Genomic DNA, 103,481 nt, shown 5'->3' on the forward strand with positions numbered 1-103,481 from the left:
ATTTTTTCCCAATTTTTTGCTCGCCTCCTAATCTTTGTTGCATTGGCTTTTTAAATATAAAAACCTTTTCACTTTAATGTGATTAAAATTATCCATTTTGCATTTTGTAATGCTCTCTATCTCTTGTTGTGTCATGAATTCTTCCCTTTCTCATAAATCGGTTAGGTAAGCTACTCCTTGCTCCCCCAAATTGCTTACAGTATCAGCATTTATTCCTAAATCATGAACCCATTTGGACTTTATTTTGGTATACGATGTAAGATATTGGTCTATGCCCAGTTTCTGCACTACCACTTTCCAATTTTCTCAGCAGTTTTTGTGGAATAGGGAATTGTTAGTCCAGAAGCTGAATTCTTTGGGTTTATCAGAGTAGATTGCTATAGTCATTGACTACTGTGTCTTATGTACCTAATCTATTCCACCAATGCTCCACTCTATTTCTTAGCCAGTACCAAGTAGTTTTGATGACTGCTGCTTTATAGTACAGTTTAATGTCTTGTATGGCTAGGCCACCTTCCCTTGCATTTCTTTTCATTAATTCCCTTGATATTCTGGACTTTTTGTTCTTCCAGATGAATTTTGATGTTCTATCTAGCTCAATAAAATACTTTTTGGTAGTTTGATTGGTATGGCACTACATAAGTGAATTAATTTAGGTAAAATTGTCATTTTTATTATATTAGCTCAGCTTAACCACAAACAACTGATGTTTTTCCATTTATTTAGGTCTGACTTTATTTGTGTGAAAAGTGTTTTGTAATTTTGTTCATATAGGTCCTGGGTTTGTTTTGGCAGATAGACTCCCAAATATTTTATAGTGTCTACAGTAACTTTAAATGGAATTTCTCTTTCTATCTCTTGCTGTTGGGCTTTGTCAGTAATACATAGGAATGTTGAGGATTTATGTGGGTTTATTTTATATCGGGCAACTTTGCTAAAGTTATTTATTATTTCAAGTAGTTTTTTACTTGATTCTCTAGGACAGAGTTGTTTTTCTTTAAAATGTTGCTGACCTTAAGCAAATTGTTCAAGTTTTGGTCACATCAGTTCTAACTATGCAGGAATTTCTGAAATAATCTCTTTTTGTAATTTCTTATGATGTAATCATATGTCATTACATTAATATTAAAAGATACTTTTGTTTTCCTTTATAATGTACATAACAGTTCAAATGTTTACCAGTTATCTGAGAAAGAATCTAAACCACCCCCTTAAGATTTTAGTTCTTTGCATTTTACCCCTGGATCTTGTGATCCTTATCCTTCTCCCCTTGCCTCCCTTTTCCATCCTGCATTCAGGATTAAGAAGTGTATTTTTCTTCTGACTATCCTTAACCCTCACCCTTCCTTCTCTCTCCTTATTTCTTTGTTGAGTTTGATATATTTCTGTATATATATTCAGGTTTTCTTTGTCAGTGAGTTTCATCTGATGCACACTTTCTCCACCTCTTCCTCATCTATATATTCTTTCCACATACCCTAATTATGAGAAATAGCAAATCCACTCCCTTCTTTCTCCTTCTTACGCTAATGTTGCAGTTTATTGTGGTGGAATTCAGAGTCAGACAGCCTCTAATACAAATGTAGCCATTTATTGAGGCTTCCCTTTAGATTAAAGGGGCTCCAAATCAGAGATTCTGCTCCATGTTGAGGGGGAGGTCAAAGTCAGAAACTCTGCCCACACAAGGATGCCAAAAGCTGTTGGGGTTTCATGATGTGCTGTGGTGTAACTGTCTCAAAGAATTCAGTCAGACTACCTCTAATCTAAGTATAGGCATTTATTGATATTGATGCCTCTCATGAAGTGGGCTAAGTTCCAAAAGGAACCAGCAACTTCAGAGAAAGCAAGAGGGATTTTTACAGGCTAAAGATGCAATTATATAACAGAAATTAGGAATATAAAAAAAGCAGGAGGGGTTTGTAACAGGATTAGGGAATAGGGGAGGGGTCAGTCTCAGTGGAATTGTACTTGCAATTATCCACAATGCATACAGAAAAACCTATTTGGGGAGTACTTATGTATGGTAATGATATTATAACAAGCTTTTCCATGTCACAAGTTTATTCTAGGTCAGTTCTTTACTATTATTTTTACTTTTACTTTTACTCTTTATTATTATTGCATAGGTGCCTACTTAGGGAAAGTCCTTTCCATTGTTTTGGGGTCTGCATCCTGCTCAGTCATCCTGGTGGTGCTGCTTTCTGATTGGCTGGTTATTGTGGTCCTATCTGAGACTAAATGGATGTGATTATGATTATATGCAGTTTGTATGGCAAATATGAGGAATGGGGCTGGGGGCAGTGGCTAGCTAGAGGCAATGGCTGGGATCCCATCACATGGACATGCTTGTTGTTTCTGTGAGAAATATGAGTTCATGGACACATCTGTTATTCTAGTGAGCAGTGAAACATATATGAAGAAGTTAGGATATTGAGTGTGTGTGTGGATGTACTAGTGAATAGCTAGGCAGGAGCAGTCAGCCTGCTGTTTAGTAGGGCCTATAAGGAAGTTAGAATATGGGAACTGAGAGTAGCTTTATTAGGATTCCATCACTAATACATACATACACACACACATATATGTATTATCCCTGGAAGTTTTCACATTAAATACAAGGGTAAAGCAAGGGTATCCCATTTATACACTGTTACTTGGTGTCATACAAGAAGTGTTACCTTAAGTAGTAAGACAAGAAATAAATGGTACAAATTAAAGGCAGTGAAGAGGAAACAATTATCCCTATTTTAGATTATATTAATGATTCACTTGGAGGTAGTGTGGTACAATGGAAAGAAGTTTGAAGGTCTGTGTTCAAATCCTCCTTCTGATGCTTACTTGTGTGACCTTGGACAAGTCCTCCCTGAGCTTAACAAGGATATTAAGCATCAATTATCATTTAGTCAATATTTAATAAATACCTAATATGTGCCTTATCATTTAGTCAATACGTATTAAGCACCTAATATATGCCAAGAAACTCTACTAAACTCTGAGGATAAAAAAAGGCAAAAGACCATCCCCGACCTTAAGGAGCTCACATTCTAAAGGATGAGGCAACAAACAAATAGGTACTAATAACTTATTGACAGGAAAAATGGGAAAAAAGAAAAAGCATTAGAATTATGTGGGGTTGGGAAAAGCCATCTGTTGAAGGTGAAATTTTATTTAAGACTTAAAGGGAACCAAATAGTCAGAGATGAGGAGGGAGAGCATTCCAGGCAAGAGGGATAGCCAGAGAGAAAGACTGTAGCAGAGATGGAACAGCCAGGATGCCAGTGTCACTAGATCAAAGAGTATGTAGGGGCTAAAGGGAAAGGTAAGGTGTAAGAAGCTGGAAAGGAGGGAGGGGGGTAGATTATGAAGAGTGTAACCTGCTTTTATATTTGACCATGGTGGCAATAGGGTGCTTAAGAAGTTTATTGGTAGGGAGGAGAGGTGCCTTTGGTAAAATCACTTTTGTGTCGAAATGGAGGATAGAGTGGGGAGTGACACAAGGCAGGCAGGCCCACCAGCAGGTCATTGTGATAGCCCAGGCTTGAGTTGATGAGGGCCTGCACCACAGTGGTGGCAGTGTCAGAGGAGGGAGGAGGGCATATTGGAGAGATGCTGCAAAGGTGACATCAACAGCCCTTGGCAGCAGATTAAATTTGGATGGTTAAGAGTAAGGAGTTGAGGATGACTCCTAGTTTTGGAGCTTGGGAAGGGGTTACCCTCTACAGTAATAAAAAGAGAATGGGGGCAGGGTGGAGAGGAGGGTTTAGGGGAAAAGATAATAAAACATACATATACAAATGTATAAGAAGGAGTGGTGGGAGAGGTAGGAGAAGAAACCAGAGCGGAAGAGACAAGAGTGGTCAGTAAAGATGCTGTTTCTTATAAGTAAGCTGTGTATATTTGTATAGGCCTCTCTTGACTGAAATTGTTCTTTTCCTAGTTACCAATGATCTCTGTTGCCAAATCTGACTGCCTTTTCTCAGTCTTCGTTGTTCTTGACTTCTGTACAGCATGGAACAGTTTCAATAACTCTCACTTCTCTTCAGGTTGCCATTGCTCTGTGCTCTTAGTTCTTCTCCTGCAAGTGTGACCAGTGTTTGGTTTCCTTTGCTGAATCATTATCTGTGTCATGCCTCCTAACTCTGGAGTGTCCCACCCCAAGCCTTTGTGTTGGGGCTTGGCCCTCTTTGAGTATGTTCTCACTTGATTACTTTATCAACTCTCATGGGTTTAATTATGCTGTTTATGCAGATGCCTCTGAGATCTATATATCCAGCCCCTAATCTCTCCTGAACTCAAGTCCCATATCACCAACTGCCTAATGAACATTTCAGACTGGATGTCATATTGGTATTTCAAACCCAGCATAATCTAATGCTGAACCAATTATCTTTTCCACCCCTTTTCCAAATTTCTGTTGAGGGCATGGGCATCACCATCCTTCCAGTTAGCCAGGTTTGCAGCCTTGGCCATGGCACTTGACTCCTCATTTTCTCTTAGACCAATGATGTCAAACTCAAATAGAAAGAAATCCCTGCTAGTTACATACTGTCTTAGGAAACCACAGATTTTTAAACTTTATTTTGTTAAACACTTCCCAGTTACATTTTCATCTGGTTGGGTAACACTCTCGGCACAGTTTGATTCCTCTTTCTTATATACCACATATCCAGTTAGTTGTCAGATCTTGTCATTTTCACCTCCACAACATTTCTCAGTATCTGTCCCTTTCTTTCTACTCACATGAACACCACCCTGATTCAGGCCTTCATCACCTCTTGCCTGGAATATTAACAGCAGCCTCCAATTGGTGTCCTTGTTTTAAGTCTCTTCTCTAACTCATTTTCCACATAGCTGCCAAAGTGATTTTCTTATCTTCGCTGCACTGAGGAGATCACTCCCTATTATACACTGTAGTGATGAACATTCCTTTTCCCGTGTTCCCACAACTCAGGACTAGAAAGAATAGCCAGCATAGTCAACATTGCCCTGGAGAGGAATGAGAAGACTTGGGTCAGAATCCTGACTCTGTCATTTATTATCAATGTGTCCTTTGGCAAGTTACTTAGCCTGACTGATTCCCATTTTCTGCCTATACTCCTAATTATCCAAGGGCTGTCATATTTTAAAACGGAAATGTGTTTGGGAAAAATAAATATTTAGTAAATTGGGAAAAGTGCTGAATGGGGAATCTGACGGGCCTGGGTTTAGATCCCACTTCCATTGTTTACTATCTATATAACCTTGGCCAAGTCACTCGCTGGGCCTCAGCATCCCCGAACGTAAAATAATGGAGTTTTAAAAAATGTCCATTAAAATATCTTACTGATTTAAGGATTAAAAAAAGGATGGCATGCAAAGTACCTTCAAAATGATAACAAATACGTATCTAAATCTAATATCTAAATCTAAAATCTAAATCTAAAGCTAATATCTGCAATGGTCAATCACTGGATTTTTTCTTTCTGTCAAACTACCCCAGTATCTTTGCCAAGAAAACCCCCAAATGGGGTCATGTCATATGTCATCTATGTATCATAATGTGACACTAGGCTGTCAAGCAGCTATGCCTAACCCTGATTTAGGAACATCTCCAGATACTCCTAATTATCCAAGGGCTGTCATATTTTAAAAAGGAAATGTGTTTGGGAAAAATAAATATAACTTTGGTCAAGTCACTCGCTGGGCCTCAGCGTCCCTGAATGTAAAATAATGGAGTTGTAAAAAATGTCCATTAAAATATCTTACTGATTTAAGGATAAAAACCCTAAAAAGGATGGCATGCAAAGTACCTTCAATATGATCAAAAATATGTATGTAAATCTAATATCCAAATCTAAAATCTAAATCTAAAGCTAATATCTGCAGTGGTGAAACACTGGATTTTTTCTTTTTTTGGTTCTATGTGAAACTATAAATTTTTGTTTTTTAGAACTTGACTTTTTTTTTAAAGTATGTGATGAATCTCAAACATTGCTTTTGAAATAGCCCTTGCCTGTACTTCCTTTTTGCCTCTGGATTTTCAAATGTGTTACAGTGGTCCCCTTTTCTGACATTGCTAGCTCCCCATCCCCAACACACAACCCTCTCCAAAATTTAAAACCAAAAGGAAAAAAAAAAACCCTTGCAATAATTAAGCCTAGTCAAGCAAAACATCCACAGAGTGACCATATCCAAAAATATATTGTCTACAACATAGCTTCATCATAGGCATTTTAGAGACATGGTTTGGTTATTGCATTGATTACAGTTCCTTAATGTTTTCAGAGTTGTTTTTCTTTACAGTGTTGCTGACCTTGTGCAAATTGTTGTAGGTTTGGTTACATCAGTTCTACCCAGGAATCTCTGAAATAGTCTCTTTTTGTCATTTCTTATGATATAATCATATTCCATTACATTAATATTAAGATACCTTTGTGTACCTTTGTAATGTACATTACGTTAATAAACCACAGTTTGTTCACTCATTTCCCAGCTATCTGAGAAGGAATATAAACCACCCCCTTAATATTTGAGTTCTTTGTTTTTGGGGGCCTTGTGATCCTTCCCTTCCCCTCCTCCCTTTTCCATCCCCCATTCAGGAGCAAGAATTTTGTTTTTCTTGTGACTTCTCTTCTGAATATTACCTTGTCTTTTAAGCCCCACCCTTCTCTATCCTTGCTTGTTTCTTTGTTGAGTTTGGTGTGTCTTTTTGTGTACTCAACCTTTCTTTGTCATTGAAGTTCATCTGATGCCCACTCCCTCCGCCTCTTCCTCATCTGTATAGTCTTCTGATGTGCCCTAATTATGAGAATTTGAAATTATATATGTACGTACATACATATTTCTACCTCCTGGAGGTTTTCACGTTAAATACAAGGGTGAAGCAAGGATATTTCATTTTTCCACTGTTACTCGGTGTCTCCTAGAAGTGTGACTTTAAAGAGCAAGACAAGAAATTAAAGGTATAAGTTAAAGGCAGTAAAGAGGAAACAAAATTATCCCTGTTTGCAGATTATATCGATGGTTTACTTGGAGGTAGTGTGGTACAATGGAAGGAGTACTACTGGCTTTGCAGTTTGGAGGCCTGGGTTCAAATCCCACTTCTGATGCTTGTGTGACCTTCAACATTGAGGAAAGCATCAATTATCATTTACTCAGCATTTATTAAGTATCATCTAATATGTGCCAAGCCACTAAACTAAGCTCTGAGGATACAAAAATGCAAAAAACAGCCCCTGCCCTCAAGGAGCTCACAGTGTAAAGGGGGAGACAACAAATGAATATGTACAAATATGTTACAGGCAGGGAAAATGGGCAAAAACAGGGAAAGCACTAGAATTATGAGGGATTGGGAAAAGCTTCCTGTGGAAGGTGGGATTTTAATAGGGAATTAGAGGAAGTCAAGTAGTCAGATGAGGGAGAACATTCCGGGCAAGAGGGATAGGAGAGAGAAAGACTGGCAGAGATGAAACTGCCGGGAGGCCAGTGTCACTGGATGAAGAGTATGTAAAAAGTAAGGTAGGGGGTTGGGTGGAGGAAGGAAGGGAAGATGTAAGAAGGCTGGAAAGGGGGTGGGGGGCAGATGATGAAGAACTTTGAATGCCAGGGCCTTTTATATTTGGCAATAGGGAACTTAAGAAGTTTATTGAAAGGGAGGATGGGTGACAGAGTCACACCTGTCTTTAGGAAAATCACTTTTGTGCCAGAAAGGAGGATGGAGGGAGTGGGGAGTGGCTTGAGGCAGGCAGGCCCAGCAGCAGGCTATGGCAGTAGCCCAGGCTTGAGGTGATGAGGGCCTGCACCACAGTGGTGGCAGTGTCAGAGGAGAGAGGGAGAGGAAGTAGTGGGGAGGCATGTTGGAGGAATGCTGCAAAGGTGAAATTGAGGCCTTGGCAGCAGATTAGATTTGGGTGGTTAAAAGTAAGGAGGTATGGATGACTCCTAGGTTTGGAGGTTGGGAAGGGGTTGCCCTCTACAGTAACAAGGATGGGAGTGGAGGTGGAGGGGAGGATTCAGGGGAATAGATAATAAAACACACATATATATGTATAAGAAGGAGTGGTGGGAGAGGTAGCAGAAGAAACCAGAGTGGAGGAGATGAGAGTGGTCATATATATTTGTATAGACTTCTCTTTAATGAAACAGTTGTCAAAGCCTCAAAACAGAAGAGAAACCACCTGATCATAGATTTAGGAAAGACAGTGTAGCATAGGGGATTGAGAGCTGGTCTTTGAACCTGGAAAACCTGGGTTTGAGTCCAGCACTACAGTGCCTGGCTTAAAGTAGGAGCTTCATAAACCTTTATTTGTTGGAGACAGGAAGTCCTAGGTCCCAAAGCTTAATGACTGTGTGACACCTTCCTTCTCCTCACCCCCAGGCTATTCACTTAACATAAATCTCTTAAGTTGCAGATCTGTATTTGTTGTAGGGTTTTTGTCACCAAAAGTTCTCTGTGATTCTTCTGTCCTTTCAGTCATGTTGGACTCTTCATGACCGCCTTGGGGATTTTCTTGGCAGAGATACTGGAGTGGTTTGCCATTCTCTTCTCCAGCTCATTTTACAGATGAAGAAATTGTGGCAAACAGGATTAAGTGACTTTGCCAGGGTCAAACAGCTAGTAAGTGTCTGAGGCCAGATTTGACCTCATGAAATTCTTCCTGACTTCAGGCCTGGTGCTCTGTCCACTGTACCACCTAGCTGACCTGTAGAGGTTCTCTACACTAATGAAAAAAAAAGTAAACACATCTTTAGCTGGAAGAAACTGTGTAATCCAATCTCTTTTTGGCAGGTAAGTATTTTGAGGCCCAGAGAGGTAAAAATAACTTCCCCATCATCATGTAGGTAATAATTGGCAGAACTGGGATTCGACCCAAGCATCTTGATTTAAAATTTAATTCTTTTATGCCACTGCTATGCTATGATCCTACTTAAAATTTAATTTTTTTTAAAGGACAAACTGCTTTTTCTGCAAAGTTTTTATAAATTTTATCTGGTATCTGAAGTCCTCTGAGATGAATCAAGATTTTATTTGCAATCTATGATCTTGGACTCACCTTTTTTAACAGTGCACTCAGATTGGTTAATGGAACTGGAAGATTTGCAGTCCAGCTCTCTATTTTTCAATACAATCAAAAAGGAACCACATTCTGAAGGGCAATATGGAGTCCATCCTTCAATTTTCACTTAAACTTTATAATGTCTAAAATCTATATACAGAATTAAAACCAATTTTAGGAATTATTAAACGCTAAAAAATCACTTCAGCTATGTAAAACAAACAAAATTTGAAATGTGAACAATCTTCTTTGGTGTTATAATAACTCATATTACAATAGCACTTTCAAAGGTCTTTCCAGAGAAAGCTCTCTCATGGGAAAATGGGCTCACAGAAAGAGGGCCAGTGGCTTTCCTGAAGTGATCAAATTTAGTTCAGTCATGTTTTAGTCTTGTCCCACTCTCTCATTTAGGGTTTTCTTGGCAAAGATACTGGGGTGGTTTATGTTCGATTAAGCTAGGTTAGGTTCAGATTCGGATTTGCGCTGGCAATAAGACACACTCCCAACAGTATAAAGTTTTTATTGAAAGACAGGGGAAATACTCTATTAAACCCACAACCACATTATTTAACAATTCCTACTATGCAGTTATTGCAGTGACAAAGACAGAGACACAGACACAGGGAGGCAACACCTGTTCAGAGGAAAACCACCGCCCAAGGTTTCTCCAAGCTGGGGAATCCCTCTCTTTTCTACAAACGCAGCGACAATAAGACACACACACAACATACAACATACACTTCTCATTTAGCACCTGCACCTAAGGCTTCTCCAAAGCTGGGGAACCCCTTTTACAACTCCCTTGGTGGTTTTCTGAACGTAATCACAGGTAAAGTGTCCTCTCTGTTGGTGAGGTTCCAATGTGCCTGCCCCACATGATGACTTTTATAGTGTCCTGAACAAGTAAAACTTACTGCTAACTGTCCTGGATGTTCTCTGCCAGAGAGCTTAGCCAGTCCCCTGGAGAGTGGAAGATCCTGTCAGTCATTTTGTTTTTGAGAACTGGCTAAGTACTCAAAAAAGTAGTTTCACAAATATTTCCTGTTCTTTGTTCAGGGCCTATCAGTCTCCAAGCCGTAGAGGAAAGTTTGAGGATTCTTTATTCAGGGCCTATCAGTCTCCAAGCTGGAGAGTCTAAAAGTCTGCAAGGGGGAAGGGAGAACTGGGCTTACACTGTAATATGGAGGATCTTCTATAACGATTTATCATTCAGTTGGCCATTTCCTTCTCCAGCTCATTTTACAGATGAAGAAACTGAGGAAAACAGGGTTAAGTGACTTTTCCAGCATCACACAGCTAGTAAGTGGCTGGATTTTAACTCAGGAAGATGAGTCTTCCTGATTCCAGGCCTGGCTCCCTATCCTTTGTGCCACCACCTCTATGACTACAACAAAGCAAATTGCTGATTTAAATTGAATGGCAACTACACAACAATTAAATGTCCAGCTTTACAAAGAACAAGAATGTCCTCAAAGAAGAAATATGTAAAGGCCCTCCCTTCCCATCTCACTTCTATGCAAAAATTAGGGGTCCACAGATATGGTATATTATTTTCAGACTTTTTATGGCATTGGTTGGTTTTGCTGACTTTTTTCCTCATCTTCCCTTTTTCTCTTTAAAAACATTGTTTGTGATATGAGATTGCTCTCTGGGAGGGAAGAGAAGGAATGCTGGAAGAAATTCTGGCACTATAAGAAAGTATCGAAAATTTATTTTGAATATGATTCCAACCTTCAAACCCATTTACATAAGTCTCTTGATTGATAGAGGTTATTTACTCTTCCATGTTTTTGTGAGGGGCAGAGCTGGCAAGAACTTGGGAGAGAAGGCAGATTCCTGTCTTCTGGCTTCCAGCTTCAAGAGAGGAGACATGGGGAGCTAGACCTGATTCAGGTCTCTGAAGAAAGACTGTGAGATGAAGTCAACATTTAGAGGAGCCAGTACTCTTGATCATGTTCATATCCTCAGACTGCTACACTGGAGAGTTTGCAGAATTTTTCCTTAGGTGAGATCTGAGACTTTCTTGATTGAGCTGAGTTGTCTTGCTCCCAGAGGAAGCATGTTTCTTCTAATTCTGATCTCTGTTTTCTATTGATTTGGAGAAATGGGCTTATTTGCTGTGTATATTCATTTTAGAACCAGCAGATGGAAGTCAAACCTTGCTTATAGATATTGGAGTCAGGCTTGGGATCCTCCTTCCCATCAAAAGATAGCAATCAAGAACTCACCTTAAACCTAAAAATAATATTTCCCTTAGATGAACAATATTTAGGTGGTGCAGTGGATAGAGTGCCAGCCCTGGAGTTAGGAGGACTTGAATTCAAATGCAGCCTCAGACACTTGCTATGTGACTGTGGGCAAGTCACTTAACCCTGTTTGTCTTAGTTTCTTCATTTATAAAATGAGCTGGAAAAGGAAATGACAAACTACCCCAGTTTCTTTGCCAAGAAAACTCCCAAATGGGGTCATGAAAAGTTGGGCACCACTGAAATGACTCAACAACAAGACTGAAATTTGAATGGAGCTCACCTGCTTAGAATACTTCAGAAGACAGAAACAAAAAAGCCTAGCACCTAGTTAGTAAGAACAGTTAAAACAGAAAAGTTATCAGATAGCTGCTGTACCCTAAATAAGCTGCTACCCAACTGTTCCCAGCCTGTTCAGTCCCCTAGTAGTGGCCTCCCCAGCAGAGTGTACCAAGGTCTCAAATATCTCCTCAAGCTCTTCCCTCTTCCCAACTAAATTTGACTTACTCTTTGTCCCAGGCACATTCTGAGGTATTTGACCTGGGGAAGCCAGAATTGTTCTTTGTGACTGCAAATAATGGGACTTCAGAAAGAGTTGTGTTTTTTTAATATAAAACAATTGATTTTTAATATATTTAATTTCCATTTTAGAATAACTGATTAATTACATTAACCTTTTCTCAGCATGTTGGTCTTTTTTTTTGGATAAATGACCTTGAAGCTGAAGTAGGAAGTTTGCTTATTTATTAATTCTCCCTTTTTTCCTCTTCAAAAAGTTCAAGTTCACTTTTGAAAAGGACAATATTTGCTTTAAGTTCTTAAAATGTACAAGAGAATTGTCTGTAGGAAACAGTCCAGGATTGCTCAAAAGAGGTCATAATCCTCAAATTCCCCAGTGTAGGTATAGACTTGTCATCAGGATTAAAGTCCAAAGCTGTCAGGCCAGCTCTGGAAGCACTTTATAATCTCTCTCTTTCTCCCCTGACCCAACCTACGTAACCACCATCACCACCAATTGCTTGCCCTGTACTTTTGATTACACTGTTCCTCCTCTTTCTAAAGCTTAAAACTTTTAACTTCAATTTGAGTTCAACTCAAATCCTGCCTTTCCCATGTAACCTAGTAAGACTATTATCACAGGCCTCAATCTCCCCTTTTCTGAATTCCTTTAAAAATTTCTATCTTTTTTTTCAATTTTAACAATCATTTATTTTTCTTCCTTGCCCACATTGAACAATATTTTAAAAAAATAATGAAACAATGAAAGGACAACAATTAAAGAAATGAAAACTTTTGCAACCAATAAGTATAGTCAAGCAAAATAAAATTTCATATTGGCCTATGAGGTGAGGAATTCCCATGGTTGGGGGACCCTGTACCACTCCCATAACCATGGGGTGTTTTTTTGATAACAAAGGAGGTGTTGAGGATGAGAGACAAAGTCCAGGAACTCCAAGAGTGGAGTTCCCAGACAGGGTCATTGAGGGCGAGTGTCCCTCAAGCACCTGAGTACTGGAGAGAGTCAGGCCATCTGGAATGAATTCACAGACTCAAGCATTCTTTAAGTCAAGGTGGAAAAGATTTATTACCCTTTTCAGTGTGCAAGAGTTCTTAGGGAAACTGCAACCTTACAGGGGTAGAGGAAAAGCTTATATAGGATATTCTATTGTAAAGCATGTGCCGAATATGTTAATTAGGTGATTCAGGGTGGGATTAGGGAGTGGTTAAGGGGTGGTCAGTTCTTAAAGGAACATGCCCTTTTTGTATTTACTGAGCAGGTATCTTACCCAGAGTTCACTGGGAAATAACCCAAGGTGGGGGAGGGGCAGGGGGCTACTACATGGAGGTGTGGTTTTAGGCCTGAAATGTCACTAAGTCAAGTAACCATCAGGGCTGACTGGGAAATACGCAGGCTGCTTCCATCAATGTCTTGTTAGACAAGATGAATGCCAGGGAGTATACATATGTCTAGGTCTAGCATGTATATGATAGGTCAGAGAGTAGTAAATATCTCTATGACCCAGAAAACAGCCAGTTCAGCATGTACACAGCTGGCTGAACTAACCTATTCTATAGGTACAGATGGCCATTGTATCAGGAAGAGAGATAAATGTTGTGCTAGGTCATGCTGTTCTGTTTTGCTAGAGAGAAACTGCCTTAGACAGTGTTTTGAGGCTAGGCAGAGGTATGATTTTGGAACTGGATGTGATTTTGGAACTGAGGTCCAAGCACAGGCACCAGGCACCCCATCAGAAGAGGATTTCCAGATTGATTATAGGAAGTAATTGAATCAATCATAATTACTTACGTACAACGGCAATCTGGGGTGGCTGCCAGACAGTCATTTCTTGATCTCTTATAATTTCAGTGGTTTCACTTTGCCCAATTCTAATTTTCAAGGTGTAATTTTCTTCCTTGAGGTTCTGGATCTCCTTTTCTAATTGTTTGATTTTCCTTTCATAACCTTCTTGTTCTTCTTGGATTATTTTTATTTTTTTAGTTTTTCCTCCATCTCTGTCGTTTGATTTTTAAAGACTTTTTTAAGATCTTCTATAAATTCTTTTTGGGCAAGTGACGATTTAACATTACTCTTTGGGGATTGATTTCTTTACTTCAATGTCCTCCTCTGAAGATGAATCCCAGTCATCTCTATTCCTATAATATGTTTCTATGGTTGGATTCTTTCTCCTTTGCCTATGCATTTTATTTCTGTGGTAATAACTTGATTTTTTATAATCACCTCTAGCCCTGGGGTATGGGAAATGGTGCTTCTTGCCCCAGATCTTCAGTTCCCTCTAGCCTGGAACCTAGGCCAAACCTCCAACCTCCTGTAAGTGCCTGCAGACAGGGGCTTTCTGCCACCACTGCTTCTGCACTCACCGGGTGTGTATTGGTTCCTTCTCACCCCCACTGCTCTTCCCAGTACAGCTGGGTCTGGTGTTCCTTGTCAGGAGAGGTTCCCTCAATCTTCCTGGGCTCAAAGGCACAACTCCCCTCACTATCCTGGGGTAAAAAAGTTCCAGTGGCTGTGGCCGAAGCAGAAGCAGTCTCTCAAACCAACTAACTCCAGGGCTTGGTGCTTGTTGTTAAAAGGGAACCTAGCCTGGAGGTGTTTACTCCTCACTGGGACCAAGCCCTGTCCTGGGGTTCTGCATGATAAATTATCGTAATAAGATCCTCCATATTATAGTGTAAGCCCTGCAGTTATGTGTCAAGCTCCTTTCCGCCTTGCAGACCTTTAGACTCTCCCACTTGGAGACTGATAGGCCCTGAATAAAGAGTAAGAATACATTCCTCAGCCAGATTACAGTGTAAACCCAGCTCTCCCTTCCCACTTGCAGACCTTTAGACTCTCCCACTTGGAGACTTGTAGGCCCTGAACAAATGACAGGATATCCCTGAGCCTGCCTTCCAGTTCTTGGGAATGAGGGGGTGGGGGGGAAGGTGGCTCCCCTCTCTGGCGGGAAAACCTTTCTTTGGTCAGGGTCCTATAAAAGTCACCACGTGGGACAGACACCTTGGAACCTCACCCATGGAGAGGACACTTTTCCTGGGATTATGTTTAGAAAACCACCAAGGAAGCTGTAAAAGGGGTTCCTCAGCTTTGGAGAAGCCTTGGGTGCAGGTGCTGAACATGAAGTGTATGTTGTATGTTGTGTGTGTGTCTTATCATTGTCGCTGTGTTTGTAGAAAAGAGAGGGATTCCCCAGCTTGGAGAAACCTTGGGCGGTGGTGTTCCCCTGAACAGGTGTTGCCTCTGTGTGTCTGTGTCTCTGTCTTTGTCACTGCATTAACTGTGTAGTAGAAATTGTTAAATAATGTGGTTGTGGATTTAATAGGGTATTTCCCCTGTCTTTCAATAAAAACTTTGTTCTGTTGGGAGTGTGCCTTATTGCCAGTGCGAATCCGAATCTGAACCTAACCTAGATTAATTGAACAGGTTCTTCTTCAGATTTTCTCAGACTGTCCCTGGAAGATGCTGGTTGTGCCCCTATCCTTCTTTGTCCCCGCCCCACTTTGTTTACCCTAAGGTGCTATTTTAACTCTTTTGTGGGGGAAAATCTTGAGAGCTTGGAATTTTCTGACCTACTCTGCCATCTTCCCAAAATCCTCTCCTCTTGTGGTGGGATTTTCACCTAGAACACCTGACTCCAGAGACAGTGATGTCCTCATTGTACTCTCTGTTATAGTGTAAAGGTGATTCTTGTACTGGTATTTTGTTATGGGTGTCCACATGGATCCATCCAGATGTAGCTCATGAGGAGCCATGAAGAGATATCTCTACAGTTTTCTCCACCCACCCTTCTCCAAAGGAGAGTTTGGGGAAAGGAAGAGAGTGGGGATAGAAGCTGGCCCTCTGATCTTCTCAGGATGATGAATTTCCTGGTGGATGAACTTTTCTTGGTAGCATGATAGTGTTGGAGATTGATCCAAGCAGTACAGCTGTTGGGGAGATGTTTTAAGAGAAAGTTAATTAAGGCTAGATGATTATCAATGCAAAGCACATCAGTGAGAGTTCATGAATGACCGTTCTGAAAATTTAGGCCCTAAGAGTTACTCCTAGAAACCTGAGACTGGTTATACTAGTCAGATTCACCTTCTTGGGAACCCAATCTGAGAATGTGAGTGAATGTTGGGGGAATGACTCCAGAAGGGCTGTTTCATTAAAAAGAAGTATTTGGTACTCTCTAAAAATAGAAATCTTGATCACTGAGACAGTCTAGATAAAACCAAAAACTCAAAACTCAAATGCAAAACAGTAGCTTCATGGTGAATCAGCCCAAGGATACCAACTACAGGGCTATGGCATCATGTTACAGTGGAAAGACACAAGCTTATTTTACATGACTTCACATGTATAATGATTATCATATTGCTTGCCTTCTTAATGGGTAAGGAAGGATTGGGAGGGAGGGAGAGAATTTGGAACTTAAAATTTTTAAAAATGAGTGTTAAAAATGTTTACATGTACTTGGAAAATATTTCATGAAATAAAAATACATTTTTAAAAAAAGAAAAGAAACTAGCTGTAGAATCAGAAAAGTTGGGTTCAAATCCTTTGATACGTATTATCTGCATGACCTTAACTTCTCTGATGTTCAGATTCCTCATCTGTAAAAATATGGAGGTTGGAACTTCCCTATTCAACAAACTCCAGTGATTTCCTAGTGACTCTAGCATTAAATATTATTTCACTTTTATTTTAGACTTTTAAAATGTCTACTTTTGTGTATTTTATAACATATATAACAATAGTACACTAGTATGCATATATGATTTATAATTAAGTAAATGTACATATTATGGTTCATTCTCAAAACATTTCTACTCATAGAAGTGTGAGATCACGAAGGTGTAGAGATGGACTAGAAAGCAGAAGCGATGACTGGAAGGATCTGGAAAGACCCATTGGGTATAATCAGTTAGTGCTTTCAAATTATGTAAAACAGTAATAAGAGGCAAACTGTACTTGTGAATTGTTTCACTCTGTAGCAGCTGTTCCCTAAAATTCCCCCATGCTGAAGTCAAGTTCAACTAGCCATGTGAGGGAATAGAGGGAACTAGGATAGCAAGTGCTTCATTGTGGGAACTGAGTGAACCACACTGACTCCATCTTGTGACTCAGTTCTGGAGTTAGCTCAGTTCTCTTTCTATTCAATTTTATGTTTAGTCCAACTTCTGTCATGTGAGAAAACTTTGTTCAATTATGGGAATTGGGAAAATATCTTATCTTATTGTTTAAACCTAGCTCTGCATGTCTGGGAAGCTGGACCACCTCTCCCTGCTGCCTCGAGACCCTTAACTAAGGACCTACATTATACTGACCAGAAACCGAGTCAGATCCAAAAACTGTTACAAGGAGTTTTCTCACGATTGTATATCTCGAGCAACCTGTATGTCTTATCTGAAACCTGGCCCCATACTGATGAACCAGCCATTCTTTCCATGTTCCTTTGATTGAATACAGACACTTGCGGCAGAGGAATGGGACACCTCTTTTTCTGATTTCATGGAATTGTACCTGTTCACTCTCCTTCTCCCAACTTGGAAAGTCCCTAATTTTTCCTTCAATTAGAAATTAGATTACCTAATGGTGTGTTGTTTCCTTTTAATGTAATGGCCTTATTTGGTTGTTTATAATTTATAAAAGTCTGTTTCCCCCTGTATTTGGGGTCTAGCCCTAAGCAGAGGAAGGGACCTGGTCCCAATTTTGAGGGCAAATGGCATGCATTGCTTAATGAATCATTATGCTCAGAAGCTCAAACCTTTGTTTTCTTAGTCATTTCATCTTTTACCCACCCCACACACCCTTGAACAGGCACTTTCTGCTGGATTCTAGTAGATGGAATGGTAGAAAGCAACATCACCAGAGAAGAGGACATGAGAAAATATGATGATTCCTGGGTAGCATCTTTGATGAGAAATCTTCCCTGTATCATTGATTTGGTGGCAACAAAAAATTTAACTTGAGATCATTGACAGGATGAAATAAATCAGCCCCTTTAAGGGCCATCACTGAGCTGAGGTGGGGCTTATCTCTTGATTATACTTTTTGAAACAACAGTTGAGATACTTGACAAAGGATATTCCTTCGGCAAATGTTTTTTTAAAGGGATATTTGATAGGTATAGCTGATATGAAGTTCAGTTACAGGAATCCTTTTCATATAAAATTTGCTTGTGTAACACAGGATGTTAATCTAGATAGGCAAGAGCGCTGAACCTGGGATTCTGAGATTTAGGTTCAAACCTTGTCCCTGACATTTGTTAGTTGAATAAACCTCAGTGGGTCAAATGGACTCTCAGCCTCAATTTCCTTATCTATGATTTTTAACTCGTAGGGTTTCTGTGTCATGGGATAATGTACGTAAAGTGTTTATTATACCTCAAAGTGCCATTTCTGAGAGTGGGCAGCTAGGTGGTGCAGTGGATAGAGCACTGGGCCTGGGGTCAGAAAAAACTCATCTTCCTGAGTTTCAATCTGGCCTCAGATACTTACCAGCTGTGTGATGCTGAGCCAGTCACTTAACCCTGTTTCTCTCAGTTTCCTCATATGTCAAATGAGCTGGAAAAGGAAATGACAAACTGCTCCAGTAGCTCTGCTGAGAAAACCCCAGTGGAGTCAAGAAAAGTTGAACAAGATGGGGTGCAAATCCTAGATGGTGGCTGGAAGGCAGGGACTAGTGTGAGCTCCCCACCGAGTCCCTCCAAAAACCTATAAAAATGGCTCTGAACCAATTCTAGAACTGCAGAACTGATAGAATAGCAGAGGGAAGCAGGGCTCCAGCCCAGGACAGCCTGGATGGTCTCTGGGTGAGGTCTGTCCTGCACGGAGCTGGGAGCAGAGTGGAAGGGAGGGGAGCAGAGCAGAGCCCAGCATGGGCAGCATGGATCAACCAGACCAGGAGCGGGGTGGAGCATGCCCTGGCACCCTGAATCAGTGAGCTGCAGCAGTTACCAGATTTCTCAACCCATAAACACCAAAGATAACAGAGAAGGGTAGTGGGAAAAGCTGCTGGGGATAGAGTGAAATAAGGAGTTCGCAGTTCAGCCACCGCCCTGGGGGCAGCGGAGGTGGGGCAGCTACAGAAGTACAGCTGCAGTTCCTTCCGGCCCCAGGCCCATCTGTTGGGAGGAATTAAGTGGTGGATCAGAGCAGGAGTGAAGAGCCTGCTGAAGATCTTATTCCAGGCCTGGTTGGGGGCTCTTGGGGAAGGAGGAGTGCTGCTGTGGCAGAGCTGGCACATCCCCCCAAGCTTGGAACATAGTTCTCTTAACTCTACAAGCAGTCATACTCCGCTGAAAAACTCAAGGGTCAAGTTAGTTGGCTGGGAATATGGCCAGGCAGCGAAAATGCACCCAGATTCAGTCTCAGACTTTGGAATCTTTCTTTGGTGACAAAGAAGACCAAAACATACAGACAGAAGAAGTCAACAAAGTCAAAGAGCCTACATCAAAATCCTCCAAGAAAAACATGAACTGGTCTAAGGCCATGGAAGAGCTCAAAAAGGATTTGGAAAAGCAAATTAGAGAAGTAGAGGAAAAATTGGGAAGAGAAATGAGAAGGATGCAAGAAAACCATGAAAAACAAGTCAATGACTTGCTAAAGGAGACCCAAAAAATACTGAAAAATATACTGAAGAATACTACACCTTAAGAAATAGACTAACTCAAATGGCATAAGTGCTCCAAAAAGCCAATGAGGACAAGAGTTCCTTGAAAGGCAGAATTAGCCAAATGGAAAAGGGGATCCAAAAGACCACTGAAGAAAATACCACTGAAGAAAATATAAATTAGATTGTAGCAAGTGGAAGCTAGTGAGTTTATGAGAAATCAAGATATTATAAACAGAAGGAATGAAAAAATTGAAGACAATGTGAACTATCTCATTGGAAAAACCACTGACCTGGAAAATAGATCCAGTAGAGGTAATTTAAAAATTATTGGACTACCTGAAAGCCATGATCAGAAAAAGAGCCTAGATATCATCTTTCAAGAAATTATCAAGGAGAACTGCCCTGATATTCTAGAGCCACAGGGCAAAATAGAAATTGAAAGAATCCACAGATTGCCTCCTCAAATAGATCCCCAAGAGAAATATCCTAGGATTATTGTTACCAAATTCCAGAGCTCCCAGATCAAGGAGCAAATACTGCAAGCAGCCAGAAAGAAACAATTTGAGTATTGTGGAAACTCAATCAGAATAACCCAAGATCTAGCAGCTTCCAAATTAAGAGATCGAAGGGCCTGGAATACGATATTCCGGAGGTCAATGGAGCTAGGATTAAAACCAAGAATCACCTACCCAGCAAAACTGAGTATCATGCTCCAAGGCAAAATATGGATTTTCAATAAAATGAAGGACTTTCACACTTTCTTAGTGAAAAGACCAGAGCTGAATAGAAAATTTCACTTTCGAACACAAGAATCAAGAGAAGCATGAAAATGTAATCAAGAAAAATAACAAGAAAAAGAAATTGGAAGGGACTTACTAAAGTGGAACTGTTTTGTTTACATTCCTACATGGAAAGATGATGTGTTGTAGCCAGAATGGACTTTGTTTTCTTTGAATGACTCAGCTTGCCTCGTTGAGCTTCCCTGGATGCTGGGGCTTGCTCTTCCGGGGCAGGAGGCCCAGCGACCATGCCAGGGATCAGAGAGCTTCCTGTGTGATGAGTCGTGGGGCTGGCTGGGGGAGGTGTGTTAACGTGGTCTACGCTAGGGGGAGGGGCCAAGTCAAGAACTAGTCGGCCCTGGTCGTTCAGGCGGTGTTTGATGATGTCAAAAACTCTATAAGAGGGGAGAGGACAGCTTGAAGATCCTCCTTTCCTTTTCCAGTTGGAGCTAGAGACGCCTGCAGCCGAAGCTGAGCTGCCGGCAGCAGAGCTGACCAGAGGCTAGTGGGTAATCTTCTTACTGTAGAGGGGAAGCATGTATACGATTTTGCCTTATACCATCTCACTTCTCTGTGGCCTCCTGGTTTCCCTTGTAAGGTGGACTTATTGGGCCTGAAAGCTTTTGATGAAAATATCAAAATGGTGATGCTGGTTTGTGGGCTTGTTATTGTGGAGTGTAAATACATGCTTTAGTTCTCCTGCCTTCTGCCTAGAGAATTCCTTATATCCTGCAGCTCCGGACCTTTTAGGCACATATGAGATTCTCTTTGAAATCATAAATTCTGGCTCCCTAATATATGTGTATGATTCATGAGACCATGGTATTAGGGTAGCTGAAGGGAATATGCATATATATGCATATATATATATGCTTATGTATATATATGTATATGTGAGTGTGTATCTATGTATATATGTATGTGTGTATATATACATATATATGTGTGTATATATATATATATATATATATATATATAAATAGAGAGAGAGAGAGAGAGAGAGAGAGAGAGAGAGAGAGAGCAGGCACAGGGTGAGTTGAAGATGAAGGGAAGATATCTAAAAGAAATAAAATCAAATTAAGGGATGAGAGAGGAATATATTGAGAGAGGGAGATAGGGAGAGATAGAATGGGGTAAATTATCTCGCATAAAAGTGGCAAGAAAAAGCAGTTCTGTAGGAAGAGAAGAGAAGTCGGGTAAGGGGGAATGAGTGAATCTTGCTCTCATCAGATTTGACCTGAGGAGGGAATATCATACGTACTCAATTGGCTATCTTACCCCACAGGAGAAAAGGAGGAAGAACATAAAAAGGGGGGATGATAGAAGGGAGGGCAGATGGGGGTGGAGGTAATCAAAAACAAACACTTTGGAAAGGGGACAGGGTCAAGGGAGAAAATTCAATAAAAGGGGATAGGTTGGGAAGGAGCAAAATGCAGTTAGTCTTTCACAACATGAGTATTGTGGAAGGGGTATACATAATGATACACATGTGGCCTATGTTGAATTGCTTGACTTCTTAGGGAGGGTGGGTTGGAAGGGAAGAGGGGAGAGAGTTTGGAACTCAAAGTTTTAAAAACAGATGTTCAAAAACAAAAAAAAAGTTTTTGATGCAACTAGAAAATAAGATACACAGGCAATGGGGCATAGAGATTTATCTTGCCCTACAAGAAAGGAAGGGAAAAGGGGATGGGAGGGGAGTGGGGTGACAGAAGGGAGGGCTGACTGGGTGTTTCAACAATCTGGCTAGCAGCTTCTAGTCTCTATCTTCCAGGTAGAGACTAGGATTGCCCTCAAGGCTTTTTCCCGCAGATACAAACTTTCATTCATTAATCACACAAGATCACCTTCCCTCTGAGTGGCTTGTGGCATTTATCAGCATCAGCCATACTTGTGGAGTCCGTGAATCTATTATTATAGCCCTATTCACAGTAAAATATATGGTTCAGGGGAACGATTTGGCAGTTATCTTCCCCTGAATAGACAACTGTTACAGTGTCGTCCTTCCCATGGGGTATGACTTCTGCAGCCTTTCGAATATCATCTGGCTTCTGTTTTACCCATACCTTAGCTCCCAGTTTTATTCTGTCAATGGAGCAAGACCCTTTTGCTCCTCTAGTAGTTATTTTGGGAGGAGGGTCAGTTTTCACAAAGGGTATTTTTTCATAGGGGATAATAATCACTTGAACTATCCTATCATACAATATAATCTCAAGACATTCACCCTTTCATCACAGTCCTCAGGGGCCAGGCTTATCAGCTTAAGCCCTGGGAAGAAGGGATTATCTCCTGCTCTGGGCCCCTGGGAAACCATGCCCAGCACTCTCATCAGGACTTTGTTGCTTCTGAGGCTGCACAGAAACATAGCCACCCCAAGTACAAAGAGCAGTCCAAAAACAGGGAAATATTCAACCAACCCAGCACTCCAAAACCCATGCTTTCCTATTAACGGCAGATCCTGACCACGACTATGCCATTTGATTCAACAATCCAGCTAGCAGCTTCTGTGGGGGGTGTAAGATCCACCCACAGCCATCACCCAGAAAGCTGCCTGCACACTGGGAAAGCACAGGTTCTTTTGATCTGCTTTAATAAGGAAAGCAATGTTGAAGTGGTTGACAAGCTTACTTTAATTCTGCATACAGACAGAATTCACTTAGTTCAGGGTAAAAAGACAGCATCCTGAACTTCAGAACAAAATACAAACAAATTACAAACATCAACAGACAGACCCAATACAATTCACAGTTACCAACATCTAGGTTCAGCCCAGGAGCTCGGAACAAGGGGTGGCCCAGAGTCATGTTCGCCACCAGTGCTGGAGGTAGAGCTCCAAAGGACAGACAGCCAGGCTTTGGTTTTTATATCTTTTTCAGCATCAGGGGTGAGTCACACATGTGACTCCCCCACGTGACCTAGAATCGTCACAGAGAGGCAGACTTAAACCCATGTGGTCTAAAAGCCTCTGCTCTCCCAGACATGTAAACTAGGCCCTCCCTGGAGTTAGCCCCACCCTGGGCCCCACCTTAGTTGCCAATCCACACCCACTAAGGTTTTACACCTAGTAGGGGTTTGGGCCTGGGGCTTAGCACCTACTAAGACTCAATCAAAGACACTGAATTAATCAAAGGAAACAAGGCCAAACTCTTCAAGGGAACTTGTTGAACTAAGTGCTAAGGAGCCCATTTTGATTACAAACACACTGGGGAACAGGGCAACCAGAATATACACCATCTTGGAGTGGGGGGGGGATGGTAGAAATAGGGAGAAAATTTGTAATTCAAACTTTTGTGAAAATCAATGGTGAAAACTAAATATATTAAATAAAAAAAGAGAAAAAAAAAGAAAAGTTGAACAAGACAATGACTGAACAATAACAAAGTAGCATGCACATATAAAGTGCTGTTATTTTCAAACTTTTACAGTAATTTCCCACTAATTTTTCCTTAGTAGGGTAATCTGATGCCATTTCCACTTGGTAATTTTAGTTAAATGATCTGGAAATAGAACTTAGTTCTTTGGGTAATTTTTGTTTATTAAATATAGCATTCCCAGTGGATAGGACATTGGTCAACCTGACGACAGCTCAATACACAATAAAGACAAGAAAGTAGTATTTGATGTTCATTAAAAATAGAAATCTTGGTCAATGGAACAGGCTTGGAAAGCAAGACTTCGTAAAGGTCATGAAAACAAAGGATACGGGGCAGCTAGGTGGCTCAGTGGATAGAGCACCTGCTCTGGAGTCAGGACCTGAGTTCAAAATCAGCCTCAGACACTTACCAGCTGTGTGACCCTGGGCAAGTCACTTAATCCCAATTGCCTGAGTACAAGTACCTCAGAATAGTGCAGAACATGTCCAGCACACAGTGATTAGGTGGAGAAACAAAATATACTAGTAATTCTGTAGAACTGGAAGATTAATTTCTATCTCCAGCATGTTCTCTAGTCCCATATGTCCCTTTCATGTGTGCTTCTCCATGCTGGTGTTATGGCCACATCTTATATAATTTATGTTGCTTATCTCTTCTTCCCACTTGGTATGTGAATTTTTATGGAATAGTGAGTTCCAATTTTTGGAAAGATTGTTTTGCCATTATTCTTTATTACTGTACTATTTTATTAGAGGCAGTTAGGTGGCAGAGAGGATAGAGTTCAAATCCAGTCTCTGATACCTACTAGCTGTGTGACCCTGGGAAAGTCATTTAACCTGTGTTATGTAAAATGGGGATAATAACAGTACCTACCTCACAGGGGTGTTGTGAGAGTAAAATGATATGTTTGTAAATCTCTTTGCATAGTGCCTGGCACATAGTAGGTGCTATATAGATGCTGATACCATTCCCTCCATTTCCTTTCCTCTTTTTTATTAAAGATCATTACTTTGAACCAACTGACTAGTAAAAGTTATGTTAGGGTGGCCTTGGAAGCTATGGTTTGGAGAGGATTCTGACCTCCAAAATAACTTGAATCTGGGGTAACTTTGGGGGACTCATGAGGGAGAGGATATGGTGTTTGTGTGCTATATTGTTTTACACACAAAAAGGTACAATTGCTCCCTTACCATTTGGAATATCTGAGACAGTCACTGTAACCCTGAGTCATCTTAATTGTGGCTCTGCTTTGGTCTATGGGGACGTCAGCTACCTTCTGTTAACAGCCTCATTAAGGAAATGAGTTTCCTAGCCATTGGCCAAGAGGCTAAAGAATCTCCATAACCTTTCTCTTCAGGAGAGAAACTAATCACAGTGGTGGATACAAACAACTTAGTTTTTGAAGGTGGTGCTGAATATAGAGCCTTGGCTGAAGAGTCTAAGTGAGGTACATTAGGCAGAAGAAGAAGATGGCTGAAAGAGCTAGCTGATAGTGCTTTTAGCCTGCTTCTAATCCTTCAAGATGAAAGGCACTTACTCCAGAGTCCCAAGTACTATCCTAGGTCTGCCATTGCCAGGTCAATGTTATCCTGGGCAAGCCTCACTTATCTGTAGAATGAGCGAATTGTGTCCCTTTCAAATTCCATTCAGCTCTAAATCTATATTTCTCTGATCTTCATTTTGTTGGCTTTTTCCTTTTGGTGTGGTGATTGTTATATATGGTACATGTACATAAAAACAATTATACCATTTCCTGAAACATTAATGCCCTTCTCACATTGTATTATTTTCCTGATTCTGACAAATGCCCACATATCCCTCAAAATATCAGGAAAATGTCAAATCAAAATACAAAAATTTGTACTTTTTCAGGAACAATGAAATACATTAAAAAAACCGTGTCTCATAGTTTATTTTGAGCCTGCTTAGAACCAGGATGACCTGGTTTCAAGTCTCATCTTTGCAGCATACTGGCTGCGTGACCCTAGACAAATCAGTGCTCTAGGTAACTCTTTAGGACTATAAATTGTTGAGAAGGTGCCAACCTGCATCAGTGGAGGGAGTTTTCTCATTTAGGAGTTACTTATGCTAAAGAAATCATGAGTCTAGTCCCTATCCCTACACCAAGTACCAAGGACACCTTTGCTTAGAAAAGCAAACATAATTGACAGAGGGATTGCTGTAAACAGCCCAGAAATGTTGTAAGGAGGCTAGGACAGATGATCTTTAAGATTCCGTTAAGCTCTGTCTTCTAGGAACTAAGGGCATGTGTGCTTAATGTAGGTTAGGTAGGTTAGATAAATCTTCCTAATTCCAAGCCAGTGGGACCCATTTCAGAGACAAGTCACTGCTGCTCCCTTCCTGGGTAATCTAGAAATGTGGACACTATCCCTAAAGACTGTCAATGGCATCCAATTTTCTCTTTTTCTTCAATTTTACTTTCAGTTATGCTTTATCTCCCCTCTCTGCTCCCCTACTCATTTAGAAGACAAGAAAACCAAAAACTATTACAAATATGTATACTCATAAAAGAGAAATTCTTGTATTAGCCAGGTCAAAGGAAGAAAGAGAAGAAAATATGCTTTAACTTGCAATTTGAGTCCATCAGCCTTCTGTCTGGAAGTGGATAGCCTGTTTCATCATGAGTCCTTTGGAATTGTGATTGGCTATTGTATTAATCAGATTGATTATCCTGATAATAATTGACTATTAATTGATTATCTTGACAATACTGCTGTTATATAAGTTTTTCTGCTGATTCTGCTCATTTCATGTTGCATCAGTTTACACAAGTCTTCCCAGATTTTTCTGAAACCATCGCCTTCATCATTTCATATAGCACAATAGTATCTGATCACATTCTTATACCATAATTTATTTAGACATTCCACAATTAATTAGCATCTCCTTAATTTCCAATTCTTTGCCACCACAAAGATGTAAGATACGTGTGTGTATGTATACATGTACACACATACACATATACATACACACATAAACACATACACCGCACCTTTGCCTTTGTTGTTGTTCTCTTTGGGTCAGACCTAATAATGTCATTGCTGGGTCAAAGAGTAAGTACATTTTTTTTTTTGCTTTTTGGCAGGGCAATCAGGGTTAAGTGATTTGCCCAAGGTCACACAGCTAGCACATGTGTCAAGTGTCTGAGGCCGGATTTGAACTCAGGTCCTCCTAACTCCAGGGCCGGTGCTCTACTCACTGCGCCACCTAGCTGCCCCAAGTAAGTACATTTTTAATAGCTCTGTAGATATAGTTCCAAAATGTTCTCCACAATGGTTAGCCCAGTTCACAACTCTACCAAAAGTGCATTATTGTACTTATTTTTTTTTTTACTTTCTCTGCAGCATTTCTCATTTCCTTTTTCTGTGATGTTAGCCAATCTGATAGGTATGAGGTGGTACTTCAAAATTGCTTTAATTTCTCTATTAGTTATTTAGAGCATTTTAAATATGACTATTGATATTGGATTTCTTCCTCTGAAAACTGTCTGTTCATATTCTTTGACCACTTATCAATTGGGGGACTGGCTCTTTTTCTTGTAAATTTTACTCAGTTCCCCATACATTTTAGAAATGTGATCTTTATCAGAGAGACTTGCTGCAAAGATTTTCCTTATTTCCTGCTTTTCTTCTAATTTTAGCTATATTAGTTTTTTCTGTATAAAATCTTTTAAATTTGCTATAATCAAAATGATCCATTTTGCCTCCTATGAACCTCTTTATCTCTTGGTTGGTCATAAACTCTTCACCTATCCATAGGTTTGACAGGTAATTTCTTTCATGCTCCACTAATTTTGTTTATGATGTCACCCTTTATATCTGAATCTAATTTTGAGTTCCAAATTTTCTCCTTCCCTCCCTTACCTCCCCCTACCCTAAGACAGTAAACAATTTGATATAGTATGTATATGTGCAATCATGTAAGACATATTTACATATTAGTCATGTTGTGAAAGAAGAAATAGACCAAAAAGGAAAAAAAACATGGAAAATATAAAGTGAAAATTCAATTTATATTGAGACTCCATTAATTCTTTCTCTGGATGTGGATAGCATTTATCATCATGAGTCTTTTGGAATTGTCTTGGATCATTGTATTGCTGAGAAGAGCTAAGTGATTCACAATTGTTCATCATACAATATTGCCATTAATGTTTATGATGTTCTCTTGGTTCTGCCCACTTCAGTATGCATCAGTTGGTATAAGTTTTTCTAGAGTTTTCTGAAATCAGTCTGCTCAACATTTCTCAGATCACAATAGTATTCCATTACAATCATATAACACAACTTGTTTAGCCATTCCCCAATTGATGGACATCCCCTCAATTTCCAATTCTTTGCCACCACACAAATAGTTGCTGTAAATATTTTCATACGAATAGGTACTTTCCCCTTTAAAAAAACTTTTTGGTATACATAGCTAGCAGTGGTATTGCTAGATCAAAGGGTATGCACAATTTGATTGCCCTTTGAGCATAGTTCCAAATTGCTCTTCAGAAGGGTTGGATCAGTTCACACCTTCACCAAGAGTGCATTAGTGTCCCAATTTTTCCACATCCACTTAAACATCTATGATGTTCCGTTTCTGTCATATTAGCCAAACTGATGGGTGTAAGGTGGTACCTTAGAGTTGTTTTAATTTGTATAGCTCTAATCAATAGTGATTTTGGCATTTTTTTCATGTAACTATAGATAACTTTGATCTTCATCTGAAAACTGCCACTTCATATCCTTTGATAATTTATCAATTGGGGAATGACCACAAGAAGCCTAAATTAAAAATCACACTGGTGATAAAGCCAAAAGTACTAATTTCAGCAACAAGAATGAATGTGATGAGCTAAAAAATGTACTGAATGCTAAAACATGCTACAAATAAGTGTCTACATAATATCTCTTGAATATGAAACCAAAATATTATTTCCTGAAAGTAATGAGGTACTCTGGATAAGCCTGATTAACATAAAATACGACAAATACGCTTGGATTTGTCATATGATCAGTCACACTGTCATATAGAACATAAATATCATGATTTCTTTTTGGTGGAGGGACAATGAATGATGGATTTCCAAGAATGTAATCACCAGTAAGTACTCGTACATAATACAAATACTTCTTCCCATTGATATCTGGCTGGGCGTAGACATCATTAGCTGAACCTAGGGCATCGACAGCAAAATAATTTCCTGTTCCCCATACTATATCTGTGAAAAAGAAGACAAAATGTTTACAAAATTAAAATTATGAAATGTATCTTATACCAATTATGATAATGTCTGGGACCATGATCAAAGTAATAATATCTCATTTCATTTTGTTGAAATTTTCTCTTTGCTTTCATCTCATTTACTCTCTCATTTTAGATTATTCATATATATACACACACACATATGTGTGCAAATCTATATATAAAACTCACCCCCTCAATAAACCTCTCAAAGGCTGTGTCTTTGCCTTATTTAGTCATTGCATTCTCCTGCTCTAGCATAATAATTTACACAAAACACTTGCTCAATAAATGTTTGTTAAGTTGAATTCAGAGTCTCCCTCATTAAGCTAATGCCACTTTATAACCTGTCTAAAAGTCACTTTACTAAAAGCATAGCCAAAAACTTTTGTACAGACAATGGCTACAACCATGTAAGCAAAGTCAACATAGAGAGGTGGGAAATCTCTAGTCAGCCCCAAAGGCCAATGGTCAACCAGCCTGTCAAGCAACAAGCATTTAGTAAGCACTTAATATGTGCCAGGCACTGTGCCAAGTGTAGGCATGGTAAAAGAGGCAAAAACATGGTCCCTATCTCTAAGGAGCTCACATTCTAATAGGGAAGACAACATGCCAACAATGATGTACTAGATATATTTTGAATAAATGGAAGGTAATCTCAGAGGGGAGACCATAGCATAGGGAGGACCCCCTGCAGAATGTGGAATTTAGCTGAGCCTTGAAGGAGGTTTGAGAAGCCAGTTGGCAGAGGTAAGGAGTGAGAGCATTTGAAGCAAAGGGAATAGTTAGTGGAAAGACCCAGAACTGAGAGACGGAGCATGTGAGGAACAGCAAAGAAGCCAGTGCAGCTGGACTGTTAAGTGTGTGTGAGTAAACTATAAGAAGACTGCAAAGACAGAGAAAGGCTAGGCTGTAAAGGGCTTTAAATGCAACCAAAGCATTTTATATTTGATTCTGGAGACAACAAGGAGTTACTCATGTTCATTGAGTAGAAGGGGGACATTGTGGGCACTGAGTTTTATGAAAGTCATTTTCATGACTGAGAGGAGGATGCATGGAAATGGGGAGAGACTTGAGGCAGGGAGAAGAGAAGGCTATTGCAACTATCCAGGAGTGACATGATGAAGACTTGAACCAAGGTTTTGGCTGTGTGAATGAAGAGAAATTAGGCCCCTTAGGTTTATATCATTATGTATTTTGGCTAAAACCTAGCAATCATTCATACTTTCTAGGGCTGATGATTTTTTGGAGATGTGGGATGGTGTAGTGGATAAGAACAGAGGTTATAGAGTCAGAGAGACCTGGGTTCAAATCCTTAGATTTTTGTCAGCTAAGATCCTCAGAAAATTGTGGACCTCCTCTGTACTCTCATTTTTCTCATAAGTCAAATGAGGGGATAGATTCACTTGAAGGTCCCTTCTTGCTCTAAATCTTTTAAATCTTCTTAAGTCTCTCAGATCTCTTAAATCTCTAAGTATCTTAAGTCACCTCTCTATGGTGAAGATTGCCACCCATCCAGATTGCCTCATTCTTCTCAATTTTTGTTTATATCCTCCTCATTGTTGACCATGTGACACATCCTCTTTATACCCACCATATGTCCCTCTTTACAACCAGCATGTGTCTCATCCACTGCCTTTTGAGTCACCCACAATTTTGATTGTTTGGAGATCACTGTGTTCCATCATTCACAGCCATATATCATAATAGAAAGGCTATTGAAGGCAAAAAAAGATTTTGTGTGTGTGTGTGTGTGTGTGTGTGTGTGTGTGTGTGTGTGTGTGTGTATAGACTGAAAACTGAAAGTGCTGTGTGATAGAATCCTGTTCATTTCTGGACCAAACTCCTTCTTTTTCAGCTATAGTGTCTATCCCAGATTTGTGATTTGATGGACTAACTCAATGGGTGGATGGAGACCCTGCAATTGTCCATTTTAACCTGGCTATATTACTTTGGAACTTCTCTAACTTCTCCACCATGCCCTGGGAAGCTCATTATTGGGATAACCTCATCCTCCTGTAAGATATCATCAGCATTGGTACTCCACATCATTACTACCCTCTGTCTCTCTAGTTGGAGGGGGTAGGTAGGTGGGTGTGGGTGGAGGTGGGTAGGGATGTCATGATCTCTGAATCTCCATTTAAAGAGGGAGCTCAGCTCAGCTAGCTCTTCATTTCTCACATCATGTTGGGTCTTCTCTTACTTTTCCATTATTCCCTCATGCCCTTTTCAGCTTCTTTTTTGTATTATGTTCTTCCATTAGGTTGTAAGCTCTTGAGGGCAGGAGCTATTTCTTTTTATTATTTTTATCTCTAGTGCTTACCACAGTGCCTAACCTATAGTATGTGCTTAATAAATGTTGACTGATTGAGACAGAAAGCAAATTCTACGGTGACACACTTTAAAGTGTTCAGGTGCTGATGGTGTGATGTGAAAGTGATACTTCACCTCTGAACCTTTTGAAGCAAACAAGGTACCTGCTGCTTTACTTACCATTTTTCCACATATAACTGCGAGTAAAGCCTTGGCTATTGACATGGGACAGTGAGTCGGCATCTACCCCATGAAAGAGACGTCTTTCATTATTTTCGTGGTTGTTTTGGGCGTCCATGAAAATTTTCTTTGTCTGATACAAATTCCAAAGGCTTTTGTTCTGTATCCTCTGAATCTACAAATTACAAAAGGAAAAATGAGCATAGTGTTAGGCATGAAGTACATGTGGAAGTGAATTTAAAAATGACCAATCCATAGGAAATCATTTTATATTTTGTGTAGGACAATTTTCCTTTGAGCACAAAATAATAAACATCAAATTCAGTGCTATCCATTTTGTTTTCCAGATATATTCTTATATTCAGACAACTTTCTAAACCTAGAGTTTTGTAAGTTTAAGCTTTGAATAGAAATATTCCCTAATTTGGTCACTTTCTGGAAATTTTGTTTTGTTTTGAATTGCACATATGATATCTTCAGTGTAGGCACTCCTGGTGAAGATCCTAACCAATGGGGATGGGCACCTGCTTGGGAACTCAAAGCTGTAGGGAGTTGCTTGGAGTCCCGAAGTTTAAGTGACTTGCCTGGGTTCATACAGTCAGGAGGTGTGAGAGACTCAGCTTGAAACAAAATCTCCTCCACTCCAAAGTAAGCTATCTATCTATTATACTACACTGTCTTGAGTTATTTTCCAATTGAATAGCTTTTTAGCTTATTTCAGATAGCTGAAATTATCTTTTTCCACCCTTAAAACACACACACACACACACACACACACACATATATATATATATATATTAATTACTGTGCTCCAAAAGTTCAAGGACAAATGTTGAACACTGTCCTAATCTACAAATGCCTTTTTCCAATTACATGTACAGACAATTTTCAACATTCATTTTTTATAAGATTTTTGAGTTCCAAATTTTTCTCCCTTCTTCCTCCCCAAGACGGTAAGCAATGTCATATGTATATAAGTGTGCAATCATGTAAAACATATTTCCACTGCAAATGCCTTTTTAAAACAGTTTGATCCAGGACCATGATCATGACTCATTGCTCTTAAGTTTGTTAATAGATCTACAGAGAGCTAGGGCTTGTGATAATGGCTCACTAGTTGTAATATTTGTGATGTTTTTTTCCCTTTCCCTGAGTTAAAAAAAATTGAGGGGGTCACCATTCTGAGTCTGATAATAAGCTAGACATTGCTGTAGGGTGAACTAGATGAGTTGTAAGACAAATAAGGTTACATTTGTCTTTGATAAATAGAAAATAAGACATAATAAACATACTGAGACAAAGAATACTTCACTGGGTGGTGGAGCAAATTTTATAAGAGCAAGTCATTTTAATTGTATTTCCTCTAAGTTCCGTTACTGTGCAACCTGGCACTAAAAATTTAAAAGGAAATTTACTTGCTTTTGTGAATAAAAAGGAAAACACCAACTACTAACAAAAGTTTAGTATTTTTATGTTTATTATGGTCTCTTTTTATATTTAAGGCATTGGGAGAGGGGGAGCAGGACTGATTCCTATTTGTAAATGGGCTATAACACCCATATAGAGCTGTAAATATCACAGACTTACAAGTTTGAAAACACTTTTCAAGAATCAGCAGTCTTGCTAACATTCTTTCTCATTTACAGATAAGCCATTTCAATGACTTGGCCTTTGGAAATTTCTTTTGCCTCTTTTCCTAATCCCAGCTCTGCCCCTAACCTATTGCATTGCTATAAGAAGAGTCCAAAACAAGAGAAAATGGAAGGAACAGGGGAAATAAATAGGAAAAAAATTCCAAAGCAAGTCATAATTAGGTGAGTGTTTCTTGTCTATCCTGAGTTAGAAAACACTGAACATGGTTATTCCCTTTCATTCCTGAATCACAGAATGTTAGAACAGGTCTCAGAAATCATCTAGTCCAATTCCCTCGCCTTATGATGAAGAAATTTAGACTCTTAGAGTGAAAAAGTTATTTTATCAGAGATCACAGACATAGACTTCCTGGGAATCAGAACAGTGAAAACAAACAGGGAGGAATCAAAGGGAACCCCACTGATTTTTTTTGCCTCTCCAGAATAGCTTGCTCCAGATCCAGGTTGCCTCAATTGCCCTCTTTCCCACTCCTCCTTCCTCCATCTCAAGATCTTCACAGTGTGGGACACATTGTCATTTTTTTTGCCACGGAAACTGACAAAAAGAAGTGACCCTATATACTCTAAAAAGGTTCAGGAAACTTTGAGTTAGGAAAAGAGATCTATTTACATTTAAGTTTCCATATCCAATTTAACCTTTAATCAAATCTGTCTGTTACTATTGGCAGACTCATAGAATCAACATGGAATAATACTAAGATCTATTCCACTAAAATATCTACAACAATATTTTTCTTAAGCTAATATAACTGGTGAAGATGAAGAATTGGCTTAGAGATCATTAGGCACATAGACTATGGATTGATAAAAGATTATGACCAGATAAAGGGATTTCAGAGATCATGGACGTGGAAGTGAAACACTTGTAAATGATAGTAAGACTAAGGGTATGACCATTTCACTCAGATTGAGTTAGGAGTCAAAGAGGATGCCAATGGTGGTGAACCTTAAAATTAGGTGGTTGGTAGTGCCATCAACAATAATAGGAATCTTGGGAAGAAGGGAGGGTTTGGGAAGAAAGACAGTGAATTCTGTTTTGGATACATTGAATTTGAGAAGCCTCTGGGCTACACAGCTGGAAACATCTAGCAGGGAGTGTTGAGGCCAACTGGCATACAGGAGATGATCTCAGATTAGATACAAATGTAAGAAAGAAGAGTAGGGGTGAGGACTAGTGATAGTACTGAGGAATGGAGGATTAGAGGTCATGGCAAGGATAAAGAGTAGGTTTACCTTCTCTATTGTGTAGTTAGCACAAGTCTGACAAAACTTGTCTTTTACTTGCTCATATTCTTTATGTCCTGGAGGTAAATCCACCAAAAGAAGATTCTGGTTTTTCATGTCATCCCAGTGATCAGGGATCTCAACTGAAAGACAAACACTTGGGGATTAATAATTTCCTCCCATATGTAGGATAGGATTCCGCACTCTACAGGGTGTTCCTAAAGTCTGGACACATTGCCAAAAATGCATGTTTTCAAGAAATGAAACAAATGAAATTTTCAACCACATTTTATTTAATTGGAATATTAACAAATCACATCTTCAATATGATTTCCATCATTTGTGATGCAAAGGCTGATGAGCTTTGCAAGATGCACGTGAACTCGATGCAATAACTCCACGTTGCCATCAATTTTCCTATGTGTCCAGACTTTAGGGACATGCTCTAAATTCCTAGGACTCTCTAAAAAGCAGAATAACATCTGAATTCTTTTGCAATCTCTTAATGCTAGGTTTTTAGAATTCAATTCAACTCAATTTAATAAACAGTAATTAAGCACCAATAACATGAAAGATAATATGCTATTAAGAAAAAAACCCTTATATACCCATGATGCCCTTTTCAATATGTATTAACTTGTCCTGCTCACCCTGCTGTCAATACAAAGTGTAATTGATGAATGAATTAATACATCAAATACACCACAAGTCTATTCTTTTACCTGTGGCATCAATACAGATTGTATCCATCTATAACTTAGTCTAAGAAAGGTGTGTTTGGCCATTAAGTGGCTTGCCCAGAGTCACACAGATAGTAAGTGTTAGAAGCAGGATATGTACTCATGTCTTCCTATCTCCAAGCTCTATCTACTATACCATGCTGCCTCTTATCATTCAATTAGTTACTTCAAAAATTTTATATCAAATTGAGGGACTTGTTACTTTATTTTAAAAGACTAGCAGACAAAATTCATCTAGAGCTCTTCTTCCCAAAATATTTCACAGAAAGCTAGGTGGTACACTGATTAGAGCCTTGCACCTGGAATCAGGAAGGTTTGAGTTCAAATCCAGCGTCAGACATTGATAAGTTTTGAATTTCTGAGGAAATCACTAAATGACTGTCTGCCTCAATTTTCTCAACTGTAAAATGAGGATAATAGTGACAGTTACCTTGTAGGGTTGTTGTGAAAATCAAATGAGAAATTGATGGAGCTTACACAGTGCCTAACACATAGTAGGTACAAATACTTGTTTCTTTCCCTCTTTCACATCTATTTTTGGATTCATGAGAGTTAAATAGAAAAGCAGGTGCAGTAATGTAATGGGTAAGGCTGGTAGGAAGTGCAGGCTGGTATGGTAGGAAGTGCCTTCTACCTCTGTCCCAGGTGAATGTACCTGGCATGATAGATTCAAAATTCTCTTTTATTAGGTGAAGCAAAAATGATTTTTGCAAAATGATTTGAGGCAAAGAAAACTCAGAAGACATAGAATTACAAAGTGAAAAGCATATTTACTAATTTATAATGGAAAGGGGGGTGGTGAAGACGCAGTACTGTATAGTGGGCAGAAAGAACTATCCTTAAAGTCAGTAAGTTCTTTCTCTGATAACACAGGGGATGCCTGACCATGGATAGATCACTTCAACTCTCACTGCCCCAACAACTCTCCTAGACTGTAAGTTGCCATGCAGGTGATGATCTTTTTAAGGTGTTTCCTCCCTGGGAGGGATAGAGAATTTTCTCACTGGGAACTCTTTCTATCAGTGAAATCACAGATTCAAAATGAAAGCAAACAAAATAAAAGCAGGTTTTTCCAAACTATACCCTAGACTCTGAAAAAAATCTAACATTTTAGCAGCTCAGAAACTACAACCCTAATTGGGAGATCAGGAGGCTGCCATCAATAAGCTTCTTGTGGTATCTCAGCCTTGTGGCTCCCTCTCATAATCATACTAGCCTTACTTGTTTAGGTTAGCTGGTGAGACCTACTAGGCTTCTTCTGTCACTAATCCCCATAGTTGTCTAAGATCCCCTTAACCTTTTCCTGCTATCCCCCCTCCCTGTAGTGGAATGATCACGAAGGCATCCTTCATCCCACTCCTTCTCTAAATGCCTGAATTATTTCTTTTTTTCTTTATTTTTCATTTTCAACATTCACTTCCACAAGATTTTGAGTTCCAGATTTTCTCCCCATCTCTCCCCTTCCCCACCCCAAGATGGCATGCATTCTGATTACCCTTCCCTCAGTGTGTCCTCCCTTCTTTCACTTCCCCTCTTATCCCCTTCCCACCTAGTTTCTTGCAGGGCAAGATAGATTTCTATACCCCATTGCCTGTATATCTTATTCCTGGCTTGATTATTTCTACCACACATACCCATCATGTCTTCCCAAATGCTATCTATGCATGGTGCTGGAGGAAATCACAAAAGCGAGATGACACCGGGTTGACAGAAAATCTGTTATCTAATCTCAACTGCACCCTCACTACAGCAAGCAGTCTTTCTCCTCCATAACAGATTAGGTGTCCTGCTCACCAAAATGGCCATTTCAAATCTTCTCTTCTAACTTCTTCATAGTACTCCCCTCCCCATCCTCTTAGCTGATGACTTTGCCTCATATTTAATAAAAAAACTGAAGTCATTTGATGATAGCTTTCTTTTCTCATTGCCTTGTCTTCCTCATCTCATCCCACTCAGATATCTTGCTTGACTATCTCCTTTAGCAGTCCTCGGGTGTCCATTTGGCATTTAGACACTTTCATAAGTGGTAACATTCCTACATTTCTACTGTTCTTACACTTGACTCCCCTTTACTCACCTTCCAATCCAGCTATACTGGCCTATTCGCCATTCCCTGTATGCTGCATTTCATTTTTGAATCTTTGCACTGATTGTCTCTCACACCCGGAATGTTTCCCTCCTTAGCTTTACTGCCTAGTTTCTCTGTATTCCTTCCAGAGTCAGCTCAAAACCCATCTTTTTCTGGAGGTCTTCCTAGACCCCTCAACTTCTAGTGCTTTCTGTCCCTTCTGAAATGACCTTACAACTACTCTGTAATATATATCTTGTAAGACCGCAGTTATTTTACATGTTGTCTCTCTTATTAGAATGGGGGCAGGGAGTCTTCTTGATTTTCTATATATCTCTAACTAGCTCTTATCATAGTGCCTGGGACATAGTAGGTGCTTAATAACTGCTTTTTGACTGATCAGTCTATTGAGTTCTTTTAAATGGAGATCACTAAGAAGTGCTCTACTTTCCTTCTCTGTCCAGGGTACTGGACAGGGGACAGTGGAGGCATGGGTACATTTACACTAATGAGGAAGAGGTTAACAGTATACAAGCTGCCCCAATTCTTAGAGTGCTAATGAGTGAATCCTTGGCATCCACCACTTCTACTCCCTGACATCTAAATTCCTAGTTCTCAGGTTTAACCCTGATATTGTCTCAGTCTCTAGTTCTCTCAGCCCCACAGCATCCAAATCTTCTGTTCTCAATATATTGTGCAGAAGGCTGAGGATAGCTGAGTTTTTTCTATCCATAACCATCCTAGCTTCATCATCTTACAGACCACCTCATCCTTCTCTTTCAACAAGTACTGGTTGAGCAGCACTTACACTGGGTCTAGTGTTGTTTTGGGCACTGGAGAGATGAATCAAAGGAGAAGACATTGCTTCTATTCCTAGTTCTGTGCCTGAGCCCCTGTGGAACTTCGGGCAAATCATCTATTCCTTGTTGACCCCTACTGGTTGATAAAATGTAGATTATAAACTTTGCACAGAGTTAGGGACTGGATTTGTGATTTCATTTGTACAAGTAACTACTAGGTGCAAACACGGTCTTCACAGATGCAAACTGGAACCTTTTCTACAACTTAGATTACTTAAGTGTTGCCTAGAACAGTGAGAAGTAAAGTGACTTGGACCACAGGCCATAGCATGGAATGATGCTTCCCGTTTTTTGAACTTCCATCAAAAAAGCACCCTTTTCTATCCAGGCTCCAAAGCTACCTTTCCCTAGGTTATAGGCCTAGCTGCCTCCATCACCTCTCACATAGAGGTGAGGAACCTTAGGCCTCAAGGCCACATGTGGCACTCTAGGTCCTCAAATGTGGCCCTCACTGAATCTGAATGTCACAGACCAAATCCTTTTATTCAGGGGATTTGTTTGGTGAAATTCAGATTCAGTCAAAGGGCCACTCTTGAGGACCTAGAGGGCCACATGTGGCCTTGAGGCCACAGGTTACCCACCCTTGTACTATACTCTGGGCCCTGGAAGCTGTTTTATCTTTCTTATGTTGCCCATCTCTCTTGTTTTGGCTGGTTCCTTGGAGCAAATTATCTTAGTTGGATTTTCCTGGGTGACTCAGCCTTGGTGGTCAACATCCCTCTTCCACCTGTCTGTAACCTTTTCTGTTGTAGTCTACTAGGTTGTGAGCTCCTTGAAGGCAGGAACTGTCTTTTGTATTCCCAGGGCATGTTGTACCCCCTGGTGTATAGTAGGCACTGAATAAAAGTTTATTGATTGGTAATAGACTCCTTTGGCAGTCTGACAGAAGCTATAGACCCTTCTCAGAATAATGTTTCTAAATGTCTACAATGAAATATATGGAATTACCAGGGAAAGCAATTATATTGAAATCTAGTGATCAAAATATTTTTTAAAATTAAGTTCATAGATCCCAAAGTAAGATCCCCTGCTCTAGGAAATGTGTCTGAAGTTCTGAATCCTTTCTTAACTTGTGGATGGGGCACTGTGGAGGACGATTCTTGTCATTCTCACACTTGTAGGATTTTCCCTTCCTGACCTGTTTGTCTAATTTTCTTTCTGATTTTTTTTCTCTATCATCTTTTTTCCCCCTAGATTCCAGCTCAGATTATTTTGCAACCATGTTTCACTTTTCACTGACTGAAACAGAAATTATCCGATGAAAGATCCAACCTTAGGCAATATTGTTAAATATCTCCTGGACAGGAGCAAAGGTGTAGCAAGGGACCTCAGAAGCCGGAAGCCATTCAGTCCAAAAACCTCATTTTATAGTAGAGAAAACTGAAGCTAAGGGAAGGCCCATGTTCACGTAGGTAATAAGCAGTGGCAGGATTTGAACCCAGCTTGTCTGACTCCAGATCTAATGCTCCTTTGAGGATACTACATTACTTCCCAGCAAGTCACACTTCCCTTGTAGAGCCTCATTCTTCAGCCACCTCTTTATCTACCCAGCCAGCAGCATGCTCATGCTCCTTCTCTTCCTGCCTCTCTGCCAAAACTTGACTTCTGGAAAAATACTCTGATGACCTCAGCCATGCTTCTACCTGTGGTCTGCTCTGTATTTTGGTCGCCAGGTCCAAAAATTTGATCTTTATAGGTTCCTCCGGAAGAAATCAGTCTCTGTAGTTATCAACAAAACTGATTCAACTTAAGGAGAACTGGGCAGAGACTGGTTTACAAACTGGAAAGTTCATTTATAATTTTTTGGGGGGAGGGTTGTACATCCAGCACTTTACTAATGTGTAAATATCTGAAAAAGATCACAGTTTTATGCCTCTTGAGGGTGTCTATATTTTATTAAGGTGCAAAGTTTTAAGGTGAAGGAATGAATTGAAAATGGATGACAGGTTGGAGGGGAAGGTTTAGGGTGTTTTGTTTTTGGTCTAAATCAGTGCTGTCAAACTCCAATTGAAATTGGGGTCCCTAAACTAGTTCCTAGCAGGCCATGTATTGATTTAGCAAACCACATATTAAGATTATCTCTGTTTTGTGTATTTTTGTTTAATTTGTTAGATATTTCTTAATTGCATTTTAATCTGGTACTGGGAACTTGGTAATGTTGTGGGCATCAGCTGCTAGACACCTCTGCTTAAGTGCTCAAAATAACAGTAGAGTCAGAATAAATACTGAGTTGGTTCTGAGAGAGAGGGAAAGTTGAGAAAGACAGAGAGACAGAAACTACAATCAGAGCGCTTTCACTGGGTGTGCCCCATACCTGGTTTTCTCTTCTTTCTCACCTCTGCCTATTGATTTCCCTGCCTTCCTCCAAGTTCCAGGCAAAATCCCACCTTCCTTGTGAAGTCTTTATTGATTCCCCTTAATTCTAGTGCTTTCTCTCTGCTGATTATCTCCAGTTTATTCACTTTAACATTTTAGCTTGTTATTTGCATGGTGTCACCCCATTAGATTTTTTAGCTCTTTGAAAATAAGAACTGTCTTTTGTCTTTCTTCGTACCCTGAGAGGCTTAGCACAGTACCTGGACACCTGGCGCTTGATAAATTTTTTTGGCTGAATGATGGAGAGGGAGAATTAAGAGTAAGAGGGGTGGGGAGAAAAGAAAGGGGATGGGAAGAGAATGAGGGAAGAGAAATAAAGGAAAACTGAACCTACCTTCAGGTTTTTTGATACGACAAACACGCAAGCTGTGTCCCTTTCCATTTGTAGCAAGGTTAGTGTTAAAGTCTACTGTGTAGTTTTCATTCTTAATTTTAACAACAACGTTATTTTTCTTTCCTTTCATTGCATTCTCCAAATGTAGATTAGTTATTTTGTCAAAAGGCTCGAGAAAACCTCTGACACTATGATGCCATGTGGTGGTTCTGCTGAGCTCCTCAGCCTTAGACTCCTCATCTGTATGGAAGTGTGTTCTCTTGATCATGTCTCGAATTGCCTGGGAAACCTCGAACACATCTTGGGTAGTTCCACTGACCTCAATTTGAGACCCTCCACATTTCATATCAATGATGACATTTAACCTTTTCTGCAGCTCATTCAATTCATTGTATTCTTTTTCACCAAAGTTTTGGATAGACTCATCAGAGAAAGTATAGCTTCTGTGTTCCTTTAAAATCAAATCTTGTATCCCAGAGATAGCACTTTCAACACTCTCCTTGCTTTCACCACAAGTTGCCGATTTTTTAATTTTTTCCAGAAGCAAATTATCTTGTTTTTTGGGAGGTTGGCTTGTAAGACTGAAAAATGCTTTTAAAATAAAAGATAATTTCATGAGAAGGTACTCATAAACATTTTCAAGATAAATCATAGGCACATGCACTGTAAAGAAAAAGCACCCCTTACATTTTATGTTAGAGAACAGAGAGGTTGAGGGTGGTGGTTTAGATCTCACTCTTTTTCTCATAGCATTATGAAACACTTCCAGTAGCTGTGGCAGGAAGATGACCACTTTCACTTTTTTCACTGATTGGACAGACTCTCCCTGTGCAAAATCTTCAACGGCATCGATTATAGATTCAGCAACATAAGTAGGGTCTAGTTTGGCCTGTCCTGAAAGAACAAAATAAAAAAGTGGCAAGAACAAAACAATAAGAACTAAAAGCTCCCCCTTTTTCCTAGTCTCCCCCTGCCCCAAACTACCATTTAGAAGTTGGTAGATTTGATTCTTAACGGATAAATGCTCCTTCCTCCAAATCAGCAAACACCTTTGGATTCACTGTCAGCATCTCAAACATTGTGGACTAAGCTCCCTCTCTTCTAGGTCCCACAGGAAACTACAATTCCTGCCCTTTGGAAGTCTGCAGCTGAATTAGCAATGGCCACCAGAATCTGAATGATCCATAGTCTGAACTTGAGTGTTCACTGTGTTCAGATGCTCATTTCATGCCCCACCCCCTCTTAGGTAAGTGGTTTTTGGTTGTAGGTAAACTGTCTTACCCTGTGAACTCTGAAAGCCATTTAGAGAAGAGAAAATGCCCAATGTGTTGAACCTGTGCAATGTTTTTAATGACAGGACATAAAATTTCTTTGAATTACTTTATTATCAAGATAATAATTGGCATTTTGGCCATTCAGCTGTGCAAGGTTCTTTGGGAGCTGCATATCCAACAGTCGGACAAGCATTTTTATGAGTCAGGTACTGGGGGTATAAATTTCAAAATGAAACAGTATTTGTCTTCAGAAGGAGTTTCTGTGCTACTTAGGAAAATGCCAAGTACATAGATACTTAAATATAAAATATATTCAAAGCAAATAATAATAGTAGGGAGCACTTTGAGATTTATAATGTGCTTTGCAAATATTATTTAATTTTAGCCTTTCAACAACTCTAGGAAATAAATGCTGTTATTAACTTCATTTTATGGATGAGGAAGCTAAGGCAGATAAAGACTGAGGTGGGATTTGAACTCAAGTCTTCATGACTCCAATCCCAGAGCTCTATCCATTGTGCCACCTAGCTACAATGGATCTGGAAGGAGAGTACTAATGTCAGGAGGGACTAGGCAAGGTCTTGGGTAGGTTTTATCGCTTGAAGTGAGACTTAATGGAAAGTAGGGATACTAAAAGGCAAAGGTGATAGCAGAGGGGAGAGAATTCCAGACACGACAAGAACCTGTAAAAGGGCATGGAGGAGAGATTGTTACGTGTGGAAATCAGCAAGTATGTTACATTAACATGGAATTATGAAGAGCGAATCATTGTAGAAAGTTAGACTGAAACTAGAATGTAAAAGACTTTAAATACCCAGCAGACAGATTTGTAATTTACCCTAGAATTAATAGGGAACCACTAAGATTTTTGAATGGGGAAAGAAAATGGTTGTATCATTATTATCATAGATCATGATACTTAAAAATATAAATTGGTCACCTGTGTGGAAGATGGACTGCAGAGAGAAGAGGGTAGACATGGGAAGATTAGTTTGAAAACTAGTGTTATAATTCAGGTCACAAGTGATGAGGACCTGACTTTGGATGATGACTATGAGGAGAGAGAAGGGAACAAATGTCAGAGATGCTACAGAGATAGAATCAATAAGAGAAATGGAGAGTTCTACGTTTGAGTTGTATAATATTCATAGTATAGGATGGGAGATGTCTAGCTATACAACATTTCATACGTATCTGGTTTTAACAGACTACAAGTTCAATATGAGGAAACAGGGTGACATGTGATCAAAACAAAACTGAAAAGTCAATAGAATCTTAGGTACTGATAGAGACAAGGAAGTCAGTCAGTCAGTCAATCAATAAGCACTTATTAAGCACCTACCAAGTGCCAGGCATTGTGTTAAGCACTGGGTATATGAAAAGAGGCAAAAGGGTAGCTAGGTGGTACAGTGAGTAAGTGTGACTCCGAGTAAGTCACTTAATCCCAATTGCCTCCCAAAAAAGAGAGAAAGACAGAAAAAAGAGAAAGAAATGAAAAGAGACCAAGAGAATTCTCTGTTCGCAAAGAGAACACAGTCATGCAAGCAACCATATATAAATAAACAATATATAGAATAAATTGGTGATAATGATAAGGGTAAGGAACTAAGAATTAAGAGTTATTAGGAAAGGTCTTTTTTTAGAAGATGGGATTTTAGACTGGGAAGCCAGGCAGTAGAGATGAGTAGAGACTGCTCTCCAGCTATGGGATACAGTGAAAATGCTGCAGTCTGAAGATGGCAGGCCTTCTTCAATTACAACGCAGAAGATCAACGTCATTGGATCACGGAGTTATAGTGGGGTGTGAGGTATAAGAAGACCAGAAAGATAAGGAGGGGCAACTTATGAAGGGCTTTAATATCACTTTGACAACTGAGTGGGAAGAGACTTGTGGGATGTCTCAGTTTCTTCGACCATTTATTATTTAAGGAATGAAAGTCACCTCTTTATCAGAGACTGGAGCAAAGGAGGAAACAGTGGGAGATGAAGTCAAGAAGCTGTCAGAGTGAGAGCAGAGTAAAAGAGGGAGCTCTTTGCAGTTGGCCTCGATTCTCTCTGTAAAGTGGGAAGGGAGATCCTCAGCTCAGAGCCAGAGGGAAAGGGTATAATGAGAGGCCTAAAGAGCAGAGAGAAGATCTCAATAGCTGCTGTGGTGAGCGGGAAAGACAATCTTTTAAGGAGGAATAAAAAGACTACCTTCCTCCAGTGAAGTCCCCATAAATTTGTAGCCAACCTCATCAGCACAATTGTGTGATAACCTCCTTTTTGGTTCAAAAGCAGGTAAGGAGGAAAGGAGGAGACAGATGATGGCTCTGATTCAGGGTAGAGGCATCAGTGGAGCACAAGGCATGAGTGTTACCAGGACATGTGAGCAAGGGAGTTGAAAGCACAGGATGGTGGAAAGTTTAACTGTTTCATCCACCAAGTTTATCCCATAAGATTTATATAAATAAATGTATAAAAATAAAATAAATGTATCAAAATCATAAATTTTTATAAACAAATCAACTGCAAAATACTTGGCCATCCCACAAGCAGTTTATTATTAGCAGAGAGAAGACTTGTATGAGATGAGACAGAGGAAAGCTAGCTGAGCCTGAAGAACAAGATACACCGTGCCAATTAAAAAGTAAATAAAGTCAACAAGGGGAGCCCACAAAAGTCTGCTCAATTATAAAGTCAATCTCAGTGCCATACAGTCATACTCTTACTTCCTGGGAACAACTGATACACTCTTTTTCTAGGAATGGACTCTGTTGGAGGATTGCTTGTGTGTACATTGCAAAGTGTTCATTGTGTAGGGAAAAACCTTTGAATTTTTAAAAAAAGATTAAATACAAAATCATTACTCTCTTTGTTATCAACATTTTTTTCAAAAGAATAAGGATTATCCTAGAACTATGCATAGGCAAAAGTAAAGGAAGGAAAGAAGCCCAGCTACATGATTACTGTACTAATCCACATATCAGATGATGAGGGATTGAGGTGATGGCCATGTGGTAATTGAAAAGAAGAGTTGAATCTGAGATGTTGAATCTTATTATTATTATTAATTGATCTCAGGCAAGTTGTTTATCTTCTTTAGGTCTCAACTGAAAACCAGGAGGTTGGCCTGGAATTACAAAATCTCTTCAGGCTATAAAAAGTCTATGATTTGATGATAAGTTCAGTATGTGACCTGAAAAGTTTTAGGTGGCACCAAATGGAATTGTCTGATAGATAAAGGAGAGATTAGACTAGGGGCTGAAGCTGTTGGCAGGTTGGAGCTGCTGATTGAGAAGTCACCTGCAAGGAGGTAGAAGTTGAAAATGAGAATGAATGAGTGAATTCTCCTAAAGTGTAACTATGTGAGAGAGGAAGAGGGAAGAGAAGGAAGCCAAGAAGATAACCAGAGAAAAGACAGAAAATGAAAGGAGATAAAAGAAGAGACAGTGAACTAGACTGAGAAATGGATTGATTTCTTTTCATTCCACCTTTTTTGTCTCTTCCTTACCTTCATCTTTTGTCCTTTAGTCTCACTCTTTAAAGTTTATCTTTTAATCACTCTTTTCCTTTTTGCTTATCCATAGCATAAGACTAGAGGCGAAACCCAACAGTGCCCACAAGCACCATGGTACCCAGAGTGAAAAACATTGCCAAGACCTAAAACAGATGAACACCATTGCTATCACTCTCATATAGATTCAGCCTTAATGATTAGCTTTACCAGTGGATATATAATCTAGGGCCCACTCAGTATTTAAAAAAAAAACAAACTAATTTTGCTAGGAGGCTACAAACCTGTTCCAATGGCTGGGAGGGAAATAGATGCATATTTCATTTGTTCACATTCCTGTAGGACTTCAGAGATGGTTTGTTTGACATCACTTCCCCCCATAACATGTATTATTTTCTTGCACCTTAGATTGCCACCTTGTGTCACTATAAAATTTCTGAGACGATTTGCAGCTGGAGAACAGAAGAAGACACAAAGGCATGAAACATTAGCTAAACTGAAACTTTTGGATAATTGAGAATATAGGATACTTTATTTAGGTAAAAGAGGACATGAAAACAACAGTCCTGGTTTGCACAGATCCTTTAATTACCTTAAATTCTTACTATATCTCAAAGATGAAAAGTATCTTAGGGCTCTGTAAGGTTAATGGGGAATAAGATCTTCCCTGTCCATGAAGAGGCCTCATGTGGAGCCCATTAAGGGAAGATTGCTTGCTTTTAGGAAGGCTGACACACCTTTTGCTAATTAGGCACTGAGTCAGGAGGGTTGTGATACCTTCTGGCTCTGAGCCAATTAGCCGAAAGAGTATAGTGAGGTAAGAGGTGAGCTTTTGGGCTGGGGGCTAGCTTACAAGAAGGACCTTGTGATTGCCTGGTGGAGACTCTGAGGAGCCTATATGTTCAGAGCTCCCCAATTACTTAGAGGTAAAAGTTCTCTTGATCCAGTGGTGAATGTAAAGTATATATATATGTATATATAGTTTTGATTCAGGCAGTAGAGTTCTGTCTGTTGGTCTTTATTTCTTTTCTCTGTATTTTCTCCATTTGTATTTTATGTAATTACAGAAGAGTGTTGACCCCTGAAACAGCTGTGTTTCCTAGGAAAGCAGATAAAAGAACCTGCACTAGCAGCCATCCTGGGTATGCCAGCATGGTTGCCTTTACAGGCTAATATAATATAATGCTGTCCCATGCTTAAATGCCTTCCAAAGCATTGTTGACATAATTATCCACCCTCTACTTAAATATCAATTTGCCTCCCCTAAACCTCTAACAACTATACTGTGGCACAGTGGAAAGAATAATGACTTTTGTGTCAGAAGACTTGGCCTCAATTACTGGTTATGCTATTACCTGTGCAACCTTGGGCAAGTCATTTAACTTTCCTGGGTCTTGGTTTATTTATCTGTCAAAACAAAGGAGTTGGACTCGATGACTACTAATGTTTACTCTATCTGTAAATCTATGATCCTGTAGTCCTAGTCATAGTCAATAAGCTGGATACAATAAAATGTATACAGCAAGACAGCCCATGCCGTCAAGGAGCTCACACTCTAATGGTGTGAACTTCGTCCCATTGGTCCAAGTTTTTCCCTCTGGAAGTGTATGGAATTTCACACCCTTGCTCCATATAAAAAGACTTCAAATATCTGAAGACAACAACCATGTCACATCTCACTCCTAGGTCTTCTCTTCTCAAGATTGAAGATACAAAGTCTAAAGCATGGGTGTCTACCTGGGGAGGGCTGTGGCAGAGCTCTAATTAATCTGGTTAATATTCGTATCTCCTAGGATCACCTGTAGTAGCATTTCACACTTACCCTAAAAAAGTAATTCATTTGCACTTTTTATGCTATACTTCCCAATAAACACCCAAACACATTCCCAGACCAGTTAAGTTTGTTGATTTGTTAAGAGAAAAGAAGGCTGTGCCATTTAATTTTGAAATTATGGTACCAATATGGACAATTGGAATTGACAAGATATTTCTTGCCTCTTCATATTGACTTTTAATGTTTATATTGTTGCAGTCTCTGAGAATATTATAGTGTGTGATGCCTTTCCAGGTAACAATCTATAGAGATAATATCTGAACTCCCAAGAAGAGCCTCTAATGCTGAAAGTTTTAGATACTCTGACTGGTTGGTAGGGAAAATGGGAGACAGAGGGAGCCTTGTGGGTGCTTCAAATCATACCATGTGTGGTTGTGGCTACTATAGTGTTATATATGGTTAGCTCAAGTTTTGAAGGAAAATTGTTATAATCTCACCTTCAGGGCCCTTCTCCCATGGAACCCTGGCTCTTAAAGGGTTTCTGACTTGTTTCTATCCTATCCCACATCCCCTCCATCTTACTACTGGTTATTTCACTTGCACTGAATTATGGCTAAAACAGAAGCATTAATGTCATACCTGATGTAGCACACTCTGATTCCACATCTGGTCCAGCAGCTTCTAAAATGGCTTTGGAAACCCCTAGATAAGAGAATAATAATAGAGATGAACATGAGCTGAAGAATCACATTATGTCAGAGCTGGAAAGTACTGCAGAGATTATTATATTATCTTACTTTTATTTATTTATTTTTACCTTACTTCTTTTTTTTTCATTTAGTAAGTGCTTATTTTCTCTCCCTTGCACCAGTCCCATCCAAAAGAAAAGAAAAACAAAACTTATAACAAATATGCAAAGTCAAACATAACAAATTTACACATTGGACATGTCTAAAAATTTATGTCTCATTCTGCATCTTGAGACCTCTCTGTCAGTAGGTGGGTAGCATGTTTCATTAACAATTCTGTGGAATCATGGTTGATCATAGCTCTGACTAGAATTCTTGAAAAAAAATTTCAAATTACATTTTTTTTACATTTAATTACATTTAAAAGCAAATTTTAACATTTGTTGTTTAAAATTTTGAATTTCCAAATCACTTACTCCCTTCTTCCCCTACCCCTTCATTGAGGATATAAGCAATTTGATATAAGTTATACGTGGGCAGTCATGCAAAACATTGCCACAGTATTCATTTCGTGAAAGAAGAAACAGACCAAAGGAAAAAAAGAAGAAAAAATTTAAAAGGAGGCTTTTATCTACATTCAGATCCTATTAGTTCTTTCTCTGGAGGGGGATAACATTTTTCATCATAAGTCCTTTGGAATTATCTAACATTTTTGTATTGGTCAGATAACTAAGTCATTCGCAGTAGTTCACCCTACAATATTGCTGTTATTATGTGCAATGTTCTCCTGGTTCTACTCACTTCACTTTTCATTAGTTCATGTAAGCCTTTCCAGGTTGTTTTTGAAAGCATCCTTTTCATCATTTCTTATAGCCCAATAGTATTCCATCACAATCATATACCACAATTTGTTCAGCCATTCCCAATTGATGGACATCCCTTCAATTTCCAATATTTTACCACCACAAAAAGAGCTGCTATAAATAGTTTTGTACACACAGGTACTTTTACTTTTAAAAAAAAATCTCTGGGACACACATATCGCAGTGGTATTGCTGGGTCAAAGAGTATGCAAGGTTTCATAGTTCTTTGAGCATAGTTCTAAATAGCTCTCCAGAATGGTTGGACCAGTTTTCACAACTCCACCAGAAGTCCATTAGTTTGACCTGAATTTGTAAACCTTTCAAATTTGTTTGTTATTTCATTGTTATTTTTGAATCAATTATTATTGTGGTTCTACTCATTTAATTCTGCTTCAGTTCATATAAATCTTCCCAGGTTTTCTGAAGCCATCCCTTCCATTATTTCTTATGACCCAATAGTATTCCATTACACTCTTATACCACATTTGTTTAGTCTGTCTCAACAGATGGGCATACCCATATCTTTAATGTCCTTGTTAAAAGAAAAAGAGTTGTGCTCTCTCTCTCTCTCTCTCTCTCTCTCTCTCTCTCTCTCTCTCTCTCTCTGTCTCTCTCTCTCTCTGTCTCTCTCTCTCTCTTTCTCTCCCTGTCTGCACGCATACGTATGCATACATACAGAGATTCCATTTCTTCTTTCTTTAATCTCTTTGCTTCATACTCCTTTAATGTTACAGATGAAGAAACTGAGGCGCAAAAAGTGAAGTGAATCACTTCAAATCACACAGTTAGGAAATGACCATGACCAGGGATCTTTCTGATTCAAAATTAAATATAGTCATTTAATCATAACTACCTGTAAAGCTCCTAATATCCTTCACAAAGTAATACTCCAATGCCTCATCATGAGGTAGAGGTAATCCAGAGTTCTTGAATAGGAATTCCAATGAAGAAGTACTGGCAGCTTCACAATCTACCATATTGGAAAGGCTTTGAATACAACCTGACCACAACACATATCTTGTTAAGTATGAAAAGGCACATAAGCAGGAAAGGGTGCATTTGGTGAAGAATCCTTAAGCCATGGCAACCCATGTAACCAAGAAAAATACAGAAAATGGTCTTTGCTTCCATGTGACTATCTTTGACTTCTGAAATGATATGACAGAAAAAGGATGGAGGGTGCTCAGAATTGCACAATTCTTGGACCTCCTACAAATGTTAACTTGTCATTGAGTCCTCTAAGTGTAAGATTTTTGTTCAGTGACCATGGAGAGGCCACAGCACCTTTTTTAAAATAATAAATGAAACCAGAAGATAAAAGGGAGTTGCAGCTAAACAGAAATAGCTCACAGGATTGACTTGGGAGACACATACAAGAGATGGTCTTGTCATGCAGTCAAAAGCAAGAAGAAAAAGCCATTTCATGAGATTCTTGGTCATTTCCTATTGCAGTGCACATAGTAACCCTTTTCAAAGAGAATCACTATTGAAATAATTGAAGATTATGCTCTAAAATCTATTGCAGAAGATGGGAAGGCAAATAAGTTCTACAAAAAACTCTCCAAAATGTTCAGGTACCATAAACATAGAAAGTATAGGTTAAACAGTAAATAAGAGTGACGATCTAAAAAGATTTTGGCAGGCGAGTACACTGGGCCCATGAACGAATGAAAAAAGTATTTATTAATCCCTTATCATATGTCAAGCAGTACAATAAGCTTGGGGAATGGAAAAAGAAAATTGAGATGGTCTCTGCCCTCACGAAGCTTACATTCTTTTTTTTTAAAAAGACTTGCATGTTTTTAATTAACAAATGTTTATTGAATTCAAAAATTTCTCTAGTTCATTAAGTGTTCATTTACCCCCCTGTGGGGTTATATACTCAGTTTTGCTAGCTAAGATATTCTTGGTTGTAACCCTAGCTCCTTTGGCTTCCAGAGTATCTTATTCTAAACCCTCTAAGTCTTTATAGTGGTAGCTGCTAAATCTTGTGTTTATGTATTTTGATTTTTTTCTTTCTGGATGCTTACAGCATTTTCTCCTTGACCTAGGAAATCTACATTTTGAATATAACATACCTGGGAGTGTTCATTTTGTAACTCTTTAGGATAAGTGAATTTTTTGTTTTCAATTTCTACTTTGCCTTCTCCTCCAAGATATCTGGTTAGCTGTCCTTTCTAATTTCTTAAAATCTTATGTTAAGGCACTTTTCCCTCCATGCATGGCTTTCAGGCAGGCCAATAATTCTTTTTTTTTTAACCTTAGAAGGAAACACTTTTAATAGTTTCTAAAATTAAAAAAAAAAAACCAAAAACAACTTTCAGACACTAACAGTTCACAATAATTTCAACAAAAACAATTCTGGAAGGTTTTGGTCTCAGTAGGGTTTCCAGAGTTGATTTTCTGTGGCGGGCTTAGGGGTGTGTGTAACTCTATAAAAGAACAAAGTGCAGGAAGGCTAACACCTTCCCTTTGTGGCATAGGCCACAAATGTGAGAATCCTGTAGCTGAGTCAAGGGAGCATCAAATCACCTACAAGACAATGCTTCTTTCTCCACAGCTTCTCTTCCCACGATCCCCTCACCTTCACACATGCCATCACTCAGGCTCCACAATGGATGCCTGTTGCCTTTGGCAGCCAAGAAAGAACCAGAAGGGATCACTCTTGGGTCTCCATGCTCTCTTCTTCTTCTCCTTGAGGTGGCTCCTCTGCATTCTCCTCTTCTTCCTCACCTTCCTTCTTTTCTGGAGGCTTTTCATAAGCCTTTTCAGAAGGTGTCACTATCACCCCATCCCAGGTAGACATTTCTGAGGCAAGATAACTGGCATCACCCTCCTGGCCAAGGATCTTCCTGTATCCTCCATGTGACAGGATCCGAACCAATGTCTGAGCCGTATAGCATACCATGTTCTGTTGTTCCAGGGTCATGACTGTGTGTACCTGGAAGTTACCACTTTCACAGGGATCGGTAATTCCTACTGAACCAGGAAGAAACAACCCAGCAGCTAAAATCTGAAGGCATCGCCTGTAAGCCACATTGAGGGCTAGGGGCTGCCTAGTAGGGTTGTTCATCACAGCATAGTGGCCCAAAAGGTCAAGGATCCAAGGTGTGAGAGGTTCAAAGCCAGGGAACCGAATCCTCAAGTCCTTCAGTAGATGGATGAGAACTTTCACTGTAGACTGAGAAGCATTCTCTTCGAACCAACGAGCATGCCAAATGGCTGCCAAAGCACTCTGCAGAACCTTGATGTCCAAGTGTAGTTCCGGGTCCAGCTTCCGAAAATTAGGTGGCACTGTTGTAATGAGAATCTTCACTGTGGCATCAGCAGAGCTGATCTCAAAGCCAGTTTCATTGGTCAGCATAGTCAAAACTTCTGCAGGATCCTGTGCTCGGAGACTTTCCACCACTTTGTTCCCCAAGGCTGCAACAGCTTCCAATGTTGGTAGGATCTTCAGAATCACTACCAGATCAGCTACATTATGACCTGTGGTCATTGTCCCTTTCTTGTAAGATCCCACTTGCCGGACTTCTTCAATTTGCACCTCAAAGGTTCCTGGAGCCACAATCAGGTTGTCAATCACATTGTTGATTTTTGTTACCAGAGAAAGGATGGATGCCTGTTCAGCAGAGTTGGGAGCAAGGTCCTGATTCCTCTTTAGCAATGCCTCACTGAAAGTGGTTTCATCAGGTGCAGGTTTGACTCGAGGGAAGGCCATTTCACACACATGGAAATCAAATGGGATATGTGGCACGAATGGCCTGAACCCTCCTCCTGGTCCTCCCCTGGAGCCAAAGCGCCCTCCACGACCACGGCCTCTATCGCCCCTCATGGTTCCCACAGTCTTGAACAATGGAGGCCCCGCCAACCGCCCCTTCCCCTGAGGAGCCAACAACCAGAGAGGCTGCTTGCCGGCACGTTACCCAGGCCAATAATTCTTAAATCATCTCTCTTTGATCTATATTGTTCAGGTAAGTAATATTTCCTATGAGATCATTGACATTTTATTCTTTTTAATAGTCTTTTGGCATTGCTTTATTGTTTCTTAATGTCTTATGGAATCATTAGCTTCCACTTGATCAATTCATTTTTTAGGAGTTATTTTATTCAGCGATGTTTTGTACTTCTTTTAGCACTTGGCCAACTCTTATTTTTTTAAGAAAATATTTTCTTCAATATTTTTGTGCCTCTTTTGCCAAGTTGTTAATTCTCTTTTCATCATTTTCTTGCATAACTCTCATTTCTTTTCCCAATTTTCCTCTACCATTCATTTAATTTTTAAAATAATAGTTTTTGCTTAAAATACTCTCTTTCTTAAGGTTTTTATGAATTCTTGTTGATCTTGTGTCCAATCTCTATTTTTTTTAATTTGAGACTTTGTTTGTAGATGTTTTCAAGTCATTTTATTTTTCTGAGTTTTTGTCTTGTGTTTCCTGTCACCATAATAACTTTTTATAGTCAGAAGGTTTTTTTTTATCATTTCTTCAGCCTATTTCTTGATTTTGGACTTTATGTTAGAGCTGGTCTCTCCTTACCTTGGGCAGAGGAGAAAGACTGACCTGAACTTTTGTCTTTTATGTCCTGCTATTGCTTTCATGGCACCTTCTAGGAGCACAGAAGATTTTGATGTCTCCAGTATGGTGTGATCAATAAAGAAGTCTGTTTAGTGCCTTCCTTGTGTTCTTGTCCTTACTCATAGTGCCTCTGCTCCCTTCCAACTGCTCCTTTCCACTCTTGCATAATGGATGACAAAACTGCTAGATGACACTGGATCCTGTGCCTAGTGCTAGTACAGAGCCCTCCTCATGTCCCTTTCTGCCCAGATGTTCAGTTGCCCTTACTGTCAGCCACAGCAGATGGCCCCACCACTGTCTGGTGTTGCTTCTACTATTCTGCACTCCTGCTCATCCCAAACTCTACTATGTATGGACCTCTCATTCTATTTTTTAAGCTACTCTGGATGGGAAAAATGGCTCATAACTTTTTCCTGGATTTCCCACCCAGAATTTTGCATATTTTCTGTGGTCATTGCAGAAGAGATTTTGAGGGAACTTTGGCAGTTGTAACCTCCCACTTCACCATGTTCACTCTGCTCTTCAAATTGAATAATTTTTCCAAATCATGACTGAGTTGTAAGAAGTTTAAATGTTTTATTATGTGCTTAATCATCAAAAACCCGAGCATTTCCATATACACAGAAGGACACAAAAAAGAGGTCATGAGTCTTCATTTTATATTGTTCTCTTAAAAAAATAAGTTTATGATAAATTTCACCCATGACTTTTAAATTTATCATTTTTGTCTATGCTTCTTTCTGAAATTCCTTCAGTATTGTTTCATATGCTTTAAAAAAAGATTCAATGGTCATCTTTTTCTTTCTTTTCTGTTTTCATCTCCTCTCTCCTCCATTTACCCCTACCTTCTCTTCTCTTCTCCTTGATTAGAATGTTTGCTTTCCAAGGAATTACAGCTACCTTGTTATAATCTTTCTTGACTGTCCCTACCCCACTTTACCAATTGGATCTGATGGTTTTCTATCCCAAACTCTGTGTCTATATGTGTTCAACCCTCTTTTGTTCCCTTCTCATAAAAGTATCATCAAAATAGACAAATATGGAGGAAGGAGTGGGAGTGCAACACACTCCCACTCCTTCCTCCATATTTGTCTTTTTTTCTAATCTCACAAACCTTACTTATATGGAATAGCAAATTCCAATCCAGTCTTCCTGTTATATACACTAATATATTCCTTTTATCTTCCTTTCTTTTTCTCCTCTCAAAGCCCTTAGAATAAAACCAATAGCCTACTCCAAATCTCTATTTTTCTTATTGAACTCCCTTCGTACTCCTTGGAGCTATTAAATTCCTTAAGAGACACTTGTTTCTTCTCTATCATTAGAATATTAGCACTGCATCATCATATAGCTCTTCCCAATTGCCCAAATGAATTTATATTTTTAAGTTTTTCTTGAAACTGGTGCTTGCATTTCAAAATTTTTACTCACCTCTGGACCTTTCATCAGAAATGCCTGAAAGTCTTTTGTTCCATTAAAGCTACCTTTTTTCTTCCTGTAGAATTCTCAGGATATGCTATTCTTATTGTAAGTGCTTATCTTTTGCCTTTTGGAATATTGTAGTCCATTCTCTACTTTGGTTTTTAGTAGACACTTCCAGGTCTTTTGTGATCCTGACTGTAGTCCTTTGGTACTTGAATTTCTTCTTTCTGGATGCTTGCTTGCAATACTTTTTCCAGTATAACGTGGTAGAGTTTGGTGATGGCACTCTTGGTACTTTTATTTTTGGTGTTACTTATAGAATGAGATCACTTTCTATCTTTATTTTGACCTTTGAATATAATACAAGTGGGCAATGTATATTCATGATTTCTTGAAATGTAGTACAGACTTTTTTCTTTTATCATGTGTTTCAGGAAGTCCAGTGATTTTCTCTTTGACTTGTTTTCCAGGTCTGTCATTTTCATGTCAGATATCATATATTTTCTTTTAAAATAAAAAAATTCTAATACTTGCTATTTAATGGAATAACTGATTTCTGTTTGGTCTATTCTAATTTCAATGAAGTCTGTTACTTGAGATAAGCTTGCCATTTTCAGTTTATTTCCTTCAATTTATTTTCTTCCCAATTCTTTCCTCCAGAGTTTTTATTTTATTTTATTTTTAATTTTTGATTCATTTCTTCTCGAATGTAATTCTTGTGGAAAATACATTTTTTACTCCTCTTTAAGTCTCTGCTTGCAGTTGTCTTAGCATTCCTCAGCACTAGGCTGGATTTGGGCATATCTTCAGATTTATGACAATCTTCCTATCATATGACAATCTTCCTATCAGTGGGAGTATTCTTCAGTTTACTTATCTCTCTAGCCTTAGTTCTTGAATTGGGACTTTGTGGCAAGTTTTGGCTCTGCTCAGTTTTACTCCGGATTACCTGGATTTCTGAGTTAACCTCCACCTGGCTTTTAGAATTCAGAGCTATAGGTCTTCAGGACACCCTCTAGCATCTCAGAACTCAGGTCTCATTTTCTGGACCAGGCAGACAGGCAGCTGGTGAGAAAATATTCTAATGAGGTGAAATGTAATAAAGATAAATAGAAAGTCTTCCATGGATTCAAAGAAATCACCTTCACAAGTAGAAGATGAGGTCAGCTTCATAGCAATGTGTTTCGAAAATTTTCTTTGGGTTTTAGCAGATTTCAAGATTACTATGCAGCAATACAGTATATTATGACAACCAAAAGAGCTGATTTTTTTTATTAGAAAAAAAGGGGGGGCACGGTACGGAGGAAAAAATAGATGATAGTTCTGATATACCCTGCCCTGGTCAGACTATATCAGGAATATTGTGTTCAGTCAAGGATCACAGATTTTGGGAAGAAGGTTGATAAGCCAGAGAAGAGCCACAGGAGGTTAATTTAAACTTGATATTAGGTGAAACTGTCCAATAATCAGTGCTCTCCAGAGTAGAATGGACTACACTAGGAAGTAGTGGTTTCCCATCAGGTGAGTGCCTGCATGTCAGGTATGTCATAGAGGAGATCCTATTCAGTGGTGTATTGAAATACTTGGCCTGAGGTGCCTTCCACCTTTGAAGTTCTCTGATTCTGTGACCTAGCATAGAGGCTTTCCCATACTCCCATACTAAGGGTGATAACTTGAGAGAATTCTTGATACCCTCTTACCTTAGAGGCTATCTAGTCTGATCCCTTCATTTTATAGATGAGCAAACTGAAGCTTAAAGCAGTTAGATGTTGTCCCCAAACATGTACAGGTAATGTTAGAGGTAGACCTTGAATGTCATACCTTTCGGGAATCAAATTACTATAGAGGGAGAGACCCCAGACAACTTACAGCAATTGATTCAGAGTAAAAAGCAGAACCAGGAGAGTGACTCATAGAATAACAACAACATTGCAAAACTGAAAGACTCTGAAGCATGATCCATGCTGTGGTGCCAGCCATGATGCCAGAGGAACATTGAAGAAGCATGCTACCCACTTCCTGATAGACAGGTGATGAATGTAAGATGCAATGTAAAAGATACATTTTTTGGACATGGACAATATGGACATTTGTTTTTCTTGAATGTGCATATTTCTTACACAGGTTTTAAAAAAATATATGTGGAGGGGTAAGGGATAGAGTTTTTAAAAGAAAGAAGAGAAACTAAAAGAAAGAAAAAAGTGTCATTGAAGCATTTTTTAATTGAATAGAAGATAACAGAAGGAAGACCAGAAAGTATCAGAGACGAGTAGAATACTTTGAAAACCACATATTGATCTTATTATATACTTTAAAAAGAAGGCAGTTCTATACAACAGAAGTTCACAGTTTTGTGTACCATGCTCTTTTTTGTTTAAAGAAACTCAAAGTCTCCTTTATTTAAAATTTTTTTAACTAATATGTTCAACAAATAGAAAATTGAGTCAGAAAGCTAACTGTATTAACTGACACATATTAATGTTCCAAACATGTTAGAATTCATTATTAATAGAATTGTTCATATGTATATTTACAGACAATCTCTTTTTATACTTATGTTTTAGGGTTTTTACCTACTTTTAGGAAGTGGGAAATAAGTACAGGTTCAAGTTTAAGCTATTCAACAATACAGAACCATACTAAAATTAAAGGGTTAATCATTAGGAAAAAATAACTCTTTCAAAAGTATAAAGCAGAAGAAAAGGGGAACTTTAGGGAGTAGGTGAATAAACCTGTTAAAATTATGAAGAACAAAATTTTCAATATTACAAAATAAAACTGAAGAATCTGTACAAATTAAATCAAAAGACAATGTTTTAGTTTTTTTCTGGAGAATAATAAAGTCAGTGATGTGAAAGAATTAAGCTTCTAGATCTAAAAAGGAAAAAAAAAGCTGCTAAAGAAGCTTTGTTCTTGAAATAATTTTTGTCATAGAAGCACTCTGGTTGGCTGAGCTTTTTTTTCCATAAAATGCTTTAGCTATAATTTTCTTCTACACACTAATACCTTTTAAAATCCTCTATAACTTAAGTAGTAGGCATCTAGGTAGTACGGTGCACAGAGTACGAGGCCTGGAATCAAAAGAATCATCTTAGTGAGTTTGAATCTGGCCTGAGACACTTAGAAGTTGTGTGACCCTGGGCAAGTCACTTAACCCATTTGTCTCAGTTTCTCATCTGTAGAAAGAGCTGGAGAAGGATATGGCAAACCACTCCAGTATTTCTGCCAAGAAAACCCCAAAAGGAGTCACAAAGAGGTGGACACAACTAAACATCAACAACTATAATTCTAAGTCTTAATTAGTTCACATATGTAAAATTAGTTGTTAAGAATGATTTCAAACTCTAAATACTAAAGCTCTTTTTATGATCATGACTCATCTTTGACACCCAATTTATTAAACTAAAATTGTATTAAATAAAAGGGTGCTACATTTATATAGTAATGTATAAGTTAGGATTTATTTTTTCTCAAGGAAAATAATATTTTATTAAGATAAACTTCTAATCAGTAAATTTTTCTTTAAATATATCACTTATTTCAAATAAATTTTATTGTAGTTCATAATATGTACATAATAAACCACACATACAGAAACACAAACACAATTTAAGTTATAGGAAATAAGTTTAATTTTTTGGGCAGATATTGTTAAAGACAATTAAATTGCATTCACCAGCAGCTTAAACTCATGTTTAATTTGATATAAATGTGAAATGTTTTCTTGCTTCCTTGTGTTTTGCTAATCACCATCCCTCAATTGCCTTGTAAAGCTCATATCATTTTACCTAATTTTACTGTTTTCTCTAATGCTCTGGTTCTAAGCAAAGTTTTTCATAGGCCTCTTCTATTTCTGGGTCTGTCTCACACATGATGTCATCCAAGTATGGATCTTCAGCTCCCGATAAGTCTGTTCCATTTTCTTCATAATCTGAGAAGAAATTCTCTCTGTCACATAACTCCTAAAACTTTTCTTGATAATTTGCTTCAGCAGCAGCAAAAGGAATGCCATCAGATGTATAAAATGGTGGTTTATACATAAAATAATTAGGATGATTTTCAGGTGTTGATTCTCTATATGTTAAGGTGGCATGAATGCTACCCCAGTTACTTGATTGGAGTTCTACTAGCTTCAAAAGCATTTGTTTGATATGTCTGAGGTAATTTGCATGTAGGACAATATTTTCAATTCTCTGAACAATTTCTTCCATATGTATCTTTCCTTTTTCCTTCCATGCATCTTCCAAAACTGGTCCTGTCAGCTTCACTAGTTTTCCTGCACAGATTAAATTGCTGTCCACAGGATTAGAAAAACAGACATTCAGCAATTCTCGAAGAGCAACCTGAAGAATATCTGCTGTTGCAACCTGTCCCTTTGTTCCCTTAATCTCCAGGTTAAGGTAAAGTTCACCCAAGAAGAGGACAAAGAAATGAAATCATTTTCTGGTAGCTTCACCCCCTTTGGCAGCCTGATCTTTTCTGCCATACTCAGTTCCACATCGTTTAAGTAGTAACTGACGGAAACTTCCTTTTTGTGGACTAATGCTTAGATGATGAGACAAATAATTACACAGCCAAGCTCCTATATAAGAGAAGCATGGCACAGTTGTGGCCTGTTGGAAGATGAGTTCCAGGAGGTTTGGTAAAGCATCAGCAGTAGTGACCCAGCTATTAAGAGTCTCTGCAAATTGAGAAATTTCAGTATCAAAACTTCCTGGTTGTTCTGTAAGGTGATTAAAAAACTCCTGTACATTTTCTAAGAGTAGGATAACCATCACATCTATCTTCATAGGAAAAATCTGTATAACTACAAGCACAATCTGATGGAGAATATTCTGGAGCATTCATAGATAAATTTGACATTAGCCTAGGTGCCACACATACCTGGGGTTTAGCAATTGTTGAAGTACATAGGGAGATTTTATCCTGTGAACTAGATAGAGCTCTCCTAGGCTTTGGATATTCTGCAGGAGGCCTGCCTGGCCTCCAAAACAGGCTTACTATAGAACAAAAAGCACAAACATGGGTACGGCTTTAAACACTGATCAAATTTGCCAGAAAACATTTTACGCTGCTAGGTGGCACTGTGGATAAAAAAGAGGACTGGAAGAAGGGAAGAGCAGAGCTAGAATCCTGCATCAGACACTGCCTAGCTGTATAACCCTGGACAAGTCACTTAAGCTCTCTGGGTCTCAGTTTCCTTGTCTGTAAAATGGGATAATAATAGCATCAACCTCACAGGGTGGTTGTGAGGATTAACTGAATTAACATAGTTAAAGTGTTTTGCAAACCTTAAAGTCTTATATAAGCACCACCTATCATTATTATTATCATCATAGTCTTTTATTGCACTTGCAGAGAAAGCTTCCTCAAAAGCTAAGAGGTCAAGAGATAGAAACAGGCAGTTTTCAAAAGAAAAAATGATAGTTGTCAACAACCATAGTAAAGAACACTCAAATATGAAATAATACACTTACAATAATCAAAGTGTCAAGTCAACGGTTTCTTTTCATCCTTCAGAATTGATAAAGATCACAAAAGATGGGAATAATCAATGTTGGAAGGTGGGAATAATTAGCGCTGGAAGGGCTAGAGAAAGACAGGCACACTGATGCATTGTTGGTGGATTATCATTTGGTAGAGGCATTCTGGAAAGTAGCTTGGAATTATATTTTAAAAAAGAAACCTGACTCAGATTTCCATATCCTTTGACCCAATGATTCCACAGCTAGACATATTATCCCAAAGGAGTCAGGGACAAAAAGAGAGGTGGCATATACACAAAAATATTTCTTGCAACAAAGTAGATGACCATTGATTGGAGGATGGCTAAATGAGAGGTGGCACACAAATGCAACAGAATATTACTGTGCTAGAAGAAACTATTAACATGAAAAATACAGAGAAGCACGGAAAGACATAAACTGATACAAAGTGAAGTAAGTAGAGTCAGGGAAACAATACACACAATGACTATAACAATGTAAATGGAAAAGACAACAAAGACATCAAAATAATCAAAATTGTGTGCTGTGAAATGATAATGACCAACCTTGGCTTGAAGGAATAGATATAAGATGTCTTTGCAGACATAGGGGGCCATGGGTTTGGAGCAATGCATATGATGTCAGACTTTTTCAACATTATTTTTGCCAAACTTTTTCCACTTTAAAACATTTGTCGTTATAGAGAGGGTTCTCTCAGAGAAGGTGAAGGGAAGGCTATACGCGAACATGTAGGCGACATAAAAAGAAAAGATATGATAAAAACTTATTTTTGAAAAAGAAGAAACAAACAGTTCCTGCCCTCAGGGAGGTTATATTCCACAAGAGAGAAGCAAGGCAAATGCAGAACTGTGGAGATCTAGCTATGTAAGGTACTCTGATCTAAGAGGGACTATGTTCAGGAGGTTGGGTCCTTGTTCCCAGTTCTAGTATGTTCTAAATGGTCTACATGACCATGAGAGATTTGTGATACATCACATTATAATTATGTTAACCATCATATTAGTGTAAATTACTCAAACAAAATACCTTTTTTGAGGACAAACGTCTTGTCTGTTGAGTTTACAATAACATCAGACTCTTCCTCAGTGATGTCCCCCAAAGCAACCTGCAAGGTAACGGATCCAATCTTCCTTTCATATACTCTCAATTCAGGGCCAGAAATAGTGTCAAATAAATCTAAAGAGAAAAAAAAGAACTCAAGGACCAAATATGATTTTGTGATTATAACATCAGGTTCTGTTGTATGCCTTTCGCTTACTCTTCCCTCTTCCCTTTTTGTAATCTCTCTTCTTCACTTTTCCAAATCCTCAATGTGTAAAAGCTTTTCTATTTGCTGAAAGATATTTTAAAATAGCACATGTTCCATACATAGCATTAATTACACAACCAGATTGGATGATCTAGAACCATCTAATTGGCTGAGTCTAGGTTAACCTATATGGATGTGATTTTGCCCACCTGAGAAAAATATTGGTCTCATCCCATATCATTCAATAAAATGGCCTCACACCAGATAACTTGATCTGAGTCATGACTGATAAAAATGACTAGTACTTAGCATAGAGCCTGGCACACAATAATCACTTAATTTAAAAATGCTTTATCTTTCTATCCATCATCTGCATATCTAGTATTTTATAGAATTAGAAATATTATATATGGTTTTATATCTTCTCTATTACTTTTCTACTTTTAATATAAACCATTATATATATATCTTCATTTTGACTACCACTAAATTATTAGTAAATAATGGTAAACAATTTTAAAGAAAATAACTTTACTAGACCTTGTGCATCACTGGTGTTGGGATCTGTGCTACTGGTAGCATTTTCATCATTATATTTAGTGAATTCTCTTTCAAATGCCTGGGAAAAAGAAAGACACCTACTGAATGTAACAATTCTTGTGTAAATATTAATCAGATTTTTTAGAGAAGCATATGCAAGAAGAAAATAAAGACATATTTCTGTGGCTGGTGAATACAATGACATATTTCCAGCAGAAATTCCATTCCTAAAATATCATATTAAAAAATTCTAAAGGATGCTAGAAGTTAAGGAGCAGTACCAGGATCTTATTCCAAAGTGTGCTGCATTAGAAATCAGATCTGACCTAGATTTGTGTCTTTTGGCTTACTTTCTGTGTGGTCTTTGACAAGTCCCTTTATATCTCCTGGCCTCAAATTCCTAACTTATAAAATTGGGAGTTCAACGAGATGACCTCCAATGTCCCTTCTAGCCCTAAATCTACCATCATATAATTGAAAGGAATATTTGGAACATTATTTTTCACGTAGTCGTTGATGGTTCGAATTTGTTCTTTCAGAAATGCTTGTTGAAATTCTTTGACTATTTAACAATAATTATGTATTTGGCTACCTTACTTATATGGTTTGGATATGAGACCTTCATCAGAGACAGTTGTTGCAAAGTTTATTTTTAAATTTTAACTAGTGTTGGCTTTGATTGCACAAAACCTTTTTTAATTTTATGTAATCAAATATGTCCTTTCTCCTTTGGTTTTAAGCTTTTCCAATAACTATACTTGTGAAAAGTATTTTATTCATTGTTCCTCTAATTTATTTATGATGTATCTTTTATATCTTTCATGTATCAATTTACAACTTTTCTTGGTGTATGGTATGAGATGTAGGTGTTAACCTGATTTCTACCTGATTGCTTTCTAATAGTGTCAGCAGTTTTTGTCAAGTAGTAAAACCTAATCCTAGTAGTTAAGGCCTTTTGGTTTGTTAAACACATGGCTACTATATTTGCCTGTTTCTATGTATTGCATAACTCATCTGTTCTGCTGGTTAACCTCTATCTCTCTCTCTTTTTTTTTATTTTTGGTGGTTGTTGTTTCAGTCGTGTGCAATTCTTTGTGACCCGATTTAGGATTTTCTTAGGAAAGATACTAGAGGGGTTTGTCATTTCCTTCTCCAGCTTATTTTACCGATGAGAAACTAACACTCAATGGGGCTAAGTGAGTTTATTGTGGTACAATATATTTGATTATTTTTTAGATGGAATTTGGTGCTTCTCTGTAACTGACTATGACCCATGTGCTTTAGCAGATTTAGTGGTTCCACTCTTCTACTTACTTAAACTCAGTATTAGTGGCTTTCTAAAAGTGGGGAATAAGCTTTAAGATATTTTAAAATATTCTTTTAAATGTATTTTATAATGTTGAAACAATTTATTATGTGATGAATACGTGGTTCTATTCCATTGCAAGTTTTGTGCTATTTTTTAAAAGAAATATAATTCAATTTATTTGGTAATTGTTAAATACTGTAACTCATGAATGTATAGTATATATGCATGAACATAGTGCAAACTGGGGTGAAACAAAAGTTAGCATACAATTAAAAAACAAGATCTTGGATTTCTAAATACCAAGCAAAAAAAGAATTAAGGAGAATTCCTTTACACTGAGACATGGCTGGGATCAGCTTAGAGTACCTGCATGAAATAAATATACTCAAGCCTGTGGTTACCTAAGATCAACAAATTTACAATGAAAGTAAGACATAAATCATTCTGTACCTATTCACTGGTCAGCTTATACCTTAAAGTGCTGAGTTCACTTCTGGGGGCCATATTTGAAGAGTTGGACAAACTGATGAATATTCTTAGGAAAGTTATCAGAAGGGAAGTGAAGGAAACAGAGTCTACCATCCTGAGTGAATGAAACAGGAGTAGAGACTAGCTGGAGAAATACAGAAGAGGTGTGGGCAGGACATGGTCCCTCATATACTAGGTGAGGCTTCCTGCCAAGATGACTCATTGAAATAGAGTTAGACTACCTAGTTCCCACATTACTGTACTTCAGCAGAACCCTGAAGTTCTCTAGAGACTGAATAATGATTAAAAAAAGGATCCAATAAAAGCTATATTAAATGACTCCTTCCTCACCAGAGCTACATATTAGGTCACCCAATATCCAAAGGCAATAAGAAAAGTGACCTCCAGCAAAGCCTCTGTGATCAGTGTTGTCCCGAGGCATGCACAGCCTGCAATGTTTTGAGACCAGAGACATCAAGAGTAAGCGGGTCCCCAAGAAAGCCCTGGAATGGCCTGATCTGAGGTGCCAGAAATGGCCCTAAATATCCAATGCTGTGAATCTCAAATACTGGGGGAGAGGGTCAGCCTCCAGGAAGTGGAGGACAGTATAAAAACCCAGGTGACCTAGAGGAAGTCAAAGCAGAATAGGCCATATCATCCAAGAGCCCAACCATGGGGTAAAGCTGGCATTAAGCTCTAATTGAGGAATTAGAGCTGGTAAGATGAGTAAATCAAATATAAAATATGACCAGGATAAAAATTATTGCAAATATAAATATTTCTTCCCAAAAGAAGGAAAGACCATCAGAGATTCAAATGAAAAAATTAATTTTCCACAGTGACTAACGATATAAATACCTAACAGAAATGAAGCAATAAATAATAAAAAAATGTTTTTAAAGCTCTGAAAGAAAGAATTGGAAGAGAAAGTATTAAGTCTTCTCAAAATAACAGTTGGTGGCACAAGCGGATAGAGGGCTGGACCTGGAATTAGGAAGGCCTGAGTTCAGATCTGATGTCAGACACTTTCTAGCTGGGGGAGTCAGTTTACTTCTGTTTGCCTCAGTTTTCTCATGTGTTAAATGGGGTAATAATAGTCCCTACCTCCTAGGTTTGTTGTGAGGATTAAATGAGATAATTATTGTAAAGTTTTTTAGCACAGGGCCTGGCATATGGTAAGTGCTAAATAAATGTTAGCAATTATTATTATGAAACCTAGAATCGATGAAAGAGAAGGCAATATTGACACGGGACAGCTGGGTTAGAACAAAACCAAAATATTGAAAAAATAGAAAAGTTATGATGCCCAATATAAAAAAATAGAACTAGAAACCAGGTGAAGGAGAAATAATTAAAGATGTTTGGAATCCACAAATAATAATAAAAATGAAATGTCTGGACATCATTTTTCAAGAAAATTCATTTGTATGAAAACTGTTCAAATCTGTAGAACCAGAAGTCTAAATAAAGACATAAAAAATCCAACCATAATTTCCTTGTAGAAAATGGTAAAGGAAAAGTCTCAGGAATATTAAAGTCAAAAATTCAAGGAGGTTAAGTGACTTGCCAGGTAGCAAGTGTTAGGCTGGATTTGAACTTAGCTCTTACTGACTATGCTGCACTTCTTTCTTTACTCAGCCATCTTGATTGTCATGGGAATTTGTTTTGCTTGTTTATGAATATTTTTACAAGGGGCTTGTTTTCTTCTTTAATGGGGAAGAGAAGGGAGAGAAAAATAAATGCTTGTTAGTTGAAAAATAGAAATACAATTTTAAAAATTGAATTGAACTGAATTCAACTGAATGCCCCATAGGCTGTTCTCCATACATGTCTTGGGTTTGAAAACTATAATATTCATTGTTTTTTTTCCTTCTCCTAAACATACTTATCCCACCTGGAGCTCCTTCAGTTCAACAAGCATATTAGGCATTTATTTTGTGTAAGGTATCTAGTTACTTGGCATATGAAGAGGAAAATGTTCCTACCATCAAACTACTGGGAGGATAAAAGAGGAATAAGTAAATACAAAATGGATACTAAACAATACAAGGTGATTTTAAGAGGTAAGGACAACTAACACCTGGGGGGAGGAGGGTGGGAATCAGGAAAAGTCTTATCTATGAGGTGGCACCTGAGCTATGCCTTGAAAGAAGACAGGGATTCTAGGAGGCTGAGAAGGACCAAGGAATGTGCTGGTCATAGTGTTCTATTCCCTCTACGACATTGTTCTAGCTTCTTAACCCCTTAAGCACTTGCTTTTTTCAACATGGCCAAGAATTCACACTTCTCTCTCTCCTATATTTCTCCTGGTTCAAGGGAGTGAACCCAACCCCAAATGCCTGAAAAAATACCCAGCTTCCTTTTGTTGGGATTTCTTCTGGATTGCCCTCACCTGCAACCTTTGCTGTAGGCAATCTGACAGTGAGCTTCAACTTTTCTTCTCCTGGCAATTCTAACTCATGGTTCTCTCTCTCCAGGACTCGTTGCCTCACTGAAAAATACGGGTGAAACCAAGATTATGATGTGGTAATCTTTAAAAAGGAAAACTGTTGTACTGGTTTTGGGGCCTATTTTTATTGATATCTTTTGCTTCGCTATCAGCTGTATTTCTAAATGTCATTCCCCCTCCTTTATCCAGTGAAACACATTTTATAAGAATGAATGAAAAATTAAAAGGGGGAGAAAGCAGGTTGACAAAATCAACAAACTGGGTCTCATGATATGTATAATATTTTATACCCATTGTCCTCTGTAAAGAAAGGAAGGGAGTGTGTTTTCTCAATTCTTCTCAAAATTAAACTTGGTCATTATTAAAAAGGCAACAACATTCTAAAATGCCCATACTTTTAAAGTTAGTTAGGCATACATTCCAATAGTAATAATGATTGTAACTAACATATACGTAGCACTTATCGTATGCCAGACACTATGCTAAGCACTTTACAATTATTGTCTCATTTGATCCTTGTAACAACCCCAGGAGTTAGCTGCCATTATCATCCCCATTTTACACATGAGAAAACCAAGGCAAACAGAGGTTGAGTGACTGGCCAAGGTCATGCAGTTAACAAGCATCTGAGTCTGGGTTTAAACTCAGGTCTTCCTGACTCCAGAACAGCACGTCAAGCATGTCCCTGATAAAAAAGAAAGTCTCCATACATACCAAAATATTAGAGTGGTACTTTATGTGGCAGTAAAGAACTGAAAATAAAGTAGATGCCCATTGGGGAATGAGTAAACAAATTGTGATATATGAATTAATGGAATATTACTATGCTATAAGAAATGACAAATGTGAAGAATACAGAGTAGCATAAGAAGACATGAACTGAGGTAAAGTGGAGAATGCAGAGCCAAGAAAAAAATAGATATACAATGACTATGACAATATAAAGTGGAAAGAACAACCACCACAAAACCTGAAATGAATGTAGCAAACAGAAGGAATCAGGTGAGCAGAAGAGATGTGAAAGTTAGGTGTCGAATTTATGATATTCTTCAGAAGAAAGAGCAGCTCTACATAATTGAGTTTCAAAGTTTCTTGTTGGGCCTAAAGAAGTGATATGAGAAGACAACCCTCATCCATTTCTTTAGAAAGGAAGTCAAGTTAAAATAACATCAAGGTTCTACTAGGTACCCCCAAGGTGGGCAAAGTTGACAAAAAGAGAAATGACAAATGTTGGAGGTGATGTGGGAAAACAGGCATACTGACTGACTGTTGATGGTACTGGGAATTTGTTCAGTTATTCTGGGAAGGAATATGACTTTATGTCTGCAAAGTCACTGAAATGTGCACACGCTTGGACCGAGCAATACAATTAAGCCTATACCACAAAGATATCAAAAAAAAGAAGAAAAGGACCCTGATGTACAAAAGGTATTTATAGCAGCTCCTTTTTGTGACAAAGAATGGGAAACTATGGGGATGAACATGAACTGGGGGAAAGCCTGAACAAATTATTTATATTATATATATGTATATATGTAAATACACATATATACACATATATTTAATTGCATAATATTGTGCTATCACAAATGATGAAAGGGAACTAAGTGAGACCTTCAGGGAGCACAGCCAAGATGGGGGAGTAGAGGAAGAAGCTAAGTTCTCCCAACATTTTCCTCCAAACAACTTTAATAACACCTCAAATCAAATTTGAGAGTAGTAGAGCCAATAATAGGTTCTGGTGAGATATTTTCTCAGCACAAGATAACATAGGAGGTAAGAAGAACAGGTCTGTGACACTGAGGTGCGGGATGGCCTAAAATCTACTTTGGAAGCTCTGAAACTGGAGAGACAGTCAGGAAATCAGGATACTTGTAAGAAAGAGACTGTACAGAGGACCTCTGTGCTATCATTAGGTACAAGACAAGGCACTGTTGGCAACTCCATTGCCTATACCCACTTCTGGGTCACTGTTCTTAGAAGGAGAAAAGCACTTGCTGTCTCAAGGGAGCAGGGACAGTGAGGAGCTGTATTGATTCTAGATGCAAGGAAGCAGTGAGTCCATCTGTTCCTAGATGACACCACTTTGGATGCACCAAAACTTCCCAAACCCCCAATATGAGTTCTAAAAACAGCAATGTAAAAAAAGCCTGAAGCTTGCGATAATGCCTTTTCCCCTACATTCTGGGAACAAAGTCCAACTGTAACCTAAAAGTCAAAGTCAAGAAATAGGCTGGAAAAAAGAGCAAACAACAATAATAGAGCCTCATCATAAAAACATATTATGGTGACAGGGAAGATTAAGACAGAAACTCAGAAGAAGACAATGATATGAAAACATCTACAAGCAAAGCCCCAAAGAAAAATGTGAATTGTACACAAGCCAGACAAGAATTCTTGAAAGAGCTGAAACATAAATAAATAAGTGGTAGGAAAAACTGAGAAAAGAAATGAGAGTGGGGGTGGAGCCAAGATGGCGGCGGGTAAGCAGGGACTCGAGTGAGCTCCGTACCGAGTCCCTCCAAAAACCTATAAAAATGACTCTGAATGAATTCTAGAACTGCAGAACCCACAAAACAGCAGAGGGAAGCAGGGCTCCAGCCCAGGGCAGCCTGGATGGTCTCTGGGTGAAGTCTATCCCGCACGGAGATGGGAGCAGAGCGGAGCGGAGGGGAGCAGAGCCCAGCGTGAGTGGCGCAGACCAACCAGACCAGGAGCTGGGCAGAGTGTGCCCTATGGCCCTGAATCAGTGAGCTGCAGCAGTTATCAGACTTCTCAACCCACAAACACCAAAGACAACAGAGAAAGTTAGTGGGAAAACCTGCAGGAGTGGAAGGAGTTTGAAGTTCGACTATTGCCCTGAGAGCAGCGGAGGTGGGGCTGCTACAGAAGTACAGCTGCAGTTCCTTCTGGCCCCAGGCCCACCTGTTGGGAGGAATTAAGTGGCAGATCAGAGCATGAGTGAAGAGCCTGCTGAAGATCTAAGTCCAGTCCAGGTTGGGGGTTCTTGGGGAAGGAGGAGTGCTGGTGTGGCAGAACTGGCATATCCCCACCAAGCATGGAACATAGTTCTCTAAACTCTAAAGGCAGTCATACCCCACTGAAAAACTCAAGGGTCAAGTTAGTTGGCTGGGAATATGGCCAGACAGCGAAAACACACCCAGATTCAGTCGCAGACTTTGGATTCTTTCTTTGGTGACAAAGAAGACCAAAACATACAGCAGAAGAAGTTAACAAAGTGAAAGACCCTACAACAAAAGTCTCCAAGAAAAACATGAACTGGTCCCAGGCCATGGTAGAGCTCAAAAAGGATTTGGAAAAGCAAGTTAGAGAAGTAAAGGAAAAATTGGGAAGAGAAATGAGAAGGATTTGAGAAAACCATGAAAAACAAGTCAATGACTTGCTAAAGGAGACCCCCAAAAATACTGAAAAATACACTGAAGAAAACAACACCTTAAAAAACAGACTAACTCAAATGGCAAAAGAGCTCCAAAAAGCCAATGAGGAGAAATTGAAATGAAAGGCAGAATTAGCCAAATGGAAAAGGAGGTCCAAAAGACCACTGAAGAAAATACTACTTTAAAAATTAGATTGGAGCAAGTGGGAGCTAGTGATTTGATGAGAAATCAAGATATTATAAAAGAGAACCAAAAGAATGAAAAAATGGAAGACAATGTGAAATATCTCACTGGAAAAAGCACTGACCTGGAAAATAGATTCTGGAGAGATAATTTGAAAATTATTGGACTACCTGAAAGCCATGATCAAAAAAAGAGCCTAGATATCACCTTTCAAGAAATTATCAAGGAGAACTGCCCTGATATTCTAGAGCCACAGGGCAAAATAGAACTTGAAAGAATCCATCGATCACCTCCTCAAATAGATCCCAAAAAGAAATCTCCTAGGAACAGTGTTGCCAAATTCCAGAGCTCCCAGATCAAGGAGAAAATATTGCAAGCAGCCAGAAAGAAACAATTTGAGTATTGTGGAAACCCAATCAGAATAACCCAAGATCTGGCAGCTTCTACATCAAGAGATCGAAGGGCTTGGAATACTATATTCCAGAGGTCAATGGAGATAGGATTAAAACCAAGAATCACCTACCCAGCAAAACTGAGTATCATGCTCCAAGGCAAAATATGGATTTTCAATAAAATAGAGGACTTTCAAGGTTTCTCAGTGAAAAGACCAGAGCTGAATAGAATATTTGACTTTCAAACACAAGAATCAAGAGAAGCATGAAAAGGTAATCAAGAAAAAGAACAAGAAAAAGAAATTGCAAGGGTCTTACTAAAGTTGAACTGCTTTGTTTATATTCCTACATGGAAAGATGATGTGTATGATTCATGAGACCTCAGTACTAGGGTAGCTGAAGGGAATATGCATATATATATATATGTATATGTATATATACATATATATATGTGTATATGTGTATATATGAGTGAATGTGTATGTATGTATATATGTATGTGTATATATACATATGTGTGTATATATACATACATATATATGTATGTGTATATATATATATATATATATATATATATATATATATATATATAGGGAGAGAGAGAGAGAGAGAGCGAGAGAGAGAGAGACAGAGAGAGAAGGCACACGGTGAGTTGAAGATGAAGGGAAGATATCTGAAAGAAATAAAATAAAATTAAGAGATGAGAGAGGAATATATTGAGAGAGGGAGATAGCTAGAGATAGAATGGGGTAAATTATCTTGCATAAAAGCAGCAACAAAAAGCAGTTCTGTAGGAAGAGAAGAGAAGGCAGGTGAGGGGGGAATGAGTGAATCTTGCTCTCATTAGATTCGACCTGAGGAGGGAATACCATACATACTCAATTGGGTATCTTACCCCAGAGGAAAGAAGAAGGAAGAAGATAAAAAAGGGGGGGATCATAGAGGGAGGGCAGATGGGGGTGGAGGTAATCAAAAACAAACACTTAGAAAAGGGGACAGGGTCAAGGGAGAAAATTCAATAAAGGGGGATAGGTTAGGAAGGAGCAAAATATAGTTAGTCTTTCACAACGTGAGTATTGTGGAAGGGTTATAAATAATGATACACATGTGGCCTATGTTGAATTGCTTGACTTCTTAGGGAGGGTGGGTGGGAAGGGAAGAAGGGACAGAATTTGGAACTCAAAGTTTTAAAAACAGATGTTCAAAAAAAAAAGTTATTGCATGCAACTAGAAAATAAGATACATAGGCAATGGGGCGTAGAAATTTATCTTGCCCTACAAGAAAGGAAGGGGAAAGGAGATGGGAGGGGAGTGGGGTGACAGAAGGGAGGCCTGACTGGGGAACAGGGTAACCAGAATATATGCCATCTTGGAGTGGGGAGGGAGGGTAGAAATGGGAAGAAAATTTGTAATTCAAACTCTTGTGAAAATCAATGCTGAAAATTAAATATATTAAATAAATAGAAAAAAATATTTAAAAAAAAGAAATGAAAGCAAGGTAGAAAAATTATGAAAAGACAATTAATAGCTTGGTAAAAGAGGCACCAAAATAATGAAGAAAATAACACTTTTTGAGAGAGAATTGGCCAAATTAAAAAAGAGGTACAAAAATCCATGAGGAAAATAATTTCTGAAACATTAGAATTGGAGAAGTGGGAGGTGATGACTCATGAGACATCAAGAAACAGAAATGCTAAAATATATAGTTTCAGAGAAAACTGGGAAGATTTATATGCACTGACACAGAGTGACATGAGTAGAACCAGGTGAATAATATACATAATAACACCATTATAAGGAAAAACAGTTCTGAAAGAGTTAATAATATTGATCAATGCAATGACAATCATGATTCCAGAAGGCCTCCTCCTGACAGAGATGATGGACTCAAGTGAAAATATGAAAACAATGTATTTTTCCGACAGGACAAATATAGGAATTCATTTTGCTTGGACATGCATATCTGTTACAAAGGTTTTTTTTTTCTTTTTTTCTTCAGTTTGGTGGAAGAAGTTGGGAGCTAAAAAAGAGAGTGTTATTGAAGGAAATCCAGAAGGAATCACAGACAAGCAGAATAGCTTTGAAAATTACCTATTAAATGTGCTCTAAATAAAAGAAATTTGAAATTTCAGGCACAATCTTCTTTTTTTTCTGTTCTACCATGTACATGGAAATGTTAGTTTTTAATGTTTGTTAGTATCATAATTTTTAATTAAAAGTAGTTTCTGAATTAATCTACTATAAATATATGCTACTTAACAGCAATTAGGCCCTCATGGCTGCAGGCCAAATAGTTTCTCCCCTCTCTTATCAGCTTCACAACATGCTTCTCATAAGGGCTATGTCCAACCTTCTCCTTTCTGGAGCTAACCCTCAGCTCTATCTTGATTCCTACTCCCTCCATAATCTTCATCATTCCTCAACTCCACCTCAAAACTTCCATTAATTCTCCCACTCTCTCCTCCTTTCACCTTTGATATCACACTGTAAACTGGACATCCTGATCCCTCCAATCTCCTTTCAACCTTACTCCACTGAGAACTTCCACTTTCTCTTGCATTTTTAATTTCTCCCTATATTTTGGCTTTTTTCTCTGCCTATAAATGTTGTTTTGCCCTATCTTGAAACAAAGAAATAAACAAACCAAAAAACAAAAGTCAATTCAACAAAATAAACCAACGCATCAATCAGGTCATAGGTCCCTTCATGCCTCCCAATATAATCATATCTCTTCTTTCCCTTAAAAACCCTCCTCACTTCATCCAAGTTCTAGAAAACTAGAGCACAGTGCTTGGCACACAGGAGGTACTTAACCAAGGTTTTCTGACAGTCAGAAAGCTTACAGTTGGTGTGGCCCCTTTGTTTCCTCTCACTCTCTGCTAAACCATCTGAGATCTGGCATCCACCCTCATCACTCAATTGAAACTGCTCTCTATAATTACCAATGATCTCTTAATTGCCAAATCTAATGGCCTTTTCTAAATCCTCATCCTTTTAAAATGACAACCTTTGACACTGTTGGTCACTCTGTTCTCTTGGGTACTCTCTTCTTTCTAGTCTTTCATGGCATAGCTGTCTTCTGATTCCCTTCCTACCTATCTGACCTTTCCTCAGGCTCCTTGGTTAGATCTTCCTCGATATTGCACCTTGTTGTCCCCCAAGGTCCTCTTTTCCTTCTGTACTATTTCACTTGGAGATCTCATCAGATCCCATGGGCTAATTGTCATCTCTGTGCACATGATCTTCAGATTTATTTATCCAGCCCTAACCTCTCTCTGGACTCCTCAGTTTCATATCAACAGTGACCTATCAGACATTTCAAATTGGATATCCTGTATGCATCTCAAACTCACCATGTGCAAAATAAAACTCATCTTTACACACAAAAACTTTCTCTTTTTGAAATTCCTTATTATTGTCAAGAACACCACCATTCCTTCAGGCTCACAACGTAGGTATTATCCCTAGTACCTCATTTTCAAGCCACCCCCTGCCCCAAACATCCCATCAATGGCCAAGTCTTGTCATTCTATGCTGCTATTCTTATTTCAATTTTATAGATGAGAAAATTGAGAGTGAAAGGTTAAGTCTTTTGCTGAGGATTATACAGTAAGCATCTGAGGAAGGTTTTAAACCCAGTTCTTTCTGACTCCCAGGTCCAGCAACCTATCTTATTATCTCTTTGATTCTGGTATTATTCAACAAATACTTGTTTAAGTATTAGTGTACCCACAATGAGCAGTAATAGGCTGTGACAAGTCACTGGCACAGGTTTAAGCATTTCAAAATCCCACCCAGGTGCTCTCTGTTGCTTTTTTTCTTATTTGTAGTCAACAGGCCTCTCTTGTAGCCCCCATCAATCCTTGGGATCCAGAGCCTTTCTTCCTGGTCCACTAGAATTCCACCCCCCACGACTTCTTCCTTGGTCTTAGATGGAAAACATCCTCTTTGCTGATATTCGGCGTGTGTGCGTCACAGAAAGCCCATTTTATAGATCAGGAGGATCTATAGTCACAGTAGAACTCCAACTCTGTCTAACCAGGATTTTTGTCTTTAACAACTGATAGCTACTGCTAGTCCGAGACTCAGCTTCCAGAAGCACTTGGATCCCTGATCCCACCATAGCCTCCTCTTCCTGGTTTCAGTGAGAATAAATCTTTCTTTCCCCCATAATTCAGAGAAAAGGAGGAGTTTTCAGGACGAACAACATAATGAAAGTTTAAAAAGAATAGAAAAGCTCATTTAACTCATTTTTCTTTTCCTAAGGTAGCAAAAACTTTAGCCACAAATTGCCTTTCTGTAACTCTATCTGAAGAACTACAATTAAGGAAGGTCAAAGGAGCACAGATTTATTGATACCGTAGGAGACTTAGAGGTCCCTTAAATCCAAACCTCTCATTTTATAGAAACCCAGAAGGGTTAAGTGACTTGCTCAGGGTCATATGACTACTAAATGTTGGTCTACTTATTCAGAGTTCTGTCCCATCTTCTGAACATGTAGTGTTGAAAGAAGGACAGAAGAGAGGGAGGGAGAAAGAAAGAAAGAAAAAAGAAGAGAGGGAGGGAAGGAAGGAAAGGAGAGGGGAAAGAGAGGAAAAAGAAAGAAGAGCAAGAGAAAGGAGAGAAAAAAAGAGAGAGATAATTTCTTTTTAGAGCTCTCTCTTCTTGTGCTTTCCAGTTTTCCACTTTACCTCTTCCTGTCCTTGAGTCTCTCATTTCCCTTTCTTCTTCTATCTTTTGTCTCTATGTACCTGTCACCCTCCTCTTCCTGTTTCTCCTTTCTGGTACTCAGTTTTCTCATCCATAAAATCAGGGATTTGGAGGAGTCAATCTCAGGAAAGTTCCCTGAACATTCTAAAAATTTTAAGAGTATATGATTTTGTGAATGTTTTCAAAAATCTATCCCAATCATAAAGTTCAAAGATTGATAGAAGTATAAAATATAGGTTCCTGCTCCTGTGACTTGGTCCTATATGTTCAGGCAGGAGAAGGAATGGTTCCTTTTAGTGTCAGGTCTCTATTTGACCTTGTGTTTTATATTTTTGAAGATACTCCTTTACTTCTTTTGTGTTCTCAGTTTTGTTAACATAATACCACAGATAATAGATCCTGGCTGTTCTACAGTATTTCTTAGCTTCATTGTCTGCTTTTGCTTCTTCTGTACTCTGGCACTGTGTTGTTCAGCATCTTAATGTAGAGGTAATTAAAAGTTTATGTTTTCTCTTCTACTTCATCATTACTTATAGCTGGAACTTCACTAAACCTCAACCCCAGATAATGGTCTATATTAGCGACAAGGGGTAGTAAATCAATCCTGAGAAAATCCAGGGTGCAGCTCACTCAGTCAAGCTTTGGGGAACAAAGTGAATAGTGAGAACCGAGATGATCTAGACATGATCTTGTTTCTTCTTCACCCTCTATCCCCAAATAACTCAGATCTCCCTCAATTGAGAGTTGTCTTTTTTCACCGGGGTGGCTCAGCCACCTTCTTTCAAGAAAGAGTTTGTGGGATGAGGGATGGTATTGTGGGGAGATTTCTGGCTTTCTAACAACATGGAGGAGGTGAAACCACATAACTATGATAAATGTATATTGACTTGATAAAAAAGGGGATGAATTCCTCACCGTCCTTTGGTGGTAACCCTGAGTTCCTGAATGAAGATGAGAGAGAGCCCTCATTCCAACCCCAGTGAAATGAAGCAAACCCTCAGAAGAGATCTTCAATAGGGGACACTAGGTGGTGCTGGGGCCAGAGTCAGGAAGAACTGAGTTCCAATGTGGCCTCAGAAATTTACTAGTTATGTGACCACGGGCAAGCCACTTAGCCTCTGCCTCAGTTTCCCCAATTGTAAAATGGGGATAATGATAGCACCTACCTCCCAGAGCACAGTGCCTGGCACACAGTAGGATGTACGTAAGCGCAAGCTATTATTATTAATGCAAGCCCTGCTTTCCAGTGCCCCTTCTCCTGGCTCAGGTTGGCCTCCACTTCGGTGCCCTCTCCCAGTTCAGCCCGTCTCCCCGCCGCAGCCTTTCCTCCCACGCTGGTCTCTGTCCAGCGGCTCCCCCAACCCCTTCCTACTCACCTTCTCTTTCCAAAAACTCTACCCAGAAAGTGCCTTCGGTTGGGCCGGCTTTGACCGTGCACTCGCCTCCCCCGGACTTCCTCGGGCTCTGGAAATACTTTTGCAGTTTCCTCTCCAATCCAGAACAGGACTTGGACACCTGGACCAGGACCCGGTGAGGCGGACTGTGGGTAGAGCCTCCAGTGGCCATCAAAGCTGGGTCGGATCTCGTGAGTCGAGGTGCCGGGGCTGCGATGCTTGTTCGATGGGCTCCGGAGGCGAGTAACCGAGGAGCAGAGAGGGCAGAAGCAAGGGAGCAGTCAGCATTCTTTCCTGGCTCCTGAGCCCAGCTTCGCCCCACCCCACCCTCGCCCCGCCCCAGATGGCTTGCAAAGTTTCAGTTTCATTTCCCCAAAGCTCCTTTCTTCTTCCCCTACTTTCACAATCCATTTCTCTGGGTGTTGCAGACGACGCTATTTCAGGTAAGCAAAGGCTGTCTGTGCTGGGGTCCTCTGGAGGGAGGGAAGTCAGACCATCCTGGACCTCTCAAGAAGCACCTTCTCCAGCCTCCCTGCCCCGGCCCCCCTTCTCTCGAAGCAGGACCCCTGCTCACTTCATTTAGGCTGATGAGAGAGCGCTTGGAAACTGGGGTCGGCTCTGCTTTCAGGGTCTCCTTTGGGGAAAAGGAATTCACGTATAAAGCTGTCACAATTCCAGAAAACTCGAAGCCCTGAAAAGCATCAATTCGTGTCTCCTTTTTAAAAAGACAGCGCGTACTTATTGGGAGACTGTCGTTCCGAATTCAGAGCTTTACCAGGCCAGCCAGGAGCACCTTTCAGCCCCAAAGCTTTAGTCTCGTAGGATCGTAGATTTAGATGTAGAAGAGACCTGAGAGATTAGCTAGTTCAACGCCGTGATTTTAAAAAGGATGGAAATGAGCCTCTGAGAAGTTATAACTCCCAGAAAGTCCCAGTGCAAAGGGAATAAACATGTCAGTGGCGCTTACCAGGCATTGTCCTAAGTGCTTAACAAATATCTCATTTGATCCTGAAAACCCTTTTGAGGTAGGTGCTGTTATTGTCCCACTTTGCATTTGAGGAAACTGAAGGAAACAGGTTAAGTGACTTCCTTAGGGTCACACAGCTAGTGTCTGAGGTTGGATGGGCATTGAGGTCTTCCTGACCCCAGACTCAGTGTTCTCTTCACTGCGCCACCTAGCGACCTCTGGGACTAAGGCGCTGAACTGTGACTTTCAAAGGCAGTCATTGGATTGCAGAGTCAGCACTGTCACCCTCATCCCCACTTGTCCTTGTCACTCACTCCCCATCCTGGGCCTTTGAGGAAATTTCATAGGTTCCATAGTGACAAGGTGAAGGATCAGGTGAGGGTGTACTTCTGATAGTGTTTACTCCTGTTCCTTGGAGATCTATTTGAGGAGAGGAGTGTATCCATGGAGTTTCAGTTATTAAAAAAAAAAATCAAAAACGAGGCCAGAGCAATTTCTTCCTTTTCTTGCAAAAATGTCGGTTCCTCCAGGAAACTGAACTATGTTTTGCTCTTGAGGGCCAGCAGAGTGGTGCAGAGTGCTGGGCTTGAGTCATTAAGATTCATCTTCCTGAGTTCAAATCTGTCAAAATCTGGTCTCAGTTCCTAGCTATGTCACCTTGGGCAAGTCACTTAACTCTGTATCCCTCAGTTTCCTCATCTGTAAAATGACCTAGAAAAGGCAATGGCAAACCACTGCAGGACCTTTACCAAGAAAACCCCATATAGCGTTTTGAGGACTTGGACAGACTTAAGAATGCCAAATTTTCTCTTGAATGAAGTTGTGTTGTACCACTTGTCTTCCGTGTTTAGGAATGAACATTGTGTACGATAAGCACTTTCACATAAAACTCTATGTATTCCATTGTATAAAAATCCTTGGGGGGGCAGAGGTGAAGGAGAATAAAAATCACACACCAGTCAATACAGGGGAATAACTTAAAAATGCTTCAAAGGTTTTAATTTTCTTTCCATCTGGTCCCTATAATTTCATTAGTGTAGGAAATTGTTTGGTCACATCAATTGTAACTATGCAGGAATTTCTGAAATAATCTCTTTTTGTAATTTCTTATGATATAATCATATTTCATTACATTAATTTTAAAAGATACTTTTGTGTTCCTTTATAATGTACATTACATTAATAAACCAAAGTTTGTTCAATTATTTACCAGTTATCTGAGAAAGAATCTAAACCACCCCCTTAAGATTTTAGTTCTTTGCATTTTCCCCCTGGATCTTGTGATCTGTGTCCTTCTTCCCTTGCCTCCCTTTTTCATCAGGCATTCAGGATCAAGAAGTTTGTTTTTCTTCTGACTATCCTTAACCCTCACCCTTCCTTCTCTCTCCTTATTTCTTTGTTGAGTTTGATATATTTCTGTTTATATATTCAACTTTTCTTTGTCAGTGAGTTTCATCTGATGCCCACTCTCTCTACCTCTTCCTCATCTATATATTCTTTCCACATACCCTAATTATGAGAAATAGCAAATCCACTCCCTTCTTTCTCCTTCTTACGCTAATGTTGCAGTTTATTGTGGTGGAATTCAGAGTCAGACAGTCTCTAATACAAGTATAGCCATTTATTGAGGCTTCCCTTTAGATTAAAGGGGCTCCAAATCAGAGATTCTGCTCCATATTGAGGGGGATGTCAGAGTCAGAGACTCTGCCCACACAAGGATGCCAAAAGCTGTTGGGGTTTCATGATGTGCTGTGGTGGAACTGTCTCAAAGAATTTAGTCAGACTACCTCTAATCCAAGTATAGGCATTTATTGATATTGATGCCTCTCATGAAGTGGGCTAAGTTCCAAAAGGAAGCAGCAGCTTCAGAGAAAGCAAGAGGGATTTTTATAGGTTAAAGATGCAATTACATAACAGAAATTAGGAATATTAAAAAAGCAGGAGGGGTTTGTAACAGGATTAGGGAATAGGGGAGGGGTCAGTCTCAGTGGAATTGTATATTCAGTTATCCACAATGCATAGAGAAAAACCCATTTGGGGGTATTTATGTATGGTAATGATATTATAATAAGCTTTTCTATGTTGCAAGTTTGTTGTAGGTCAGTTCTTTACTATTATTTTTACTTTTACTTTTACTCTTTATTATTATTGCATAGGTGCCTACTTAGGGAAAGTCCTTTCCATTGTTTTGGGGTCTGCATCCTGCTCACGCATCCTGGTGGTGCTGCATTCTGATTGGCTGGTTATTGTGATCCTATCTGAGTCTAGATGGATGTGATTATGATTGAATGCTATTTGTATGGGAAATATGAGGAATGGAGCTGGGGGCAGTGGCTAGCTAGAGACAATGGCTGGGATCCCATCACATGGACTCGCTTGTTGTTTCTGTGGGAAATATGAGTTCATAGACACATCTGTTGTTCTAGTGAGCAGTGAAACGTATATGAAGAAGTTAGAATATTGAGTGTGTGTGTGTAGGTAGTAGTGAATGGCTAGGTAGGAGCAGTCAGCCTGCTGTTTAGTAGGGCATATAAGGAAGTTAGAATACGGGGGCTGAGAGCAGCTTTATTAGAATTCCATCACTAATATGTACACACACACACACACACACACATATATGTATTATCTCTGGAAGTTTTCACATTAAATACAAGGGTAAAGCAAGGGTATCCCATTTATACACTGTTACTTGGTGTCATACAAGAAGTGTTACCTTAAATAGTAAGACAAGAAATAAATGGTAGAAATTAAAGGCAATGAAGAGGAAACAATTATCCCTATTTGCAGATTATATTAATGATTCACTTGGAGGTAGTGTGGTACAATGGAAAGAAGTTTGAAGGCCTGTGTTCAAATCCTCCTTCTGTTGCTTACTTGTGTGAACTTGGACAAGTCCTCCCTGAGCCTCCTTGTTCAGCATCAATTATCATTTAGTCAATATTTATTAAATAACTAACATGTGCCTTATCATTTACTCAATATGTATTAAGTAGCTGATATGTGCCAAGAAACTCTACTAAACTCTGAGGATAAAAAAAGGCAAAAGACAGTCCCTGACCTTAAGGAGCTCACAGTCTAAAGGATGAGGAAACAAACAAATAGGTACTAATAAGTTATTGACAGGAAAAATGGGAAAAAAGAAAAAGCATTAGCACTATATGGGGTTGGGAAAAGGTATCTGTGGAATGTGAAATTTTAATTAAAACTTAAAGGAAACCAAATAGTCAGAGATGAGGAGGGAGAGCATTCCAGGCAAGAGGGATAGCCAGAGAGAAAGACTGTAGCAGAGATGGAACAGCCAGGATGCCAGTGTCACTAGATCAAAGAGTATGTAGGGGCTAAGGGGAAAGGTAAGGTGTAAGAAGCTGGAAGGGAGGGAGGGGGGTAGATTATGAAGAACTTTGAATGCAACCTGCTTTAATATTTGACCATGGTGGCAATAGGGTGCTTAAGAAGTTTATTGGTAGGGAGGAGAGGTGCCTTTAGGAAAATCACTTTTGTGTGGAAATGGAGGATAGAGTGGGGAGTGACACAAGGCAGGCAGACCCACCAGCAGGTCATTGTGATAGCCCAGGCTTGAGTTGATGAGGGCCTGCACCACAGTGGTGGCAGTGTCAGAGGAGGGAGGAGGGCATATTGGAGAGATGCTACAAAGGTGACATCAACAGCCCTTGGTAGCAGATTAAATTTGGATGGGTAAGAGTAAGGAGTTGAGGATGACTTGGAGCTTGGGAAGGGGTTACCCTCTACAGTAATAAAAAGAGAATGGGGGCAGGGTGGAGAGGAGGGTTTAGGGGAAAAGATAATAAAACATACATATACATATGTATAAGAGGGAGTGGTGGGAGAGGTAGGAGAAGAAACCAGAGTGGAAGAGACAAGAGTGGTCAGTAAAGATGCTGTTTCTTATAAGTAAGCTGTGTATATTTGTATAGGCCTCTCTTGACTGAAATTGTTCTTTTCCTAGTTACCAATGATCTCTGTTGCCAAATCTGACTGCCTTTTCTCAGTCTTCGTTGTTCTTGACTTCTGTATGGCATGGAACAGTTTCAATAACTCTCACTTCTCTTCAGATTGCCATTGCACTGTGGTCTTTGTTCTTCTCCTGCAAGTGTGACCAGTGTTTGGTTTCCTTTGCTGAATCATTATCTGTGTCATGCCTCCTAACTCTGGAGTGTCCCACCCCAAGCCTTGTGTTGGGGCTTGGCCCTCTTTGAGTATGTTCTCACTTGATTACTTTATCAACTCTCACGGGTTTAATTATGCTGTTTATGCAGATGCCTCTGAGATCTATATATCCAGCCCCTAATCTCTCCTGAACTCAAGTCCCATATCACCAACTGCCTAATGAACATTTCAGACTGGATGTCATATTGGTATTTCAAACCCAGCATAATCTAATGCTGAACCAATTATCTTTTCCACCCCTTTTCCAAATTTCTGTTGAGGGCATGGACATCACCATCCTTCCAGTTAGCCAGGTTTGCAGCCTTGGCCATGGCACTTGACTCCTCATTTTCTCTTAGACCAATGATGTCAAACTCAAATAGAAAGAAATTCCTAAGACATACTGTCTTAGGAAACCACAGATTTTTAAACTTTATTTTGTTAAACATTTCCCAGTTACATTTTCATCCGGTTGGGTAGCACTCTCGGCACAGTTTGATTCCTTTTTCTTATATACCACATATCCAGTTAGTTGTCAGATCTTGTCATTTTCACGTCCACAACATTTCTCAGTAGCTGTCCCTTTCTTTCTACTCACATGAACACCACCCTGATTCAGGCCTTCATCACCTCTTGCCTGGAATATTAACAGCAGCCTCCAATTGGTGTCCTTGTTTTAAGTCTCTTCTCTAACTTATTTTCCACGTAGCTGCCAAAGTAATTTTCTTGTCTTTGCTGCACTGAAGAGATCACTTCCTATTACACCCTCTAGTGCTGAATATTCCTTTTCCCATGTTCCCACAACTCAGGACTAGAAAGAATAGCCAGCATAGTCAACATTGCCCTGGAGAGGAATGAGAAGACTTGGGTCAGAATCCTGACTCTGTCATTTATTATCAGTGTGTCCTTTGGCAAGTTACTTAGCCTGACTGATCCCCATTTTCTGCCTCTGTAAAATGAGGGGGTTGGAATAGATGATTGCATCCTTATTTTAAATCTGTGTCCTGTGGTCCTTATTTCACTGCCACTGCTAGACCCTTGCTCTGCCACCACCACTCAACAGCTTTTCCTTTGAAGTCTATTCCATCTGATAAATTCACTCACACCTGATCCTTTCCACCACCATATACCATTCTCCAGGACACTCTTCTATCCTCAGTGACTTAAATACCTGGCTTGCCTTTTTCTCCATCTTAATTCATCATTCTCAGTGACTTTGAGATGATGACTTTCCTGTTGCTCAGGCTTTGGAATTCTTGCACATCCTCACCCTTGGTGTTACCCTCCTCAATTGGACCTCATCTATTCACTGGAGTAACATACCTTGGACCTCATCATTACTGGTGAGTCCCCAGCTGTCAATATCTAGAATTTTGGAATTCCCTCTGAGCAAAATCTTTTGCCCTTCTATGACCTCACTACCACTGAAACTTGCTCTCATTTTGACATTAGGATCCTCAGCCGCTACTCATTTTCCTTACCTGTCAACGTTGTTCTGTCTGTACCATGAATTTTATACAGTCCTGACCCATGAGTCAGAAGTTTCAACAGCATGGCATCTCTATTCCTGAAATCCCCTGCATCTTTCTCCTTCCACTATTCTTGCTAATTGCACGTCCTGGGGAACCCATGCTATTTACCTTCTCCGTGCCTATGCCTGAGTCACTGAACACTGCAGGACATCACAGAATGGTGCTGACTGCTTCACCTATAAGAAACAACTAACATTGAGAAAGCACTTTAGAGCTTGCAAGTGTTTATCTCACAGTAACCTTGTGAGGTAGGTAATAGCAGTACCATTAGAGGCAGCAAGGCATACACAGTGGAAAGAGACTTGGGTCTGGAGCCATAGGCCTGCTTTCAAAGCACAGCTCTACCATTTTGTACCTAGGTGACCTTGGCCACATCAGTTACTGTCCTTGGGCCTCGATTTGCCAAGCTGTAAAATTATGGACTGCATAATCTCCAAGCCCCTTCCTGTTCTAAATGTATGATCCCATGGCCTATATTTTACAGATGATTAAACTGAGGCATAGGGAGGTTAAGTCACTTGCCCATGGTCCTATAGTGATCAGGTGCTAGAGCTTAGAATTGAGGCTCCAAGGTCTTTCCCAAGTCCAGCACTGTGTCTACTATCACATTCCTCATACACAAAAACAAGCTCTCTAATTTCAAGTAGATCCTCTTGGACAGCAGTCATTATTCACTTTTGGTTAGCTAGATGCCTCACTCACCACTACAGCTATTCATGCTTCTTCAAGGTCTGCAGCTCCAGTCATTGACTTTCTATAAGCAGCTGACCTAAGTTCCTACTTTACTGAGAAGAATAAAACCATCTATCCTCAGCTCCCTTGTCTCCTTTCCTCCATACCTCTCCCTCTTTCTCTCCCACTAATTACATGTTTTTTAATTTAATGTAATTTCTAATTGTTATGTTTTTTCAATTCAAAAGCATTTATTTTCTCCCCCTCCCAACTCTGCCCACCCAGGAGAAAGGAAGGAAAAACAAAACCTTTGTAACAAATTCAAGCAAATTCCTACATTGGTCATATCCAAAAATGCGAGTCTTATTCTGCATTTTTAGTCCATCACTCTTCTCTCAGGAAGTGGGGAACATTTTTCATCATTTGTCTTCTAGAATCATGGTTGGTCGTTGCATTAATAAGTTATTAAGTCTATCAAAGTTTATCTTTACAATATTGTCATTACTGCATATTCTCCTCGTTGTGCTCACTTCACTCTACATCATTTCATATAAGATTTCCCAGGTTTCTCCCCTTCATTTTTTCTTACAGCACAATAAGATTTCACTACATTTCACATAGTATAATTTGTTTAGTCATTACTCAATTGATTGTCACCCCCTTTAGTTCTAAGTCTTACAGACAAACAAACAAAAGATGGCGTAAATGTTTTTTGCTTGAAAAGAATCTTTTCCCTCATTCTTTGATTTCTTTGCATTTTAGTCCTAGTAGTGATACTGGTGGGTGCAGGGATATGCGCAGGTTAATAAATTTTGGGTAATAGTTCCAAATTGTTTTTCAAAAGAGCCTCTCCTTTTTGAGTTGACTACCCTGTCCTTCCAGGAGAGAGAGATGTCAGAAGAACCTACAGAGAGGAGAGTATCAAGGAGAAGAGGGTGATCAGCAGCATCAGAGGCTGCAGAGAGTGTTTGAAGGATGAGAATTGTGAAAGGGCCATTAGATTTAGTGATTAAGAGATCATTAGTAGCATAATATAAAACAAAAGAAAATGCAAAAGGTGAAAAGAAAACAGTGATCATAAACGTGTATTCTTAAAAGTAAAAAATGATGTCTATTCTAATTTTATCAAGTTAGTAACAAAGTTTTCTTATGTGTTTATTATGATTAATGTTGCCATTGATGACTTAATTTACACAGATCCCAATTAATGTATTCCTTTGGTTCTGCTTCCTATACTGAATTTATGCAACTCTGTTTCTTTGAATTTGTTATCTCTTATGACACAATATTCCAGTTCAATGATGTTTCATCATTTTTTCATATATTCTCCACATGTTGGTAGCTTTTTGTATTTTTTTTTGTTTGCTATTACAGCTGGTTCTTTTTTTGGTTTTATTTATTTTAATTTATTTAATATATTTAGTTTTCAGCATTGATTTTCACAAGAGTTTGAATTACAAATTTTCTCCCCATTTCTACCCTCCCGCCCACTCCAAGATGGTGTATATTCTGGTTGCGCCATTCCCCAGTCAGTCCTCCTATCTGTCACCCCACTTCCCTCTCATCCTGCTTTCCCTTCTTCTCTCGTAGGGCAAGATAAATTTCTATGCCCCATTTCCTGTGTATCTTATTTCGTAGTTGCATGCAAAAACTTTTTCCTTTGTTATTGTTTTTGAACGTCTGTTTTTAAAACTTTGAGTTCCAAATTCTCTCCCCTCTTCCCTCCCCGCCCACCCTCCCTAAGAAGGAAAGCAATTCAACATAGGCCACATTCATATCATTATGTAAAACCCTTCCACTATATTCATGTTGTGAAAGATTAATTATGTTTTGTTCCTCCCTAACCTATCCCCCTTTATTGAATTTTCTCCCTTGACCCTGTCCCTTTTCAAAAGTGTTTGTTTTTGATTACCTCCTCCCCCCATCTGCCCTCCCTTCTATCATTCCCCCCTTTTTTATCTTCTTCCTCCTTCTTTCCTGTGGGGTAAGATACCCAATTGAGTGTGTATGGTATTCCCTCCTCAGGTCAAATCTGATGAGAGCAAGATTTACTCATTCCCCCTCACCTGCCCCCTGTTCCCTTCCTACAGAACCACTTTTTCTTGCCACTTTTATGCAAGATAATTTACCCCATTCTATCTCTCCCTTTCTCCCTCTCTCAATATATTCCTCTCTTATCCCTTAAATTGATTTTATTTTTTTAGATAGCATCCCTTCATATTCAACTCACCCTGTGCCCTCTGTGTGTGTGTGTGTATGTACATACAGATGCACATATATACAAACACTACATATATACATACATAGACACACACGTGTATATATAGTATACATATATATGTATACATATGTATGCATATATATATATGCATGCATATATATACGTATATATGCATATTCCTTTCAGCTACTATGATATTGAGGTCTCATAGATCATACAGATCATCTTTCCATGTAGGAATGTAAACAAAACAGTTCAACTTTAGTATGTCCCTTATGATTTCTTTTTCTTGTTTACCTTTTCATGCTTCTCTTGATTCTTGTGTTTGAAAGTCAAATTTTCTATTCAGCTCTGGTCTTTTCACTGAGAAAGGCTGAAAGTCCTCTATTTTATTGAAAGACCATATTTTGCCTTGGAGTATGATACTCAGTTTTGCTGGGTAGGTGATTCTTGGTTTTAATCCTAGCTCCATTAACCTCTGGAATATCTTATTCCAAGCCCTTCGGTCCCTTAATGTGGAAGCTGCCAGATCCTGTGTCATCCTGATTGTTTTTCCACAATACTCAAATTGTTTCTTTCTGGCTGCTTGCAGTACTTTCTCCTTGATCTGCGAGCTCTGGAATTTGGCGACAATGTTCCTAAGAGTTTTCTTTTTGGGATCTATTTTTTTTTTTTTGCTTTTTGGCAGGGCAGTTGGGGTTAAGTGACTTGCCCAAGGTCACACAGCTAGTACATGTGTCAATTGTCTGAGGCCGGATTTGAACTCAGGTCCTCCTGACTCCAGGGCCGGTGCTCTACTGACTGCGCCACCTAGCTGCCCCCTTTTTGGGATCTATTTGAGGAGGTGATTGGTGGATTCTTTCAATTTCTATTTTACCCTCTGGCTCTAGAATATCAGGGTAGTTCTCCTTGATAATTTCTTGAAAGATGACATCTAGGCTTTCAGGTAGTTCAATAAAATTATCTCTCCTGGATCTATTTTCTAGGTCAGTGGTTTTTCCAATGAGATATTTGACATTGTCTTCCACTTTTTCATTCCTTTGGTTCTGTTTTATAGTATCTTGATTTCTCATAAAGTCACTAGCTTCCACTTGTTTCAATCGCATTTTTAAGGTAGTATTTTCTTCAGTGGTCTTTTGGACCTCCTTTTCCATTTGGCTAATTCTGCCTTTCAAGGCATTCTTCTCCTCATTGGCTTTTTGGAGCTCTTTTGCCATTTGAGTTAGTCTATTTTTTAAAGTGTTGTTTTCTTCAATATTTTTTTCAGTATTTTTTTGGGTCTCCTTTAGCAAGTCATTGACTTGTTTTTCATGGTTTTCTTGCATCCTTCTCATTTCTCTTCCCAATTTTTCCTCTACTTCTCTAACTTGCTTTTCCAAATCCTTCTTGAGCTCTTCCATGGCCTGAGACGAGTTCATGTTTTTGTTGGAGGCTTTTGTTGTAGGCTCTTTGACTTTGTTGACTTCTTTAGGCCGTATGTTTTGGTCTTCTTTGTCACCAAAGAAAGATTCCAAAGTCTGAGACTGAATCTGAGTGCATTTTTGCTGCCTGGCCATGTTCCCAGCCAACTTACTTGACCCTTGACTTTTTCAGTGGGGTATGACTGCTTGTAGAGCAAAGAGTACTTTGTTCCAAGCTTGAGGGGATGTGCCATTGATTTCAGAGCTATTTCTATACAGCCAGCTCTGTCACACCAACACTCCTCCTTCCTCAAGAACCACCAACCCGGACCTGATGCAAATCTTAAGCAGGCTCTGCACTCCTGCTCTGATCCGCCACTTAATTCCTCCCACCACGTGGGCCTGGGGCCGGAAGTAAATGCAGCTGTAGTTCTGTAGCTGCACCTCCCCTGCTGCCCCTGGGGCAGTGGCCAAACCTCGAACTCTGTCCCCTGCAGCTTTTCCCACTAACCTTTTCTGTTGTCTTTTGTGTTTGTGGGTTAAGAAGTCTGGTAACTGCCACAGCTCATTGATTCGGGGCGCTAGGGCCTGTACCAGCCTGCTACTGGTCTGGTTGGTCCTGCGGCCGCCCACGCTGAGCTCTGTTCCCCTCCACTTCATGTGTGATAGACCACATCCAGCGACCATCCAGGCTGTCCTGGACTAGATCCCTGCTTCCTTCTGCTATTTTTTTGGGTTCTGAAGTTCTAGAATTTTTTCAGAGCCATTTTTTATAGTTTTTTGGATGGACCTGGCGGGGAGCTCATGCAAGTCCCTGCTTTTCAGTCGCCATCTTGGCTCTGCCCCTGGAAGTCCTGTTACAGCTGGTTGTACTAGAAATATTTCCAACAATAGTATTGCTGTCCTTTTTTTTAATAAGAAAAAAATTAATGACATAGCTGACGGGGCAAAAACATTTGTCCATACCATCATTATATTCATTAGACTCTTCTTTCTTTTTCCTTTAAGAAGGGTTTATAAAATGCTGACCATGAACAAGACACCCATCTACTGATCTGTTGACATCAGGCTGCCAATCTACTGCGAATAAATGCGCTTTGAGATTTGAAATAAATGTTTTCAGAGTCAAATCTCTTGGCTTAGTTTCTTGAGCAAGGATGGAGAGATGATTAGAGCTCTCAAGTTTAGCTTCATGGTTAGTGGAATTTCTCTTCATCTTTCTAAGTATGAAGACTAGTATCTTTTGCATATCAGAAGGAGATTCACAAGTAAACTACTAAAAATCAGGGGACTCTTGTGATATACCAAGTCTTTTCATAGAAAACTTACAGTAGTATATTTCTAAAACTGAAGCCATAACTTCACTTGTCTATCAGAGTCCTTCACAATTTTATGGGAAAATAAATAAATCTTTATTTCAGAAATCTACTTTGATGTTTGAAAAGCAGAGGATGATATTTCATTATAAATATTTGCTTTTGGGTTTCAGGGTGGGGAGGGCAGATTGTGACTGTAGTATAAAAAACCAAAATTCATTAATTTTTTTGAGAGAATATTTTAAAAATCAGGCTTTGCCTGGGAATGCTTAATAGAGTGCTGGACTTGTTAGGAAGACCTGAGTTGGGCTTGTACTTGTGTTACTAGTGTGTCACCTTGAACAAGTCCTTTAATCTCTGAAGCTCAGCTTCTTCATATATAAAATGAAGATAGTAATACTGGCGCTGTCTGTTCTATATTTTTACCTTATTGTTGTATGTTGTTACCTTATTGTTGAGGCTCAAGTGAGGTGAACTGTGTCACACTCCTTAAAGCTCTTAGGTATTAGTTATTATTACTGCTCCCAGTCAGTTACAGCAATAGCTTAACACTGACCCTCTTGTCTCAGAGTCTCATAAGCCTTTTCATTCTTCTGCTCTGTCCTCATCTCCTAGTTTCTTTTCTGTGAACAGCAGAGTGAAAGGAGACATTTAACACTGAAATACACGGCTTCAGAGTGAAATGAGCACGTCATCATTTTCCTCCCTCCTCTCTCTTTTCCCTACAATTTATTTCCTTTTTCCTTCCTGCTTCTGTCCTGCTCTCCACTCGCATCTCCCTCTTAATTAACTAGCCATAATTTGGAACTAAACAATATATTCGTTTATATTTGAATAGTCGAATTAAAAGAATTAAAGGGGAACAGACTAATCAACTATTTTGTAGGTCATCAACCTTCAGCAGTCAGTGCCTATTTCTATTTTAAAGGCAGTGGACATATCTATCACTTAAATGACATTCACTTAAAAGATTCTTAACTTGGGAAATTCATGACCAGCGTAATAAAACTTCTAGAAATCATGTCATAGTTGGCATGGTTGAAAGCGCTGGTTGTATTTAGCCTGGAAGAGAGAAGCCTGAAGGCACATCTTTGAATGTTATATGAGCTATCATGTTGTAGAACAGAGAGTAGACACGATCCATAGGACAGAACAGCGTTCTGTAGGTGGAAGTCACAAGGATGCAGACTTTAGCTTAGCAGAAGATAGAAATGTTTAAAAATTAAAGTCTACCAACAATGGGAAAGGCATTCAATATAGGCTGGATATAGTATAGAGGGTTTCTGCAGTATAAATTAGGGTCCCTTCCAGCTCTAAGAGTTTATGATTCCTTGAACTGAGTTTATTTTACTTTAATTTTAATTAATTCAATTAATGACTTTTACATTGTCTGTTATCTAGTACATAGAGTATTAACCATCATCTTTCTCTTTCCCCCCGGGTAGGAAAAGGTGGCATCTCTTCCCTCCTCAAGATACTGCTTTTCTTTATCCAACCAGAATCCCCTATGAAGAATCTAGTGTTTTCAGCAAAGTCAATGTTGTCAATCCTGATTTAAAGCACTTTCCTCAGTTTCTGAAAGCTCAAAGGCATATGGTTACACTCCACCCAGGACAGGTAATCCTTTCATTTAAAAGGGAGAGAGGAGATGGCATTCCTTATTATCCCTACATCCTTTCCTCTTGTAAGCTGAAACCTGTTCCCTCTTTTCACTGTCCCTGCCTGCCCTTTTTCCTGTGACAGTGAGTTTCAGAGAAACAAGTAGTCTTCCTGACAATGTATTGGAACTGGGCTGAGGGAAGAGAGTTTTGTTTCTGTGACTGAGGAGCGGGGAAAGATTACCCTCAAAGAGCTCACTGTGGCCCTTGGGCCCACTTCAGGCTCTCAGAAAGTGCCCATAATAATTCTTCAGATAGAGTAAGCGTTAGGAGAGATTGTAATGACAGTTTGGATCAGTGATTGTTGACCCATGATGCAAAACCAGATAAAATCTTAGGGCGTCTTGGTGACTGAGGCAATTAGGTGGGCATAGTGGATGCATAGTGGACTGAGCATTTACTAGCCTTGTGGCTCTTGGAAAGCCACTTTAGCCTCTCTCAATGTCTTCATCTCTAAAATGTAGATAACACTAGCACCTACCTCAGGCACAATTACCTAGCACAGGGTTGTTTTGAGAATCAGATGAGACAATGAAGACAACGTTCGTAGCTAGTATTTAGATAATGCTTTTAGGTTTACAAAGCCTTTTCCAAATATTGTAGGTGCTATAACATATGAAGTGCTTTGTAAACCTTTAAAGCACTATGTAAAGGCTGGTAGTAATTTTGTTGTTATTGTTATTAAAATAAACCTGGTTGTGAACAATTGCCAAAAGTGAAATGGGTATCTGAAGTAACTTCAAATAAATTATATTGTGTCATATCATATATCAGATCATATATTAAATCATGTTTAATTCTCTATAGATTTTTTAAAAAAAACTGTTGTTTGCCTTCTGGTATCTGATTACTGGTTATGAAAGTTTTTCTGGTGATCTATTAATTGCCCTTTTTAAAAGCTGTTCTGAAATGCCATAAAGAAATATCATTGTTACAAATGTTATTTTTCAGTTCTTGTTTCTTCCCAGACACTGGTTATACTTGAATTTACCGAGAACCAGTAGATTATAAAGTACATACTTGATAAGTAGGCTGGTAAAGCAGAAACTGACTCTAAGTCTCTTTAGATAAAAAAAGGAAAAGCTTTTCCTTTAGATAGGGAAGGATAAGCTTTACAGTTGAGGTGTTTACCAGATTGATAATAAAAGTATGAAATATTTCATTTCAAATATGCAACTGAAATAAAACCTTCTGAAGAGATTGTAGATTTTTGAAAATAGTTCTCCAGAGTTTATGATATTCGACTACTATCTGACATTCCTCTGTCTCTGGGTATATACATATGTGTTGTCAAATGTGAACATTAGTTTAGATGCAATAGACGAGTAAGGGTGTTATCTCATAAGTTGATCTTTTCATATGTTGTCGGAAAAAGATAAAGTGAAAAATATCTTATTTGCATTGAAAGTTGATCCCTTGGGAGGACTACTGGATCCATTACCAACAAACAGAAAGAATTTCTAAGCAAGGTTTCTATATTGAACACAGCTCTCTCCAATCTCTGTATCCCTAGTACACAGCCACAGGGTTTGTTTATGACAGTCATCTAGGATATTTTTATATTTATTCATGTTGTCTGATCTGGTCCTCAGCCTATATCCTTGGATCCCTGGCCCAGTAAACTGCCCCTGATAGCTTCAGTTAACCAAATAGCAAGAGAATATTCCTATCAGAAGCTAAAATGAAAATCTTCACTCTTCAAACTCAAAGATGTTCTCTGTCCTATTACTGTGAAACAATGTCTCGTGATTAAATCTGGATAAAATATAAATTGTTTAATTTTAAGAGCTTACAAATAGGCAGTCTTCTCTCTTAAAATAACCCACTCTTTAAACTTTCTTATCCTCTGCCCCAAGGAAGCAGGTATCCTTCCTTTCCAGTGTTCTTAATTTCTGTCTCCCCTCTCTGGGAGCTTCCACATCCTTCTTTAGTATTTTAAATCTTCCCTTCTCCTCCGCCTCCTAGGAAAGGATGAATGGCATTGGAGATAGGGAGAGATGACTGGACAAGTTTCCCTTATCTTGAAAAAGTCTTTATTTGACCTTGTTGTCTCCTACCTGCTCTCCCATTTTTCTCCCTTTCATTCCCAAATTCACATTAATAGTCTTCATCTGTTCCTTCCATTTGTTCATTTCCAGCTGACTCCTGTAGTCTTAACTTTCACCTTTCTCCTAAAATAACATGAAGGTCATCACTGACCTTATCACCAGGTCCAGTGCCTTTTTTAAGTCTTTGTTTTCTTTGCAGAATATTTTACTGCAAACCCTTTCCTCTCCCCTCTAACCTTCCTCCTTAATCTTCATGACACCACACCCTCAAGTTCTTCTGGTCCTTTTCCCTTTAACTTATTTTTCCCTCTCACCCTCTGACACTGTTTGACAGGGCTCTACCTTGACTTAACCCTCTGTTCTCCCTGTTGTACTCTATCCCTTCAAAGTTCTTTCTGTCATCATTTAAATCTCAACTTGTCTACAATAGGACATATCACTTTCCCATCTCCAATTGTCTGAATCCTACCCATTCTTTAAGGAATATAATATTTTTAATCACCCATCTATGTAGCATTTCCTAACTTTAATACCTATTCATTTATCCTCTGTTTCTTTAAGGAACTTGAATTAAGGCCCTGCTCTTAAATATTAAAAATGAAATATCTTACTAATATGCTAATAGCTGTTTTTCTTATTTTCAGGTCTTATTTGTCCCCCGACACTGGTGGCATTATGTGGAATCCATCGACCCCATCACTGTCAGTATAAACTCGTGGATTGAACTGGTACTCTTCTTTTTACTTTTGTGAATGAAAATAATTTCTTTAGGGTCAGCGTAAAATATGTAAAAATAAGCTGAATGTTACTGATGTTTTAACGAACAAGAACTTATTTAAATGAGTGAAGGTTGATCTCTTCCAAACAATCACCTGGAAAGTTACATACTATAATGCTGCCATGACTCAAAACATTCTTGGAGTCCTCTTAGAATTGCCTTTAGAGTCAGCAACATATTCTTTTGAAGATCCACCCTGTCAAGTCATCTTGCAAATCATCATCTTTGAATTTATGCAAATCCATACATAACCATGGAGTATCCAATCCTAGAAGGAAAGAGATGTTGAGGCAGATAGTGTGGACCAGCTTGTTTTAGGTCAGGCAGGAAGGCTTCCTGAGGCTGATGGAATTGGAAAAGTTTTGAATGAGGAGAACTAGGTTTTCGTGGAAGGATAAGGATCACTGTTCTAGGAAAACAAGACTACATTAGAGAAATTGGACTCACAGAATAGAGACTAGTTGAAGCACAAAATGAAAGCTCATAAGGGAGTTCCAGAAAGGAATCTAGACTCCTCAGCTCAGTGCAGAAATCACATCCACTCCATAGCTAATAGATTTAATAAGTCAGGTCATTTGGGGGGTAGCTGCAATAGAATCTGAGTCTCACTAGTAACTGGTCAGGAGTCCTTACAATGGCAGCACAACAAGTGATTATCTGCTTCTATTTGAATATCTCCAAGGATGAAGACCCACAAGCTCCAAGACAGCCCTTTCACTTTAGAACAGCTCTAATTGTGTGGGTGTGGGTGTGTGTGGGCACATGCTCGAGTATGAATTTCCTTGCGTGAAGCCTTCATCTGCCTTTTCTACCCATAACTCTAGCCAAGGCAGAACAAGTCTCCACCCTCTGCTATATGACAGCCCTTAAAGAACTTGCAGGCTGTTATCATGGACCCCTGAAAATCTTTACTCCTTCAAGCTAAACGTCCAGTCTTCATGTGACAAGCTGACGTACTTCAGTTTGTCTAAGTTTCTCTGAAATCTACTTCAGAGGTGGTCTGTCCTTTGTATGCTGGTTTTATTTTCTTGCAGCCTAAAATAATATGAATTTTGTTGGCTGTTCTGTCAAATTGCTAGCTCATATTAAGCTTGTAGTGCTCTAAAATGATATATTTTTCATTGGAATTGATTCGCCAAGTAGAGAACTCTACATGTTTCTATAAATGTAATATTAACATGTTGTACCCAACACTAGGCTTTCAAGATCCTTTTGGTTCCTAATTCTGTATCAAAAGTTTTTATTCCCCTCCTAGTTTCCTGTTGTTTGCAAATTTAACATGTTCCATCTGTGCTTTCAACCAAGTGGCTGATAAAAATTTTGACCAGCTCAGGTGATAGGAGCTGTTGGAGTTTATTGAATGAGATGACAAACTTGCACTTTAGGAAATCATTTTGACCACTGAATAGAGTGGGGAGAGCCTTGAGGAAGGCAGACCCACCATTGGGCTGTTCCAGTAATCCAGATGTGGGGTTAGGAGGGCCTGCACCAGGGCGGTGGCGATGTCAGAGGAGAGACAAGCAAGTCCAAGAGATGGTGCAAAGGTGAAATCAAGCTTTGGCAACAGATTGGATGTTGGGGGGTGGGGAGGACAACAAAAGATAGGAGTCCAGAATGACTCCTAGCTTGCAAGCCTAAGGACTTAGGAGGATAGTGATATCTTGAATAGCAGTAGGGAAGTTTGGAAGGGAAGAGGGTTTTGGCAGGGATAAGGGAGTATGTTGAAGGGACGAGGGGGGCAGAATAATGAGTTCAGATTTGATCATATTCAGTTTTAATTGTCTACTACATATCCAGTTCAAGATGTCTGATAGGCAGATGAAAATGTGAGACTGGAGGTCAGCAGAGTGATTAAGGCTAGACAAGTAGATTTGAAAATCATTAGCATAGAGATGATAATTGAATCCTTGGGAGCTGATGAGATCACCTAGAGAAATAATATAGAGGGAGAAAAGAAGAGGACCCAGGAAAGCCCTGTGGGACACCCACAATTAATTATGTCCTAGATGAAGATCCAGGAAAAGAGCCTGAAAAGGAGCAGTCAGATGACAGGTAAGAGAACCAGGAGAGAGGAGTGTTTCAGAAACCTAGAGAAGAGAATATCAAGGAGAAGAGGTTAATTGACAGTATTAGAGACTGCAGAGAAGTCAAGAAGGATGAGGATTGAGGAAAGGCCATTGGATTTGGCAATTAAGATATCATTGGTAACTTTAAAGAGAACGGTTTCAGTGGAATGATGCAGTCAGAAGCTAGGCTGTGGAGAGGGAAGAAGTGGAAGCACCAGTTGTAGACGACCTTCTTAAGTTTATCCACAAAAGGCCAAAGAGATACAGGGCAACGGTTAGTAGGGATGGAAGGATCAAGTGAGGATGGGAGAGAGAGACATGAGCATATTTGTAGGTGGTAGGGAAGCAGTCAATAGATTGAAGATAAATGAGAGAGGGAGCAGTGTGCTATAGGAAAACAGGATGGAATGGGATCTCTTGTGCAGGCAGTTTCCTGTTGGTCACAATTGGATCCAGAATGCAATTCTTCCTATTCTTTGCTTAGTTTTTCAGATGAGCAAAACACTATTAAAGAAGCTTGCAAGTGTATCAGCTTTTCTGTTACAAGCGAAGAGGATTTCAGCAGATGTCCGCATCCTTGTTTCCCCCATTACTACAATGTCATGCTTCTGTACCAGGTTTATGATCTGTTTCCCAGGCTCCTCAATTCTGTCTTCTATTCAGGCTGAAGGTAATATGACTCCATAGGGTTCCTTGTCACCATCCGTTGAATCTCATCCAAATGCCCTTTGCCATATTTCCTTATCGTATTCCTGAACTTCCTAAAATGACTTTATCTTCTTAATATGTAAGACTATTCTGCCCCCTTCCCTTTTTATCCATTCAGTTCCTTTTCAGTCCAGAATATCCCCTTCTAGACATTTACTTCTGTCATGAGCCTTTGAAGCCAAATATTCCTGTTAGTCTAGGTTCTCTCTCCACTTTATACAAGAGATTTTTACAAGCGGTTTTCCTCTTTATCCTCCTTTACCTTGTTTATTACTCATACCCTGTACATTTGTATGTATACAAAAATCCTTTGGTTTTTTCTTGGGCATTGTCACCCATGAATCCTCTGGTGCTCGTTTTTCCCCTATATTGTACCTGCTGATCTCTATGGCATCAGTTTTCTCACATCTATGTGTGTAGCTCTCTCATTTGCTCCATTTTTAAGCCCTCTCTAATTAGATTAACAATATCCTGGGCTATACTTCATCCCTAGCCCCCATAATTCCTATACTCACAACCATGGTTCAGGACTTTGAATCTCATTCTCAGCCATTGTCTAACAGCCAACTGCTTTCATTCAGCAGCTGAGCTGGGCTTCAGATGATATTTTTATGGCACTGTGCCATGGTCTTTTATTTATCCCATGACCTACTCTTGTTTTTCATCTTCCTTTTTGTTTCATGAGTTCCTTTTGCATCCATATCAGTCTTTTCAGACAAATATCATTTTTCCACATGACTGCTTCTTTGAATACATATACATAGATAGTTCTGTACTCCTCTCTATGGAAAGACCTTGACACTTATTAAGTAACTCTCAGTATTAATTAGTCCATCTTCCCTTCCTTCTCCGTCTCATTTTCTTCTGCATTCCAGGTGAGAATTTCCTTCTACCTCTTTACATCCTTTTTCTTTATTTTTTCCTTTGAAGACTCTTTTGTCTCTCTTCCCACCCCCCACCCCCATTCTATGAATATTAACTTTGGAGTCATAAGTGATCTTCACTTTTCCTTATTGCCCATATCTAATCAGTTGCAAGGTCTTGTCACTTCAGCCTCTGAAAATCTCTCACATCAGTCCTGCTTTCTCTTTGCCCTTGCCCTTTGCCCTGCCTACACTTTGCCCTTGTCCCCTCCTTCCTGGACTATTGTAATAAGTTTCTAATTGATCTCCTTGCCTCTGCTCTTTCCTTCCAGTAATCCATCCATCGCACTGCTGCCAAAATGATATTCCTATAGCTCACACCTGACTATGTCAGCTCTCCTGCTCAGAAAACCCTTCTGGTTCTGTAATGCCTTCAGGATAAAATACAGATTCCTCTGACTTTTAAGCTCTTCACAATCTGGTTACAACACATCTTTCTATATTGATTTCATGTTACTCTTCTGCACACCCTCAATGTCTTGGCAAATTGACCTACCTGCTGCTGTCTTTCAACTTGACTTTTGCGCAGTCTGCTCCTTTCGTGGAATCCTCTCCTCTCCTTCCTCACTCCCACCTCTTGGAATCCCTGACTTCCTTTAAGGCACAGCCCAAGGACCACCTGCTTCACAAGCCTTTTGCTGATACCACACTATCCCTTTCTACTTACGTTGTATATTTTTATATTTCCTAATTTATGTGCATGTCATCTATCTCCCCTGACTTGTGAGGGCTTTAAGGACAGAGATAGTTTCATTTTGTCTTTTCTCTCTCTAGCACAGTACTTGGCACTAGTGGACATATAACAGTGTTTATCAGATTGAATTTCAAGGAACATCTCATTCCTCCAATAACCCAGGCAGTAGAGTTGCATTCTTTCAGACCCTTTACTTTCTCTTTTAAGACAGAGGATCTGGATAGCTGTTAAAGGTACTTGGCAGAATACAAACCCAGAATGTTCGTTGCTGGTTCCTGCAGAATTCCCCTTTCCTTTACTTGCTTGAAGCAATAGTAACCGTTTTTGTCTTTTTTTGTACTTTTCTTGGTCAAACTTTAGACTAACAGCTGTGACAAATAAGGCATAAGGTGCAGATTTTGTGAGATGTACACATCTCATTTCACCACACATCTTCGGATATCTCCCTCTGCTTCCCTTCATGTCAGGTTCTCTGTCCCTATTAAGGTGATAAGGCTTAGTTGATTTCACAGAGAAAAGAAGACAAGACAGACTATGGTACATGTGGACACAAGAATAGAAGCATGTGACCAAATCCAGTTATTTAATGAGATATTCTAACCTCATTTTACCTTTCTCTTTCTTGATAACTCCCTTTATTTCCTTGGACTTTTAGGCTCTATGTCCTTTTTGGGGAAATGGAAGCATACTTTACTTAACAGAGAGCTTACAAGGACATGAGGTGGTGTCCAATTATCTGAGGTCTATCCATATCATTTCACTTCAACGTTGGTCTTACTTCCCTGGCCTCTAGGTTCTTTGTAATTGTTAAGGGGGAAAAAAATCTTTTTAATGTTAAGCTAAAAACCTTGTAACTTTCAGTCCAGTTGAATAATCAGTTTCATTTTTAGAATCTCATTTGCTATGTGTTCTCTAAACTTTTTGAAATATATTCCTAAAGTCTAGAGTTTGTGCACTGTATTCTCTTTCCTAGCTACTAAAAAGAAGATAAAATTGACCCTTTCTCTTGTCTTCCTGTTCACATCACCAACCACTTTTTTCTTTTCAAGAATTAATTACAGAGTAGAAGTTCTCATTGCTGCCTTTTCTACCTTCTGTTATATTACATTAACAAGAAGGTGTGTTGTTCCTATCAGGGAGGAGCCAGAGATGGGGTCTCAGGCCCAGCTGAAGCTGAAAGTCTTCATGGTATGGAGAAGCCTCCTCATCCAGGGATTGAAAAAAGACTTTAAGGAGGGTCCAGAAACATCGGAGAGGTTATGTAAAAAGCCACAGTTAGTAGTTGGGGTCATGGGGTACTGAGTAAAGGCCCAAAGGTGAGAGGCAATAGTTGGATGAGAGTCCAAGCTCAGTGCCAGGATCAAAATGTAGTCTAAGGTTCAAGTGAAAATGCCTCACAAGTATCCAGAAAGAAAGATACAGAACCTGGAATTAGGTACAAAAGATCCTTTTAAATGACTCCCATGTTTTGCATATGCATGGAGCAGCTGTTAATGAATACAGAAAGACTAGTGATAAGGAAGATTTCTCAGGAAAGCTTCCTGGAAACCTGCAGTGTATTAGGTGATTGTAAAGAAGTGAAATAGAAATGAATGTCTGTTGCTATCTTTTTCTTTACTTGATTCTTTGTCAGTTATATTTAGTTGAAGTGACAAGATCATGCAGTGTCTTTTCCCATCTCTATTTCAGATGTGTAGTATCTGCATATTTTGACATTTTTTTACATTTAAAATAAGTGTTATGGGCAGCTAGGTGGCACAGTGAGTAGAGCACCAGCCCTGGAGTCAGGAGAACCTGAATTCAAATCCAGCCTCAGACACTTGACACATGTATTAGCTGTGTGGCCTTGGGCAAGTCACTTAACCCCATTTGCCCTGCCAAAAAAATAAAAAATAAAATAAGTGTTATTTGGTGCCTTTTGTTTTTACGTCATAGTCGTTTTAAGATAGACACCCCACTACCACCAAATTAGCCTTCCTTGGAACAAAGACAACAAAAGCAATACCAACCTTCATAGTGACTTTTTGATAGTGTAGACAACATTTTCACTTGTAGTCCCTCACTTCTCTACCAATAGAAGAGAGATGCTACCTTAACTCTTCTCTAGGACCAAGATTGTCCACAAGAAATCAGCATTTAGTTATATTCGGGGGAGGGGAGGGACTAGTAACGTCAAAGTTAGTAGTATGAATATCTAGTGTTTATAGAGTGCTTTTAAAGTTTGCAACGTGCTTTATGAATATTATTTGATTCTCACAACAGCCATGGGAGGTAGGTGTTATTACTATCTCCATTTAACAGTCAAAGAAAAGTGAGGCAGAGTTTGTTAAGTGACTTACCCAGAGTCACATAACTAATAAGTTTCTGAGGCCGTTTTGAACTCAGGTCTTCCTGTCTCCGGGTGCAGGGTCCTATCCACTGAGATACCTAGCTGCCTCTTCTAGATGAAGTGAGGACTGTCCTTCTCATCCCAGGCTGTCTTCAATATTTATTTCCATTATTCCTCCTAAATATACAAGGAAGACACTACCAGATTTTGTTGTGGAGATGTGCACCCCCATGCTTGGTGTGTCTTACAAACTTTTAAAGTTCTAAACATATCAAAATGTAAAAAGGTTAAAAACATCTGCAATGAGTTGGATTAAACAAAAATATTCTAGGTAGGTTTGTATACAGATGCTTCTGCAAGGAATATACTACCTAAATACACAGAAAGTATGTGTCCACTTCTCAAGGATTGGCCAGTGTGTTCTTAAAACACCATGTGTCATTAGCAAGAAACTAGTAAAACTTCAAGGAAGATAGATACATTTCCTCCAGTATTAGCCGTGGTGCACAACACCATCTCTAAGACAGCTTCTCTTTTTTCCCCCCTTGTTCATAGGAGGAGGACCATCAGGCTCGGGTAGAAGAGGCCATCACCCGAATGATAGTGTGTGCCTTGAAAGCTGCAGAAGATCCCACTGATACCAAAGCCTGGTTAAACCCTACAGAGGTAGGGGACTTCTTATTTTTATTGTATCAAAATTGATAATTTATTGGGAAGATAGCTTTGGATGAAGCTATTCATTTTGTAGGAAAATTGAAGACAAACTTAGATCGTTAAAAAATCTTCTTTCCTTTTCCTTAGGTAGAGGGAACATCTCATGAAATCAATTGTCAGTATTTAAATGGAGCCATTTCTGCCTATTTGGAACACAGTAAAGTAGCAGAAACATTAACGCCCACTGAGTTCAAAATAAATGGTAAACACAGAGTAAAGTCACCCTTGAAAAAGAGGAAATTGGATGTATGCACCAGATCAAAGGAGAAAAAATCACCTAATTGTACATTAGCTACAGTTATGGCAAAGCCTGAGGAGAAGATCCCCTTTGGCCTGGATCTAATTCCAGTGTCACCCAGTCTTCAAGATGAATCTTCAGAAAGAGGAATAGATGAGAGCGATATTAAAGACGTTGTCAAGGAAAGTGGGGGATGTGAGGGGAATTTAAATTGTGCACAAGAGCAACTGGTGATGAATCAAGCTGAGATGCCACTTGCAGATAACGTTGTTTCTGACAACACCACATGCCCTTCTCAACCATTCATCTCTACAGATGACCTGCTGGATTGTTTGGTGGATCCAAAAGTAATACGTCTAGTAGCACAACTTTTGTTACAGAAAAGAACTTTGAACTTAGAAGTATAATTTTTGAAAAATTAAATGATGCTACATTAACAAGATACTTTTCCTTTTTCAAAATATATTTTTTTTAAGTAACTTAACATTTACTTTTGCCTTAGCTTGTCATTTCAGACCATTTCAGTGTTTGGAAGGGTGAGTTAAGTGGGTGTTAGAATTAGAAAATGCAATATGCAGCAGTATTTCCAAAGAGATAAATGATGATCCAGCATTAGTAACAAGACTGGCATTTTTCTGTATTGTTGATTTCTGTTTCCTCCCAAGGCATTCAGGGTGGTGTGCTAAAATAGTTTCGTCTGTGCTTCTCAATGAAGTGGGTAGTATAGAATTGATAAGATGAGAAAACTGAGGTAAAGACAATGATAGTCACAGAAGAAATGTACTTCAGAGCTTCCACAGAACCATAGAATTTTCCATCTGGAAGCAACCACATACAGATTTTCTTAGGCTAAAGAACCTGACACCTTAAGAAGTTCCGTGATTTGCTCAAATCCATGTGGCTGATAAATGGTTGAATTTGTAGCAGGAGTTAGAGCTCCTGCCTTCTCATCCAGTGCTCCATGCTGAGACTATGCCATCTCCTTAGGCTTGGCACCCCAGCCACACTATCCCTGATGTTAAAAGAGAAAAGAGCTTTACCTCACCAACACAAACTTTTGCCGTATCTGTATCAGATTCATACCCAGGAAGCAACCACAGCTAAAGAGTGGCCCTCATGCCTGTCTCAGCCCAAGGACCTGAAGCAACCGTGCCAGAGAATATGATCAGAAATTCAGCTTCACTGGGGAGTTGGGACCTCATCTTTGCCTTATAAAAATGTGAAGAAACCACTCTTTGCTCCAGAACCCTCTCAAGAGCTATTGATCTCAATAGCTTGTCCCTCACTAATCTCAGTTGGACCTGTAATCCTTTTGCCCCTCCCCACTTTGGTTAACCTCTTTCAGGCTGCCATGGCCCAGCAGTTACAGAGAAGTTAGGAAAAGCAGCTTCCTAATAATTGGAGCAGCTGGGCAGTAGAATGGAGCAGGATGGAATGGATGGCCTCATGACAGCATCAAATGTACTCCATTTGTAACAGGAAATAAAAGATGTCAGGAAACTTTAGAGGGGCAAGATTGGGCCAGATACCTAAATATGGTGGCTTTATGTATGTTAACATTTTTCACCACATGTAGGTTATATACATATATATGGAATAAGAAAATAGTCATGTTCTGTGTCATCTATGTATCGTAATGTGACACTAGGCTGTCAAGCAGCTATGCCTAACCCTGATTTAGGAACATCTCCAGATACTCCTAATTATCCAAGGGCTGTCATATTTTAAAAAGGAAATGTGTTTGGGAAAAATAAATATTTAGTAAATTGGGGAAAGTGCTGAATGGGGAATCTAAAGGGCATGGGTTTAGATCCCTCTTAAGTTGTTTACTATCTGTATGACCTTGGTCAAGTCACTCGCTGGGCCTCAGCATCCTCAAATAAATAATGGAGTTGAAAAAAATTTCCATTAAAATATCTTACAGATTTAAGGATAAAAACCCTAAAAAGGATGGCATGCAAAGTACCTTCAATATGATCAAAAACATTTATCTTAATCAATGAGCTAATATCTGCAATGGTGAAACACCGGATTTGTTCTTTTTTTGGTTCTATATGAAATTACAAATTTTTGTTTTTTAGCACTTGACTTTTTTTTAAAGTATGTGATAAATCTCAAACGTTACTTTTGAGATAGCCTTTGCCTGTACTTCCTTTTTGCCTCTGGATTTTCAAATGTGTTACAGTGGTCCCCTTTTCTGACATTGCTAGCTCCCCATCCCCAACACACAACCCTCTCCAAAATTTAAAACCAAAAGAAAAAAAACCCCTTGCAATAATTAAGCCTAGTCAAGCAAAACATCTGTGGACCATATCCAAAAATGTATTGTCTCCAACATAGCTTCATCACAGGTATTTTAGAGACATGGTTTGGTCATTGTTTTGATTAGAGTTCTTAAAACTTTTCAGAGTTGTTTTTCTTTACAGTGTTGCTGACCTTGTGCAAATTGTTGTAGGTTTGGTTACATCAGTTCTACCCAGGAATCTCTGAAATAGTCTCTTTTTGTCATTTCTTATGATATAATCATATTCCATTACATTAATATTAAGATACCTTTGTGTACCTTTGTAATGTACATTATGTTAATAAACCACAGTTTGTTCACTCATTTCCCAGCTATCTGAGAAGGAATATAAACCACCCCCTTAATATTTTAGTTCTTTGTTTTTGGGGGCCTTGTGATCCTTCCCTTCCCCTCCTCCCTTTTCCATCCCCCATTCAGGAGCAAGAATTTTGTTTTTCTTGTGACTTCTCTTCTGAATATTACCTTGTCTTTTAAGCCCCACCCTTCTCTATCCTTGCTTGTTTCTTTGTTGAG

General features: G+C 39.1%; 3 protein-coding genes and 1 pseudogene across 3 annotated transcripts; 1 reads left to right on the top strand and 3 right to left on the bottom strand.

Moving 5' to 3' along the window:
• Positions 1-28,306: 28,306 nt before the first annotated feature.
• On the bottom strand, positions 28,307-76,470 carry LOC118837117 (protein mono-ADP-ribosyltransferase PARP14-like). The gene is made up of 10 exons (XM_036744097.1): positions 76,215-76,470; positions 66,099-66,197; positions 61,167-61,316; positions 47,725-47,787; positions 45,596-45,763; positions 41,229-41,435; positions 40,542-41,132; positions 34,173-34,306; positions 31,288-31,462; positions 28,307-28,771 (listed from the first exon to the last, which is right to left on the bottom strand). The coding sequence occupies exons 1-10, from the start codon at positions 76,402-76,404 to the stop codon at positions 28,482-28,484; spliced, it is 2,067 nt and encodes a 688-aa protein (XP_036599992.1). The 5' UTR covers positions 76,405-76,470; the 3' UTR covers positions 28,307-28,481.
• LOC118840315 (interleukin enhancer-binding factor 2-like) lies at positions 51,196-52,521 on the bottom strand. The gene has a single exon (XM_036747798.1). The coding sequence runs from the start codon at positions 52,467-52,469 to the stop codon at positions 51,297-51,299; it is 1,173 nt and encodes a 390-aa protein (XP_036603693.1). The 5' UTR covers positions 52,470-52,521; the 3' UTR covers positions 51,196-51,296.
• LOC118840127 lies at positions 58,428-60,868 on the bottom strand (annotated as a pseudogene).
• Positions 76,471-76,648: 178 nt separating the features above from the next.
• LOC118837118 (HSPB1-associated protein 1-like) lies at positions 76,649-102,706 on the top strand (the record flags this gene model as incomplete). Its single annotated transcript, XM_036744098.1, has 4 exons — positions 76,649-76,675; positions 92,858-92,941; positions 100,267-100,377; positions 100,513-102,706. Coding segments are annotated over 4 exons (780 nt in total), but the record flags the coding sequence as incomplete, so codon positions are not given.
• Positions 102,707-103,481: the final 775 nt, after the last annotated feature.

The sequence above is a fragment of the Trichosurus vulpecula genome, chromosome 2 (assembly GCF_011100635.1).
Source record: "Trichosurus vulpecula isolate mTriVul1 chromosome 2, mTriVul1.pri, whole genome shotgun sequence".
Taxonomy (NCBI): Eukaryota; Metazoa; Chordata; class Mammalia; order Diprotodontia; family Phalangeridae; genus Trichosurus; species Trichosurus vulpecula.

Bases quoted from the DNA above. Each gene is read 5' to 3' on its own strand.
- LOC118840315 (XM_036747798.1), bottom strand. From the start codon at position 52,469: ATGAGGGGCGATAGAGGCCGTGGTCGTGGAGGGCGCTTTGGCTCCAGG.
- LOC118837117 (XM_036744097.1), bottom strand. From the start codon at position 76,404: ATGGCCACTGGAGGCTCTACCCACAGTCCGCCTCACCGGGTCCTGGTC. The intron at 61,317-66,098 runs GTGAGGGCAATC...TTTTCTCTTTAG, and splicing joins GCCTACAGCAAAGGTTGCAG to ATTTATTTGACACTATTTCT. The intron at 28,772-31,287 runs GTAAGTAAAGCA...TCTTTTTCACAG, and splicing joins CAGTTATATGTGGAAAAATG to ATATAGTATGGGGAACAGGA.